This window comes from Anabrus simplex, chromosome 11, assembly GCF_040414725.1.
Source record: "Anabrus simplex isolate iqAnaSimp1 chromosome 11, ASM4041472v1, whole genome shotgun sequence".
NCBI classification, from domain to species: Eukaryota; Metazoa; Arthropoda; class Insecta; order Orthoptera; family Tettigoniidae; genus Anabrus; species Anabrus simplex.
Window position 1 is genome coordinate 69,987,691 of NC_090275.1, and position 144,179 is coordinate 70,131,869.

General features: G+C 41.3%; 2 protein-coding genes across 5 annotated transcripts in view; one reads left to right on the forward strand and one right to left on the reverse strand.

Annotated features, from left to right (window-relative positions):
• Positions 1-2,907: 2,907 nt before the first annotated feature.
• Positions 2,908-113,429, forward strand: LOC136883539 (arylalkylamine N-acetyltransferase 1). Of its 3 annotated transcripts, none has more exons than XM_068229761.1 (4): positions 2,908-3,161; positions 101,657-102,071; positions 105,404-105,550; positions 113,106-113,429. In XM_068229761.1, exons 2-4 carry the CDS (start codon positions 101,717-101,719, stop codon positions 113,384-113,386), a joined length of 783 nt encoding a protein of 260 aa, XP_068085862.1. In that variant the 5' UTR covers positions 2,908-3,161; positions 101,657-101,716; the 3' UTR covers positions 113,387-113,429. The 3 variants fall into 3 exon arrangements, with proteins under 3 accessions (XP_068085862.1, XP_067012012.1, XP_067012013.1); XM_067155911.2 differs by lacking the exon at positions 2,908-3,161 and adding an exon at positions 34,770-34,883; XM_067155912.1 differs by lacking the exon at positions 2,908-3,161 and adding an exon at positions 86,450-86,624.
• A 27,690-nt stretch (positions 113,430-141,119) lies between these two features.
• Positions 141,120-144,179, reverse strand: part of LOC136883249 (uncharacterized) — a 129,019-nt gene continuing 125,959 nt past the window's right edge. For both annotated transcript variants that reach the window (XM_067155460.2, XM_067155459.2), the window contains exon 10: positions 141,120-144,179. This exon is cut by the window's right edge and continues 111 nt beyond it. In XM_067155460.2, the coding sequence (XP_067011561.2) occupies positions 144,000-144,179 (180 nt within the window). In that variant the 3' untranslated portion in view covers positions 141,120-143,999.

Genomic DNA, 144,179 nt, shown 5'->3' on the forward strand with positions numbered 1-144,179 from the left:
TGATTAGCTGCCACCCGCTGGAGGACTGGGTTCGATTCCCGGCTCTGCCACGAAATTTGAAAAGTGGTACGACGGCTGGAACGGGGTCCACTCAGCCTCGGGAGGTCAACTAAGTAGAGTGAGGTTCGATTCACTCCTCAGCCATCCTCGAAGTGGTTTTCCGTGGTCTCCCACTTCTCCTCCAGGCAAATGACGGGATGGTACCTACCTTAAGGCCATGGCCACTTCCTTCCCTCTTCCTTGTCTATTCCTTCCAATTCCCCCCCCCCCTCAAGACCCCTGTTCAAGATAGCAGGTGAAGCCGCCTGGGAGAGGTACTGGTCCTCCTTTTCAGTTTTATCCACAACCCTAAGTCTAACGTTCCAGGACACTGCCCTTGAGGCGGTAGCAGTGGGATCTCTCGCCGAGTCCGGGGGGAAAACAAACCCTGGAGGGTAAACAGATTAAGAAAGAAAAGAAAATATTATATTTTATTACAACACCAACCAGAGTGGCCGTAGGTGTTAACGCACTGCGACTATGAAGCCAAGTTCTGTATTCGGGAGATGAGTGGGTTCGAATCTCATCGTCGGCTGTCCTGAGAATGGCTTTCTCTAGTTTCCCATTCTCATTTCCGGGCAGATGCCGGCACAGTTCCTATTCGTAGGCCACGGCCGATTTTTTCCACCTCCTTTCCCAGTTTCATTCACCATCATTTATTTCATTTTCATTAATTTCTCAACCACCGAACAAGTTGCCGAGGGGTTTGGGTCATGTAGCTATCAGCTTACATTCGAGAGATAGTTGCTTCGAACTGTCGGCACCGAGCTCGATAGCTGCAGTCTCTTAAGTGCGGCCAGTATCCAGTAATCGGGAGATAGTGGGTTCGAGCCCCACTGTCGGCAGCCCTGAAGATGGTTTTCCGTGGTTTCCCACTTTCACACCAGGCAAATGCCGGGGCTGTGCCTTAATTAAGGCCACGGCTGCTTCTTTCCACTTCCTAGCTCTTTCCCCTATCGTCGCCATAAGACATATCTGCGTCGGTACGGCGTAAAACAAATAATTGTAAAAAATAAGGTTCCTCAACTGAGGCTGGAGTCAGGAAGGGCATACAGCCGTAAATATATGCCATGAATTTAATTCACCCCATGAAATGAAATGGCGTATGCGGGAGTGTCCGAGGACAAGTTCGAATCGCCAGTTGCAGGTCTTTCGATGTGACGCCCCCAGGAAGCGTCGTGATGAGGATGAAATGGTGATGAAGACGACACATACACCCAGCCCCCCACGCCAGTGGAATTAACCAATTATGGTTTACATTCTCGACCCTGCTGGGAATCGAACCCGGGACCCCTGTGTCCAAAGGTCAGAACGGTAACCGTTTAGCCATGGAGAAGATATTCACCCCCTCTCAGACCCCGTATAAAGAAACGGAAGTAAGGGATAGACAAACACGATGGGATAGGAAAGGGCTAGGAGGGAGGAGGAAGCGGCCGTGGCGTTAATTAAGGTACAGCCCTAGCATTTTCCTGGTGTGAAAATGTGAAAACCATCTTCAGGACTGCCGACAGGGGATTTCGAACCCACTATCTCCCGCAATTATTATTGTTATTCTTTCTTTCTTTCTTTCTTTCTTTCTTTGTTCTTTCTTAACCTGTTTACCCTCCTAATTCGTGTTTCCCTCGGACTCAGCGAGAGATCCCTCAAGGGCAGTTTTCTGGGACGTAAGACATTGGACCGGGGATAAAACTGGGGAGGAGGGCCAGTACCTCGCCCTGGCGGCCTCACCTGCTATGCTGAACAGGGGCCTTGTGGGGGAATGGGAAGACTGAAAGGGATAGACAAAGAAGAAGGAAGGAAGAGACCGTGACCTTAAGTTAGGTACCACTCCGACATTTGCCTGGAGGAGAAGTGGGAAACCACAGAAAACCACTTCGAGAATGACTGAGGTGGGAATCGAACCCACCTCTACTCCGTTGACCTCCCTAGGCTGATTGCACCCCGTTCCAGTCCTCGTACCACTTTTTAAATTTCGTGGCTGAACAGGGAATCGAACCCATGGATCTGGCAGGTGGCAGCTAATCACGCTAACCATTACACCATAGAGAAGGGTACATTATTATTATTATTATTATTATTATTATTATTATTATTATTATTATTATTATTATGCCCGACTCGTTGGCTGAACGGTCAGGGTACTGGCCTTCGGTTCAGAGGGTCCCGGTTTCGATTCCCGGCCGGGTCGGGGATTTTAACCTTAATTGGTTAATTCCAATGGCACGGGGGTTGGGTGTATGTGTTGTCTTCATCATCATTTCATCCTCATCACGACGCGCAGGTCACCTAAGGGTGTCAAATAGAAAGACCTGCACCTGGCGAGCCGAACCCTTCCTGGAATATCCCGGCACTAAAAGCCATACGACATTTCATTTTTCATTATTATTATTATTATTATTATTATTATTATTATTATTATTATTATTATTATTATTATTAAAGTTAGTGTGTTTTGTTAGTCCACACCTATTCAATACGCAAATAAGTTACAGGAATAAACTGTATTATAATTTTATGGCTATAACTTATGGTCAAGTTGTTCTTCCTCTTGGAGTGCTGAAATTTCGCTCAGAACATAGGAATAAATTTCTCTTCTTGTCCACAAAAGCTCAAATCGATAACTGGGGTGCTGCGTGGAAAAATTTCCTTGATTAGATCCTTACTATTCACAGCCAACGTGAAGCACAATAGCTCGCATGCTTCTATTCAATTCCTGGCTTGCGGCTAGTCAAGCAGTGAATCACCTGGTTCTACTGACGTACTACTTGTTGTGCTTATCGAGTGTCCGCAAGGACATGCAAAAAATTATAAAAAGAACCTCACTAGCCGCAAGGTTTGTTGTTAGTGTTGTTGTTGCTATTGGCAGAAAGCTACGGGAGGATGGCTTATAGCGAAGGCCCCGGCGCTTGTAATATTGATTGCGTCGCTTCTTGAGGTTTCCTCCTCGCCGGAACAGTCTTTTAGAAGGCTTTGCAACGTGACAACGCTTACCGCCCGTAATCAGATGGCACTGACGGTCTAAGTCTCCTCTATCAGTAGCTCTCTGCAACCACTAACAATCACCGTGACATGAGGCCATGCTACAAGAATCCGGCGAGGGAGAATAGTAGTTGCTGTTTTAGGTAAGTTATCATTCTCTCAAAATAGCATGTTGTCACATTCATTAAAAAATTGCAATTCATAGTTCTAGGAGTATTCCATTTCTATTAGGGTTTCTAGGCAGGGAACGAAGGAATAGCCTCCGCATGCCATCACTACATTTCGCATGCTCATTTTTCTTTACTTTGAATTTCACTTTCATCAAAAATATATCGCGTTACATTCCGAACTTCCCAAATAAAGATTTTCAAAGATATCATAAAAATATATAATTATACATGATTCCACATTCTTTGAGGAATTTCTACGATCACTGTCAGAAGCAGACCTTCCATGCCCTGATGAAGGCCAATGTAATTTGGAGGAAAGCTCGGCTTTGTTTTAGTGATAAATAAGTGGCTTTAATCGAGATAATCATATTTAATTATTTATTTTAATACAATGAACCACGAAATCTACATTCATTAAATCATGAAAATATTTGAAGTCAATATCTATCAGTCAAAGCCTCCGTGGCTCAGCCCTCTCACCGCTGAACTCCGTGGTTCAAATCCCGGTCACTCCATGTGAGATTTGTGCTAGACAAAGCAGGGGTGGGACCGGCTTTTCTCCGAGTACTCCGGTTTTACCTGTCATCTTTCATTCCTACAACACTCTCCAATATAATTTTAATTCATCAATCAGTCATTAATCATTGCCTCAGAGGAGTACGAAAAGCTTCGGCAGCCGGCACAATTCCCATCCTCGCCACTAGAAGGGGGCTTCTTCATTCATTCCATTCCTGACCCAATTGGAAGACTGGAAACAGGCTGTGGATGTTCATTTTCACCTATCAGGTTTTCTTCAGAAAGCTCGATTATTATCAGCAGCAAGGAATAATAATAATAATAATAATAATAATAATAATAATAATAATAATAATAATAATAATAATATGACAGTAACTCATACGGTAGAGTGCTGCCTTTCTGAGATCAAGTTAGCGGGTTCGATGCAGGATCAGTCCGGTGTGGTATTTAAAGGTGCTCAACTACGTCAACTGCGTATCGGTGAATATACTGGCACGTCAAAAAAACTCATGCGGGTCAAATTTCTGGCACCTAAGCTTCTCCCAAATCCGTAAAACAAATTAATTCAGATTTTGGCCAGCTATATGGATCGCATAAAAGCTAAGGTTATGCGGTCAATCTCTTATTTTTCTTCTTCTTTCCAGCGGTGGCGTTTAGGGGGCCGAGGGAGGGCAGTTGCCTCTCCCCAATTACATTTTTATTCCATTTTTGCTTCTTAAAACTACAGTTCCTTCTTTCTTTCTTTCTTTCTTTCTTTCTTTCTTTCTTTCTTTCTTTCTTTTCTTTCTTTCTTTCTTTCTTAATCAGTTTACAGTCCAGGGTTGGTTTTTTCCCTCGGACTCAGTGAGGGATCCCCCCTCCTTCGCCTCTAGAGTAGTGTCCTGGAGCGTGAGACTTTGGGTTGGGGATAAAACTAGGGAGGAGGACCAGTACCTCGCCCAGGCGGCCTCAGCTCCTATGCTGAACAGGGGCCCTGTGGGGGATGGGAAGATTGGAAAGGGATAGACTAGGAAGAGAGGTGGAAGGGGGCGTTGACTTAAGTTAGGTACCATCCCAGCATTTGTCTGGAGGAGAAGTGGGGGGGAAACCACGGAAAACCACTTCGAGGATGTCTGAGGAGGGAATCGAACCCCCTCTACTCAGTTGACCTCCCGAGGCTTGAGTGGACCCCGTTCCAGCCCTCGTGTCACTTTTCAAAATTTCCTAGCAGAGCCGGGAATCGAACACGGACCTCCGTGGGTGGCAGCTAATCACACTAACCACTAAATCACAGAGGCGGACAACTAGGACTTATGGGATTTATTTTTAAATTGTATAAACTCGGTTGTCTTATTGTCTTATCAGCTAATTCTTTCCTTAAAATTATTTAATTATCAAGAAAAATACTTAGCGGGAATACGCACAAAATGTCGTTCGTTGCGACTAACCGATCCGTACAGCGCCACAGTAAGTAGTGGAGACTGGCGCAGCACGTGCTCCGAGGAAGGGTAGCAGGGGTATATTTTTGCCAAGGTCATGGACACAGGTATGATTCACCCGCTTGCCGCGCGCATTATCACTCTGACAGTCTCTCTCATTCATTGTATCTGTGCAATTCTATCTTTTTTTTTTTTTTTGCTAGGGGCTTTACGTCGCACCGACTCAGATAGGTCTTATGGCGACGATGGGATAGGAAAGGCCTAGGAGTTGGAAGGAAGCGGCCGTGGCCTTAATTAAGGTACAGCCCCAGCATTTGCCTGGTGTGAAAATGGGAAACCACAGAAAACCATCTTCAGGGCTGCCGACAGTGGGATTCGAACCTACTATCTCCCGGATGCAAGCTCACAGCCGCGCGCCTCTACGCGCACGGCCAACTCGCCCGGTGCAATTCTATCTAGTGTCTGTCACTTCGTTAATGTGAAGTCAAATACTAAATGATAGCTAATTGTATATTCACGCCGTACTTCTGTTTAATTGTAATACGTGTGTAATTATTCATCCTTTGGCGTAAGATTTATATGGTATTGGATCAGAATCTCCACACATAAAACCTATTATTACCACAGTTAAGTTGGTAGACTGTGAACCTTTACAGCTCTTTGTCGATATTCGCTGAGAAAACAAAACAAAACTTACCATTTTGTAGCTCTTTTTAAATTTTGGTGTAAACTTCTCCCCCCCCCCTCCCCCCCCCCCACCCACCCAATACACAGGCTATACCCCTCAAAGCTGAGTACTTATAGTTGTCTACAAATGTTTGTGCTCTCCCACTTCTAATTCCTAATCGCCACTACTGCCTCTTCCCAGAACCTTTTCATTCTCTCATTTCTGATCTTTCTCTACTCTTCTTGTCGGGCTGAGTGGCTCAGACCGTTGAGGCGCTGGCCTACTGACCTCAACTTGGCACGTTCGATCCTGTGCTATTTGAAGGTGATCGAATACGTCACCCTCGTGTCGGTAGATTTACTGGCACGTAACATAACCCCTCCGGGACTAAATTCCGGCACCTCGGCATCTCCGAAAATCGTGAAAGTAGTTAGTGAGACGTAAAGCCAATAACATTAGTATTATTATTATCTCTACTCCTTGGATATTATCAATATGGGCCTTCATTTTGCTGGTTTCTCTTCGAAAGTCTTGATGTTTTCAATTGGGCTTCTGAACTCCTTTCTGTTGTTGTTACCGTAAGTTTAATCTCCTCTGCATTCGTTCCACTTCGTTGTAGTGTGCACTCCTACGAAGAACTCACAGATCTTCTTCGTCAATTCTTGTCCATAGATTTTCAACCTTAAGTCAGTCGTTAATGATCTGCATTTAAAACTTGGCCCAGGTGGCAGGTTCCTTTTCAATTGATTAGCTAGCCTTTTCTTAAATGATTTCAAGATGGTGGCAATTTACTGAACATCTCCCTTGGTAAATTATTCTAATCCCATAATTCCTCTTCTTTTAAAATAATATATGCCCCAGTTTGTGTTTTTTATCCTCCTTTATCTTCAAATTATGATTTTCCTTACTTTTAAAAACTCCACTCAAATTTATTCGGCTACTAATATCATCCCAGTATCCAGTATTCGGGAGATAGTGGGTTTGAACCCCACTTTCGGCAGCCCTGAAGATGGTTTTCCGTGGTTTCCCATTTTCACACCAGGCAAATGCTGGGGATGTGCCTTAATTAAGGTCACGGACGCTTCCTTCCCATTCCTAGACCTTTCCTATCCCATCGTCGCCATAAGACCTATCTGTGTCGGTGCGACGTAAAACAGCTTGCAAAAAAAAAAGTAACCAACAAACGAACGACACACTTGTTTAGCAGTCTTGAAGTTTCTATGAACCTTCAAAAATAATCAGAATCAATCAATAAATCAATCAATCAATCAATCAATCAATCAGTCAATCACCACTGATCTTCACTTAGGGCAGTCGCCCAGGTGGCAGATCTTCTATCTGTTGTTTACGTAGTTTTTCTTAAATAATTGCAAAGAATTTGGAAATTTTTAGAATATCTCCCGTAGTAAATTCCAGTCCCTAACTCCTCTTCTTATAAACGAATATTTGCCCCAATTTGTCTTCTTAAATACCAACTTTATCCGCATATTATGATCTTTCACTCTTTTAAAAACACCACTCAAATGTATTCGTCTACTAATGTCATTCCACGCCACCTCTCCACTGACAGCTCGGAATACACCACTTAGTCGAGCAGCTCGTCTCCTTACTCACAAGTCTTCCCAGCCCAAAATTTGCAACATTTTCGTAACACTACTGAAATCACTTAGAACAAACCCTGATGCTTTCGTTTGGGTGTTTTCCAGTTTTCGAATCAAGTAATCCTGGTTAATTTAATTTCGTGTGGCTATTACTAGCCGATTGCAGCCTTTGTAAGGCATACCCTCCGATGAGGGTGGGCGGCATCTGCCATATATATATATATATATATATATATAGGTAACTGCGTGTTATTGTGGTGGAGGATGGTGTTATGTGTGGTGTGTGAGTTGCAGGGATGTTGGGGACATCACAAACACCCAGCCCCCGGGCCATTGGAATTAACCAATTAAGGTTAAAATCCCCGACCCGGCCGGGAATCGAACCTGGGACCCTCTGAACCGAAGGCCAGTAGCTGACCGTTCAGCCAGCGAGTCGGACATCCCATACACTAGAACCTTACTCTAACTGGGATCCCTACCACAAACCAAACCAAACCAAACCCCATGACACTACAGCCCTTGAAGGGCCTTGGCCTACCAAGCGACCGCTGCTCAGCCCGAAGGCCTGCAGGTTACGAGGTGTCGTGTGGTCAGCACGACGAATCCTCTCGGCCCATATTCTTGGCTTTCTAGACCGGGACATCCCTACCACAACCCCTAAATATCCTCTTAACTGCGGTATTATCCTGTTGCCGACGTATAATAACGTGTTTTCACTTCTCATCAACTTTTACTGTTCGAAGACCAACATTACCATATGAAGAAAGAAATTCACCTGGGTTTCTTAATGTTAAAAACATTCCTTAGCAGACAAATTAGGGGGCCCCATACAACAAATTTCCTCAATTTTGCCGAAAGTTGAAGGGCTAAAGAGCCCGGAAATAAATCAAATTGTGCGTCTTGGACAGATCTATCAAACTGAGAAAGTTAAACTTCGAAAATCACTTCCGTCCTAAATGCAGTTCCGGATAAAATCAGCCGAAAATCGCTTGTTTCTTTACTAGTTTTATTTTGAATCAAATCCCAGCCAAATTAAGTTATTTACATCATTATTTCTGTAATTTGTTCCTTGGTTCAATCCCCTCAGGCGTTTTCTGATTTTCTGAAAAATGTCCACACCGAATGTAGTTATAAGAGCTTGTGTGAAACCCTGCATAGACTCACATTAGCGCTCGTAGTGGTGCTTAAGTGAAACAATACATTGATTCACATTAGCGCTCCTAGTGGCAGAAAAGGGCAAAATGCTAATCTAATCGTCCGGATGACAATGATTAAGAAGAGGATCGTAATTTTTAGGAATAAATAAAGAATATATTCTCATACTTTGTATGTATGTTGGGTATCCAGCCCGAAGGCTGCTTTGATCCTCTGCAGCTCCGCCAACAGCTGTCATAAATAGCCTAGACGTCACTAAAGAGGCGTACTAGGGAAATGAGGAGTGAGGTAGTTTCCCGTTGCTTTCCTCACCGAGCCAGCCGCTGCTATTACATATCAGTCTGCCAAGCCCACTGAAATGCATGCACCAACCGACCCTATGAGCGATATTTTCACACCATTCATAACAGGGACTGGCTGCATAAGCAATGGTATTACTAGCATCGCTCATCCCTCAGTCACTTTCATATTGCCAAAGCCAAGGATAAGACTGAGACAGGTCAATGAAAGTAACAATTTTGATATAGCCCATACCAGAAGACATAGTGCACTGTAAACACTGCATCTCCCCAGCAAAGGCATTCTCATACTTTATTATAATTTATTTACCTAAAATTCGTAGCTCATAACCATAGGATGTTTTCGACATTAAGTTTCTTGGTTTTTCCTAGGGTTTTCCATGGTAGTCTGACAATAATTTTTTGAGTCTGATACGATATTCATACTAGAAGTTTGTTGCGCCTCGAAACACCGTATTTGACAATGTTAAATGGAGAAATACTGACCCGCAGCACATGTATAGTTCAAGCAATCCTGAACCTTAGATGACAGAACGTTTCTGGTCAGAGTTCTAAGCTGAAATACTATCACATAGCAGTTTTTCTAGGCACAACAACGATACACAAATATCGGATTAGAACATTCCATTAACTGGTTTGATAGACCATGTAATGATTAAGATGGGGGTTGAAAGTTCGTGTTTAGGAAATGTTATTCAAGTGAGGCTCCACTTACGCGATTCAAGCAAGATATCCCCTTCTTCAAGTGTCATCTCCTCTCAGAAGTCGGTTACCTTCATAGAGATTCTTGCTTTTGATGAAGCAGCGCGAACAGCTCAATGGTGGAACAAGTTTTTGATTAGGCCTATCAATCCAAGAAATGCGTCTTCTTCTTTTTTTCTTTTTTCTTTTTTTTTTTTTTTTTTTTTTTTTTTTGCTAGTTGTTTTACGTCGCACCGACACAGATAGGTCTTAAGGCGACGATGGGACAGAAAAGGGCTAGGAGTGGGAAGGAAGCGGCCGTGGCCTTAATTAAGGTACAGCCCCAGCATTTGCCTGGTGTGAAAATGGGAAACCACGGAAAACAATTTTCAGGGCTGCCGACAGTGGGATTCGAACCTACTCTCTCCCGAATACTGGATACTGGCCGCACTTAAGCGACTGCAGCTATCGAGCTCGGTAAATGCGTCTTCTTCCTGGTCTTCTTTTCCCTTGTATCTTCCCTTGAATGACCACCTGCAGTAGATGATATTTCTCTCTTCGCATCACATGACCGAGATAACAGAGCTTCCTGATTTCGACAGTACTTTCAACTCCCCATTCGCCTCATTACCTCATCGTTATCTACCTCCGTGGATAAGTGGTAGAGTGTCGGCCTCCGAATCCCAAGATAGCAGTTTTAAATTCGGCAGAAGTAGTCGGATTTTTGAAGGGCGAAAAAAAGTCCATTTGACACTCCATGTCGTACGATGTCGTTATGTAAATGATCTCTCGTGACACATTTGCTGTTTACTCGACAAAATTCATTAAATCTCAGCCATAGACGCCCAAGAGAGTTTCGGTTTACTCGGTCTGCTATATAGTGGGTCTAGAGTAAAACGGAACGTCGAAATTGACGAGCAGACAGCCCGATGGCGTCAAATTGAAATGTCTGCACACGGCAGCTGAGGCCATACGATTATTATTACCTCATCGTTTGTGACCTTACCTGTCTAGCAGTTTCCTTCTGTACGTCCATAACTCAAATGCCTCTAATCTGTCCACTTCTCTTTTCTTTATGATCCAGGTTTCAACTCCATACAACAAGGTGGAGAAGACGTAACATCTCAGAAGTCTAATTGTTAGATGTAAACTAAGGTCTCTGCTGCAGAACACTCTCCTCATTTTACTGAATGCATTTCTGGTTTAGCCGATCCTGGAATTTCGATATTGTAGTTCACATTTGTTCCTAAATACTTGTATTTTGTCACTTGCTGTACTGTCTCTCCATTGACCATCAAGCTCTTTTGGTGCTGTATTCGGGATACTACCATAAAACGTGTCTTACCTACATTAAGTGTTAAGCCTCATTGGCCACTCGCCTCCGTGACTCGTTTCATCAGCCGCTGTAGATCTTGCAGGTTTTCTGCGAAGAACAATGTGTCATCTGCAAATATTAAGCAAGATATAGGAGATATTTTAGTTTCAGGAGGTTAAGTAGGCTGTATCAATATTGACCTGACCAAGGCTTTTGATAGGGTGGATCATGGGAAACTGTCCGGCTCCATGGCTAAATGGTTAGCGTGCTGGCCTTTGGTCACAGGGGTCCCGGGTTCGATTCCCGGCAGGGTCGGGAATTTTAACCATCATTGGTTAATTTCTCTGGCACGGGGACTGGGTGTATGCGTCGTCTTCATCATCATTTCATCCTCATCACGACGAGCAGGTCGCCTAAGGGCGTCAGATCTAAAGGCCTGCACCTGGCGAGCCGAAGATGTCCTCGGACACTCCCGGCACTAAAATCCATACTAAACAAAACTAAACAAAAGAGTATGATAGAATGGGTGGCTATATTTCTCAAAAAAAAATGATTAAGACGGGATGTTCTGCATGAACCTTTATCTTGGAATCACAGCTAAGACTTTTGTGGATGATGTTATACTATACAGAGCAGAGGTGCTCAGCTGAATACCAGTTCGGCCGGGCTGGCCTGACGTAAATGCGGGCAGCTTACGTAGCAAGCCTACGTCACAGTGAAGTGAGAGAGCGAACACACTGTGCAAGGAAGTGGAGCAGTGACGTCCGATTGTGACTACGAAGCTATCCTCTACTACTTATCGAAATGCTGATTGGGACACAGTATTATTTTTTAAAGACGCTATATTCGCAAGAAAACCGACCTTTTCTAGATATTCTGATCGGATTTATACTGCGCTCGATATAAACAGTCTATTTTATTTTCTTATATTTATACAACACATTCAAAGAAAACTGACATGTTATAATTTTTATGTTACAGTTTACAGAGATGCAGGGTTAAAGCGTACGCGCTACGATTTACAATGCCATGGATGGGAAATATAGTATTTCTATTTTAAAAAGTAAAACTCTTGTATTCATTCAGCAAAACGTAATATATTCACATAATTCAACACGTTTACTGCTTGACGTTGCACAGTGTTATGTGAACTTTCCGTGTTCACGGAATTTATGAAAATAATGTTTAAAACTTATCAGTCGTCCGATGATAATGGTGAGGAGTTACATCACGAGTGAGGACATAGATATTTACTATCCAAGATTAAAGTACAACAATGTAAATGCATCTACCAGATAGATGTATATTATGTCTTCAGATAAATAACCTGACTGATGTTATTCCCGGGAATCATGATTGGATTGTTGGTGAGTTTATCAGGTAATTTAAACCCAAACATCCACAAGTCACAGCTTAACTCCGTATTATATTTTAAAAAATTCTAAAGCACCTCTTAAAATATAATAGTTAATATTGTAATTCATAACGTATAGTATAAAAGTTAATTTTAAAAGTAAATTAAAAAGGACCTGTATTTCTGCCCTCTTTCTTTCATTATTTTCTGCCTCCATTTCAAACTCGGGTATCACCGCAGTGATCGAGAGTGAGTGGGAGAACTTCGCCCTTCCTTAGGGCCTGTGACGTAATCACAACGTCACTATGGCTGCTCATCGTCTGCCTGCCCGCTTACAGTGCTGTGTGCCCGCGGTACGAAATGTTCAGCGTGAGCACCTCTACTACAGAGTAATTAAAAAGTTACAGGATTGTGAGCTGCTGGGAAAAGATCTCGTGGAAATTGTGAGACACAATGCTAGACCTATGCTGATAAACAAGGTAATTAAATTTCGTGTGGCTATGTCTAGCTGAGTGCAGTCCTTGTGAGGTAGACCCTACGTTGAGGGTCTGTGGCATCTTCGATGTGTAGGTAACTGCGTATTATTGTGGTGGAGGATAATGTTATGTTTGGTGTGTGAGTTTGCAGGGATGTTGGGAACAGCACTGGAATTAACCAATGAAGGTTAAAATCCCCGACCCGGCCGGGAATCGAACCCGGGACCCTCTGGACCAAACGCCAGCACGTTAACCATTTAACCATGGAGTCGGACGAAGAACGAGGTGAAAAGTCAACTTCTACGTTTTACCAAGAGGAAAAAGTCTTCTCGGTTTTAATTACTGTACTGGTGGAGTGACTAACTCACGGGGATCACTAAGTACTTAAATCTTAATTTAAGGAAATATATTCATTGGGGTAATTACTTAGACGGGATTGTAAATAAACGTTGCAGAGGATTGTTAAGTGTTAATTGATAGAAGTAGAACTGTGAATGAAAGTAGTTATATGACTAGTAAACAAGATCGAGTTCGATAGCTGCAGTCGCTTAAGTGCGCCCAGTATCCAGTATTCGGGAGATAGTGGGTTCGAACCCCACTGTCGGCAGCCCTGAAGATGGTTTCCCGTGGTTTCCCATTTTCACGCCAGGCAAATGCTGGGGCTGTACCTTAATTAAGGGCCACGGACGCTTCCTTTCCACTCCTAGATCTTTCCTATCCCAACGTCGCCATAAGACCTATCTGTGTCGGTGCGACGTAAAGCAGCTTGCAAATAAAAAAAAAAAAGTAAACAACAAACAAACGACACACTTGTTTAGCAGTCTTGAAGTTTCTATGAATCACCACTGATCTTCGCTTAGGGCAGTCGCCCAGGTGCCAGATCTCCTATCTGTTGTTTACGTAGTTTTTCTGAAATAACTGCAAAGAACTTGGAAATTTTTAGAATTTATTTATTTATTTATTTATTTATTTATTTATTTATTTATTTATTTATTTATTTATTTATTTATTTATTTATTTATTTATTTATTTATTGTGAACATAATAGGTCATTAGTCCCAATTACAATGTTCACGACAATTGTTACTTACATGTTAAAAATACATATTAAGAACAAAAACCACTACCTAGTTAGAATATCTCCCTTAGTAAATAATTCCAGTCTCTAACTCCTCCTCCTCTAAACGAATATTTGCTCCAATTTGTCCTCTTGAATACCAACTTTATCCGCATATTGTGTGTTAAAAACACCACTCAAACGTATTCGTCTACTAATATCATTCCACACCACCTCTCCACTGACAGTTCGGAATATACCACTTAATCGATCAGCTCATCTCCTTTCTCCCAAGTCTTCCCATCCCCAACCTAGCAACATTTTCGGAACACTTTTTTTTTTTTTTTTTTTGTCGGAAATCACCCAGTAAAAATTTGGACTTTTTCCCGTTCTCGAATCAAGTCATCCTGGTTAGGGTCGCATATACTGGAACCATACTCTAGTTGGGATCTTGCCAGAGACTTATACGCCCTCTCCTTTACATCCTTACACAGCCCTTAAACTCCCTCATAACCATGTCCGGAGATCTGAAACCTTAATTTACAATGCCGTTTACGTGATTACTCCAATGAATATCTTTCCTTATATTAACACCTAGGTACTTACAGTGATCGCTATAAGGAAATTTCACCCCGTCAACGAAGGACGTTTCCTTTATTAAAACTCACAACGTGCCTTTAAACCCCGTTGATCATCATACCATTGCCTGTGGTCCATCTCACAATATTGTCGTGGTCTATGTGCAGTTGCTCACAATCTTGTAGCTTATTTATTACTCTATACAGAATAACATCATCCGCAAAATGCCTTATCTCTGATTCCACTTCTTTACTCATATCAGGGTCAGATTAAGATTCACCTACTCTAATTTTCTAAGCTCTAATTTCTAGAAATATAGCTACCCATTCAGTCATTCTTTTGTCCAGTCCAATTGCACTCATTTTTTTGCCAGTAGTCTCCCTTGATCTACCCCGTCAAATGCCTTGGATAGGTCAATCGCGACACAGTCCGTTTGACCTCCCGAATTTAGGGTATAAGTTGGCCACATGAAAGTCATTTTCCCTTTCTAAAGAATACCAAATGGACAATATCTTTGGAATGATCCATTTTATTATATATTTATTTTCTTTATTCAAAGAATGTGTTGATTTCAGTAATGATAAAAACCACTTTTCTCAGAATCTGTACATATATTTCCGTAACAACACAACAAGTCACTGTATACATATAAATGAATGTTTCTTTGTTTGTCTCGAATGGACTCAAAACCTACTGGACAGATTTCGCTGAAAATTTCATAATTTGTTCTTATTACTCCTGGGGGTAGGTTTAGGGAGTGGTTTGAATGAAATCCGATAGGTACATTTTATGATAAGTAATTTTATGTAATTAATTTAATTACAAAACCGCACCAAGACTGGATCGACCTTGATGGACAGATTGTCGCTAGGCGACAGCGGCTTACTCTGCATCATTATAGTCAGGTAAGAAATGCTGTATATAGGAAGATGCGAACACGCCGCCATGTTTTATGAAGTACCTTTCTTGCTAGGAGTTTCATGACAGTGGCTGTATACTGGAAGATGCGAACACGCCGCCATGTTTTATGAAGTACCTTTCTTGCTAGGAGGTTCATGTAAGACCAACTACCATTACATGTGGCCACAAAGAAATAGTTAATGCAAAATTATAATCTCAAACTAAAACTTAAAATCAAGCACGAAACAATAACTCTAAATTTACAAAAAGTTCGTAAACTATGAGCCAACGTCACAATAAAGAAATTTGAAAAAACACTTCAAACTGTTAATACAAATCCTAAATTAAACATTCGAAGGAAGCATCGGAGCAGAGCCTGGTACTACAGATAGTTATTAAATAAAAATAATCTAATTAATAGCTGAAGAAGGTCAAACAGACGGCAACATGTTCTAATGCATGTATCTATAACTTATTAATTATGGAACGGTGGAAAATATACACTGAGTGGCCAAAAGTCACGGGAAGGGGTATTCCGTTAGGAAATGTGCCGTGTATGACCCCTGAGCGTTATAGCTAGCTGTGTCGTGAAGATGACAATACGTTGCGAGTTAATCGACTTTGAACTTGGGATGATCATCGGCGCACTGCGCATGGGTCATAGCATTGCGGAGATTACACGCGAATTAGAGTTTCGGAGGTCAACAGTGTCGAGGGTTAATCTTCAACATCGCAGAGAGAATGTTGCCACCCACGTAAACCACCGCAAGGGAAGACCACATGTGTTTAACCATACTGGGCACTCGACGGGCTACTGTGACTGAGATCACCGCCCAGGACTGTAAGGAGGCAACTGCACCGGATAGGCTTCACCAGCCAACAACCAACTCGTGTCCCTTTACTGACATCTTGACACTGAGCTCAACAAAGTGCATGAGCCCGCGGACATCGGCAATGGACCATGGAACTGTGGCGGCATGTGGTATGGTCCCATGAAGCCTAGTTCCAATTGTATCGAGCTGATGAGCACGCGAGAGTGTGGCGTATGCCTCAATAAAGCTATGGATCCTTCGTGTCAACAGGGTTGTGTCCAGGTGGAAGGTGGCTCAGTTATGGTCTGGACGACGTTCTCATGGTCGCAAAAAGGTCCCATTGCCCGACTGCAGGGAGCGCTGAATGCTGCATGTTATGTGGACGTTCTTTCAGACCATCTGCATCCCTTTCTGGCCCTAGAGTACCGTGATGGAGATGCCATGTTTCAACAGGACAATGCGCCATGTCACCGCTCCAGGTGGTTTGAGGAGCCCTCCAGTGAAGTTACGACCCTGGATTGGCCCTCAAGATCCCCCGATCTTAATCCAATCGAGCATTTATGAGATGCTGTCGATGCTGGTGAACGGTCCATGAATCCCGCACCAACTACACAAGACCAATAATTCTGGGTAGCAGTGCAAGATGGGAGGGTTCAGATCCCTCCAAAATTATCCTAACGCCTTGTAGAGTTAATGCCTTGCCGTCTTGCTGCCGTTTTGAGAGCTCTCGGAGGAGCAACTCGTTAATAACATCACATTCAATGTCTTCCCAAGACTTTTGGCAACCAGCGCATAATATTCCGTTTAAAGTAATAATTAGTTTATCAGTAAAGACACGTCCAAGAAGTATTTCTGGGACCTTGGAGACGTCACGCGTTAATTATCATGGCCTCCAGGCGGGTTACAATGATGATGATAAGGAGGAGAAGGAGGAGGAGGCAGGCTGTTGTGATAACATTATTATATCATTCACAAAATTAGTAACTTTAACTAATTCTACGATCCTTAATAGTAATAATTTGGATATATATATAGCCTAAAGAAAAGCTAATCTATAATTAATTAATGCAACGTAAGATGGCAGTTTGAGTAACAAGCCAGAACTTCCCAGTCTATTACCTCATAGATACTGGAGGCAATGTAGCCTGAAACTACAAGGTGAGGCCAGGGAAAGGTAATGTATTCCACGTTCGTGCTCAAGAAATAACAAATGAGCTTGTGCATCTTGTGGTGCAGTGAGGTGGTATCGATAGAATTTTATCAGTTCTTGATCATGTTTCGAAACTGTAATATGATTGTGGTAAAATTTAAAAAAAATACTAGGAGGCTTAGAGGAGGGAGGGGGGATGAGGTGATCTTGAGGAGAATATTCGGTGAAGGAGACATAAGGATTGAAGATCACGGCGCTCTTTCAGTTTTGGCCAACTAAGTTCATTGTATGCAGATGTATAATTGACATGGGGGATTCTTATGTGATGTTGTTGTTGTTTGAGTCATCAGTCCATAGACTGGTTTGATGCAGTTCTCCATGCCAACCTATCCTGTGCTAACCTTTTCATTTCTACGTAACTATTGCATCCTACATCTGCTCTAATCTGCTTGTCATATTCATACCTTGGTCTACCCCTACCGTTCTTACCACCTACACTTCCTTCAAAAACCAACTGAACAAGTCCTGGGTGTCTTAAGATGTGTCCTATCATTCTATCTCTTCTTCTCGTCAAATTTAGCCAAATCGATCTCCTCTCACCAATTCGATTCAGTATCTCTTCATTCGTGATTCGATCTATCCTTCTCGCCTTCAGCATTCTTCTGTAACACCACATTTCAAAAGCTTCTATTCTCTTTCTTTCTGAGCTAGTTATCGTCCATGTTTCACTTCCATACAATGCCACGCTCCACACGAAAGTCTTCAAAAACATCTTTCTAATTCCGATATCAATATTTGAAGTGAGAAAATTTCTTTTCTTAAGAAAGCTCTTCCTTGCTTGTGCTAGTCTGCATTTTATGTCCTCCTTACTTCTATCATCGTTAGTTATTTTATTACCCAAGTAACAATATTCATCTACTTCCTTTAAGACTTCATTTCCTAATCTAATATTTCCTACAGCATATGCCTTCGTTCGACTGCACTCTATTACTTTTGTTTTGGACTTATTTATTTTCATCTTGTACTCCTTACCCAAGACTTCATCCATACCATTCAGCAACTTCTCGAGATCTTCTGCAGTCTCAGATAAAATAACAATATCATCGGCAAATCTCAATGTTTTGATTTCCTCTCCTTGGACTGTGATTCCCTTTCCAAATTTCTCTTTGATTTCCTTTACTGTCTGTTCTATGTAAACACTGAAAAGGAGAGGGGACAAACTGCAGCCTTGCCTCACTCCTTTCTGGATTGCTGCTTCTTTTTCAAAGCCCTCGATTCTTATCACTGCAGACTGATTTTTATACAGATTCTAGATAATTCTTCGTCCTCGGTATCTGATCCCTATCATCTTCAGAATCATAAATAGCTTGGTCCAATCAACATTATCAAATGCCTTTTCTAAATCTACAAATGCCATGTACGTGGGCTTGTCCTTCTTGATTCGATTCTCTAAGATCAGACGTAAAGTCAGGATTGCTTCACGTGTTCCTACATTTCTTCTGAAGCCAAATTGATCTTCTCCCAACTCAGATTCAACTTGTTTTTCCATTCTTCTGTAAATAATACGTACGTAACGTATCGGTATCGTCAACGATGGTGGAACGATATGAACGAGTTCTTGGTATCTGAGAGCGACATACAACAATAAGATCTGGCCAAAATTTCAAGACACGTTCCTCACACGTACAAGAAGAAAATATGTTACATGGACATGAGTCCGGAAATGCTTTAGTTCCATGTTATAACTTATTTTCTACAGCTCTACACAGTACATTAATCATAGGTAACACACAGGAGCAGAGCATAGCACCATATCGCATGAAAATCCTTCTTTTGCTAAATTTACAAGATGAAAATAAATAAATAAATAAATAAATAAATAAATAAATAAATAAATAAATAAATAAATAAAATAACATTCATAAGTCCAAAACAAAAATAATGGAGTGCAGTCGAACGACGTCATGTGATGCAGAAAATATTAGATTAGGAAATGAAGTCTTAAACGAAGTAGATGAATATTGCCGCTTTGCTTGTAAAATAACTAACGATGACAGTAGTAAGGGGGTGATAAAATGCAGACTAGCACAAGCAAGGAAGAGTTTTCTTAAGAACAGAAATTACCGGGCGAGTTGGCCGTGCGCGTAGCGGCTGTGAGCTTGCATCCGGGAGATAGTAGGTTCGAATCCCACTATCGGCAGCCCTGAAGATGGTTTTCCGTGGTTTCCCATTTTCACACCAGGCAAATGCTGGGGCTGTACCTTAATTAAGGCCACGGCCGCTTCCTTCCAACTCCTAGGCCTTTCCTATCCCATCGTCGCCATAAGACCTATCTGTGTCGGTGCGACGTAAAGCCCCTAGCAAAAAAAAAAAAAAAAAAGAACAGAAATTTGCTCATTTCAAACATTGATATAGGAGTTGATGATGATGACGATGCTTGTTGTTTAAAGGGGCCTAACATCGAGGTCATCGGCCCCTAATGGTACGAAATGAGATAACAACAAAAAATTGAAAAGCATCCACTGACCAAAATAAAAAAAATAAAAATGGCATGAAGAATGAATGGATGGACATGAACACAACAAAAACAAAAAACAAAAACAGTGGATCAGACTCAAAAAAGATTGTAAATAATAGTATTAGTGACCAAGGGACCACTTATAAAGCACAGTGATGCTAATGGCACTTATCGGTAGTAAAGGAGAACTATGATATTTCTCAAGCTGCGGTACTAATCAAAGGTAGCCTAAACTCACGGTGTTCCAAACAGTAAGGTACTACTCACAAGTATTGTACGTCGTAAAGGTAACGCAGACCTATGGTGTTTCTCACACAATGGCGCCACCCATAGCCACCGCAAACCGATGAGGTTCCTCACCTAGGTGTACTAATCACGGGCGCCGGTATTCCCGTGGTGTTCCTACAGAGTGGGTACTAATCACTGGCAACGTAGACCTACGGTGTCGCTCGTATAGTGGTACAACTCACAGGCTACGCCCAGACCTACGGTGTCGCTCGTATAGTGGTACAACTCACAGGCTACGCCCAGACCTACGGTGTCGCTCGTATAGTGGTACAACTCACAGGCTACGCCCAGACCTACGGTGTCGCTCGTATAGTGGTACAACTCACAGGCTACGCCCAGACGCGTGGTGTCGCTCACACGGGTACAACTCACAGGCTACGCCCAGGCCTGTGGTGTTGCACACATGGGCACGACTCACGGGTACTGGAAACCCACACTGAACCCCACTCGAGTGCTACGAATCACAAAACTATGGATTACCTAACAGAGTGGTACTACTCGCAAGTAAAAGCGACCAATGGTGTTCCGCGCGTGATGGTACTAATCAAAAGTAGTTTCATGGTTCTAATACAATCATACCTTGGTCGCCCCTTTTAGTCGCCTCTCACAACAGGCAGGGGATACCGTGGGTGTATTATTCGTCAGCCTCCCTCACCCACAGGGGGGTGTGTTTGGTCCACGAGAGGTATTTTATTTCCCTCAAGTCCGCCGGCAAGCCGGTTAGGACCCCCCTATCCACCACCTGGGACGCGCCACGTGGGAGTATCACCTCTCCCCCTGCTACGCCTGCATAGCAGGTTCGTGGGATATAGGAATTAGAAAGATGTTTTTGAAGACTTTCGTGTGGAGCGTGGCATTGTATGGAAGTGAAAAATGGACGATAACTAGCTCAGAAAGAAAGAGAATAGATACGTTTGAAATGTGGTGTTACAGAAGAATGCTGAAGGTGAGATGGATAGATCGAATCACGAATTAAGAGATACTGTATCGAATTGGTGAGAGGAGATCGATTTGGCGAAATTTGACAAGAAGAAGAGATAGAATGATAGGACACATCTTAAGACACACAGGACTTGTTCAGTTGGTTTTTGAAGGAAGTGTAGGTGGTAAGAACAGTAGGGGCAGACCAAGGTATGAAAATGACAAGCAGATTAGAGCAGATGTAGGATGCAGCAGTTACGGAGAAATAAAAAGGTTAGCAAAGTATAGGGTGGCATGGTACGCTGCATCAAACCAGTCTATGGACTAATGATTCAAACAACGCAACAACAATATGCAATACTGCTTTACAGAAACGTTTGGTGGTTTGCCGACGTAGCCGGACATCAGCATTTGCCTGGAGGTAAAATGGGAAACCACTGAAAACCATCTTCAGAGCTGCCGACAGGGAGATTCTAACCCTCTATCTTCCGGTCGGGGATTTTGTAAGCGTCTGGTTAATTTCCCTGCCACGGGTTGTTTATGTTTCTCCTTGTATAAACACAACTAGCGTTACCAACTGTTGAAAGAAGGAATGAAAGACAAGACAATCTAAAAATCGGGAGTATTCTACAGTTTTGGGGGACAGCTACACTTTTAGTTCTAATTTGGAAATTGCAAATATTATAACATTTTCAAAAACATTGTGTTGTCAGTATTCCCCACCCTCTTTTTTGTACCAAGAGTATTCTTACTGAAGTAATAACAGGAAATACATTTCACTCATCGTTATTGTCCAATTTCTTGTCCATTCTGTGGGTTGATGACCATTCATCTAAATGAAAAGGTATAAAAGTCAACAAATTCTGAAGTAATAATATATATTGAACCCGTTATAGTCTAAATGTTATCACAAGTTTTAAAAAATGGAAATATAGGAAAAATTACATATTTGCGGGACTTCTTAGTTTTGTCAGTTACATGAAATACTTTCTAACAGCACTTGCTGGGGCGATGACCTAGATGTTAGGCCCATTTAAATAACAAGCAAACAACCATGAGCACTTGTTCCAAATTTCAACCTCTAGTTATAATTGCTAAGTACAAAAACACTGAAAACCTAAACATAATTAACACTATTGCATTATTTATCTTGCTTGAAACTGTATTTATCACCACTTTTTGCACAAGTCAAAATCTCTTTGTTATTCAGTCATTCTCCAAAGATGCTCTAACCTGCTTTTTGCACTTTGAAAGATGATAATGTTGACAGCGGTTACGCTTTGTATAGTTGAAGCTAGATAACAGGAGAGCTGCGTATTATTAAAATTCGTACCGATGTCAATAACACGAAAATGCGTTCAGATAGAAAACGAGACAATTGCGGGACATTTACATACATACGTGCATTGTCATTATAGACTGTTATGCCTTTCAGCGTTCAGTCTGCAAGCCTCTGAGAATTTACTAAACGTCGCCACAATCCTCGATTTGCAACTAGTGTTGTGGCCTCATTTAGTTCTATACCTCTTATCTTTAAATCGTTAGAAACCGAGTCTAACCATCGTCGTCTTGGTCTCCCTCTACTTCTCTTACCCTCCATAACAGAGTCCGTTATTCTCCTAGATAACCTATCCTCCTCCGTTCGCCTCACATGACCCCACCACCGAAGTCGGTTTATGCGCACAGCTTCATCCATCGAGTTCATTCCTATATGAGCCTTTAATCCTCGTTCCGAATACCCTCCTGCTATTGTTCCCACCTGTTTGTACCAGCAAACATTCTCGCTACTTTCATGTCTGTTACTTCTAACTTATGAATAAGATATCCTGAGTCCACCCAGCCTTCGCTCCCGTAAAGCAAAGTTGGTCTGAAAGCAGACCGATGTAAAGATAGTTTCGTCTGGGAACTGACTTCCTTCTTACAGAATACTGCTGATCGCAACTGCGAACTCACTGCATTAGCTTTATTACACCTTGATTCAATCTCACTATATTACAATCCTGGGAGAACATACAACCTAAATACATGAAATTATCTACCTGTTCTAGCTTTGTATCACCAATCTGACAATTCATTTCTGTTGAATTTCTTACCAACTGACATCAATTTAGTCTTCGAAAGGCTAACTTTCATACCATACTCATTGCACCTATTTTCATGTTCCAAGATATTAGACTGCAGGCTTTCGGCACAATGTGCCATTAAGACCAAGTCGTCAGCATAGGCCAGACTGCTTACTACATTTCCACCTAACTGAATCCCTCCCTGCCATTTTATAACTTTCAGAAGATGATCCATGTAAGCTACAAACAGCAAAGGTGAAAGATTACAGCCTTGTCTAACCCCTGTAAGTACCCTGAACCAAGAACTCATTCTACCATCAATTCTCACTGAAGCCCAATTGTCAACATAAATGCCTTTGACTGATTTTAATAATCTACCTTTAATTCCATAGTCCCCCAGTATAGTGAACATCGTTTCCCTCGGTACCCTGTCATATGCTTTCTCTAGATCTACGAAACATAAACACAACTGCCTATTCCTCTCGTAGCATTTTTCAATTACCTGGCGCATACTGAAAATCTGATCCTGACAGCCTCTCTGTGGTCTGAAACCACACTGGTTTTCATCCAACTTCCTCTCAACGACTGATCGCACTCTCCCTTCCAAGATGCCAGTGAATACTTTGCCTGGTATACTAATCAATGAGATACCTCGATAGTTGTTGCAATCCTTCCTGTTCCCTTGCTTATATACAGGTGCAATTACTGCTTTTGTCCAATTTGAAGGTACCTTACCAACACTCCACACTAATTTTACTACTCTATGAAGCCATTTCATCCTTGCCTTCCCACTATACTTCACCATTTCTGGTCTAATTTCATCTATTCCTGCTGCCTTATGACAATGGAGTTTATTTACCATCCTTTCCACTTATTTCACCAGCATCATTTTCCTCCTCCCCATGAGCTTGGTTGTTTGCAACACCACCAGGATGATTTCCTTTTACATTGAGAAGATGTTCAAAATATTCCCTCCACCTCTCCAGTGATTCCCTGGGATCTATTATGAGTTCACCTGAATTACTCAAAACACTGTTCATTTCATTTTTCCCTTCCTTCCTTAGATTCTTTATTACTGTCCAGAAAGGTTTCCCTGCTGCTTGACCTAGCCTTTCCAGGTTATTACCAAAATCTTCCCATGACTTCTTTTTGGATCACACTACCGATAACCACAGAAGCACATGAATATTTATACCTCCATAACGAATTGGCGTCAAATAGGGCATCCGGTCATTAGAACTGGGAGAAAGTGACATGTGCCATATAACGTACACCTAGTAATATCCTTAAGTGTGGGAAAAGGTGTACAGAAAATATGTAGAATGCACACGAGAACAAAAAATTGTGTGGTGCTATCAACAACATCAACATTTTGCTTTCTCGACCTCGAAATAAAATCATTGAGTAAGGTAACTTAAGAATTTTGCTGGATTTATGCATATACTTTTACAAAATAAACCATGGCGCAACAGCCCCGAAGGGCCATGGACTACCAAGCGACAGCTGCTCAGCCCGAAGGCCTGCAGAGTACGGGGTGTCTTGTGTCGTGTGTCCTATCTCGGCCGTTATTCTTGGGGCTTTCTAGGCCCGGGCCGCCATCTCACCGTTAGCTGGCTCCTCAATAATAATAATAATAACAATAATAATAATCGTATGTCCTCAGCTACCGTGTGCAGACATTTCAAGTTGACGCCATCTGGCTGTCTGCTCGTCAGTTTCGACGTTCCGTTTTACTCTAGGCCCACTAGATGGCGGACCGAGTAAACCGAAGCTCTCTTGGGCGTCTATGGCTGAGATTTAATTAATTTTGTCTGGTAAACACCGAATGTGTCACCAGAGATCTTTTACATGCCGACATCGTACGACATGGACTGTGGAATGGACTTTTTTCCGCCCTTCAAAAATCCGACTACCTCTGCCAGGTTTGAACCCGCTATCTTGGGATCCGGAGGCCGACCCTCTACCACTGATCCACAGAGGCAACTGGCTCTTCAATGATAATCACGTAGGCTGAGTGTACCTCGAACCAACCCTCACATTCAGGTAAAACTCCCTGACCTAGCCGGTAATCGATCCCGGGGCCTCCGGGTAAGAGGCAAGGACTCTAACCCTACACCGCGCATATCCTTTTTAAAAGTCGTATTATAATAATGTTGAAATAATTTTTTTCCCTCAATTAACGTTAAGAGTGAGATAAATATACAAGTACCCTAGCTATGTTATTTTAATTTGTAAATGGAGCTCTTATGGCATGAATTAGCAGCAGATGAAGTGGCTCGTTTCTCTTCGTTTTAAAACTCTCATTAGAGTCGTAAAAAATGTAACAAATGAAATTAGTCTCTGCTGCAGTGCATTGCTCCCCTATTTCTCCGTGTAGGAATCGTAAGTTACTTATGACATTCATCGTAATTAAAATTAAGTCATCAAAAATGTGTATACAACGGAGACTGTTTGAGACGAAATATCAAACAGATGTGTATCTCATCATGAAGGATGTCCAATTCACTTCACATCACATTGGTGGACCGGTGGTGATCATTATTTTTAGCAGAAGTACCGTTTGATCACTAGGGCTTATACTTGGAGGTTTTACACAAACAGTTTTAGCCTGTTGTAAAAGCTTGATGACAGATGTATAATTGAAACGTATAAAGACAAATTAATCAGAACGATATGCATTGTGATATAATTATCATACACTTCTGTTGGATTTAAATTAAATTTTCTTACACAGGTATTGTTGCAGTATTATCTTGATATAATTCACATTAGCACAACTATTTCACCATAATATTGCATATTAATGAAAATTAAAATCCACAGCCTGTTTCCAGTCATTCGACCGGGTCAGGAATGGAATGAATGGAGCCTCCCATCTAGCGTCGAGGATAGGAATTATGCCGGCTGTCAAAGCCTGTCGCACTCCTCTGGAGCAATGATTAATAACTGACAGATGAAATGAAATGATATTGGAGAACGTTGCTGGAATGAAATTTTACAGGGAAAACCGGAGTACCCGGACTAAAACCTGACCCACCTCCGCTTTGTCCAGCACAAATCTCACATGGAGTGACCGGGATTTGAACCACAGAACCCAGCGGTGAGAAGCCTGAGCCACGGAGGCTGAATGTTAGTGAGAAGTTTCAATGTGTCGCACTATTATCCACATAAACACAGATTTCACATTTCTGCACTGTTGCTATAAATAATTAGCCACATTTCTACGTTCTCGGGTGTGGAATGTTTTTTTTTTTTTCTGTTGCCCGTTCGTATGTTTTTATAGGCCAAGGAGGACCTTTGTACGGCACAAGTTCACAAGTTGTCATTGGCAAGTTTAACGTATACACTAATTCTCTTTTGAAAGAATACTTTATTCCATTCTTTTGTACTCTGTGTGTAGCCATTGAAGAGTTTGTGAACAATTCTAAAGCTTTCCAGTAAAATGTATCGTCGCTCAAGAAAAAAATATGGAATTCCTTAACAGATTATGAAAAGGGCCTTTTTATAACAATTTTTAGGTCTCAACGTATTGGTATTGTACGTTTCTCGCATTTACTATTTCATCAGACTTTAATTGTAATGATTATCAAAATATAATTCACCTCCCATGTAGATACAAACCCTGTGGATATCTTCAACAAATATTATATGTATAGGTTCAGTTGTTATTGAGAAATGTATACCTGCGAGGGATTTATACAATAGCATGCACTGGTTCCATTTTTAAACGACTGTACAATCTGTGAAAAAAAAAATCCGAATAACTAGTAGCTCCATATATATTCAAGAAAAAATATGGAATTCCTTAACAGATTATGAAAAGGGCCTTTTTTTATAACAATTTTTAGGTCTCAACGTCCCATTTAGCCCATTTTAGGTTCAGAAAGGTTCATATGTTAGAATAATACAGGTATAAAATATTTAATTTTCTTATTAAGGCAGGTTAAAAGGAGACAGTCTGGGCCCTATTTATAACTAGATCCAATATGTTTGGGCAGTATTAGTTCAGAACGCAAACTAATTTATCTAGTACTGGGCGAGTTGGCCGTGCGTGTAGAGGCGCGCGGCTGTGAGCTTGCATCCGGGAGATAGTAGGTTCGAATCCCACAATCGGCAGCCCTGAAAATGGTTTTCCGTGGTTTCCCATTTTCACACCAGGCAAATGCTGGGGCTGTACCTTAATTAAGGCCACGGCCGCTTCCTTCCAACTCCTAGGCCTTTCCTATCCCTTCGTCGCCATAAGACCTATCTGTGTCGGTGCGACGTAAAGCCCCTAGCAAAAAAAAAAAAATTATCTAGTAGGAAGTGTTGTCTATCTCATTCTTCCGCAATGTAGCGAGAGTAACATAACTTCTAGGTGGTCTAACAGGCCGAGCCCCTAACGGTTATGCAAATCTCATAGCAGAACTGTAGTTCAGTAAGTTTGCATTCCAACCTATAAAAGTTTAAACCAGGGCCTCTCAGGGTGCATACACCGGAGTATTGCGCGGCGCAAGGTGCATAAGACGACTTCGCTAGGTTGACCAAAGTGCAGATCCTCCACTCCTCGATTTTGAGCAATAGCTCTGTCTCTCTCGCTCCGCCTGTTTCCCCCTTCCTCACTTGCTCTGCCGCGCTCCATCACCCGAGCCGATTTGAGCCGAGCTTAGTCGAGTCCACCCGAGACAAAACGCTGATCCAAACCGAGCCGAGTCGGACCGATGCACGGTCCACAGAAACTCTGCGCCTCGTTTTGCAAACCTGAGATTTTGGACATTTGAGAGGCCTTGGCTTAAACATCCGGGCTCTATTAATAACTATTCCTTTCTAAAACAAATCTAAGGAAAGTATGGAAGAGTTTCCATCGTTCGATAAACGAGGATGTCTGCAGAAGAAAGGGAAGAGCCGCGAAGAGTTGGATAATTAATACCCACTAGGTCTCCCAAATGTAATCTAGGCACGAAAATTTGGAAGCAACATAAAATTCAGCTAGAAGCCCCAAACTCACGCTCTCAAGCTGAGAGACTCCTTGTAAATCATTCCATTTCATATCCGGCCCTATAGCTAAATAGTTAGCACGCTGGCGTTTGGTCCTACGGGGCCCCGTGTTCAATTCCCGTCTGGGTCGAGGATTTTAACTTCTATTAGTTAATTCGTATGGCTTTGCGGCCAGGGTGTGCGTGTTGCCTTCAGCATTAGAATTCATCATAGATAGGACTCTATCCTCACACACGCGAAGGTCGCCCATACGGCGAGACCTTGAAAGACCTTCAACACACCCCTCCGGAAGCCACGCACCGTTAGTATCATTACTCATTTAATAATGTAATTGTATTGGTTTTACATCCCACTAACTACTTTTTATGGTTTTCGGAAACACCGAAGTGCCGGAATTTAGTCCGGCGGGAGTTCTTTTACGCGACGGAAAATCTATCGGCATGAGGCTGTCGATTTTAAACACCTTCAGATACCACCGGACTGAGCCACGATTGAACCTGTCAACTTCGAATCATAGGTGGAGGTTGTGGCGGTGTTTATTTATTTATTTCTCTCTCTCTTTGCGTTTAGGCCATCTGTGGACCACGGTGCTTGTGTTCTAGCTGTGTTTTTGTCTTCGTCTGCCCCTTTTAGCATACTGGATTGTGTTCTTAGTGGCCTCTTGAGCCTTCCTGTTGGCCCAGTATTCCTTCATTTTCTCGCTGAATTCTTTCCTGCGCTCCTCTGACCAATTCCCGGCTCCTTTGTGGCTAGCTGATGTAAGGGATGTTAGGAAAGGTTTAGTTTTGACCATTAAACGGTATGCATTTCTGTCAGTAATGGCGGCTTGATTAATATTAAGCTCTGCAAGATCTTTGTCCACTTGTTTGGTCCAGGGGAATCCAGTAGCTTTGCCTTTGTTAGCAACCTTGAAGATCTTATGGGATAATCTATTAGGATCCATTCTGTATAGGTGTCCATAGAAAGTCAGACGTTTTCTTCTGATGGCATCTATGAGGTTTTCTTCATGCTGGTAGAGCTCATTGTTGGGTTTGTACCATCGCCTTCCATCTGGTAGGATCCTTGGCCCTATTATTCTTCTCAGGAATTTCCGTTCTTGCACTTCCAGGGCTCTCAGTGGGGTTTTTTTAGTTAGGGATAGGCATTCTGCTGCATAGAGGACTGATGGTCTGACTACTGCATTATAGTGTCTCAGTTTTACATTCTTTGATAACTGCTTTGAGGCATACAGTTTTCTGCAGGCATGGTAGGCCTTGTCTAATTTGATTCTCCTTTGTTCAAGAGCCATCGTTTCACTTAGGTCCTCCGATACCCACTCTCCGAGGTACTTCACATTTTTAGCTCTCTTGATGTGTTTTGTATCACTGGCTCCCATTGTTGTAGGGGCATCTTTGATGTTGGTCATAAACTCGGTCTTTCCAATGTTGATCATGAGGCCCGCTTTAGCTGCAATAGAGTGCAGTGTTTGAAGCTGCATAGTGGCCTCATGCATGTCGTTTGCTAATAAAGTAAGGTCATCAGCAAAGGCCAGGCATGGAATCCTCAGGTTGTCTGATTTAAACCCCATTTTTAATCCGGTGTTCTCAGGTAATGACCTGGTCCATTCTCTTATGATCTTTTCCAGGACACAGTTAAATAATATGCATGAGATACCATCTCCTTGCCTCACCCCTGTTTTGATTGTGAAGCTCTCTGATAATTGACCTCTAAACTTAACCTTGGAAGTGGTGTTGTGCAGGGTGGCTTGCACCAACCTATTAATTTTTTCGTTTAGTCCCAGTTCTCTTAAGGTGTTGAAGAGTGTGATCCTATCCACGGAGTCGTATGCCTTCTGGAAGTCGACAAAGATAGCTACTCACTGTCGGCATCTTTTCTTGCTATATTGAAGGATGGTCTTCAGATTTTGTATCTGTTCAGCACAAGACCTTGCAGTTCTGAATCCTGCTTGATATTCTCCTAATTCTTTATCCAGTTGTCTTGTTATGTGCTGTTCCAGAATCTTGGAAAAGACTTTATACGATACTGAAAGGAGTGATATTCCTCTATAGTTGCTGGGATCTGTTTTGCTTCCCTTCTTGTGGATTGGATGGATAACAGCTGATGTCCAATCATCTGGGAGCCTTTCTTTAGCCCATATGTCCAGGATTACTTTGTGTATGTGCCTGAATGTTTGCTCACCAGCTTGTTTCAACATTTCTGCCACTATTCCGTCTTCTCCAGGAGCTTTGTTGTTCTTGAGAAGTTGAATGGTCTCTCTTACTTCTTCATAGGTGGGAGGAGGGATGTCTTTGGTGTCCGGGTTAGCTGGTTCTCTAACTGGGAGGCGCTGCGCAGGTTCTTCAGCATTCAAAAGTCCTTGGAAATAATCAGCTAGGGTCTTGATGCAGTCATCATCATTGAGGCACAATGATCCGTCTGTTCTCTGGAAGTGTAAAGTTTGGGGTGTGAACTGGGTCGTCTGTTGTTTTAGACCTTTGTATAAGTCTCTGGAGTTGTTTTTTCCAAAATCCTCCTCGGCTTGCTTAATCAGTTCTTTGCTGTATTTTCTTTTCGCCCCTCTTATGATGCTGGAGGTGTTCTTTCTTTGTGTAATAAAGGCTTGTAGGTTGGTTTCGTTTTTATGATGGTTCCATTTGAGCCATGCTAGTCGCCTGGATTCTATAGCCTTGTCGCATTCGTTTGACCACCACGGGTGCTTGTTTCCTTTAGGTCTATTGGGGATCGTCTTCTGAGCCACGTCTGTTATAACATCCCGAAGTGGGTCCCAATTTGTAGTGGTGTTAATCCTATTGATGTGTTCGTTCAGACTCTCTTGGTAACTTGCATAGTCTTCTTTAAGTTTGGTGATATCAAACCTAGGAATCTTATTTTTCTTCATAAGCATAGCCTTGGTCTTATACAGTGGTTTCAGATTCATCTTAACCATGGACAGGTAATGATCGGAGTCTATGTTAGCTCCTCGTAAAACCTTCACGTTCATAATGTCGCAGTGGTGCTTCTTATCTATTGCTACGTGGTCAATTTGGAACTCGCCCATCATGCTGTTTGGGCTGCGCCACGTCATGGCCTTCCTAGGTAGGCGTTTAAAAGCCGTAGACTTCAAGAGTAATCCATACTTGGTGCACAGACTGATTAGCCGTTCCCCATTCTTGTTGGTTCTCTTATGGGCGGGGTATCTTCCTACAATCTTCCGGTATTTCTGTTCTCTCCCAATCTGAGCGTTGAAATCTCCCAGCAGTATTGTCGTATGATGATGTGGGATGTGGTCTAGGGTTTCCTCAAGGGTGTCCCAATACTTATCTGTAGTCTCTGGGTTTTTCTTGTTAGAGTCATTGGTAGGAGCATGGAAGTTAACCAAAGAGTATCCCCTATTGCTAGACCTGAAGGATATTACTGAAGTTCTATCATTGGGCGAAGAGAAGCCAAGTATGTTAGCAACTAGTTTGTGGTGTACTGCGAACCCCGTCCCCAGGAAGGGTACATTCATCATGACTCTCTTACCAGGCTTTCCCTTATATATTCTATATTCTTGAGACTCCATGGCATCTTCATCTGGGAACCGTGTCTCTTGTAAGGCTGCAATGCTGATGTTCTTGTCTTTCAGGATTTCAAGGGTATGTTTAAGTTTCCCGGTCTTGATCAGCGAGTTAATATTGATCGTAGCTAGGTATGTGATGTTCCTTTTTCTTTTAGTTCTGACTGGGTCACATGAAGGCATAGGTCTCCCAGAATCCGATGACCTATATGCCCCGTCATGAACGGGGGTGGATTGGTTACCACCTGGGGATTTATCATTATTGTTTTCGTACTTCATGTTTGATACAGTCTATCACACAAGTGTGTATAGTTGGTCACCCGAAAGTGACGAGTTGTTGACTATCAAGGTTGTATTTATTTATTTATTTATTTATTTATTTATTTATTTATTTATTTATTTATTTATTTATTTATTTATTTATTTGTTTATTTATTTATTTATTTATTTATTTATTTATTTATTTATTTATTTAGTTACTTAGTTAGTTAGTTAGTTAGTTATTGCCAAAATTATATTCTATCTAACCTAATCTTCTACAATATTACTATAAAATATTGGTAGTAATATTATTGTTTTAATAATAATAATAATAATAATGTTCTTTGCTTTACGTCCCACTAACTACTTTTACGATCTTCGGAGACGCCGAGGTGCTGGAATTTAGTCCCGCAGGAGTTCTTTTACGTGCCAGTAAATCTACCGACACGGGGCTGTCGTATTTGAGCACCTTCAAATACCACCGGACTGAGCCACGATCGAACCTGCCAAGTTGGGGTTAGAAGGCCAGCGCCTTAACCGTCTGAGCCTCTATTATTGTTTTAAGAGGAAGTGCAACTAGGGAACCATCCTCTGTTAACAGTAAACAGAGGGGGAAATGGAATGTATCCGTCACTTCGAAAAATGAAGGTATCGGCCGAAGGGAGACAAAGGCCACGAAGGGCGTGAGAATGAAAGATTGGCCTCGCAAACCTAATACCGTCGGGGTCGGAAAAGAACGGGAGTTGACCAAGGAAGGAACGACAGTGAATACTGCCAGTTACGGGTAACAAATCGCAGAAAACGACCTGGAGTACTCTCAACAGGATTCGTGATGCTGCACGACAACGCCAGGCCACACGCAGCCAACAACTTGCGTGAATTGTTACGGTGCTTCCAGTGGGAGGTATTTGTAGTTCGGATTCCACGGAAAACTGGACGTGTCTATGATCATGATATCGACAGTCGCTCCAAGCTCATCTTCTTCCATCGATCCGAATGACAAATACTTGTCTGTTGTTTGGAGGGCAGAATACTTACTGGACAGTATTTATTTATTTATTTATTTATTTATTTATTTATTTATTTATTTATTTATTTATTTATTTATTTATTTATTTATTTATTTATTTATTTATTTATTTATTTATTTATTACAATTTGAATTATGTCTCACCGACACAGATAAGTCTTATGGCGACGATGGGATAGGAGTGGGAAGAAAGTGACCTTGGCCTTAATTAAGGTACAGCCCCAGTATTTGCCTGGTGTGAAATTGAGAAACCGCGGAAAACCATCTTCAAGGCTGCCGGCAGTGGGGTTCAAAACCACTCTCTCCCGAATAGAGTATGAATCTTTATGCACTCTAATGCCAAACTGATCATTACTCGACGACCTGATACGATATGGAAAATAATTATAATACGCAGAGGCTGAAAATTTTTGAAATGGCAATTAACTGCGGGGAATGTCAGTGTAATTTGAAGGTGTATTTACTAGTCCTGTGTAGCTCGTCTGGTGGCCATGTTCGTAAAGGCGTTGAAGTCTAACGGTCTGCCACCGTGGTTAGCCGGTTCGAGTCCCGTTGTTCGAAAAAAAATTCACCATCAGAATGTTGGCCGGCAGGAGAGGTGGTGGTATACAATACCGAATATCTCCGCAGTGCTCATATGGAGTGAGGCCATATGATGTTCTTGATGGTGATTCGTCCGTCGGATGGAGACGTAAAGCTTGAGCAGATCCCTTGGTGCTATTCGACAGGATTAGGCTATGTGCCGGCACCGGGTTTCACCCTCTCCCTTCCTACCGTCATATATCTCGTTATTCACTTCATCTCATTAACTCCTCTGATGAGGCTAACGTCAGGAAGGGCATCGGTTCGTAAAACTCCCTACGAAGATTCATCTCGGTTCATACCCGACCGCCGGGTTGAGTGGCTCAGATGGTTGAGGCGCTGGCCTTCTGACACCAACTTGGCAGGTTCAACCCTGGCACAATCCGGCGGTATTTGAAGGTGCTCAAATACGTCAGCCTCGTGTCTGTAGATTTACTGGTACGTAAAAGAACTCCTGCGGGACTAAATTCCGGTACCTCCGAAAACCGTAAAAGTAGATAGTGGGACGTAAAGCCAATAACATTATTATTATTATTATTATTATTATTATTATTATTATTATTATTATTATTATTATTATTATTATTCATTTGTTTACCCTCCAGGTTCGGCTTTTCCCTCGGACACAGCGAGGGATCCCACCTCTACCGCCTCAAGGGCAGTGTCCTGGAGCTTCAGACTCTTGGTCGGGGGATACAACTGGGGAGTATGACCAGTACCTCGCCCAGGCGGCCTCACCTGCTATGCTGAACAGGGGCCTTGTGGAGGGATGGGAAGATTGGAAGGGATAGACAAGGAAGAGGGAAGGAAGCGGCCGTGGCCTTAAGTTAGGTACCATCCCGGCATTCGCCTGGAGGAGAAGTGGGAAACCACGGAAAACCACTTCGAGGATGGCTGAGGTGGGAATCGAACCCACCTCCACTCAATGGACCTCCCTAGGCTGAGTGGACCCCGTTCCAGCCCTCGTACCACTTTTCAAATTTTCGTGGCAGAGCCGGGAATCGAACCCGGACCTCCGGGGGTGGCAGCTAATCACGCTAACCACTACACCACAGAGGCGGACATTATTATTATTATTATTATTATTATTATTATTATTATTATTATTATTATTATTATTATTATTATTCCCAATCCCGCAGAGAAATGATAAGAGGGTGGGAGAACTGGAGGAGGTGACAATGAACTTCCTCTTTCTCTTACATCGTGATTGGACCAAGACTAAACAGGCCCGATCCATTTTTAATAAGATTTGAGTTTCCTTTTGCGCTACTTCACAGTGAAATGAAACAATAAACACGAGACAATTGATCGTAAAAGAAAACGTCATCATTGCAACATTATTACCGTTGCCGCGAGTCATAAAAGTCACTCGTCATTTTCTCCGAAGGACATCTCGTGTCAGATCCACCAGAGCTGGAAGGTGTTTACATCTCGCGTCCTCGTGTCGAGCTAACGTAGAACGTGCTGGGTTCTGTTGCGTCGCTTATCCATGGTTCGACTATCGTTCGTCGCCGAAGTCATTCGGCTTGCCTACGTGAGTATTGTTATTCTTTATAATTGCTAAAGGCGATAATTACTTCAGTGTGATTAATTTGTGTTTCACTATACGTAAACAATGGTCAAAAATGGTCTATTTAACTATTGTTAGTGGCCGAGGCGGTAAAGGCGTGCTCGCTTTGTCCAGAAGGACGTGGGTTCGAATCCCCGTCAGGAAGTCGTAAAATTTAAGAAACGAGATTTCCATTTCCGGAGGTGCACATGGCCCTGAGGTTCACTCATCCTACACTAAAAAATGAGTACCAGGTTAATTCCTGTGGGCAAAGGCGGCCGGGCGTAGAGCTAACCACTCTACCCCATCACGTACCGAGATTAACAATGGTGGAAGCCTTTACCTTCCACTCCTCCAAGGGCCTTCATGGCCTGTAAGGAGGTGTCTTTGTCTCTGTTTTCAGTGAAGTAAAAAAACCTCCGTGGCTCAGGCGGCCTCTCACCGCTGGGTTACGTGGTTCAAATCCCGCTCACTCCATTTCAGATTTGTGCTGGGCAAAGTGGAGGGCGGGTATGTTTTTCCTCCGCGTACTCCGGTTTTCCCTGTCATCTTTTATTTCAGTAACACTCTCCATTATCATTTCATTTCATTTGTCAGTCATTAATCATTGCCCCAGAGGAGTGCGACAGGCTTCGGCAGCCGGCACAATTCCTATCCTCGCCGCTTCATTCATTCCATTCCTGACCCGGTCGAGTGACTCGGAGCAGCGTGTGGATTTTCATTTCCAGTAATTAATAGAAATAAGTTTCAGAATTTGGGCGAAACATGACGAACAAACAAACAAAAAATGAAAGTTTTAGCACTAGTAGATACTCTACATCAGGGCCTCTCAAACACCCAAAATCTCACGCGCGCAGATCGAGGCGCAAGAGCTCCGTGCACTGTGCATCGGTGCCGCTCGGCATGGCTCGGATCAACGCTTCGTCTCTAGGCTACTCGGCTAAGCTCGGCTAAGCTCGGCTCTACTCGGCTATACTCGGCTCAACTCAGCCCGGATTTGGAGCGCTAAGGCGCAAGTGGGGTAAGAGGGAGACAGGCGGAGCGAGCGAGACAGGCGTGAGGAAAGAGAGAGTAAGCGCTATTGCTCCAAATCGAAGAGTGGGGCGTCTGCACTCTGGTCAACCAAGACAAGTCGTCTTTTGCACCGTGCACAGTGCATGCACCCTAAGAGGCCCTGCTCTACATGATGATGGTATTTTTTTTTTTTTTTTTGTATCATCATCAGTGTCTGAAGGCAGTGCCTTGTCTATGCAACCATCCGTTCCTGTCCTCAGCTCCTCATTTCATTTCACAAAAAGAACCGCAATGGAGATTTTGTGCCAAGTCTTGAAGGAATTTTCCCCACGTCATCCTCGGCCTCTCTTCCCCGTGATTTTTCCTTCCAGCAGATTGGTAAGAAAGGAATTGTGTCGCAAGATGTGGCCAGTGAATTCAGCTCTTCTTCTTTGTGTCCTTAATATCGGTTCTCTCTTCCCTTGAAATTCTTCTAGAACGCTTTTGTTGGTTCTCTTTTCAATCCATTTAATCCTTAACATTCGTCTCCAGACCCACATCTCAAATGCTTCCAGTCGTTTCCAATCCTGATCTCTGTTTATCCAAGATTCACAGCCATACAATAGCACACTCCATGCAAAAGAAATCACAAATTTCCTCCTAATCCCAAAATCTAAACTTGAACTGATTAAAAGATTTCTCTTAATATTAAACGCCTGTTTGGCAAGTCTACGCCAATAAATTCTGGCTACGTACATCAACTTTGGAACCCTCGCCAGGATTACTTGATTCGAACTATGGAGAAGATCTAAAAGAAAACAGCACAGGGGATCTGGGCGTTTATAGACAAACGAGCAGTGTTATAAAAATGTTGCAATATTTGGGCTGGGAAGACTTGGGAGCAAGGAGATGAGCTGCTCGAGTAAGCGGTATCTTCCGAGCTGTCAGTGAAGAGATGGCATGGAATGACATTAGTAGACGAATAAGCTTGAGTGAAGAATTTAAAGGTAGCAAAGATCATAATATGAAGATAAAGTTGGAATACAAGAGGACAAATTGGGGCAAATATTCGTTTATGGGGAGAGAAATAGGGATATACCCATGTATATGTTTGATAAATTTCCCAACTCTTTGAAATAATTTAAGAAATTACAAGGTATTTAATGCATAGCGATTCTGCCATCTGAGAGACAGCCGGAAATGCAGATCAGTGGTAAATGAAAGTGGCCAGTTAGTTTGCAATAAATGACACCAATAACAGGACAGTTGTAAAGAAAAAATTAGTTGTCAATATTTATTTATTTATTTATTTATTTATTTATTTATTTATTTATTCCTTTATATTTTATTTATTTATTGACGTGATAGTAGCCCCTTAATTACCATTGTCTCTTGCTTTAGTTATCACCAAACCAAACCCCATGGCACTACAGCCCTTGAAGGGCCTTGGCCTACCAAGCGACCGCTGCTCAGCCCGAAGGCCTGCAGATTACGAGGTGTTGTGTGGTCAGCACGACGAATCCTCTCGGCCGTTATTCTTGGCTTCCTAGACCGGGGCCGCTACCTCACCGTCAGATAGCTCCTCAATTCTAATCACGTAGGCTAAGTGGACCTCGAACCAGCCCTAAGGTCCAGGTAAAAATCCCTGACCTGAGCGGGAATCGAACCCGGGGCCTCCGGGTAAGAGGCAGTCACGCTACCCCTACACCACGGGGCCGGCTTTAGTTATCAGTCTGCTACAAATTGTACTGAACTGACTTTCTAACATGTCTTTTATTTAACCCGAAGTCCGGCTCCATGGCTAAATGGTTATAGTGCTGGTCTTTAGTCCAGAGGGTCCCGAGTTCGATTCCCAGCCGAGTCAGAGATTTTAACATTAAATGGTTAATTCCCTTGGCTCGGGGACTGGGTGTTTGTGCTGTCTCCAACATCCCTGCAACTCACACACCACACTTAACACTAACCTCCACCACAATAACACGCAGTTACCTACACATGACAGATGCCGCCCACCCTCATCGGAGGGTCTGCCTTACAAGGGCTGCACCCAGCTAGAAATAGCAACACGAAATTAATTATTAATTTCACCCGAAATCATTCGCGGTGGGAGACGCTGCCACGAGAACAATCCCTCGCCTGTAATTGTTTTAGTTTTATTCTCTTGCATGTGCGACCATTGTTAAACAATCCAACAAAAATTCGCCACTATCCGGCGTGACGACAGCTGACGCATGCGAGGTTCATAGACTGGGTTACGTTAACTTCCTTGCTTTTACGTGCATTTTATAAAATCTTAAGGCAACAAAACTTAATCGTTTAAATTGGGTTCGGAAGTGTATGACCTAAAACTAGCTCAAAAATGGCTTAAGCTTAGGGGTAGGTGACAAGTTGTAGAGTATCACTAACACTAAATGTCTGAAGTGTCAATAAGTAATTAATAGACGCATTTATTCATGCAAAGCTACAGAACGTTAAGACTTCATACGGCACATTAATTGAATCGATTATTTCAGAAAGCAGTCAAGCGCCAAAAAATGAAAAAAAAAACTGAGTTAATTGCAGAATATGTTACTAGGAGGGTATACGCACATTTTGGTGCTGAAACCAGTCAAGAAACGTCCTCCTAAAATGGTCAGGCATTATGTTGAATTTCGTATTTAGTTCAGAAACCAGTTAAGTGACACCACTTGGCTGGTTTCTGCAGTAAACTGCCGGTACATTTGTGATGTGCCGCACCTAGTTTTGAATCCAGAACAGTCAGCTGTTCAGCTGTTTATATTGTCATTGTTGTGTTTTTGGAATCGCATGTTCGTAGTTTTCTGAATAACTGATTGAAAACGAGGAGTGGTACACACACAAACTCACACGCGTAATATTCTTCGAAATGCCGGGATAAAAGGAGGAGATTATCTTACTCAGGAAAGGAAATACCCGGTCTGAGCCCTATATTATTCTTTATTATTGTTTTGTTTTATGCGCCCATCAATATCAAGAAGATAGGTGACCTAAATGTCTTAAAACCTTACATGATAGGATATGAACAGTTTTAGGACAGCATTTTACAATGGCCTACTACAGGGACAGAATATGGTGTGGAGTTTGTTAATGAGGATTAATTACCTCCTGTCATAATTGCTGATTTCATCCGTTTAATAATTATATTTGTAGCCTAAACCTATTCAAATATTTTCTGTTTCCACAAATATGGAATTTATGACAAAATCCTTTCGAAATTCAAGAATTATCGCACAAAAATATGTTGGCAACACTCGTTTATTTCAGAAACCAGTTAAGTGGAAAATGTTTCGGATTTTTTTGCAGCAAAGTTAATAAGCACAAAATAGTTTTCCTTAGATAGAAAGTATTAAATGGTATAATACTTTCAAGCTAAAATATTAAATCCCCTACCATAACATTTTGTCTGTTGCTAGACAGGTTTTTTTTTTCATTTTCCCAAAAATGACAGACTTGGCGCTTGACTGGTTTCTGAAATAATCGATTCAATTATCATAGCGTTCATGCGCAGTCAGTAGTTGCCGGCCCTTAAGGACTCCCAGACGGTGTGCTCCCTAGAGAACGAAAAGGTTCTTTTACTTTCTCTCGATACTTGAAGTCAAATATTGGACTCGAATAATGCTAAGTCAATTACATTTCATTGTAAAACTGAAAAATTCTCATCAATAAGGAAGACTGTTCGGTAATAAGTTACCTTTTCTTTTAACTGGCTTTACATCACACCGACAAAGATAGGTCTTATGGCGACGATGGGATCGGAAAGGGCTAGGTGTGGGAAGGAAGCGGCCATGGCCTTAATTAAGGTACAGACCCAGCATTTGTCTGGAGTGAAAATAAGTTATCAAACTTAGGTGACTTGACTTTCAGCGCGCAGTTCACTAGTAAATGTTTTCAGGTTGAAGATAACGCACGGACTCTCGATCTTCCGTCCGAGGATATAGTGTCGGTGAGGGGGTTAAGATGTAAGGGGGGTGGGGGGGCTCTGGTGGACGGTTTCGGGAGAGGAAGGGTGCGGGACGAGGCTTTCACGTGGGCAGAGTCCGTAGCAGTGCAGCACTAAAGATGTCCTCACAAACCCCTATACGAGCAAGCGCCAGCCAAATCTCCATGGTTGCATACAATAAAATTAAATACTAATGTATGACCTTGTTTGCCCTATTATTTTTATTTTAAGAAGAAAAATAATAAATAATATTGAAATGTAACATTTGAGACCAGGAATGTTAATTTAAATTGGGCCTCTGGCTTGCATCCCGCGTTCTGTGAGGGTTGGCAGCAGTGAATTAGTTTGTTTTCGCGCGGAAGACTTGAATGGGTGCGGTGGTACTGGTAAGTAGCAAAGAAGGATTTGCTGGAAAAAGTACTGTGGCTGCCTCCCCCCACCCCCCCCCACCCTCCCCCGACCTGAGAGTCCACCAGCCGCCACTGGGCGCAGTTCTCACTAAGATTTCCTAAAAAGAGAACCAAGGAACGAAGCATTAGCATACTGTTTTGGTATCTATCGATGTACGTCCGTACAGGATCTCTTTCTTGGAATTATGTCTTCTAAACCTGTTACCCATCTGCTTCAGGGGGGGAAAAAAGAAAGATAAACAAACGTATCTACTGCAGTATTTAAAATTCCAATGTTTGAAACTCGACGCAGATAACCTGTATCTTGTTAGACACGATGACTTACTTATTTCCTCTAAGTGAAGCATAGGGCATCAATTAACTTCCGCCTGTTCTGCGCCATCGTCCTGATCTCCATCCAAGTCTTCCCTCCTTTCTCCATCCCTTCCACTATTACATCCCTCCTCCATGTGTTCCTTGGTCTCCCTCTTCTCCTGCTACCTTGTGGGTTCCATTCCAGGGCTTGTGTTGCTATGTTGTCTTTATCTCGCCGTAATGTATGCCCAATCCACTTCCATTTCCTACGACGCTTCTCAACGTCAATGGGTGTTTGATGGGTTCTTCTCCGTAGCTCTTTATTGGAGATAACTTGTGGCCACCATATCCTCAGGATATTCCTCAAACTTCTGTTCACAGATGTTTGGAGTCTGCTAGTCAGTTCTTTGTTAGTCTTCCAAGTTTCACACCCATAGAGCAGTAATGACTTGACATTGGTATTGAGGATGCGTAGTTTGGTCCAGGTGTTAAGCTCCCTTGATTTCAAAATTGGTCTCAGCATTGCAAATGCTCCTTTAGCCTTATTTATTCCATTTCCTATATCCTATATAGTTCCTCCCTCAGTGGTGATCATGCTTTCTAGATAGCAAAAACTACTTGACTTGTTCGATCTCTTGGTTGTTAAATACGATACCTCAATATAAATAAAAATAACCAAAAATAATTATATATGACCTTATATCATTGAAATGAGCAAACTATGACCAAAGTAATGAAATTGGCCGTAATATACATTTATATGCAACATAAAATTGCTTTAAACGGAAACGGGGTCAAGAACCCATCATTCACAGTTATTTTTAAGATTTCGGGTAAAATGTGCTCAGTAAAAAAATGTGACTTTTCCTTAACATTCGAACCTTACTTATAAACTACAGAAACGAGAAGCTTTCGCTACTTATCTTCATTAATGTAAATAAGTCCACAGACTTTTAGATTCAGAGATATGCTTGGAAACTATCTGGTTATGTTGAGCACACTGCTCTCGTCCCTGCTAAACTTCCACTGAGAAAATGGCATTTCAAGTTTTGATAAAATTCTCACAAATACTTACCATTATCTAATTTGCCCTGCTATTCAAAATGCCCCTGTGTACCCTATTCAATATTGCGTGTTCCTATGGTTGTCGGTAGTGTGGTGTGTGTTGAGTGTAAATAAAGATTTTTTATTAAGACGAACACAACGCAGAGCCCCGAACTACAGTAATTAACCAAACATGGATAAAATCCCAGATAAGGCCGGGAATCGAACCTAGGGCCACTACGCTCATTATTCAACCAAAGAGCCGGAATTGTTAAAACATAATCTGTTAATTAATGATCAACAAAATAATTTAACATATGAAGAAAATGAAAATCCATAGCCTGTTTCCAGTCATTCGACCGGGTCAGGAATGGAATTAATGAAGTCCTCATCTATGGCGAGCATAGGGATTGTGCCGACTGCCGAAGACCCCAGGGGCTATGAACTTAGGAGCGTGACTTGGCAACCACGAGGCCCTCAGCTGAGTTCTGGTATCGCTTCCACTTACTTGTGCCAGGCTCCTCAATTTCATATATCCTATCTGATCTCCCTTGGCAAACTCTTGTTCTTTTCTGACCCCGACCCTATTAGAACACTCAAGGCCTAGGGAGTCTTTCATTTTGACGCCTTTCATGGCCCTTCCCTTCCTTTTGCCGATATCTTCATTCTTGGAATTTTCGACCTCTTCCATTTTAACACGGCTATATGTTTGGGTTGGGATCCATCTGGAATTAGTGTCATCAATTTCTCGACACAATTGTAACCATGACGACCAGTGTTCGTCTATGTAAGGGCCTCTCAGAGTGCATGCACCGGTGCATTGCGCGGTGCAAGGTGCAAAAGAGGACTTCGTTAGGTTGACCAGAGTGCAGATCCGCACTCGTCAAACTTGAGCCATGGCGCTGTCTCTCTCTTTCCCTACGCCTGTCTCGCTCGCACCGCCTGACTTACTCTGCAACGCTTCACCATCCCAGCCGAGCTGAGCCGAGCGTATCCGAGTCGCCCCGAGACAAAACGCTGGTCCGAACCGACCCGAGTCGGACCGATGCACAGTGCACAGAATATCTCCGCCTCGGTTTGCACGCGTGATATTTTGGGCATTTCAGAGGCCCTGGTCTATGTATACTAGTTCAGTAGCATCACCTCCCCACTGTGCGCTTTCTTCCTGTACCTAGGAGTTTGAGAAAATATCATATCAAGTGAAACCCGTTCTACTGCTGAGTCCAGAATGAAACTCTTTGAAGTGTCCAGAAAACGAACACAGGGCCTTGCAATAAGAGAAAGGCACGGTAGCCCCACACCAAAGAACTGATTAATCAAAATAATGATTAGATTAGTATTATATTTACGATGTCTAGATGTCTTCCATTTTCTCACCATTTGTGAACCGTACCGTTCCCTTGTCAATACACTCATTTTTCTTTCGATTTATCGGAACCCTTTTACCTCCCCTATATCGTGGAAGAGGCTACTAAGAGGGAAACAACCAAAGAATCTATACTCGATCTCTCGCCTTCCAAGCCCTAAAACATATCCATGATTCTATGCTTTTCCGTGTAGCGGAGAAAATATACGAATGCAAAGTGTTATTTATAAGAAGATGCTGGCAGACGCCATATTTGAAGCCATTCCCAGCAACTTAAAACAGATAAACTGAAACTGAACTATTTTTCCAGATGTACTTTCTCTTAAAACAATAGTCACAACCATCACCACTTTCTAAGCTTAACAACCAAGTTTTGAACTAGAAAACATAATGTTACGTGCCAGCCCCGTGGTAGCCCCTTTCGGTACTGCCAGGAAGGGGCTAGTGACTCAGTGACCTGGGATCTCCCAGCCGCCTTACCCGTGAGTTTCTTGGAGATTCAACGGGAATGTTCTGCCACTAACCACCTCGCGAAAATTCTGGCTCAAATCACCCGAGCTATAAAAAGGGAGGCTAGCCGCGGACAGTCAGTCACAGTTGGGCTCCGTGGTGGAGCTAGATTCAGAGTTGGGCATTGTAGTGGAGTCAGTATTGGGCTCCATTCTGGAGCCAGTGTGAGACTCAGTGTGTTGAGGTTCGGTGGCTGAGCTGAGGGCAACAGAGGTGTTGGCTGTCGCTAGTGTCCCACCGAGGTCTGAACGAGGAGCTGTTGTTGTGGTGTCGGATAGGCTAGTGAGTGGGTGGGCTAGAGACGACGGAACGGAAGACTGTATTGTGTACCCATGTATTTCTGTGGACTGAGGCTCGGCGTGAGTCGGCAAGGGAAGCCGCAGTCGTGAATGTGAGGACAAATAGACCTATGTTAATGCTCGCTGTTATGAGTATCGTCCTGCTGTTGAATACTGCTGAGCTGTTTAGTTGTTCACTGCATGGGTCTGTGTGAATTACTGGACTGTCTGTGGAGTCGAACCAACAAACAGTCATCGTGTATTGAGTGGCCGGTCTACACACAGCTGCTGTATGAGGTGGACTTGGGGAAGTGAAAGTAAGGATTAAGCGTCCCCAGGTATAGCAACGGGCCGGACCACCTGCTGCGCCATAGGGAAGACGGATTTGTACGAGTAATAGACTGTAAATAAGTGTGGCCATTCACAGCTGATTAGAATTGTGTGTGTGTGTGTGTGGTTTTTTATACATTTATTGGGTCATCCCGAAATAAAATAGAGGAATAAAATAGACGAAGTTTTATTCGTAACAATAATATTGGTATGCCTGGAGTGCATGTTCTAACATTGCTTAAAACTCTTCTTCTTCTTCTACTACTACTTTCTGAGCTTAATCCTAATTTATTGGCGTCGGCACTGATAGGGATTTGGCCCAGTTTTACAGTCGGATGCCCTTCGTAACGCCAACCTTATGTGAAGATATGTATTCCCTATTGTGTGTTTTCGTGGTATCAGCACTGTAGTTCCTGAACAATGCAAAATAATCATATGCAGTTAAAATCCTTGGCACGACTGGGAATCGAATCTGGGACCCTCTGTGTCCATTCGGCCAAGGAGCCGGATTCCAACGGTGATCTTCAGTTCTATAACAGGCCATAGAAATAAACTCCGCGCTTGCAGATCTCCGAGATAAAGGTAGTACATAATACAAACGTTGTTATTCACTACTCTGGCTCTCTTACAGTGGCCACGGACTGCCCCGTGGGCCACGGTCTGTAGTGTTAGTAGTCTATACTGCACGTCATTTCTGTCCTTTGTTAGATCCATCACGAAAATGTGTGGTTCCTGCGACATCCTTCCCACGTACTTTTCGAGTTTCAGACGAAGTTGATGGACGGATGCATTAGCCACTATCACTATCTAAGATAAACACAGCCACTCTCACAAACTTAATAGAGTAATTAATCAAATTTGAATGACGTTTTGTGGGATCGAATTGCGGAAGAGACCAAGATTACGTGGGTAAATATCGATTAGTAAAAGAGCAGTCGATCATCACACTTGGGCAACAAGAGCGCGTTAAGTACAGTAAGGAAAGAACTCCGTATTTAACAACGTTAACATTATTATTATTATTATTATTATTATTATTATTATTATTATTATTATTATTATTATTATTATTATTATTATTATTATTATTATTATTATTATTCTCAAACCCAATGGCGCAACATTTTCGAAAGGCCATGGCCTACCAAACAGCCGCTGCTCAGCCCGAAGGCTTGAAGATTATGAGGTGTTGTGTGATCAGGACGACGAATCCTTTCGGCTTTCTAAAGTGGGGCTGCCATATCACCTGACCTCGAACCAGCCCTCAGATCGAGGTAAAAAATCCCAAACCTGGCCGCGAATCGAACCCGGGGCCTCCGGTTAAGAGACAAGCACGCTACTCCTACACCGCGTGGCGATTATTATTATTATTATTATTATTATTATTATTATTATTATTATTATTATTATTATTATTATTATTATTATTATTATATTATAGCTCACAGAACAAACAGATCCTTGGTACATCAGATAGATTAGATAATGCATCTGTGGCGAAATTAGGGCTCAAGGCCGTCTCTTCCACTTACCCAATGTAAAATATAGGCTAAATCTACGTAACACATAATAATAATAATAATAATAATAATAATAATAATAATAATAATAATAATAATAATAATAATAATACCAAGCGAGCGGCTGCGTGGTTTGGCTCACGAAGCTGTCGCCTTTCATTCGGGAGATAGTGGGTTCGAATCCCACTGTCGGTAGTCTTGAAGATGGTTTTCCGTGGCTGCCATAATTAAGGCCACGGTCGCTTCCTTCCCATTCCTAGCCCTTTCCTATCCCAACGTCCCCACAAGACCTATTTGTGTCGGTGTGACGTAAACCGTATAATGTTGCAATTTGTTTTACGTCGCACTGACACAGATAGGTATCATGCCGATGATGGGATAGAAAAGGATTATGAGTAGAAGGGAAGCCATATCCTTAGTTAAGGTACAACCCCAACATATTTTTGGCTGGTGTGAAAATGGGAAACCGCGGAAAATCATCTTCAGGGCTGCCAATAGTGGGTCTCAATAATAATAATAATAATAATAATAATAATAATAATAATAATAATAATAATAAATAGAGTAATACAAAATACTCCTTCTACAAGAAAAGTGGAAAATACAGCCTGGGTGGCTCACACAGGTGCACAAAGTCCTAGCAGAAGTGGGTGTCAAGGAGGAAGAGATAGCTACAGGACAGAACAACGTTTGGGAAAAAGATTGCCGGGGTGAAGGATATACCCGAAGAACTACTCGTCAAACCACGGAACATATTATTATTATTATTATTATTATTATTATTATTATTATTATTATTATTATTATTATTATTATTATTATTATTATTAAAGCGTCTTTATTGTCGCGAAGCTAAGGTTCCCGGCCCTTTCTTACACTTAACCACTTCATGTATATACAATATAATTTTTACATAAAATTTAAACGTATGAAATCTTTACAACCTAAAGTATAACTAAAGCAACTAAAGTATCACTATAATTTGAAGAAAGAGAAAGGAGAAGCTAGGAACTGATCCTTGGCGAGAGAAGGGCATCAGTGTGCGTGGCAGGACAGGTAGACTGTAAACGTGGCCCACAGATGGCCGATGAATGAATGAATGAATGAATGAAGAATAATCTTGTTGGTGCCTTTTTAGGATTCAACTTACCTCTCTGCTAAAGACCAAACAAGCAAACTTGCAATTTATTATTTAATGATAATGTTCGAACCCCACTACTTTCCGTGGTTTCCGATATTCACACCAGGCAAATGTTAAGGCTGTGCCTGAATTAAAACCATAGCCGCTTTCTTTCCATTCCTAACCCTTTCCTATATATGTCCATGCGACATAAAGCCAATTGTGCAAAATTTAATAATCATAATAATAATAAAGTGAAAGAATTTCTGTGGAATAAACACATTTCTCGAAAAATATTTTTTTTAAATGCTCCACAATTTCTAATTACAGAAATTGGTCGAATAAGGAAGGTAAATGAATTCAAATATTTGGTAGAAACAATTCTAGAAAATGATTTGGAAAAATCCGCTGTAGAAGAATGGATACACAAGATGGAAAGAGCATACGGTATAACTGGGAATATAAAAATGAAAACCTACAACCTGTTTTCCAGTCAATGACCGGGTCAGGGATGGAATGAATGAAGCTCCATCATGCGGTGAGGATAGGAATTGTGCCGGCTGCCGAAGCCTGTCGCACTCGTCTGGGGCAATGATTAATGACTGACAAATGAAATGAAATTATAGTAGAGAGTGTTGCTGGAATGAAAGATGACAGGAAACACCGGAGTACCCGGAGAAAAAACTGTCCCAACCTCGCTTTGTCCAGCACAAATCTCACATGGAGTGACCGGGATCTGAACCACGGAACCCTGCGGTGAGAGGCCAACGCGCTGCAGTCTGAGCCACGGAGGCTTTTTTATAACTAGGAATATGTACAACAAAGAGTGTTTATCTAAAAACCTCAAAATATAACACAGTAGTCAAACCGGAATGCCTATACCATACCTGTCAACCCTTCCGATTTACTCGGAAACTTTCCGTTTTTAACTCGTCTTCCGATTTTCCGATTTATTTTTACTTCGTCCTATTGTTGACCAATATAACCTGAAGAATGGTCAATACTCTTCCCCTAGGTTAAGTTATTGTGTGCTTGTGTAATTTAGGCAACTTCATTTTCAAGTGTATTTATTTGGCAAGTATATCGTCCGTCGCCTTCCGGTATCCACGGCCGACTGGATCCCTCGCAGCGCTCCTTATACCGGCCTTGACAATCACTTGTGAAGCTCAGCATAAAGCTGTAATTGGAAAGTTTTACCATAATGCCGCTGGAGCGCTGGCCTCCTAAGTCACTGACAGGAAGCTGTATACCGCAAATTACCGCATTTCCATTTTTATTTATATTGTGTTGCTGTCGTAAATGTTGGCAATGTGTTCGCAATGAGCTGTTTGTTGGCTTGATATTGAGAGCTTATAGTTATGCGAGTAAAACCCCAGACCTATTCACGCAAGTTTTATAAGGAGGCGACGTACCTTAAAGCATGCAAAACTTACCTGGAATTCCTTTTAGAGAAGAGATGTGTCCATTGCCATGGCCAGGGACCCACCAGACCACCCACCCCATTCTTAGTTCATAATTTGAATGTGTTGAATGTATTTCAGAGAGCTATGTCGGTGACAGTTTCTGGTAGTTTCTCTTCACATTATGGCCACAAAACATGACAAACGTCCGCCTCTGTGGTGTAGTGGTTAGTGTGATTAGCTGCCACCCTCGGCCATGGTTTTAATTCAGGCACAGCCTTTACATTTGCCTGGTATGAATATCGGAAATCACGGAAAGTGAGTGGGGTTCGAACTTTATCATTAAAAAATAAATCACAAGTTTGCTTGTTTGGTCTTTAGCAGAGAGGCAAGTTGAATCCTAAATAAGCACCAAAAAGATTATTCTTCATTCATTCATTCATTCATTCATTCATCGGCCATCTGTGGGCCACGTTTACACAGTCCACCTGTCCTGCCACGCAGACTGATGCTCTTCTCTCGCCAAGGATCCGTTCCTAGCTTCTCCTCTCTCTTTCTTCAGCCGATATGTTCCGTGGCTTGACGAGTAGTTCTTCGGGTATATTCCTCACCCCGGCAATCTTTTTCCTAAACGTTGTTCTGTCCTGTAGCTATCTCTTCCTCCTTGACACCCACTTCTGCTAGGACTCTGTGCACCTGTGTGAGCCACCCAGGCTGTATTTTCCACTTTTCTTGTAGAAGGAGTATTTTGTATTACTCTATTTATTATTATTATTATTATTATTATTATTATTATTATTATTATTGTCCGACTCGTTGGCTAAATTGTCAGCGTACTGGCCTTCGGTTCAGAGGGTCCCGGGTTCGATTCCCGACCGGGTCGGGGATTTTAACCTTCATTGGTTAATTCCAATGGTCCGGAGGCTGGGCGTTTGTGCTGTCCCCAACATCCCTGCAACTCACACACCACACATGACACTATCCTCCACCGCAATAACACGCAGTTACCTACATATGGCAGATGCCGCCCACCCTCATCGGAGGGTCTGCCTTACAAGGGCTGCACTCGGCTAGAAATAGAGCCACACGGAATTAATAATAATTATTATTATTGAGCCTCACTATTGGCAACCCTGAAGATGGATTTCCGTGGTTTCCCATTTTCACACCAGGCAAATGCTGGGACTGTACCTTAATGAAGGCCACGGCTACTTCCTTCCCACTCCTGGGCCTTTCCTGTCCCATCGTCTCCATAACAGGTATCTGTGTCGGTGCGACGTTAAGTTAATTGTAAAAAATAAAAATAAAAGAAGTTGGATTTCCGAAGTTTCCTATTTTGGCACCAGGCAAATGCTGGGGTTATTCCTTAATTAAGTCCGCGGCTGCTTCCTTTCCTATCCCATCGACGCCATAAGATCTATCTGTGTCGGTGCGACGTAAGACGAATAGCCAAAAAAAAAATGAACATAGTACTGTAACTGCACAGTGAAATCAATATAATTAAATCACAAATGAAGACACTACACTTAATCCATTCGTTCTTCTCATTCATTTCTTCAACAATAACTATCCAACAAGTCAGTAGGATCCACTTAACAAATACTCACGGCAAGCCGCCTCAAACTTTCTGTGAGGGGGAACGTCCCCTGACGTTGTCAGACGGAGAATTCCACGACCTGGACGCGGAGATAGTGAAGGAGCGGTTGTAAACAACAGTACGGTTCACGGTTGTGTTAAGAAAGGAACTGGACCTTGTATTGTGGTCATGATAACACGAGAGGTAAGAAAGAAAGAAAAAAAAAAAGGAGAATAAAGATAGCTGGAAATGTTTGTGGGGGGCTGGAAAGTATTTTGTGTAGAAGAGATAACATGTAAAGTTCACAGCACTGTAGCACTCGAAGCCATGACAGCTCCTTAAAATGAAATGCCGTATGGCTTTTAGTGCCGGGAGTGTCCGAGGACATGTTCGGCTCGCCAGGTGCAGGTCTTTTGACTTGACTCCCGTAGGCGATGAGGATGAAATGATGATGAAGACGATACGTACACCCAGCCCCTGTGCCTGCGAAATTAACCAATGGTGGTTAAAATTCCCGACTCTGCCGGAAATCGAACCCGGGACCCCTGTGACCATTTAGCCATGGAGTCGGACACTATCACAGCTGATAGTGGAACTGTCGGGTATAGAACCATCTTTCAGACCAAGAACTCAGTATTGTCGTTGCATTTAGGAAAACATTTCAGCTTAGAACTCTGACCAGAAAGGTTCTGTATTGTATAAACTTTATCAACGAATTTTCGTTCTGAGTGATGTATCGTAGCTCCTGTGCCAAAACCGCGAATGTGACAATGCTCTTCTTATCCATTATTTCCCTTAAGACTGGCCACGCCTCCCAGCCACATATTGATATACAGTCCATCAGAACAATTTTCGTTGATTTCATTTTCCTATGCGCGAGTGTAAAGGAAAATGAACCTTAAATCTTCTCCAATCCTCTTCCCTACATGTTCCAACTCGCACAACCAGAATAAATCCAGCCCTTCATATTCCATATTTCCGCCTCTCTCTTGTTCAAAGAACTTTATTTGTCCACATTCCAACCCTCCTTAACTCTTTATCTTCTGACAGGAACCTGGACGTTTTTTCTTCGTATGCCTCCTTTAATCGATTCTTCCTTAACATAGCTCATTTTCCTCATATTCCATTTTTCTCTTCTCTCATTCCTGTCCCCTCTATTGTACATAATGTAATATTTAATTTTTATTGCACTATACCGTTACTTACGTGTCATACCTGTATTTACTGTGCCTAGCTATAAGTTCTTCTCTTTGTTTTACTTTCAATCTTTAATTTTCCTCGTTCTTTTCCTTTATACTTTGTTGTTATTTTGTTATTTTTTTAATTTTCTTCCGCTATTAGATGAATTTTGCTCATTGTTCTTCCACTTTTTTTTTTTTAAGTTTGCAATGTGCTACTCCATTGTAAATATATTGTTCATTGAGGAACTCTGTAATTTGGTTTCTCGCTGTTTCGGTTTCGCAAATAAATAAATAAATAAATAAATAAATAAATAAATAAATAAATAAATAATCTAGGAGCGGGTAAATATGTCATGCAAACGCACATTCCTACAGTACGGTACGGTAAGGTTCATTCTCCTTCACACATTAGCATGTCCGACTCGTTGGCTGAATGGTCAGTGCACTGGTGTTCGGTTCAGAGGATCCCGGGTTCGATTCCCGATCGGGTCGGGGATTTTAACCTTCATTGGTTAATTCTAATGGCCCTGGGGGTGGGTGTTTGTGCTGTCCCCAACATCAGTGCAACTCGCACACCACACACATAACACTATCCTCCACCACAATAACGCGCAACTATCTACACATGGCAGATGCCGCCCACCATCATCGAACAGTCTGCCTTACAAAGGATGCACTCGGCTAGAAATAGCCACACGAAATATATACACATTAGCACTGGAAAATTAACTCAACAAAGTTTGTTCCGATGGACTGCATATCAATATGTTCCTGGGAGGCATGATCAATCTTAAGAGAAATAATGGATAGGAAGAGCATTGTCACATTCGCGGTTTTGGCATAGGAGCGATGATATGTGCTGCGGGCCAGTATTTCTCCTGTATAAGCGATAGTCGCACAAAGCGGTCCTTTATAATTTTTTGCTAAAAATGTCATATGTGTAAGTTTTAATCTGCACATTTTACATGGTTAATTAACAGAACAAAGTTGAAAATGAAAATCCACAGCCTGTTTCCAGTCATTTTACCGGCAAGGTCGGGAATTTTAACCATAATTGGTTAATTCCGCTGGCACAGGGGCTGGCTTTATATGTAGTCTTCATTATCATTTCATCCTCATCACGACGCGCAGGTCGCCTACGGGAGTCAATTCAAAAGACCTGCATCTGGCGAGCCGAACTTGTCCTCGGACACTCCCGGCACTAAAAGCCATACGCCATTTCATTTCAGCAGTGATAGTGTAACCTTTCGTGGTATCAGTACATCAATAGACCATAATATTCCCGCAACATGACGTTAAAAATGGAACACCTTGGATGAGGCCTTCGACCGGGCGCGGCGCCGAAGACCCCTTCTCCCCTACTAGCGTTACAAGGCACTAGCTGAGCCGGTAGAGACATACGGGTCGCAGTCTGTCCTTACTGGGCAGTAATCTAATAATTTACAGTAGGGGAATCATAATAATGAGAGGAATACTATTTACCTATGAAATGAGAAGAATGAATTACGTTTCTTTTTTTAAAAAAAATTTAATGCCTGAGAAAACACGTAGATAATTTATACATGGATACGCCACCATATTAAACATATAAATTAGACACCGTAAATTTTCTTGAGTGTGTAACTGTCCTCTCTAGTCCTTTCCCTAGAATTGCAATTCACTCTGAAGATATTCAAACATATTATGCACTAGTACCGTTGTACACAGAAATAATTGGATGATGGCGTATCTTGTATTACTCGCCTTATTTACATTATTACACTATATATTCAAATACCAAGTCGTCGTCCTATTGGCGAGAATTAACCTTAGCTATCGAATGAACCAGGTGAGGCGTATTTGATATATGAACTTGTCTAAAATATCTGAAAGTCGTCTCACTTATTAAAAAAAACACCTATCTCGCTATCTCATGAGATAAACAAATAATACACATCGTATGTTCCAATGGGATGTCACTTAAATATATACACGAATTCGACACTGGTACAACGATGATCCTTAAATGAATTATATTTAGCGAAACAGAAAACAATACAGTGCTCAAATACATATCACACCTATGGATAGAAGACAATAAATACACTCGACATTTACAATATAAATCACGGACCGGGCCATCCGCCCGTAGCTGGTGGCAGCAGCATAACTGCCTCTGGTGCTGATGAGACATGAACTCATGTCCCATGACAATTGTGAAGTGTGACTTACAATCTGAAAATCCCTAGTCGTTATAATTAACATAAAGAAATGGGGGAATTCTCTCATTTATTGGAATTGTAGGTCTAACCAACGGTGTTTATTTCTGACTGGTTGCATGTAATATCGATGCCGGAGAGAAAGAGAACGAGCCCTCTAACACTAAGTTCCTCTCACAGCGGTGATAGTATTTCACATCCCTCCTTACCTGGCCGGACTTTAAATCTCACCGGCCAGCTGTTTACACTGTCCTCACCCTGCACTTTCACTTTCAACACAAGGGAACTCGGTCCCGTTATCTAGCCACCTCGGCATTTCGCTTCAAAATATCATTATTCATTGGATGCCACACGCATCAATTAAACACATCGGCTTGCATCTAGCCTACTTTATACCATTAGCACTGGATAAACAACCTTGCGCATACTTTGCTTATATTTCATCAACACCGCATTCGATCTATTCCTTATCAGCTGGAGTAGCTCGATCTCACTTCTCGGCATAACCAATACACGCATATTATGGAAGAAAGAAAAGCCCTAGCATTCGGGACAAAGTATGCTAACACTCGCGTTCTAAATAAATTCACACATTATCACACTTCACTTGTCATATCGAGGTTTCTTCTTCACCATACTTAATTTATACAAGGGGGTGACCTAACACATTACGTGAAGCATCTACTACAGAAAACCTTGAAATTTCTAGATGACTCATATTACTCGTATCTTTTTATCGATGGTACATGGAATGATTTTCAAGAATATTAAATAATCCCTTTTAATTCCCATAGTGCTCCACGGTAAATCAAATCTAGGGTCTTAAATTACCATGCATGAATTCCCATATTAAATAAAGAAATACGGTCCCCGACCGTGAAGAAACATAAACACTAGCCCTATCAATAACTACTGCCATCCCTTTGAGAACAACGAAATCCTACCCTACATTTCTAAAGAATCTGCATGCATTAAATATTTACATTTTTACAGGAAATAGACTTTCAAATATTTTCACAATACTCATCTGCCTGGATCACCCCACAGCTCACCCAAGAAGGCACATCTAGTCGTTTAGTCGTCCATTACGACAGTATCAGCAACCTGGAGTCCGGTGTTCGGCTGCCGCTGGGTGGATGGCATGATGTCTTGATTCCCCGTACACCGTAGGCAGTCCTTGAGGTTCCACGGCGTCTTGATTAAGTACGGGCCTCTCGTCGATTCTCTTCTTCCTCGGAGACTGACGTCACTGGCACACAACACAATAAGGGGATCTGACTTAATTATAATCGTGATAACTGGTAACACATTATAATTTCTATGATCAGAGAGACTCATAGGCTCGAGTCCTCTAACCAAGCACCGGTAATGTTTGTAGCCCGTTGCTTTCCCTATTGGCTGTCTATCCCGCTGTCGGCAGTTTAGGCCCTAAATTTCACGTTCGCACTTTCACTGTTATTAGAGGTCACAAAGCTATCCTTACGAACGTGGTTTGACCTTGCCTAATTCAGCACTAGTTTATATGGGGGTACAGATTAGCTACTACGTCTGGAATTTAGTTTTTTTTTTTTACCGATATCTCCCTGAGTTTACGCGTCGCCACTGAGCCGCGCTTTCTCCTACACCTGATCATTCATCATTAAATGGTTACTGGATCTCCCATGTTATTTCTTCGGCAGTTAATACACTCGTGAATTCACTTACACGATTTCACAGCCTACTAGCGTTTGATTTACGTTCTCTTGACTCATATATTCGTACACATAAGCACTCTGCATATCATATAACCGTCATGGTTAGGGTTAAATACCGCACTCTGTTAGTATCACTAAATCTTCACTCCACTGTTACATAATCATATCACTGATAGAATTTCAGCTACATAAACACTATTCAAATGATTATTGACTGGTCACACTTTGTAGCACTGAAGCAAAGAATACTGAAGAGTCACTCACATTAGGTACCACTTCACTATGCCACTGGCAGAATAGAACAAGATGCTTGCCTCAGTTCGCACCCCCTTTTATCATGAAACGTGTCGGACTCGAAAGAGAGGGTAAGACTCCTCCTACCTGCAGAAAGCGGTCCGGTGGCACGTGGTTTCCAGGATCGATCAATGCATCAAATTAAAGCTCAATTGCGCGAGTTTCTACTGATCACTTATCATTTTGATCACTTCACGTGTTTTGCTTTAATCTCGAAAGCGTCCTTTGATATCCCAGTGAGGGAGGGGCTTGCAATTTGGCGGTTCCGTGGCTTCGGTCACCCTAACAGCTTTCTCCAGATGGTGAACACCTGTGGGATGTCCACAAACAGCGTAGATTATTCCATTAGAATCATGTAAAGGACTTCTTGGTGTCAGAATTTTCTATAAAATTCGCCGCTTTTAATGAACCTTGAGTCATGAAAATCTGCCTTGTAGTACGCGAGTTATGATAATTACTCTCCTGAAAACAATTGAAGACAGGTCTCTGGCAGCGGTGTTTTCGCGGGAAAAGGAGCGGAAAAGTGATATTTGCCAACGCTGGGCACGACCTCCGTGACCTACTTGCTGTGGGAGTGTTTCTTTCTCTGTCGTGCCTGAGTGAGAGCGCTTCTGGCCGGAGGCGAAAATATGTCTCGGTACAGTACTTACGCGCAAAGAGAGTTTGGTGCGTGGGGCTGACAGCTCGCCACTCGCACCCCGTGGAGGGTGGACGTGCGCTGACTTGGCCGCTAATTAACGTATGAAAGCGCGGAAAACGGCATATTTGAGGGCAGAATGCCACAATATAGTCTTGATGATGTTATGAACGGTCACATCAGTAAGCTCCAAGACCTTCAGAGACCATTGGTGAACGCGTGTGCTTCTAATTGGTGCACTTTTGTTCAATCTTCCTAATACTTCCCGAGAATTTGACCTTGTGCTAAAGTGAGATTTGAATTTTATAATCGTTCCCGGAACTGGCTTATGAGCTCCTGTCCTTGTGTTGGCTTTTATCCAGTGGGGAAACTCCAAAAGACCACAGCGAGGTGCGACACAAACAACGTTCCGTCTCACCGCAGTTACGCTAATAAATGGCGGGCGACCTTGTCAGCTATGATATTGTACATTTCACGGGTGAAAAACGTCCATTCCTCTTCTTTAGACTCTTTTTTTTACTCTTTCCCTCTCTCTCTCTCTCTCTCTCTCTCTCTCTCTCCCTTCGAAGTACATTCAGCTTCAATGACAATAGGATCCCATCAACTACATATCGTACTTCACTTAGAGGGTAATTTACGAATAGGAAAAAATCTCTTTGCCTTGGAAATAAAATAATAAAGAACCAAACGCATAGAGTAGATTTATTTATTTATTTATTTATTTATTTATTTATTTATTTATTTATTTATTTATTTATTTATTTATTTATTTATTTATTTATTTATTTATTTATTTAGCGTACAGCTTTTAGTGCCGGGAGTAATCGGGGACATGTTCGGCTCGCTTGGTGCAGGTACAGTCGAAACCGTTTATTGCGACATCGCTTATTACGACATATCGTATAAAACGACATGTTTTTATCACTTTTTGGAGAAATGTATCGGCTATAACGTCCAATGTTGATTTTGTTTGTTACCTTTTATGCGACTATCGCCTATTTTCTTCTTAAGCCGTCGTCTCCAAACGGAGGTAGACGATCCACACGGCCAGCTCCGATCTTGATGTTGCAGCCATACTATGTGGATTTATTGGAATATCTCTCAGGATCCTTAATGCAGTGGTTTCCCGTTGCCTTCTGCATCCTAATGCTGTTGACCAAACTGGTTCCTCCGCCTTTGGGAACAATTTCTTGTCCCCAGGACAATAGAGTGCCCTTACCCATACCCGCTCATCCACTCTCAAAGAGACTGTTGGCACTTGGTATAGGGGATCTCCTTATACCGGGAGATAATCGGTCCCTTCATTCGTTAGCCGCCTGCATATAAAATATGCCCCCTCTCTACCGCGGGGAAGTGAATGTCAGGATTTCACCGTCATTGAAACAAGGACCAAATGGCATTTCCTTGTTTCTCTGGTTCTTAATTGGCGGTTCCTTTGGAGTTGTTATAACAGGTTTCGACTGCATTGCTATTTGACGCACATAGGCGACCTAAGCGTCTGAATGATGCTAATGTGATAGGGAGAGGGTGAAACCCGGTACCGGCACGTAGTCTACCGTCGAATAATACCAAGGGATCTGCTCAAGGCTTAACGTCTCCATCCGATGGACGAATCACCATCAACAGCGCATATACTCTCACTCTGTATAAGCCCTGTGGAAAAGTTTTGAATTTCATCCAGGCTTTTGGCATGCAATCTAGTGATTAGAAATTGTATACCACCACCTCCCCTACTACCCTGCAGCTCAACATTCTGATGGTGAAAATTTTTTCGACCAACGGGACTCAAACCATCTAACAACGGTATCAGACCTTATAGACTTCAACGCCATAACGATCATGTCCACTAGACAGGTTCCTACACAGATAACCAGCAGATACCGCAATCCGACATGGTCAACCATATCGCTTAGCTTTCATCACAAGAGCTAATTGTCTGTTATATCTGACAGTTCTTCAACTGGCCTCAGGAGGCTGAGTGAATATCGTTCTAGTTCTCAAGCTGGGATTAAATAGTCTTGAACAGCCCGGGAATCCAACGGAGGGCCTCAGGATAAAAGGCAGGCATGCTACCATTACACGATGGGGTTGCCTCAAATAAACCAACAAAAAACCGATGTATTCAGTTGAAAAACTCCATGAAATTGTCATAAAACAGCACTTCAAATTTCATAAGAGAAAACTCAGTACATGGAGAAGTCATTCAACCCTGTGGGTTAAATCGTGTGGCAAATAAAGGGAGAATCTCCACATTACAAAAAGCCTACCTAGTCATCTGGAATTCATACAATAAAATCAGTATCTCGAAAAGCAATAAATCAAATCCGAGGAATTATACGCGCATCGGAAACCTTAATCTTCTTTTACCGATTTTCCCACATCTGTGGGGTTGAGGGTGCGAACTGTGTCATACATGTACAGTAGATGTGGCCCTGTTTTACGGCCGGATGCCCTCCCTGACGTCGACCGTATGTATGTATGTATGTATGTATGTATGTATGTATGTATGTATGTATGTATGTATATATATGGAGGGATGTAATCACTAGTGCGTGTTTCTGTGCTGATTAGTAATGAAGTGCGTTGTCTGAATATGAAGATAGGGACAAACACAAGCACCCAGTCACCGAGCCAAAAGAATTAACCATACGCGATTAAAATTCCCGACCCGGTCGGAAATCGAAGCCGGGACCCTCCGAAACGAAGGCCTCAATATTGATAATTCAGCCAGCGAGTCGGACTCCGAAAACCTCAATCATGGATGGTAGATCATTAATCATACATACATACATACATACATACATACATACATACATACATACATACATATATACATACATGCATTCATACATATATTATCATTATAGACCGTTATGCGTTTCAGCGTTCAGTCTGCAAGCCTCTGTGAATTTACTAAACGTCGCCACAATCCTCTATTTGCAACCAGTGCTGTGCCCTCATTTAGTTCTATACATCTTACCTTTAAATCGTTAGAAACTGAGTCTAACCATCGTCGTCTTGGTCTCCCTCTACTTCTCTTACCCTCCATAACAGAGTCCGTTATTCTCCTAGATAACCTATCCTCCTCCGTTCGCCTCACATGACCCCACCACCGAAGTCGGTTTTACGCACAGCTTCATCCATCGATTTCATTCCTATATGAGCCTTTATATCCTCGTTCCGAGTACCCTTATGGCATTGTTCCCACCTGTTTGTACCAGCAAACATTCTCGCTACTTTCATGTCTGTTACTTCTAACTTATGAATAAGATATCCTGAGTCCACCCAGCTTTCGCTCCCGTAAAGCAAAGTTGGTCTGAAAACACACCGATGTAAAGATAGTTTCGTCTGGGAGCTGACTTCCTTCTTACAGAATACTGCTGATCGCAACTGCGAGCTCACTGCATTAGCTTTATTACACCTTGATTCAATCTCACTTACTATATCACAATCCTGGGAGAACATACAACCTAAATACATGAAATTATCTACCTGTTCTAGCTTTGTATCACCAATCTGACAATTCATTTCTGTTGAATTTCTTACCAACTTACATCAATTTAGTCTTCGAAAGGCTAATTTTCATACCATACTCATTGCACCTATTTCAAGTTCCAAGATATTAAACTGCAGGTTTTCGGCACAATCTGCCATTAAGACCAAGTCGTCAGCATAGGCCAGACTGCTTACTACATTTCCACCTAACTGAATCCCTCCCTGCCATTTTATAACTTTCAGAAGATGATCCGTGTAAGCTACAAACAGCAAAGGTGAAATATTACAGCCTTGTCTAACCCCTGTAAGTACCCTGAAACAAGAACTCATTCTACCATCAATTCTCACGAAGCCCAATTGTCAACATAAATGCCTTTCATTGATTTTAATAATCTACATTTAAATCCATAGTCCCCCAGTATGGCGAACATCTTTTCCCTCAGTACCCTATCATACGCTTTCTCTAGATCTGTGAAACATAAACACAACTGCCTATTCCTCTCGTAGCATTTTTCAATTACCTGTCGCTTACTGAAAATATGATCCTGACAGCCCCTCTGTGGTCTGAAACCACACTGGTTTTCATCCAACTTCCTCTCAACGACTGATCGCAACCTCCCTTCCAAGATGCCAGAGAATATCTTGCCTGGTATACTAATCAATGAGATACCTCGATAGTTGTTGCAGTCCTTCCTGTTCCCTTGCTTATACATAGGTGCAATTACTGCCTTTATCCAATCTGAAGGTACCTTACTAACACTCCATGCTAATCTTATTACTATATGAAGCCATTTCATCCCTGCCTTCCCACTATACTTCACCATTTCAGGTCTAATTTCATCTATTCCTGCTGCTTTATGACAATGGAGTTTATTTACCATCCTTTCCACTTCCTCTTGCGTAAATTCACCAACACCATTTTCCTCCTCCCCATGAGCTTGGCTGTTCGCAACACCACCAGGAAGATTTCATTTTACGTTGAGAAGATGTTCAAAATATTCCCTCCACTTCATTTCCTTTTTCCCTCCCTTCCTAAGATTCTTTATTACTGTCCAGAAAGTTTTCCCTGCTGCTTGACCTAGCCTTTCCAGGTTCTTGCCAAACTCTTCCCACGACTTCTTTCTGGATTCAACAAATATCTGTTTCTTTCATATTCGTACAATTCCCTCTCTGCCTCGGCCCTAGCTTGGAGCCATTTCTGGTAAGCCTTCTTTTTACATTTACAAGCTGCTCACACTTCAGCATTCCACCAGGATGTTTGCCTTTTCTCATCTTTACACGCAGTTGTTCCTAGGCATTCCCTTGCTGTTTCTACTACAGCATCTCTGTATGTCACCCATTCTCTTTTTATATCCTGAACCTGCGTACTGTCTACTGTTCGAAACTTCTCACTAACCATATCCATGTACTTCTGTCTAATTTCCTCGTCCTGGAGATGTTCTACCCTTATTCGTTTGCAGACGGATTTCACTTTCCCTATCCTAGGCCTAGAGATACTTAGTTCACTGCAGATCAGGTAGTGGTTTGTATCATCGAAAAATCCCCGGCAAACTCCTACATTCCTAATAGATCTCCTGAATTCGAGATCGGTTAAGATATAGTCTATTATGGATCTGGTACCCCTAGCCTCTCATGTGTAGCGGTGAATAGTCTTATGCTTGAAGAATGTATTCGTAACTGCTAAACCCATACAAGCACAGAAGTCCAGCATATGCTTCCCATTCGCGTTAGCTTCCATATCTTCCCCACATTTACCAATGACCCTTTCGTATCCTTCAGTTCTATTTCCAACTCTCGCATTGAAATTGCCCATTAGCACTATTCTATCCTTGCTGTTGACCCTGACCACAATGTCACTCAATGCTTCATAAAACTTGTCAACATCCTCATCTTAACCCACACATGGTGAATACACTGAGACGATTCTCGTCCTAATTCCTCCAACAACTAAATCTACCCACATCATTGGCTCATTTACGTGCCTAACAGAAACTATGTTGCGTGCAATGATATTCCTGATAAACAGTCCTACCCCATTCTCTGCCCTTCCTTTTTTAACACCCGTCAAGTACAATTTATAATCTACTATCACTTCCTCGTTATCTCCCCTTACCCGAATTTCACTTACTATTAGCACATCCAGATGCATCCTCTTTGCTGACTCAGCCAGTTCTACTTTCTTTCATTAATCAAAGAAAGGAAAATTCTAAGGAAAATTTTCGGCCCAATTTTTAGAGATGGAACCTGGTTGAAAATGAAATCTCAGGAAATATGAAAATAATCTCACACACCTTCAGAAAAATGCGATTGAAATTATATGGGCATATCCTCACAAAGTCCGCCTCTGTGGTGTAGGGGTTAGTGTGATCAGCTGCCACCCCCGGAGGCCCGGATTCGATTCCCGGCTCTGCCACGAAATTTGAAAACTCGTACGAGGGCAGAAACACGGTCCATTCAGTAGAGGAAGGTTCGATTCTCACCTCAGCCATCCTCGAGGTGGTTTTCCGTGGTTTCCCGATTCTCCTCCAGGCAAATGCTGAGATGGTACCTAACTGAAGGCCATGGTCGCTTCCTTCCCTCTTCCTCGCCCATCCCTTCCAATCTTTCTATACTCCCCTCGAGATCCCATTTCACCAAAGCAGTGAGGCCGCCTGGGAGGGGGTTCTAGCCCTCTTTGCCAGTTGTATCTCCCAACCCAATATCTCGCGCTCCAGGACACTGCCCTTGAGGTGGTGAAGGCTTGATTCCTCGCTGAGCCCGAGAGAAAAACCAATCCTGGAGGGTAAATGGATTAAGAAAGAAAGAAATATTTTCAGAATGAGCGAGGATAGAATGACTAAAAGAATTTTCAACCCTGTCCTTACATTAATAACAAGGAACAACTGGGTAAGTGAAAATGAAACAGATCTCCAGGAAATCAACATCACCGAGGAAATCATATGGGATAGATGTGAATTTCCAACACTAATCCATAATCATCGATTTGCAGAAGAAACCAACACCAGAACCACTAACACCTGGACAGACGAACACAGGAAAACTTAGTGAGAGAATGAAGAGATTTTGGGAGAAGAAGAAAGCAGAAGCATCAGCAAATGAGTTCTACCGCACTATTTAGTCGGGCATAACGATGTAATAATAATAATGATAATAATAATAATAATAATAATAATAATAATAATAATAATAATAATAATAATTTTAAATCCAAAGAACATAATAACTATGAGGAAGATCAGAAACTCTAAATTTGTAATCACTTTTGTGGACTTTAAAAAGGCCTATGATTAACTTAATAGAAATACTCTATTTGATATTTTAAAGAAATTTGGACTTGATAATAAAACAATTGAAATAATTAAAGCAACATTAACAAACACAACATCCAAAGTAAATTTTTTGGAGAATTCTCATAACCATTTGAAATAAGCTCAGGTGTACGACAGGGAGATAGTTTGTCACCTCTTATCTTCAATTGTGCATTAGAGAAGGTAGTTCGAGAATGGAGAAAAGCCATCAATACTAAAGGTGTTCAACTAGGAAGAAATCCAAATAAAATCATTATAGATTGTTCAGCTTTCGCAGATGACATGGCGCTAATTACAAACACACATTAGATAATGCTCAAGAACAAATACGAGAATTACAGAAACAGCGCCCAAAATAGGATTGTAAATATCATTTGAAAAAACAAAGTTCATGACAAACATCATTAATGCCCCTCAAAATAACACAATTAACAAGAACATAATATCTCGGACAGATTTCTTTAAATACCTGGGAGAATGGATAATAAACAACACAAAAGAAAATGTAGCTATTGATATAAGAGTAAACAAAATGGAAAGGTTTTTTCATATCACAAAAATTATATACCCGTACAATAAGAAATCTCTATCCTGGAACTTGAAATTAAGACATTATCAAACAGTGGCCCGGCCAGAAATTTTATATGCAGCAGAAAATCTTAAACTTACAAGAATTGGGAATCTTGAAAAATTATAAAAAGTTGAAAGAAGAATTTTGAGAAAAATACTGGGACCAATAAGAAACAACAGTGCTGAATTTAGACTACGATCAAACAGAGAGCTATGACAACAGTAATGAGGAAAAGAAGACTCCAGCTTTCTGGACACATTCATATAATGAATAACAATAGACTAACTAAACAAATCTTCAACTTATTGAACAGTTACAAATCCAAGCCAACGTGGTTCATTGAAATTGAAAAGGATATGAAAAACGCTGGAATTAAAACAGATACGATAGAAAACAGAACACGTTTCAGAGAAGTAACATGAAAGGCAGGATTTTAGGAGAGAAAGAAATTAACAGCTGGAAGAAAATGGACTCAAGAGAAAAAGGAACAATATTCTCAGAAAATGATGGAAGTTTGAAAACGAAGAAAGTTAAATGCAAAGAAAAGTAACTAAATTTGATTTATGGTGCCCTAGAAAGGGTTATTCGAATAATAATAATAATAATAATAATAATAATAATAATAATAATAATAATAATAATAATAATAATCTCCCCGAAGGCTGGTTGAATCCCCATCAGCTCCATGATCAAGAGTGACAGATAGCATAGGCAGCAATGAAGACGTGGGAGGGAATGAATTTGTGAAATTTCTCATCGCTTTCCTTACTGAGCCAGAATATTATATTACATAGCAGTCTCCTGACTTTCAGAAATGCACGCATCAATCGACCTTAAGAACAATACTTTCACATTATCCATCACACGGACTGACTGCATAAGGAATGGCATTATTAGCATCACTCACACCCCAGTCACTTTCAAAATGTCAAAGCCAACGATGAGACTACTGGGCGAGTTGAGTGTGTGGTTAGGAGCGGACAGCTGTGAGCTTACATCCGGGAGATAGTGAGTTAGAACCCCACTGTCATCAACCCTGAATATGGTTTTCCGTGGTTTCCCATTTTCACACCACGCAAATCTGGGGCTGTACCTTGATTAAGGCCACGGTCCCTTCCTTCCCACTCCTATCCCTTTCCTATCCCATCGTTGCCGTAAAACCTATCCGTGTCGGTGCGACGTAGAGAAAAATTGTAAAAAAAAAAAAAAAAAAAAAAAATGGATGACACTGAGACAGGTCAATGAAAGTTACAAATTTGTTTTAGCCTATACTGAGAGACATAGTGTTCCCAAGAGTGTTGCCAACCGTAGCGACATGTTCCCTCCGCATAGGAATTTTTGACTCGTTTCCAGTAGTATAGGGGCAGAGTTCGGAATCCACCTAAAAACGTAGGGGAATTTTCGCCAAATAATGAAACCGATGTTTACAGTTTAAATGTGACGTTTTATAATTATTACTATTCATTATTAATAATAAAATTTCTCAATTACCTTTCTGTCGTTCTCGTTATAATTATAAGGTCACTGAATATAAATGTAATTTTTTTATTTCACATTTTACTTATCCATGGACTTGTGTCTTGTTTTTATTGCACATGAGTTTTAAATACAATAATTCTTAACCAGCTTACTGCTGTTTATAAATACGTGTGAAGTGTGAATCTGGCAACATGGAACATTTGCCGAGAGGGAATAGTAAAAATCTATGAAATGTCAAAGAAGACATCCATGTTGCCTTGTCAAAGACTATTCCACAATTGCCTTTTATTATTCATGCCAAATGACAATAATAATAATAATAATAATAATAATAATAATAATAATAATAATAATAATAATAATAACGTTCTCATTAAAATGAACAATAAAGCTAACTTGACTTGACTTGATACTGTATAGGCTTTTGGGCTTATGCCGTGTCAATAAAATAAGGTGAAATTCTTTACGTTTCGCAGAGAACTGTGCTCTGCGTCATCAGAAGAAAATGTCGACTGTCCACGAGAAAGGCTTCTTAAAACAATGACTCTTCTGAAATTTGGACGTTATAATATAAGTGAAAATGGTACGTTCATTCGTCACCAGATGGCTCCCCGGACGTGGCTCAGCGCTAGCGTTCGAAGCGGAAGCTGACCGAACCATCAGAATCAGCCCAAATCTATTGAACACTTTTCGCGAAACTCTCCAAAATATTATAGCTAAAACGTGAAAAATTTGGAAGACGTTTCAAAAATACAAAATTAACTTTTCCCTCGGATGTTATTTTCTTTTTTAAATTTTCCTTTCGGCTGTCTATGGACCACGTTTGACAATTTGATAGTAATTTTGGCCTTCCTTGCCTTCACTCTCTGCCAGTATCTTCTAATCCTTTCCACTAATTTCATCTTCTGCTCATGTGTATACGACCTCTTTTCTTTATCTACTAGCGTTTTCCCAGTTTCCTGAAAACAGCGGAACATTTTGACGAGTTGTCTAAATTGATTTCTGTCCGTGATATAATCTTCCGGAACCCCGCACTTCGTCAATTTCAACCTCACTTCTCTAAACCATATCAGCTTTGTCTTCCTCTTCCTGAACAATTCAAAGATTCTCTTCGTTAGTCTTTTGCTGTCCATCCTCAACAAGTGTCCATAGAACTGTAACCTTCTCTTTCTCATCAGTTCAACGACTCCTTTTGTACGTTGATACAATTCCTCGTTAGAACTGAGTCTCCTCTCCCCCCCCCCCCACCTTTTTTTACATTTCATCCTTGAATCTTTCAGCATCTTTTTTCTCTCTTCCGTATATCTTCAAGTCCAATCATGCCCAATGTTTCCGGTGCATACAGGCACTCAGGTTTAACAACGGTAACTAGATGCCTCAATTTATCCCCATAAGATAAGGTGTTCCTCGTCAATTGAAATAATATTTCCAATTTTCTCGCCCGCTCCTTAATGGCTTCTTTTCCGACCCATTATCTTGTAATGTTTCTTCTAAATACCTAAAGCTCTTGTCGGGCTCCATGGCTAAATGGTTAGCATGCTGGTCTTTGGTCACAGGGGTCCCGGGTTCGATTCCCGGCAAGGTCGGGAATTTTAACCATCATTGGTTAATTTCGCAGGCACGGGGGCTGGGTGTATGTGTCGTCTTCATCATCATTTCATCCTCATCATGACGCGCAGGTCAAATCAAAAGACCTGCACCTGGCGAGTCGAACATGTCCTCGGACACTCCCGGCACTAAAAGCCATACACCATTTCATTTTATTACCTACTTAAAGCTCTTAACTCTCCGTATTATTTTGTCTCCTAACTTCTACAACTGAGGGGCCTTTTAAATAATGGTCAAGAACGCGGTCTTCTCAAAATAAATTTGAAGCCCAGTCTTCCTTGCTTTCATCTGGAGTTCATCAATCCTTTTCTTAGCTGTTGCTATATCGTTGAAGAGTATCACTAAATCGTCAACATATGCCAAACAACCTATTTTTATATTGAAAATATACCTTGCCTCTTCCAATCTTGAACGTCTCTTTGTTAGAAATTCCCTTCTTCCATTCCCTAACGACCTATTCCAGAACAAAGTTGAACATGACTGTTGAGAGTCCGTCTAATTGTCTTACACCAGTTCTGATTTCGAACGACCCAAACATCTCCATTCTATTTTGGAGTAAGTGTTGCTGATTGTCTGACTAATTAAATTTCTTGTCTTGTTGTCTACTCCATATTCTTCTAGATTGCCCATCAAGGTTGTCCTGTCAATGGAGTCATATGCCTTTCTGAAGTCCACAAAAACTGCCACATATTTTTTCTGCCCCAGCATCTTATAATTTATAATACAATCAATCAATCAATACTGATCTGCATTTAGGGCAGTCGCCCAGGTGGCAGATTCCCTATCTGTTGTTTGCCTAGCCTTTTCCTAAATGATTTCAAAGAAATTGGAAATTTATTGAACATCTCCCTCGGTAAGTTATTCCAATCCCTAACTCCCCTTCCTATAAATGAATATTTGCCCCAGTTTGTCCTCTTGAGTTCCAACTTTATCTTCATATTGTGATCTTTCCTACTTTTATAAACGCCACTCAAACTTATTCGTTTACTAATGTCATTCCACGCCACCTCTCCGCTGACAGCTCGGAACATACCACTTAGTCGAGCAGCTCTTCTTCTTTCTCACAATTCTTCCCAGCCCAAACTTTGCAACATTTTTGTAACGCTACTCGTTTGTCGAAAATCACCCAGAACAAATCGAGCTGCTATTCTTTGGATTTTTCCAGTTCTTGAATCAGGTAATCCTGGTGAGTGTCCCATACACTGGAATCATACTCTAGTTGGGGTCTTACCAGAGACTTATATGCCCTCTCCTTTACATCCTTACTACAAACCCTAAACACCCTCATAACCATGTGCAGAGATCTGTACCCTTTATTTACAATCCCATTTATGTGAATACCCCAATGAAGATCTTTCCTTATATTAACACCTAGATACCTACAATGATCCCCAAAAGGAACTTTCACCCCATCAACGCAGTAATTAAAACTGAGAGGACTTTTCCTACTTGTAAAACTCACAACCTGACTTTTAACCCCGTTTATCAACATACCATTGCCTGCTGTCCATCTCACAACATTTTCGAGGTCACGTTGCAGTTGCTCACAATCTTGTAACTTATTTATTACTCTGTAGAGAATAACATCATCCGTAAAAAGCCTTACCTCTGATTCCACTCCTTTACTCATATCATTTATATATATAAGAAAATATAAAGGTCCGATAATACTGCCTTGAGGAATTCCCCTCTTAATTATTACAGGGTCAGATAAAGCTTCACCTACTCTAATTCTCTGAGATCTATTTTCTAGAAATATAGCAACCCATTCAGTCACTCTTTTGTCTAGTCCAATTGCACTCATTTTTGCCAGTAATCTCCCATGATCCTTTAGGTTGAAGCTTTGTTCCCCGCATGATCTACCTTTCCGGAAGCATGCTTAATATTCTCCCAATTCTTCATCCACTCTATTTTGTAATGCGTTAGAGAAAATTTGGTATGGAATCGAAACTTTTTTTTTTCGATTGTCTTGACTCTACAATTGTTGGGACGTTTGGTTTTATATTGATTTAAACGCATCCATCACAACATACGACCTTCTTGTCTCATCTTTCACTGTGTTGTGCCTATGAAACCAGTCACAGTTGGTTGTTTCGTAGCGATTACATCCTTTAAAACATGCATTTCTGAGCCATTACGAACACCATGTGCTTGTCCAATTTATGGCTCAGTTTTTTTCATGCCCACTCTAGATATTTTGGTGAAAGAATCTCTATTTAGGTCAATATTCCCACACTCCGATGTCACATCATCAACTATTATCTATTCAATTATTGTCTACACTCCTTTTCTTCTTATTATTCTTAAACAGACCTTCAGAGGAAGGTAGAAGTTGTAACAAACTACTTTGGTTTACAAATCATGTGGGTGGCGTCTCCGTATCTCTCTTGTACTACCCTAGCTTCCATAATTCAAAGCTGAGTGACCGACGAAGTATCCATTTCGTTTCCCAAGTGCATCTATCGCTTCCCAGGTAGGTTACTCTCGCCTTGTTAAAGCATTCCAACGTCTTTTTTCTTGTTTTCTTTTATCAAGCCTCTTGTCGATAGGTGAGAAATTTATTATATCCTTGAGTCCAACTAAGAATTCTTTACCGGTTACGAACACAGAAGGTAAAAGGTTGTGCTGGAGTACAATAGTCCGCCTCTGTGGTGTAGTGGTTAGCGTGATTAGCTGCCACCCCCGGAGGCCCGGGTTCGATTCCCGGCTCTGCCACGAAATTTGAACAGTGGTATGAGGGCTGGAACGGGGTCCACTCAGCCTCGGGAGGTCAACTGAGTAGAGGTGGGTTCGATTCCCACCTCAGCCATCCTCGAAGTGGTTTTCCGTGGTTTCCCACTTCTCCTCCAGGCGAATGCCGGGATGGTACCTAACATAAGGCCACGGCCGCTTCCTTCCCTCTTCCTTGCCTATCCCTTCCAATCTTCCCATCCCTCCACAAGGCCCCTGTTCAGCATAGCAGGTGAGGCCGCCTGGGCGAGGTACTGGTCATACTCCCCAGTTGTATCCCCCGACCAAGAGTCTGAAGCTCCAGGACACTGCCCTTGAGGCGGTAGAGGTGGGATCCCTCGCTGTGTCCGAGGGAAAAACCGAACCTGGAGGGTAAACAGTTGATGATGATGATGGAGTACAATAAAATATACGGAGTAAAATCGATACCAGTGCTAAATTCAAGAGAATGTTCCTTAAGGTAGCTGAAGTTGCAAAGATCACTAATTTAGGAATTTTATATCCAGTGTTCTTGTTAAATCTTTCCATATATCACGCTATACATAAAATAAAGTATCTGTTTCGTAGCGATTATATCATTTGGATCATTTATTTACAATTACAATTACGAATACCGTGTGTTTGCCCAACTTATGTCAAATTTAGTCATTTGTGTGCCCATCATTGTTGGAGTCACATTCAATAATGCATCGGATGAGACTCTACACCCAATAATATTGATGGTATCCTTTCAGCCGATACGTTCCCAAATCTTCTTGATACCTGGTGGCTCGGCTAATATTCTTAAGTGCAGTGATGTGAAGATACTAGGAAACTGGCAGCGAGCACATTACACGTCACAGTTCACAGCGCTTTAATGCATGCATAAGTGTAGATTGCGTACGTTGTTATTATCGGTTAACCTAATGGAGCTTATGTTTCGAGTATACGGCGAAATCTCGATACAACGATACAGGATGGACAAGATAAAATATTGTTGTTGAGGATTTAACCATAATTCCTTCTCATTTCGAGGCGTGAAAATGTAAACATCCTATGATTGAACTAAGATAATTACTTCACAAATCATAATATTTAATTCCGACAAAGAAGAGACTGAGAGAATAAAACACAAGGAACGCACAAAAACCGAGCGAGTTGGCCGTACGGTTAGGTGGTGGTGGTGATTATTGTTTTAAGTACAACTAGGCAACCATCCTCTATATAACACTAATCGGAGGGAAAAAAGGAAGGGATCCGACACTTCGAAAAATGAAGGTATCGGCCAAAGGAAGACAAGGGCCACGAAGGGCATGAAAATGAAAGACTCCCTAGGCCTCGCAAACCTAATAGCGTCGGGGTCGGAAAAGAACAAGAATTGACCAAGAGAGGTCGGATAGGAAAGATGAAAGTGAGGAGCCTGGCACAAGTACGTGGAAGGAATGTCAGGACTCAGCTTAGGGCCCCGTGGTCGCCAACCCACGCTCCAAAGTTCAGAGCCCCTGGGGTCGTGCAGCTGTGAGCTTGCATTTGGGAGATAGTAAGTTCGAACTCTACTGTCGAGAGCCCTGAAGATGGTTTTCCGTAGTTTCCCATTCCCACACCAGGCAAATACTGGGGCTGTACCTTAATTAAGGCCACGGCCCCTTTTTTCCCACTACTAGCCCTTTCCTATCCCATCGTCGACATAAGACCTATCTGTGTCGCTGAGACGTAAAGCAACATGTAAAAAAATGAAAAGTATCACATGTATTAAAATGTGTGCATTTCATATTAACTGTCCGACTCGTTGGCTGAATGGTCAGCGTACTGGCCTTCGGTTCAGAGGGTCCCGGGTTCGATTCCCGGCCGGGTCGGGGATTTTAACCTTAATTGGTTAATTCCAATGGCCCGGGGGCTGGGTGTTTGTGCTGTCCCCAACATCCCTGAAACTCACACACCACACATAACACTATCCTCCACCACAATAACACGCAGTTACCTTCAAATGGCAGATGCCGCCCACCCTCATCGGAGGGTCTGCCTTACAAGGGCTACACTCGGCTAGAAATAGCCACACGAAATTAATTATTTCATATTAATTACGACCGTTTCCTTTTTCAACCATTATTGTTCAGCTAAATATAAAGTCTGCTGTAATATTAGTTAAAACTTCCGTCATCTACGTATTGCCTTGATGAATTAATTCATATTATTTCATAAAATGAATAAATAATATCAGCCTGAATTATTATAAGTTCATATTTTCATTTGTTATTTATATGTTTATGAAGTCCGCCTCTGTGGTATAGTGAAATGAAATAAAATGGCGTACGGCTTTTAGTGCCGGGAGTGTCCGTGGACAAGTTCGGGTCGCCAGATGCAGGTATTTTGATTTGACTCCCGTAGGCGACCTGCGCGTCGTGATGAGGATGAAATGATGATGAAAACGACACATACACCCAGTCACCCAGCCCCCGTGCCGGCGAAATTAACTAATTAAGGTTAAAAATCCCGACCCTGCCGGGAATCGAACCCGGGACCCCTGTGACCAAAGGCCAGCACGCTAACCATTTAGCCATGGAGCCGGACTGTGGTGCAGTGGTTAGTGCGATTAGCTGCTACCCCCGGAGGGCCGCGTTCGATTCCCGGCTCTGCCACGAAATTTGAAACATGGTACAAGGGATGAGCAGAGGGGCCTCAGCCATCCTTGAAAATTTTTTCGAAGAACGGGACTCGAACCGGCTAACCACAGTTCACACCTTAACGATCATGGCCACGAGTAGGCCTTCTTGAATCGGATACCATGACTTTATTATTTAATTCAGTGTTCCAAGAAATTGCAATTGAGGAAACTGGCGTTTTTAATGCAGGTTTAGTGCTTCTTTTAAGTTTGTGTAGCGGCTAACAGAATCTGGAATTGGCAGCACTGAGTGTGTTCCAGTACATTCAAACTTTCGTCGTCTGCCAGCGAGTAATGGTCTCCAAGCTGCTAGTCTGTAGGCCCTTTTCTTTCCTGTTGAAACAGTTTTCATGTTTCATTATCGCCACAGTGAAGGGAGGTAGCCAGAACCGTAGTTTCCTCAAATTTTATCTCGTGATCCAGGGAAGAGAGAGAGGGCGTACTCGGACACCTCATATGGTCCTTCAGCCCGGTGTTAATGCTGCGTTTAGTGGCAGCAAAAAAAACCTTCCCGCATGAACAGGGAATACGGTTCACGCTTGCGCTGGAGAAAAGGTTCCAAGAGTCTTTAGCTGAGCGTTATCTTCAGGGAAATTTTCTTCGTAGATTTAATAATAATAATAATAATAATAATAATAATAATAATAATAATAATAATAATAATAATAATAATAATAATAATGTTATTGGCTTTACGTCCAGCTGCTACCCTTTTTACGGTTTTTGGAGACGCCGAGGTGCCAGAATTTAGTCCTTCTGGAGTTCTTTTACGTGCCAGTAAATCTACCGACACAAGGCTGACGTATTTGAGCACTTTCAAATACCATCGGACTGAGCCAGGATCGAAACTGCCAAGTTGGGGTCAGAAGGCCAGCACCTGACCCGTCTGACCCACTCAGTTCGGCATCTTAGTAGTTTTAAAGGCGGTCTTGATGTTGTAACGTGTTAAAATCTTACCAAATTTATCTCTAATCACTGGCGGGACAGGTTTTTCTCCGGGTGCTCCAGTTTTCCCAGTCATCTTTTATTCCAGCAACACTCTCCATTAACATTTCATAGCATCTATCAGTCATTCATAAAAATCACTTTGGGAGTGGCGACCCCATTGTACTAATAGCGTATGTATGGTTCATTCATTACATCCCTGACCCTGTCAAAGACTAGAAAACAGGTTGTAGGTTTTCATTTTCAAATTTACTCATTCGGGACAAATATTTCAGGTTCCCGATGGGAATCAACATTTATATCATCTGATGGCCAGGCAAGCTCAATTTTTGAAAATGAGACAAAGTTTCTTATAGTGCATTGGCACTGCTGGTGGCTCCAAGTAGCCTACGCAGTGGCCTCCACGGTTGCACTAGCCATGTGTCTGGGTAAGTGTGCTATTTACCAACTGATGAGCCCAACTTAGCATACGGTGCGGAACGGTGGCAACCAGGAATGAGTTAGCTGGAAAATGTATAATGTCCAATAACGGACCAATTATATTGGTATTGTAAATTTACTCATTCGGGACAAATATTTCAGGTTCCCTATGGGAATCAACATTTATATATTGCTCTCATATGATTCTTCTAGTTCCTCCTCGATGTGTGTGTGTATGTGTGTGCGCACAGGAATATCATGTACACTGCCCGAATATAAGTCTGAAACAGCAAAGGTACTGTTATGTTCCAGCCCCGTGGTAGCTCCTTTCGGTACTTCCAGGAAGGGGCAATTGGTTCACACGACCTGGGATCTCCCAGCCGGCTTGTACGGTGGGGCCGGCCTTTCCGTGTATTGTTCTCGTCGGCCGGCTTACCTGCGAGTTCCTTGGAGATTCAACGGGAATGTACTTCCTCTAGTCACCTCGCAAATTTTCTGGCTCAAATCACCAGAACTATAAAAAGGGAGGCTAGCCGCGGACAGTCAGTCACAATTGGGCTCCGTAGTTGAGTCACGGCCAGCGGTAGACTCCGTAGTGAAGTATATAAGGGTTCGGTGGCTGGGCTGAGGGCGGCAGAAGTGCTGGCTGTCGCTAGTATCCCACCGAGGTCTGAACGAGGAACGGTTGTTGTGGTGGCGGAGAGATCAGTGAGTGGGTAGGCTGGGGACGACGGATAAGGAAGACAGTACTGTGTGTTCGTGGCTCGGCGTGCGTCAACGAGGGAAGCCGCTATCGCGAGTGTGAAGGTAAATGAACCTGTGTTAATGTTCGCTGTTGTGAGTATCGTCCTGCTGTTGGATACTGTTGAGCTTTTTAGTTGTTCACTGCACATGACTGTGTGAATTACTGGACTGTCTGTGGAATCGAACCAACGAAAAGTTATCGTGTGTTGAGTGGCCCGTAGCCCTGTGTTCAGATTCAGCTGTCTACACACAGCTGTTGTATGAAGTAACTGGACTTGATGAAAATGAAAGTAAGGATTAAGCGTCCGCAGGTATAACAACGGGCTGGACAGCATACTGTGCCATAAGGAAAAGAAAGAGACTTGTAAATAGACAATAGTTAGTGAGTGTGGCCATTCACGGTTAATTAGAATTGTGTGGGTGTATATGTGTGTGTGCATTTATTGGGTCATCCTGAAATAAATTGGAGTAGTGAAACAAACGGAGTTTTATTCGTAACAGTACGTTACACGAATTTGTGACCAACATTTTGCAACGTCAAGCGCATCAATCACCTTTGATCTGCATTTAGGGCATTTAGATTGGCTATCAGTTCTTTACCTATTCTGTTCTTAAATGATTGCAAAGAAATTGGAAATTTACCAAACATCTCCCTTGATAAATGATTGCAATCCCTAATTCCTCTTCCTAAAACAGTTCGTCTTCAGTACAGCATGATGGGCATATCGGACACTGTAGCAAGTGTTTCATCTTTTGTTCTTCACCGAATTCGCACTTGATGTTGTCACGAAAAGTATCTCTCCGATAACTGCGACGTAATAGCGTTGTCATAAGCAATCGGGCGATCCCCTAGTAACGGCAAAATGCCAGCTGAACCTTTCGCACCAGAAAAGTCATCCGAATCCTTTTCAGGGCCGCAGTTAACTATGATAATAATAATAATAATAATAATAATAATAATAATAATAATAATAATAACTAGAGGACCCGCGCTGCTCCGCAGCATTCGTTATAAATAGGTCAAATAACTCGTCTTGATATTCCTGTCGTAGTCACATTGTTTTGTCTGTCCTTTTCAATGGTTTTATGAACATTTAATAAGAAACGTGTTATGTTACGCCGCAGTCTGTAGTCAGAATTCATCCATTCTGAGTAATCATGCCGTCTGGTAAAAATCTATCCATATATTCGCTTTTTTTTTCCCTGCAGTTCTTGATGTAAAGCTTGGTATTGTGTCGTAGAAGGCGATGGCATTTCAATCAATCAATACTGATCTGCATTTAGGGCAGTCGCCCAGGTGACAAATTCCCTATCTGTTGTTTTCCTAGCCTTTTCCTAAATGATTTCAAAGAAATTGGAAATTTATTGAACATCAACCTTGGTAAGTTATTCCAATCCCTAACTCCCCTTCCTATAAATGAATATTTGCCCCATCTGTCCTCTTGAATTCCAACTTTATCTTCATATTGTGATCTTTCCTGCTTTTATAAACGCCACTCAAACTTATTCGTCTACTAATGTCACTCCACGCCATCTCTCTGCTGACAGCTCGGAACATAACACCTAGTCGAGCAGCTCATCTTCTTTCCCCCAGTTCTTCCCAGCCCAAACTTTGCAACATTTTTGCAACGCTACTATTTTGTCGGAAATCACCCAGAACAAATCGGGCTGTTTTTCTTTGGATTTTTTTCCAGTTCTTGAATCAGGTAATCCTGGTGAGGGTCCTATACACTGGAACCATACTCTAGTTGGGGTCTTACCAGAGACTTATATGCCCTCTCCTTTACATCCTTACTACAACCCTTAAACACCCTCACAACTATATGCAGAGATCTGTATCCTTTATTTACAATCCTATTTATGTGATTACCCCAATGAAGATCTTTCTTTATATTAACACCTAGATACCTACAATGATCCCCAAAAGGAACTTTTACCCCATCAACACAGTAATTAAAACTGAGAGGACTTTTCCTATTTGTGAAACTCACAACCTGACTTTTAACCCCGTTTATCAACATGCCATTGCCTACTGTCAATCTCATTTGTAATCGCAGTTACTCGTAATCTATATACAACCATTGTTTAGTGAGCTTATAGGCAGAGATTTTTTTGCCAGGCAGTGAACTTTTTAAAGCTACATGACCTTCACTCCTTCTAGGTTATCCTTCGATAGGTGTTCCCAGATAATGTCTAAGGCGTATGTCATGATAGGATCAGTTTGTACGTAGACTTTTTTCTCTTAGCAGCATGTAAGTTATTAGGAACGCTCTGCCATCTGTTGAATATATTTCGAAGCTAAGAAAGGTTAGTGAATCAAAAGAGTACTGGTATCTAGCAGGGAATAGTATTATTGCGTGATCAGAAGAAGTGTATACTCTCCGGCTTCACAGGCAATAATCGAAATTGCTGCATTCAATGGCATTACTAAGGATGAAAATCACGTGTGAAAGTGTTAGTCGCTTAGCAACCTGCTATAGTCCTCTCCGTGTAAGGACGTACCCTAAGGGTGCAACCTTACCCTTTCTCCCCTGTAATATTAAGATATTGATTTATGGTTACTTTTCTTGCTGTTGGGTCTTTTTCAGTGTCGGTAACCATACAGTTTAGGGACCCTACTTGCCGATACGACGTCTTACATTTACCGTTAATCTGGCACGTTGGCAACGTTCAATCACTGCTCTAGCGTGAAGTGCGTGTTGCCACCGCATCGCCGTTAAAGTCACTAGTGATACATTTGCGAGAATATTTAAAGCATATTTTCTTTTTCTGTGGGATTGTAAATCTATTTGGCTAATACTAGGTAAGTAGGATTGTGGCATGTTCGGATAATGCATTTAATAACATAGTTTGTGTGAAATGATGAAAGTGTTCAAATACGCCAGTCTCATGTCTAGATCTACCGGTACATGAAATACGAGTAACTCTTGCGGGACGAAATTTTGGCAGTAGAACTTATAACATTATTATTTTCAAATCCGCAGTGAACTTGAAAGCTGACCTAAATTCCGTTCACGGAGCTTGGCACATTAGTATTCCTATATGTTTCCTGATAAGCTTGAAGATATAACCAGCCTGCAGGCTGAAAATATGCCCAATAATCTCTCTCCTTACTGGTTACCGGTATTGAAGAGAGAAGGAAATATTCGCGCAAAAGAAAGGGAAGTCATTGGATGTCTGGAACTTTCGAAAATCACACTGCAAAGACTTATTAAATAAATTGCATCGTTTAACACGCCCCTCTTTTCAAGAATATGGTTATAGTACGCCTACTGTATATCAAAATAAAGACAGATAATTTAAGTGAGAAAGTGTGTTTATTTCCTTAATTCCTCATTGAGGAGATATTCATAATTATCTTGATTTATTTCATCTTATCTTTTATCATTTACTAGGGTAGGGAAACATTCATTATCGGTGTTTACATTGAGGTTAGTTTGTTATGGTTATGTCTGATGATTTTAATATGTAACCAGGCAGGTTGGCAGCAGTGATCAGCCATTACAAAAAAGAGAAAAGAAGAGCATCGGGCGGCGATATTTACTTTCTGGGGTATTTCCTTACGTGGCAATTACTATAAGTACAGAATGTATTGCGGGCTAGGGTAAGCCTTCGCCTGTTGGAGTGATCATTCAATGGTTTGATTTTAAGATTACTCAAAGTTGGCTGAACTAAAGAGGCCTGTTAATATCTTATGAGTCACCAGCAGGTAATTTCGGAGAGAATAAAACAAAAATGAAGTAAATCGGTCCAGTAGAACGGACGGACGGATTTGCCAAAGCTGTTTTAGTAAACTCGTTTAATAATAATAATAATAATAATAATAATAATAATAATAATAATAATAATAATAATAATAATAATAATGTCTTTATACCCCACATACTATTCTTACCGAGCGAGTTGGCCATGAGGTTAGGGGGCGCGCAGCTGTGAGGTGCATTTGGGAGATAGTGGGTTTGAGGCCCACTGTCAGCAGCCCTGAAGATGATTTTCAGTGGTTTCCCATTTTCACATCAGGCTGTAGCTTAATTAAGTCCACGGCCACTTCCTTTCCACTCCTTGCCCTTTCCTATTCCATCGTCGCCATAAGACCACTGAATTGAGCCAGGATCGAACTTGGACTCATAGAAACTGCGCTTTAATCGCACGTTGCAGATTCAAAATGGAAAGCTTCAACATTTTTAAAAATTATGCAATAGGGTGATCAGAAATGTTTCGGTCGAAACGGTCGTAACCTAAACATTGAAAACCAAAAGAAATTATCATCTTGATCAGTATATAAGTCAATCGTAGAACGATAGCAACACGCAAACGAATACATACTAACGCGAAACAAAGTCTGTTTTTTTAAAAATGCTACTAATGGTGTTAGGCCTCGGAAGACTATGCGGCCAGCATTTACAGAGTGAGAGAGCATACATTTATGGTGCATACATTTCGTGGTTGAAACGAAAAGTCATAAGTTATAAATTAATACTAGTCTGATAAATATTGGCAAATTACAGCGCATAATTGTGGAGTTAGGTTTGAAACAGGATGGCAATTGAAGTTGGCAGTGGGGTATTTAACTTCACCAAAGAAGAGCAGAGATGGTTCTGTTGTTGGGAGTACTTCTTACTGGATAGTATGATGTGGTTCAAGTCGGCTATTTCACCAGGGTCTTCCGGGCAGTGAAGGTGTCTAAGACCTTGATCCTGTGTAGATGAATCGGATAGCATCCATGACCCAGACGCATTCTTATTAAAGATGAAAGGTGTCTGCGAGTTAGTTTCAATTTCTTGAGCCAGATTTGTATCGGTATGGTGGGCTGAATTTTACTGTAGCATAGTGCTTTCCTCTTGTATGCTGTGACATTTTCCAGTATACTCAGACAATTTCCCGTACACCATTTGTTTGATTGTGGGTAAAAAATCAGAATAATAACTGTTTGTAAAAGTGGAGTTCACATTTTGTGGCTTCTTTCGCTAGCTGGTCTACTATCTCGTTCATCGTTATACCAGCGTGGCCTTTAATCCATAGGAGAAAACAAACAACATTGAAGTGGTGATGGAGATTTTTTTAAGACGAAGTACTAGGTAACTGAACAAATTAAGTGGAGAAAAAATTAATTAACTTAGTAAGCATCAGAAATTGAAAGTGAAATAAAAAATTAAACTAAAATTATTTTGTTAAGCCGAAAAGGGCACAAACAAATCAAAAGGAAACGGAAGTTCCCTCAGTAACAGAACACTTGAAATGTAAATGCTCCTGCTTAATCCACCCTCACACATAAAGCGAATGACGAGATCAACAATATTGTCGTCAAATGAGTTCGAGTTTCTCCTGCATTCCCCCTCTGGGTGGGGGCAGTAGAATAACACCCACGGTATCCCCTGATTGTTGTAAGAGACAACTGAAAGGAGCCCCAGGGGCTCTGAACTTGGAGCGTGGGTTGGCGACCACGGGGCCCAGAGTTGAGTCCTAGCATTGCTTCCACTTACTTGTGTCAGGCTACTCACTTGCATCTGTCTTGTCCGACTTTACGCGGTCAACTGTTGTTCTTTTCCGACCCCAACGGTAGTAAGTTTGCGAATCCTAGGGAGTCATTTTGTGGCCGTTGTCTTTCTTTGGCCGATACCTTCTGTTTTTGAAGTGTCGGATTCCATCCATTTTTCCTCCTGATTAATGTTAATAGAGGATGTATGGCCAGTTGTACTTCCTCTCAAAACAATAATCACCACCACCATCACCACTACCACCCGTATCCTGCAGACCGAGGTACCGTCTTAGGCCAGAGAGATCGGCACACACTGTCAGGATGTGCGCCACGCCATCAGCCTGCACAATACTAAGACCTCTCACTGTGAAGGCCGGAAAGAAGACCACCACACGGTAGCTGTGTTCTTAAGAGCTCTCAGCTTGTTAGGCGTTAGGATAGCTAGCCACTCCGATTCCCAGGACACCAAGATGGTTCGGCATAGCTGAGAACAAATATCCATAACAGGTAGGCCTACGTTCACAGATTTAGGTAATAAAACTACTGCTTCTTTTGTAGCTTAACCCGAAGGTACGTTTCCTGCAATCTACGCGGGGTTCTGCTGACCACGTTTCCCTAACAAAAAAGTATTTATTTATCACTTATAATAACTTGACGTATTATGAATTCAGTGTTGTAATTTATTTCTGAAACTGTGGTTTTCACAACAGAGGAGAACATTAATTTCGGTCGTACGGAGCGGGGCGTCAGAATGGGTCGAGTTTGCTTCCGGTTAAAGAACAGCACGAGGAGCGAGTTAATAAGAAGGCGCCAAATAGCAGAACAATGTCAGTTGTCGATGGCAAGTTCCATCATACGGTATCAATCTTTAGTCAACGAAAGGCGACAACACGGCACCCAGGAGCCGTCATCACTAGAGCCCGAAAGTCAGACAAAATCCCTTTTTCATCTGGATGAATATATCGAAGTGTCATATTCAGCCAAACATGTTTCCGTACGTTTGCGAACGGTAGGACCAGTTATTATTTTGCCTTTTTTGCCTATTTTAGTTCCCGTAACCTATTTCATAGTTTAATGCCTTGTCTTAAGATGTTGTGACTTTCCAGTATTTGGGAAGCTTGATAACTTCCAGCGGAAGTTGTACAGAGGAAGTGAGACGCAGAAAATATCCATGTGAGAGTGAAAGGTTTGCTGACAGCTAGAAGCATACCAATCAAACTTAGGAAGAGGTTTGCCAAAAGTTTTGAAATGTGGTTATGGAGAAGAATGGAGAAAGTGAAATGGACCGATAGAGTGAGAAAAGAGGAGGTGCTGAGCAGGGTAGGAGAGGAGAAGAACTTCATGGTGATATAGAAGAGGAAAACATCTTGGACTGGTCACATATTACATAGAAATTGTCTACTACAGAGAATCATGGAGGGAAAAGTTGAAGGAAAACGAGGGAGAGGACGAAGAAAGTTTGGATGCTAACAGATTTGAAGAGAGGAAGAAGTTATAAACAAGTGAAGATCGATGCTCAGGACAGAGAGAAATGGAAGACATCCAGTTGATACCTAAGAACAGATTTACTGAAAGAAGAACACCTTAGATATTTTCTGCTGTTATTACGAATTTAAATTAATCAAAGCAAAGAAATATTTCATTCCAATCTACTGTATTAATAATAAAGAAAAACTCATTTTAACTTCTTCTTCTTCTTCTTCTTCTTCTTCTTAATCTGTTTACCCTCCAGGGTCGGTTTTTCCCTCGGGCTCAGCGAGGGATCCCACCTCTACCGCCTCAAGGGCAGTGTCCTGGAGCTTCAGAGTTTGGGTCGGGGGATAAACTGGGGAGAATGACCAGCACCTCGCCCAGGCGGCCTCACCTGCTATGCTGAACAGGGGCCTCGTGGAGGGATGGGAAGATTGGATGGGACAGGCAAGGAAGAGGGAAGGAAGCGGCCGTGGCCTTAAGTTAGGTACCATCCCGGCATTTGCTTGGAGGAGAAGTGGGAAACCACGGAAAACCACTTCGAGGATGGCTGAGGTGGGAATCGAACCCACTTCTACTCAGTTGACCTCCCGAGGCTGAGTGGACCCCGTTCCAGCCCTTATACCACTTTTCAAATTTCGTGGCAGAGCCGGGAATCGAACCCGGACCTCCGGAGGTGGCAGCTAATCACGCTAACCACTACACCACAGAGGCGGACTCATTTTAATTTAATAGATAAAATATAACATTTACCTAAACGATATTTTAATATGACACCAGTCTCTAGTGAAAACTCCCCGAGCCAAATGGTCGAGAGGGTTGCCAGGTCCCGTCCTTGATACGTAAAATTAAGTGCTGGTGGTGATTATTGTTTTAAGAAGAATAACAATTAGGTAACCATCCTCTAATAGCACTAACCAGAAGGAAAATGGAGGAGGTCCGATAATTCGAAAAATGAAGGTATCGGCAAAAGAAAGGCAAGGACCACGAAGAGCGTGAACATGAAAGACTCCCTACGTCAGACAGGAAAGGTAAGGGCGAGGAACCTGTCACAAGTAAGTGGAAGCAACGCCAGACTCAGCTAGGGGAACCGTGATCGCCAACCCACACTCCCAAGTTGAGATGCCCTGGTCCCCCTTTTAGTCTCCTCCTTTTACGACAGATAAGGGACACCGTTGACGTTATTCTATCATCCCCACCCCAGGGGGGTGTAAGATTGAGTACTAAAATGTGATGCAGATGTGTGTTACGTAAGGCATCTTTAAGGCATCTTTATTATTTTAGTGCCGATTATTTTCATTATAAATGCCTATTTTAATTATTTTACTGCCTATTTCCTCAATGTTAAGCGCTTATTTTAACAAAATAAATGCCTGAACTTCCGGGCTCTAATCATCACAAACAAGAACCATGGACTACTTCTCAATCAGGTGTCCGCAAAGCGTAGTCTGCAATGAACATCATTTTGAGCGATGCTTAAAAAGCTGGGTCGATTTACATACCACATTCAAGTGGACAAAATAGTCTACAGAGACCTCATCATTACCGCATTTTTGCCACTTGTGTCGTGCCAAAAACTAACCCCTCCAATGACAATGGATGCAGCAAGATGGAACTACAGCCCACACCGAGGGGAAGTCACCCTTTTCAAACGACATTTTGGAGATCCCCTCATTTCTCGTGAACTTCATCCCCGTACACTCCCTGCCCCCCCCCCCCCCCCGGTCCGCACTGCCCCTGATGCCTACATATGAGGCATATTGAAGGAATCACTTATCAAGACAGATGACTCACCTGCAAATATTCCTGAATTACGCGAGAATATTACGTCATGCTATGTGCCCTTACAGCAACCTTTGTTCATCAGCACGTTCAATAATTTTCAGAAACTTCATGAACAACGTCTGGCACGTGATGTCGTTTGTTTGCCACATACGGTGGCACAGCGTGACGGGATTTTCCTCTTATTCAATCGGAATGTCATACACCAAGCTCTTCAAGTGTCCTTCCACAAAAGGGTCAAGTAGGGTGAAGTCGGGTGAATAAGGAGGCAATGCGGCAACAAGAGGTCACTCTTATGAACAGTTTTAGTAAAGGATTAAAATGTACATAGTTTCATTTCAATCAATTGAAAAAATACCTGTCACAATGATCAATTTCCGACCTATGATTGTCCAGTAAAACATATTTGTTTTGATCTCTTCTATCACCTCTAGAAGTTTGAGTATATAATTTAACGAGCGAGTTGGCAGTGCGGTTGTGAGCGCACAGTGCTTAAGATGGCTTTCCTCAGTTTCCCTTTTTCAAACCAGGCAAAATGCTGGCAGTGCCGTACCTTAATTAAGGCCACGGCCGCTTCCTTCCCACTCCTAGCCCTTACCTATCCCATCGTCACCTATTATCTGTGTCAGTGCGACATAAACAACTTGTTAAAAGAACTGCATAGGCCTATAATTCTGTTACATGATGGACGTGTAACAGATTAAATCATGGAGGCAAAGTAAAAGGATATTTAGAGCTACAGCCTTTACCTTGTACCGAATTCCAAAAGTGGCCTGTGTGGTTTGGAGATGACCAGTTTTATCAGCCAATTTCAGGAACAAGTAAACAGACTGATAACATCAAGTAGGTCTTTGAACCATGAATGGAGCAGTCACTAAACTGTCTCGACAGACCAGAAGTAGCTTGTCCAATGCAAGATGTCGAATTCAGAGGTTCGAACCTGAACAAGATAGCAAATTTTTGAAGGCCGAGCATAACATCATAGCACTTCATGTCTTCATTTTTGGCATGTTTGCGCAGTCAGCATCCATCCAATAAAAGTTATCTCAGTTTTAAGCTCTATATTTTCACTGGTAGGTAGCAGCACAATCGAAACGTCGAAACTGGTTCGCATAAATGGTAGACATTGAAGATCTGACAAAGTAGCAGAGTGACTATTTTTCTTCTCTCGTTTCGGCTAATGAAAGACCTCATCATTGCTATTGCTCTTTGTCTTCTTCCAAGTCCTTTAACTTTTGCTCAGTATTCCTGCGCACATGTGCTCGGAGTTCTTCTTTTTCTTCCAGTTCACGCCTTTTCAATCTTAAGAGTCGTAAGTTTGTCTTTCTTGGAAATCCCTATGTGATTGAAATTTTCTAGTGTGTTCTTTCTTTCTTTCTTTCTTTCTTTCTTAATCTGTTTATTGTCCAGGGTTGGCTTTTCCCTCGGACTCAGCGAGGGATCCCACCTCTACCGCCTCAAGGGCAGTGTCCTGGAGCTTCAGACATCGGATCGGGGGATACAACTGGGAAGAATGACCAGTACCTCGCCCAGGCGGCCTCACCTGCTATGCTGAACACGGGCCTTGAGGGGGGATGGGAAGATTGGAAGGAATAGACAAGGAAGAGGGAAGGAAGCGGCCGTGGCCTTAAGTTAGGTACCATCCCGGCATTTGCCTGGAGGAGAAGTGGGAACCACGGAAAACCACTTCCAGGATGGCTGAGGTGGGAATCGAACCCATCTCTACTCAGTTGACCTCCCGAGGCTGAGTGGACCCAGTTCCAGCCCTCGTACCACTTTTGAAATTTCGTGGCAGAGCCGGGAATCGAACCCGGGCCTCCGGGGGTGGCAGCTAATCACACTAACCACTACACCACAGAGGCGGACCTATTGTGTTCTACTGCTGAATATCTTCATGTGCAGGCAATTGATAATAATAATAATAATAATAATAATAATAATAATAATAATAATAATAATAATAATAATCTGGACTCTTTATAGATCTATTGGTTAAATCCTAGCGTTTTAATGCTGCGTCCTAGGTTAAGATCTGGGTGATTTCATGTGAAATTTGTGTCAGAATATTCGGTAGCGTGAGAGGTTTTCTTCTGGTCGGCGGATGCAGAATGCGTTTCGGTCCACAAGTGGTCACGGCTGATCCATGGTCCGACAGCTCTGCGCTCCGACCGGCCAACCGAGCAGAGGAGGGGTGGCCGCGACTCTACCGTGGCTCTACGCCTCTGTATTCGGGAGACGGAGATGGACTGGTCCCCACCGTTGGCTGTCCTGAGAATGGTTTTACGTGGTTTTCCATTCTCCTGCACTAAGACGAATTCCGGGACAGTTCCTAGTATAGGCCACGGCCGCCAACCCCCTCACCTTCTCCGATACAAATCTCCTGGCCTGAAGGACGGCGTCACCGTCTAGGAGGCCCGCCTCCCCCTTCAGGGGAGGAATGAAATAATGTAGTAGTAGGAGGTTTTCTCCAGGAATGCCAACTTCTCCTATACATTTCATTCCAGCAAAAGTTCATAAATCGTTTATCGGTCATCGCCCTGAAAGTATTCGAGAGTTCTCGCCAGCCAGCAAATTCCTATAACTTGGCGCTAGACAAGATCCAAGAAGGGCGTGAAAATCGAAGACTCCCAAGGCCTCGACAATCTAATACCATCGGGGTCGGAAAAGAATAAGAGTTGACCATGGAGGTCGGTTAGGATAGATGAAAGCGAGGAGCCTGGCACAAGTAAGTGGAAGCAATGCCACTCAGCTAAAGTGGTGGTGGTGATTATTGTTTTAAGAGGAAGTACAATTAGGCACCATCCTCGATATAACACTAATCAGAGAGAAAAAATGGAAGGGATCCGATACTTCGAAAAATGAAGGTATTCCTCAAAGAAGGACAAGGGCCACGAAGGGCGTGAAAATGAAAGACTCCCTAGGCCTTGATACCTAATACTGTCGGGTTCAGAAAAGTACAATAGTTGACCAAGGGAGCTCAGATAGGATAGATGAAAGTGAGGAGCCTGGCACAAGTAAGTGGAAGCAATGTCTGGACTCAGCTAAGGGCCCCGTGTTTTGGCAATCCACGCTCCAAAGTTCAGAGCCTCTTACGACAGGCAGGAAATAATGTGGGTGTTTTTCTACCGCCCCCACACTCAGGGCTCCGGGGTCGTCAACCTACGCTCCAAAGAGAGCCCCTAGCTGCCCTTTCAGTCGTCTTTTATGACAGGCAGAGGATTTCGTGGTTGTTATTCTAACGCCCACACAGTGGAAGCAATGACGGGGAGAGGATAGGATTTAGGAAGGTAGTGACTTTCACCGTAATTAAGGTACAGTCCCAACATTTGTCTCGTATAAAAAAGAGGAGACGAAGGAGAACAATATTGAGGATATCCGAAGGTGGGATTCGAACTTATCATTTCCCGAATGCAAGCTCAGAGGCGCGAGACCAGTTCGCTCGATAAACCATATCGTCGTTGCGCCTAGAAAAACCGCTGTGTAATCATATTTCAGCTTAGAACACTGACCAGAAATATTTTGTCATCTAAGATTCAGTTTTGCATGAACTATATCAATGGTCTTATGGCGACGACAGGATAGGAAAGGAGTGGGAAGGAAGCGGCCGTGGCCTTAATAAAGATACAGCCCCAGCATTTACATGGTGTGAAAATGGGAAACCACGGAAAACCATATTCGAGCTGCGGACAGTGGGGTTCGAACCCGCTATCTCCCGGATGCAATTTCATAGTAGCGCGCCCCTCACCGCACGACCAACTCGCCCGGTCGTTCTAAGCGATACATGTGATGCGGATCAGTATATTTCCCCTCAACATTGTCGCATTAACGGTATTTCGAGGCGCAACAATCCTTTAGCAATAATAAAGCTAAGTGGAAATAGCCTTATCTCACTCCTATTACTGTTCTGAACCATGAACTCATTCTACCATCAACCCAATGTATATGTAATCATTAAATTTTCCACGTCATCTTTTTTATCTCCTTTGATATCAGTTCGCTTCTAAGGTACTACAATACTAATGTTAGTATAACATCTTATCAGGTCTGATTAGTGTTACGCTTAACTTAGACTGTGAACTTAGCATAGTAAGATACAGTAACTGCCAAGCAAGCAGCAAGACAGTCTGACCTGGCAGTAATATTAGCCCTTCATTGTAAAAAGCCAGTCAGCGCTTCTTTAAACGCTCGCCAAGTTCTTCCAGACAGACACACTGTGCTAGCTGATTCTACTACAAAGCAGTCTTTGACATGGTAATGTAAGAAAATACCAATATAAATCATTTACCTTTAGAGGCTTCGAACATTGTAGGTAGTGGGCGTGTGAAATGTGATAGACTGTTTTATAACAATAACCAGCGACCCACCGTGTATTTGTATGCGAGCGATTTTGAATTTATGGTTATAGCTCTTGTACAATTCCCTTCTATATTTCTTGCCATTTTCTTGATAAGGTTAGAACTACTGAGTTTTGAAGTCAGTGCCAGGCTGAGTGGTTCAGACGGTTGAGGTGCTGGCAGGTTCGATGCTAGCTCAGCCCGGTGGTATTTGAAGGTCCTCAAATACGTCAGCCTCGTGTCGGTAGATTTACTGGCACGTAAAAGAAATCCTATGGGACTAAATTCCGGCACCTCGGCGTCTCGAAAAACCAAAAAAGCCGTTAATGGGACGTAAATCCAATATTATTATTATTATTATTATTATTATTATTATTATTATTATTATTATTATTATTATTATTATTATTATTATTATTATTATTATTTTAAAGCCCAAATGGTCCAGAAACCAAAACTGAGGTGTTTACCCTAAAAGTTACCCCATTCCTGAGGCATATGACGATATTTTTCTCGTGTACGGCCATTTTTAAATATCCTGCTGGCGTATTTAAAAATCCCTTCAGAACGCCACGCCCACTTTCTCGATGAATACGTTCGGAATTTCACTGTATTACACATTTCCGATTTTGAACTTCCGGTAATTCCTAGTGTAGAGCTCTATGTTGTCATTGGTGAACAGTTTCCGTAGTCATATACATAGAAGATAATTAGAAATAGTAAAATTAACTAGTTCCCTGTTACAGACAACAAATCATGTCGAGGAGAAAATGCCCAGCGCATATTGCCTTGTATTTTAATTTACGTTTTCTGAAGAATGTTCCAGTCTTCAAAATTCATCTTGTGGTCATTGTGTTACATTTGCCAATAGTTATTAATTGGAATTAATAACACTTGTACATTGTAGCTTATCATAATGGAATATACAAACAAACGTTAGCGAAAACTCTTCCAAACTTTTAACATTCAAAGATCGATCATTACTGCCAGAGGGTACGTATTTTTATCTATGAGGGCTTAATAAGTAGAATGTTAACAGCTGTTGCTGAGGAGAGGGAAAGAGCCAGGGAAAGAGAAATATACGGTGCTGGGAAGTTCTGATGAAGGTTCTGTAATTTTATACAAAATTAGCTTTTCCTCAAAACTTTATTTTTCGGTATTCAAAATGTTTTGTCAGATTGTCTTCAAACTTGACACGCCTATGCATGTGAGATCTGTTTTGAAAATAACGATATCTGACAGAGAAATCCTGAGTCAAATACGAAAACTGGAGGTGGTAGAGGTGGGGTCCTTCGCTGAGTCCGAGGGAAAAACCAACCCTCGAAGGTAAACATGTTAAGAACAGGAGGAATGGAAATATTGGAGGGGATAGACAAGGAAGAGGGAAGGAAGCGGAAGGAAAAGTGGGAAACCACGGAAAACCACTTCGAGGATGGCTGAGGTGGGAATCGAATCCCCCTCTACTCAGTTGCCTCCCGAGGCTCAGTATACCCCGTTCCAGCCCTCGTACCACTTTTCAAATTTTTTGGCAGAGCCGGGAATTGAACCATGACCCTCGGGGGTGGCAGCTAATCATGCTAACTACAGAAGTTACCTTTTAAATTAGAATACAGGATTGTAAAGTGATAAATGGCAATGAATTAAGGTCGAACTTAGTAAAAAGCTCAAGTGAGTAAAACCGTAATAATTAACGCAATGAACATTGCAAGAATAGGGCCTACATTGAAAATAATGAAAAATGATTAGCATATATTTTAAACAAGTTTTTACAGCCCAAAGAATAAATAAAGCGCAAAATGACATCCAATTTGAATATTAATATATGTCATATTTATTGGGGGCTGTTTTAAGACGTGTGGCATCTTTTCTTTTGGCTACGTTTTTTAATGTTTGGAGTCCGGATCCGACAGTATTTGAGGTGAATGATACGGAAGAACCACTCTGTTTTTTCCGTAATTACATTCTAGAAAACAGGTGTTCACACAGGTACTCAGTATCCAACCTACTGAATATTTTGGTAGCCAGTCTGTAAGCGCGGAATCCTTCCTCCAGAAAAGTTTTGGTAAAAGCTATGAAGATTTTGCATTCGGGTTTTAGTAGAGAGGGAGGGGCTGCAACTAGTGTCAGGAAGGCAAATACATAACCGCAGAGGCAAACATACAGCGAGAAGGAAATGGCCCGGAGCTCGCCTTGAGCGATATCAGCCAGTTACGCTGGCCTGCGTTAAGGATACCGGTACATGAATGAACATGGCACATTTTATACATTTGAATTTGCATTTGAACATTTCATTATACCGGTACTGTACTTTCACTTGGCAGAATATTATGAATATCACAGCATAAAATGAGTAATTCTTTCTAAGCAAAATACTAATAATGATAATTCTAAAGCAACATTGCCTAACTGCACACACGATGTTTGAAAATTAGCTTATGCCGTGTCAAAAAAGCACAAGGTGAAACTCTTTTATCACGAGGAAGACTTCTACAATGTTCTCTTTTACAGGTTCTGGTACAAATTTTTTCAGAAAATACTGCAAAGGTCTGATTTTTGGTTTGATGTTACAAACCATGTCGTTTTACAGAATGAATAGAGAGTTATTTATCAAGCTTTGGTTTTGACATTTTAAATGTCTTAGAACCATGCATTTTACGAAGTAAAGATAATAGTTTGTATTCGTCAAATTGTAATAGTTCATGTCACTTATTATTATAAAAGTAACATACTAATTTTGTCAAACTACTCATTTTTGACACTTGAGGGCAAAGGAGGAGGGCCATTGGAGAAAACTGTAGAATCTAAGTGCACCTAACTAGTAGAATATACAAGTTTTAAAAAAATTTTGAACTTTTTTGAAATACCCTGTATAAAATTAGGCAGTGTTACTTCAGATTTACCGAGCAACTAAGTGGTTTTGCTATCAGCTTGCGTTCGGGAGATAGTGGGATCGAATCCTAGTGTTGGTAGCCCTGAATATGTTTTTCGGTGGTTTCTCATTTTCACACCAGGCAAATGCTGGGGCTGCACCTTTAAGGCCACGGTCGCTTCCTTCCCACTCCCGGCCATTTTCTGTGCCATCGTCGCCATAAGACCAATTAGCCGACTCCGCGGTATAGGGGTAGCCTGCCTATCTCTCACCCGGAGGCACCAAGTTCTATTCTCGGCGTGTAACTCATTAGCACAACTTCGATGCACCCAGACTGTAGATCGGACCAATTACGGTGTATGTGGGGATCTCCTGTACAAGTGGAGGAAAAGACCTTCACCATGTTGTGAGCATGGCGCTGTAAGACTGACTGTTAAGCACTTAATTCAAGAATGCCCACAAAGATCTTACAGTAGTGAATTAAGATACTTCTTCCTAGGGACACCACAAGCACTTCAATACATTTGTAATCTGGGTGTAGAATTATAAATAATGTTCATGTATGCCATACGATAGATAAATAAATAAATAATGTAGATCACAGTCGTTATTCTTGGCTTTCTAGATGGAAGCCGCTATCTCACCGTCAGACAGCTCCTCAATTGTAATCACGTGGCCGCCTTACAAAAATGGTTTCCCTTCTGTGTGCTCTCTGGTTCCGATCTCTCTGGTGCACTGTTTTTGCTATTTGCTTTACGTCGCACCGACACAGGTAGGTCTTATGGCGACGATGGGAGAAGAAGGGGCTAGGAGTGGGAAGGAAGCGGCCGTGGCCTTAATTAAGGTACAACCCCAGCATTTGCCTGGTGTGAAAATGGGGAAACCACGGAAAATCGTCTTCAGAGCTGCCGACAGTGGGGTTCGAACCCACTATCTCCCGAATACTGGATACTGGCCGCACTTAAGCGACTGCAGCTATCGAGCTCGGTCTGGTGCACTGTGCTGTGTGGATACAAGTGGATGTCAGTTCCACAGCGTGTAACTTCCTCTTAGTATGTAGCAGTTTGCTGTCTCTGTAAGGGCATGATACACCTGAATGATGATAAATGTTATTAGAATAGTTAGCCTATACAGTTGCCTCAAAACTGAAAGTGTTCAATAATTGTTTTGATGTTCAAGAAGAGTCCTTTTCCCTGTCGAGGTGTAAATGAATCTACTGCCGTTTGTTTTGTATACCAAGCAATCTTTAGTGTCTGGAACGAGAAAATCTCTGTTGCAGAGCACGTGGGAGAATAGAAAAGCATGAATGCACTTTGTGTGGCGATAGTGGTAACATGAAGTATGTAAATAAGGAAAGTTGGGAAGTAACTGCGAAAAAGTAATGGCATTACTTTTAACGAATTGTTTTTAGTAGTCTGTTACTTCTTCTTCTTCTTCTTCTTCTTCTTCTTCTTCTTCTTCTTTATCTGTTTACCCTCCAGGGTCGGTTTTTCCCTCGGACTTAGCGAGGGATCCCACCTCTACCGCCTCAAGGGCAGTGTCCTGGAGCTTCAGACTCTGGGTCGGGGCATACAACTGGGGAGAATGACCAATCCCTCGCCCAGGTGGCCTCACCTGCTATGCTGAACAGGGGCCTTGCGGGGAGATGGGAAGATTGGAAGGGATAGACAAGGAAGAGGGAAGGAAGCGGCCGTGGCCTTAAGTTAGGTACCATCCATGCACTTGCCTGGAGGAGAAGTGGGAAACCACGGAAAACCACTTCCAGGATGGCTGAGGTGGGATTCTCAGTTGACCTCTCGAGGCTGAATGAATCCCGTTCCAGCCCTCGTACCACTTTTCAAATTACGTGACAGAGCCGAGAATCGAACCCGGGCCTCCGGGGGTGGCAGCTAATCACACTAACCACTACACCACAGAGGCACTGTTACTTTTTTTACAACATGTAATATTTACTCGCAATTTGCTTCTTGAAATAACACTGTAATCGTTACATTCTAGTAACCTATAAATACCGCATAAAAGCAGAAGTTAGAAAAACGTAAGTGATGACAAAATGAAATGTCGTATGGCTTTTAGTGCCGGGATATCCCAGGACGGGTTCGGCTCGCCAGGTGCAGGTCTTTCTATTTGACACCCGTAGGCAACCTGCGCGTCGTAATGAGGATGAAATGATGATGAAGACAACACATACGCCCAGCCCCGTGCAATTGGAATTCACCAATTAAGGTTAAAATCCCCGACCCGGCCGGGTATCGAACGCGGCACCCTCTGAACCGAAGGACAGCACGCTGACCGTTCAGCCAACGAGTCAACGTAAGCGATGATGATGATACATTTTTCAGTTCTGCTACGACAGGGAACTCCCGTGGCTCAGATGGCAACGTACTGGCCTCTCACCACTGGGTTCTGTGGTTCAAATCCGTGCCATTCGATGTGAGATTTGTGCTGGACAAAGCGAAGGCGGGACAGGTTTTTCTCCGGGTGCTCCGGTACGACCCCGTCATCTTTCATTCTACCAACACTTAATCATTGAATATCAGCTGTCAGTCATTAATCACTGCCCCATTGGAGTGCGGCAGGCTTCGGCAACCGGCACAATCCCTATCCTCACCGCTAGATGGGGGTTTCGTTCATTCAATTCAACACCTCCTAGATATAAGGCCTCACAACCGTTCTGGGAATATACTGTGACGTCAGCATCGGCAGGCAAGCTTGCGTTTAATGGTGCCAATTGCTAATACCGTTGTACATAATGGTACTGATGTGTTGGGTACTCAACTGTAAGGAGAAATGCGACAGTGATAACGAAGTGCATGCATTAAGTTTCCGAAAGACGAGGTTATGCGGCAGATATGTTTACGTGCAATTCCAAGACAAGACTACAGATTTAGGTACTAATAACTCAGTGGTGAGTAACTATTATTATTACATTCTCACACAATCATAATGAGCATAGGCCTATGACGTATTTAACTACACGCAACAGCTGGTGATATGTAGGTATATTTACTCTTCAATGATATAAGGTTATGTTAGCTCACAATCATGGGATATATTATTTCAACGGTATAATTTTATTATTATTATTATTATTATTATTATTATTATTATTATTATTATTATTATTATTATTATTATTATTATTATTATTATTATTATACGCATTAAAACATACCACCTACAAGAGCTGCTAGTGTAGGCCGATTCACTCCGTAAATGCATGAATTTCGCTCACGGTGATACATTATTTTAAGTTATGCCACAGACATTTCAAAGTCGGTGATATTTTATGGGAAATAACTGGTACTGATCGTCACGAAAAACTTTTAACTACTCCTCTTCCAAGACCATGACTGCCCATCATATTTATCGTCACATTCTGGCAGGTGAAGAGAAGAACCAGGCAAAAAAGTAGAATAGAAAGAGAAGCAATAAACAGAGCCGTTGAAGATAGTACATATCTCATACCGTACACAGAGTTTCAATTCACAATCTTACACAACTGAAAAGTACAATAAACATGTTGTTACCTGATGGTTGTTGTACTGTGATAAAGGGAACGTAAGTAATTTTTCTGTACGTCGATACATCAAGGCAACCATACTACATAGCATATGTAATCATCTAATAGGACATGGCCTTTATTCTAAACGGGTTTTATTAAAGTATAAAATATTTCTAATGTATATGTGAACAAAATTACTAATACAAGTGCGGTTATATTCTTTAGTTACAAAACATCATAGCTGCCTTACAAGGAATGAGTGTAACAATGTGTAGAATGATTCAAGAAATAAGTTAATTCTAGTCCTAGTTGGTGAATTGAACACCGAGGATGATGTCTCCACAGTTAATTTAATAGTCGTAGTTAAAACATTTCTTAGTTCATAAAGGAGTGTGTGTATGATTTTCTTGTAATTTGTTCAACCTTCTGCCTGATATCTCCTCATGTTTACAAATTTACGGCCGCCCCGTGGTGAAGGGATATAATGCCTGCCTCTTACCCGGAGGACCCAAGTTCGATTCCCGGCCAAGTCAGGGATTGTTATCTAGATCTGAGGGCTGGTTCGAGGTCGACTCAGTCTACGTGATTACATTTGCGAGCTATCGTACGGTGAGATAGCGGCCCTGGTCTAGAAAGCCAAGAATAACGGCCGAGAGGATTCATCCTGCCGAACACAAAACACCTCGTAATCTGCAGGCCTTCGGGCTGAGCAGGGCCAAGGCCAAGCCCTTCAGGGCTGTTGCGCTGTGCGATTTTACAAATTTATGAGACATAGTAGCAATTTAATATTGCCACATGTCAGTACTTTTAAAAGAGTAGGCTCTGGTCTAAACGGTAGTCCAATATTAGGACAGAAACTTACATACTTTCTGGAATACATAAAACGTAAAGTTCAAGGTTTCGAACAGAATGGCAAATTGGTAACATCGATGGTAGGTGAAATTCTCATTAAACCATACATGAACTTCAAGGGATGAAACATTGTAGGCTCATGTGCAAATACTGCCAGTGATACTACGTCAGCTTAGATGTTAGGCCTATGCTAATATTATACGTGCTAGTTTTCTTTTAAGATCATGTAATGCCTATTTAAATTGAAATATATTTGTAACATCCTGTTGTGCTATTAGCGATTCGGCCTAAGTAAGTTAACATTGCAAGATGCTGTCGTGTTTTACAACTGTTTGCTGTTTATTTTTAATGGCAGAGTCACTAAAATATGGTAATAACGACAGTATAATTCAGTATACTTTAAAATTTAAACGCTATTTGTTAGTAAAAAAATTATACCATTGGCAAAAAATATTAAAATCATGTCTGTGTTTAACCATGTTCCGCGTTTCTCTGCATTGCCATCGCCTCCGTAGCGTGACGTCACCACGCTGTTGTTAGGTCTTATTATCTAGGAGGTGTTGTTCAATTCCTGACCCGGTCGAATGACTGGAAACAGGCAGTGGATTTCTTCGCTATAAGAGAACTAGTAGCTTCACCAGGGCTCGATGAGGTACTTTGGTACCTCTTCAGTATTTCCAAAGACATCAGACGTATCCTACAATATCCCTCATTGCAGAAGATGTGCTTAACAAACACAGATTTTTTTAGTGCCCCTGTCAGACGTCTTTTCGGTAAATGCAAAGATGTGCTTTCACCTAAGAGATCGAAGCTTGGCAGTGAGAATTTTAAGAGCTAATTGTTTTATAAATTTTATAAGTGGCAAATTATTTTGCTAGTGGCTTTACGTCGCACCGACACAGATAGGTCTTATGGCGACGATGGGATAAGAAAGACCTAAGAGTTGGAAGGAAGCGATCGTAGCCTTAATTAAGGTACAGCCTGGTGCGAAAACGGGAAACCACGTAAAATCATCATCAGGACTGCCAACAGTGGGGTTCGAACCCAAAGCTCACAGCTGCGCGCCTCTAACCGCACGGCCAACTCGCTCGGTAATTTGTAATTTGTTGATTACTTATTGAAAAAGAGATTTGCAATTGTGACTGAGTAAAATATTGTTCAGGTAACTGTAATTCAGTGTCCGCCTCTGTGGTGTAGTGGTTGAGTGTGATTAGCTGCCACTCCCGGAGGCCCGGGTTGAAAAGTGGTAGGAGGACTAGAACGAGGTCCAGTAAGCCTCGGGAGGTCAACTGAGTAGAAGGGGTTCTATTCTCACCTCAGCCATCCTGGAAGTGGTTTTCCGTGGTTTCCCACTTCTCCTCCAGGAAAATGCCGGGATGGTACCTAACTTAATGCCACGGCCACTTCCTTCTCTATCCTTTCCAATCTTCCCATCCCCCCTAAAGGCCAATGTTCAGCATAACTGGTGAGGCAGTATGGGCGAGGTACTAGTCCTCCTCCCCAGTTTTATCCCCGACCCACAGTCTCACGTTCCAGGACACTGCACTTGAGGTGGTAGAGGTAGGATCCCTCACTGATTACGAGGGAAAAACCAACTCTGGACGGCAAAGGGGTTAAGAAAGAGAGAACAACTGTAATCTAGCCCAATTACTTTCTCTACGTACTTCTCCCATCACTGTAAATAAGTGTAGGCCTATGTAAGTAGAATGAGTGTTTTCGTCCTTTAAAATCTGTATGCAACAATGTAAACTGTAACCGTCTGGTAAACTAGCATGCAGCACCATACAAAGGTAGCTTTTACTTGTACTTATATCTGTCCCCGAAAATTGTGAAAACATTCTGGTAACGTTAGAGTAATAGACCCCAACGGGCTACTTCTCTTCTTCGAGTTATTGCACCGTACAGAACTCATAAGCACAACTCTGATGCACCCAGACCAATAGCATGTTTGCCTTGTAACTGACAGACTGCATGTGAAGATAGCGTGCCGGTCGTTAAAGAGACAATTGCGAGGACTATAGACGACATTATACTCTCTTTTTTTCCCAGAGCTGGAGTCTGACAGTTGAGTGGCAAAGTGCTGAACTACAGAAAATAAACTAACACCAGCACAAAATGTTGCCAAGAATAGACAGTGCCACGCCCCTCTCACGGGCTCTCGTTGTTTTGAAAGTCGTGGTCATGATTCATTCTCTAGAGCTTTATATTATTTTTATAATCCTAGAGCACACATTATAACATACATGAAAGGAAAAATCTTTAATCTTAAAGCGAGAATTTTAAAAACTCGGTTACAAGTTCCAATATTTCTCATTGCCTCTCCTCAAAAGCTTCCTATGATCAACAGATTATGCAGATGTAAATCACAAAATCACGACTGGAATATTTTACACGGAACAAAATAATTAAGTGCTAGGAATCACAAAGCGTAACTAAATAACAACCAAAATAACAAGTTCGTAACTAAATGACAGTCACTATCAACTGCGACTAAACTAATCTAAAAGTAACCTTCAACTTATAACTAGTAAGCTAATTATGAACAGGAAAAAGAATGACTGTATGTGTGGAATGAAATAAAAACTGTCTGTCAATACAACTACAGGATCTCTCATGTAAACTCAGACCGAACGCATGGTGTTTGCACTCTGCGCTACGGCAGCTGCCTCAGCCGAACTTATGTCGCGCGCGGCCGCCCTGCTTTAAACATGTATACAATTTTATATGAAATCTTACCTTATAGAACAGGGCCTCTCAGGGTGCATGCGCGTGGTGCATGCACTGTGCACGGTGCAAAAGACGACTTGGCTTGGTTGACCAGAGTGCAGACCCCCCACTTCTCGATTTGGAGCAATAGCGCTGTCTCTCTCTTTCCTCACGCCTGTCTCGCTCGCTCCGCCTGTCTCCCTCTCCCCCACTTGCGCCGTAGCGCTCCAAATCCGGGCTGAGTTGGGCCGAGCATAGCCGAGTAGCCCAGAGACGAAGCGTTGATCCGAGCCATACCGAGCGGCACCGAGCGGCACCGATGCACAGTGCACGGAGCTCTTGCGCCTCGCTCTGCACGCGTGAGATTTTGGGCGTTTGAGAGGCCCTGTTATACACTGACTGACAGAGCAAATGCAACACCAAGAAGGAGTGGTTCGAAAGGGATGAAAGTTGGGGAAAAACAGAGACAGCACGGACGAACAATTGATGTTTATTTCAAACCGATATGCAGGTTACACAATGCGCACGGCATCGACTCACTAGGATGTAGGACCACCGCGAGTGGCGATGCACGCAGAAACACGTCGAGGTACAGAGTCAATAAGAGTGCGGATGGTGTCCTGGGGGATGGTTCTCCATTCTCTGTCAACCATTTGCCACAGTTGGTCGTCCGTACGAGCCTGGGGCAGAGTTTGCAAACGGCGTCCAATGAGATCCCACACGTGTTCGATTGATGAGAGATCCGGAGAGTACGCTGGCCACGGAAGCATCTGTACACCTCGTAGAGCCTGTTGGGAGATGCGAGCAGTGTGTGGGCGGGCATTATCCTGCTGAAACAGAGCATTGGGCAGCCCCTGAAGGTACGGGAGTGCCACCGGCCGCAGCACATGCTGCACGTAGCGGTGGGCATTTAACGTGCCTTGAATACGCACTAGAGGTGACGTGGAATCATACGCAATAGCGCCCCAAACCATGATGCCACGTTGTCTAGCGGTAGGGCGCTCCACAGTTACTGCCGGATTTGACCTTTCTCCACGCCGACGCCACACGCGTCTGCGGTGACTATCACTGACAGAACAGAAGCGTGACTCATCGGAGAACACGACGTTCCGCCATTCCCTCATCCAAGTCGCTCTAGCCCGGCACCATGCCAGGCGTGCACGTCTATGCTGTGGAGTCAATGGTAGTCTTCTGAGCGGACGCTGGGAGTGCAGGCCTCCTTCAACCAATCGACGGGAAATTGTTCTGGTCGATATTGGAACAGCCAGGGTGTCTTGCACATGCTGAAGAATGGCGGTTGACGTGGCGTGCGGGGTTGCCACCGCTTGGCGGCGGATGCGCCGATCCTCGCGTGCTGACGTCACTCGGGCTGCGCCTGGACCCCTCGCACGTGCCACATGTCCCTGCGCCAACCATCTTCGCCACAGGCGCTGCACCGTGGACACATCCCTATGGGTATCGGCTGCGATTTGACGCAGCGACCAACCTGCCCTTCTCAGCCCGATCACCATACCCCTCGTAAAGTCGTCTGTCTGCTGGAAACGCCTCCGTTGACAGCGGCCTAGCATTCTTAGCTATACACGTGTCCTGTGGCACACGACAACACGTTCTACAATGACTGTCGGCTGAGAAATCACGGTACGAAGTGGGCCATTCGCCAACGCCGTGTCCCATTTATCGTTCGCTACTTGCGCAGCACAGCGGTGCATTTCACATCATGAGCATACCTCAGTGACGTCAGTCTACCCTGCAATTGGCATAAATTTCTGACCACTCCTTCTTGGTGTTGCATTTGCTCTGTCAGTCAGTGTAGAAGATGCTGGAAGTGTCGTCCTTCCTGCGTTATACAGGCACTGTATCTGGTAACCACATTCTGGCTGACACGAGTGAGTTCTGCCATTGTCATGTTTCTGATTTCATTCGTAATGTTTTCTTTCAGTTCCTCCAATGTGTGAGGATTTGTTCGATACACTTTTTCTTTCAATTTACCCATAAGTAAAAATCACACACTGTTAGATCTGGAGAACGAGGAGGAAATAGACCAGCACTGATCACTCTGTCTGCAAACACTTCCGAGATTGTAAGAAGGGAATCTTCTGCTGTACGAGAAGGGGCTGAATCTTGTTTAAACAACTCACGCAATTTTTCTCCTTCCGTTAACTGATGGAAGTATGGCGTCAAAATGTCATCTTGGTACCTCTCTTCAATTTACTGTCGTCTCGAAAAAATAGGCCCAATTATTCGTCTTGCAACTAACAGCACACCAAACACCAATCTTCCTATCATAATGAGGGACATCATAAACACTATTAGGATTTTCTGCACACCAATAGCGAGAGTAATGACTGTTCACTCGACAACTAAAATGAAACCATAACTTTTACAATCTCGGAAGTGCTTGCAGACAGAGTGATCAGTGCTGGTGTATTTCCTCCTCGTTCTCCAGATCTAACAGTGTGTGATTTTTACTTATGGGATAAACTGAAAGAAAAAGTGTATCGAACAAATCCTCACACATTGGAGGAACTGAAAGAAAACATTACGAATGAAATCAGAAACATATAAATGGTGAAACAATGGAGGTTGTTCCTAGTTTCATCTACTTGGGCTCCAAAATAACTGCTGATGACGATTGCAGCCATGAAATTAAGAGACGCTTGCTCCTTGGGAGGAAGGCAATGGCCAACCTTGATAACGTTTTCAAGAGTAGAGACGTAACTTTAAGAACGAAGATTCGTATAGTGAAGGCTATGGTCTTCCCAGTAGCAATGTACGGAAGCGAAACCTGGACAGTAAGAAAGGCTGAGCGCCGAAGAATAGATGCATTTGAACTATGGTGTTGGAGAAAACTCCTTAGAGTTCCGTGGACTGCGAAGAGATCTAATAAGTCCATATCACAGGAAATCAACCCAGGCTGTTCACTGGAAGGTCAAATACTCAGGCAAAAACTAAAGTACTTCGGTCATATCATGAGAAAACATGATTCACTGGAAAAGACCTTAATGCTGGGGAAGACTGATGGTAACAGGAGAAGAGGGCGACAACAGATGAGGTGGATTGATGACATCAAGGAAGCCACGGCTCTCAATTTAGAAAGACTTCGGAAAATAGTATACGACAGGAAGAAATGGCGCACTTTGGTCTATGGGGTCACGGAGAGTCGAAAGCGACTAAACGACTAACAACAACAACAACAACAACAACAATAATAACTCTCCCCATGTTAACATCTGAGATTCAGACTGGCGACTCATGCTTGCCAGGTCGAACACGTGCAGGCTGCTTGCAAGGTCAAGAACTATGTGCGAGCCTCACATACTGCAGCTGCCATAGCGCAGAGTACAAACACCATCCGTTCGGTACCTGTACTGTACGCAGACACAATGATAAAATAACGTAACACAAAAGGGGATATAAAGCGTAATTTGCCGGTAAACGGCACCAAGTGACAATAAGATATAAACACTCGGTTTAGCGCCATGAACATGTCAACGTTGCCTACGTTACCATGGCAACAACACGCCCATTTTCGCAACGCCAGCGTCAATGTCTCGAAAAAAAGACCTATAGTTGTTTTTTTCTCCTGTTGAATTTGGAGAACTCGTTCCGGACAAATGTGCCACACGGTGCGCGGGAGGGGAAGTGTACACTCGCTTCTACAATAATTCCTACAAACATTCCTACCGCTCCTCCCGGAAAATTAAACATCTCAGATTGAACTGCTTGGGCTTCGATGAACTGTACTTGGTTTAGGACAATGACTAATATATGCTACAATATGAATTTTCGATTAGTAGTATCGCTTTAGGTCCGCCTCTATGGTTAGTGTGATTAGCTGCCACCCCCGGAAGGCCGGGTTCGATTCCCAGCTCTGCCACGATATTTGAAAAGTGGTACGAGGACTGGAACGGAGTCCACTCAGCCTCGGGACGTCAACTGAGTAGAGGAGTTTTGATTCCCACCTCGCCATCCTCGAAATTGTTTTCTGTGGTTTCCCACCTCTCCTCCAGGCAAATGCCGGGACGGTACCTAACTTAAGGCCACGGCCGCTTCCTTGTCTGTCCTTTCCAATCTTCCCTACACCACAAGGTCCCTGTTCAGCATAGGAGGTGAGGCCACCTGAGCGAGGTATTGGCCATCCTTCTCAGTTGTATCCCCCGACCAAAAGTCTCACGCTCCAGAACACCGCCCTTGGGGCGGTAGAGGTGGGATCCCTCACTGAACCCGAGGGAAAATCCAACCCTGGAGGGTAAACGGAGTAAGAAAGAAGGAAAGAAGTATCGCTTTAGGAGCCAGCTCCGTAATGTCACGATGGCGTGTCTGTCTCTTACCCTGTGGCCCCAGTTCGATTCCCGACCAAATCAGAGATTTCAAGGTCGACTCAGCCTACGTGATCACAACTGAGGATCTATCTGCCGGTGTATAGGCCTATATATTAATTTATATACTATTTGCCTTACGTCTCACCGGCACAGATAGGTCTTATGGCGACGACGGGATAGGAAAGGCTTAGGAATGGGAAGGAAGTGGCCTTAATTAAGGTACAGCGCCACCATTTGCCTGGTGTGAAAATGGGAAACCGCGGAAAACCATCTTCGGAGCTGCCGGCAGTGGAGTTCGAACCCACTATCTCCCGGTTGCAAACTCATAACTGCGCGCCCCTAACCGCAAGGCCAACTCACCCGGTACTACCTGCCATGAGATAGCGGCCCCGGTGTAGAAAGCGAAGAACGGCCGAGAGGATTTGTCCTGCGCCACATATTGAAAACCTTTAAAAAAACTTCAGAAAGAGAGTATTTTTTACAAGGATAGGTACATCATAAAATTACACAGAATATTCCTGAGAGATAAATCTTTATCCCATTGTTTTCCAATAATTGGAACACTTCTTGTCAATCATTTTACAGACCGTAAAGATAAGAAATAAGGCAGTCAGATCATCCATATTATTAAAAATCCCTTCCTGAAATTTTGTCCCTGTTGTACATAGCAGTGACTGATGTCTGTGTTGTTACAGTGGAGAAGCGTAATTGTGGCCAGAAGGACAACGCACAATCTTTTCGTCCAACAGCAGAAGATGATGGCGACAACAGGGGGAGTAACGAAAGTCGACAACGTTGTCATCCTACCAGTACCTGAGTCAAGATATAAAGATGTACTAGATCATGTGACTCCAATATTCCTGAGAGATGAACCTCTGTCCCACTGCTTCCCAGTCTGTACTAACGGTCAACGAGAGAGAGACTTTCGAGAGTACGCCACAAGCCAGCTGCAGAGCGGGTTATGTGTAACAGCATTGGAACCCCAGGGAGAATACACAGGAAATGTGGATGAACTGATCAGAACAGGCAAAGTGGTAGGATCTTGCCTCAATCGAGCCCTGGCCATATCCAAGATAGTGGAGGACAGTATACAGTTACAGATCACACCAGGTGAGTAGAGGGAGTACTGTTCCTGATCACTAGGGCCCGGATTTAAAAAAAATGCATATGCGCATATCCAAATGCACATTTTGAACGTTACCGCATATTTCGAGCGTTAGTGCATGTACGGACATATTTTTCTCTTACGTGTGATGGATTATCTAAGATTTCTGAACGAAATGAAAAATTTAATGAACTTTGCGCAATAGCTATTTCCTTCTTTCTGACATTACACTTTCCTTCTCCTTAGAGTAGCCTCCCGAAAGTGCGTTCATCAGTTAACTTGCTCTTCGAATGCTGCAGTGTTTCACCTGATTAAACTGTAAAAATGCCTAAATTTTTACCAGAAGAATGTTTCGAGCAGTCCGTGCCAGTGTTAAAGTATTACCCATTTACGTCCGTCGACGTAGAACGATAATTTTCAGCGTATAAGTTACTTCTGGCCGACAACAGCAAACTCCTGAAAACATTGAAAAATTGTTGGAACTTACTGACATGTATCATTTTGCAAGAAATTAAACGTGTTTATCAATTTAACACTGAGTTAAAATTATATAATGCGACTGGTAATTGTATTTTATTTTAGTGCATATTTTCGTGCATATTTACAACACCTTTAGTGCATATGAGCATGCATATTTTCGGAGTTTTTAGTGCATATGAATCCGGGCCCTACTGATCACAAAGATGGTACCTGAAAGCAATGTCGGTCTTATTGGAGACGGGAGAGGCACCAATATAGCAGCAGGATTGACGACACCGTTCGTGGATAGGGTTGTCAGGTGTACGGATTTACCCAGGACAATACGTTGGGCGTTCAGTCTGAGCAGTAGTCACTTGGTAAGCTGTTGCGCCGTGTTTTCTTTTCGTTGTTGTTATTTTGCACTGCCCTTTAAACAATGCACTGAGTACACTGAATGTTCCAATTTCCAAAAAAAAATCAAATTCCTGTACTTTAAAATCTCGCGCGTTAGAACATAGTGCCGTTGTTAATATCAGGGGCGGAGCGTGATGTCGGCGGTTGCAGAGTTGGCTTCGGCAGGTCCGACGGCTCTGCACTCTGACCGACCAACCGAGCCAGAGGAGGGGAGGACGCGGCTTTATGCCTCTGCATTCGAGAGACGGAGAGGGGCTGGTCCCCACCGTCAGCTGTCCTGAGAAGGTTTTCCGTGGTTTTCCATTCTCCTGCACTAAGGCGGATGCCGGGACAGTTCCTAGTATAGGCCACGGTCTCCAACTCCCTCACCTTCTCCGAGCATCTCCTTCACCGTAACAAATCTCCTGGTCTGAGAGACGGCATCACCGTCTAGGAGGCCCGCCTCCCCCTTCAGGGGAGGAATGAAAATATTTTAGTAGAAGTGATATTGTTGCAGTATTGCACAACTCCCAATAATTTTAAACTTCATTTGTCACATTTACTTTTAATTGTTTAGTTTTCTTTCTTTTTACAATTTGATTTACATCGCACCAACACAGATGGGTCTCATGGCGATGAGTGGGATAGGAAAGGGCTAGGAGTAGGAAGGAAATGACCGTGGTCTTCACTAAGTTACAGCCCCAGCATTTTCCTGGTGTGAAAATGGGAAAAACCATCTTCAGGGCTGCTGACAGTGGGGTTCAAACCCACTATCTCCCAAGACCCAAAGCACGCGACCACTTGCTCGGTAATTTTTTCGTTTAATAAACCTAACATATATTCTAAAATATGTTAAAATCAACCATCTTTGGTCATTCGATGCAGTAATGCTTGGTAATGGACCAATAAAAGCTGCCGGCTTCGAATCCAACTGAGGGACTTTTGCTTTCCTGCGGCAACTCCCAAGCGCCAAGCGTAAGCTTGTAGGCTACATAGCATCAGGTCCTTGGGTGTTGCATGAGACCAGCAAGCCCCTTGTCAAGAAACAACTCCAAATGTCCCCATTAGATTGCAGCAGATGACTTCATGTCTGCTTTCTCTCCTCTCGCAACGGTAATTTCCTTTCCAAGCTACTAGAATATGCCATATCAGACCACCCACAATATTACTAACATTTGGCACCAATGAAAAACAGGGTACATTTTCAATCCAAGAGAGGTAAGAATGTAGTTACACTGTTTAATTAGCCTCTTATGTCCTGTGTTTCAATTGCCAGATATATTCCAGTTTAAACAGGAATGTAGCTCATTCCTTAACGATAATAGTGTTTCTTGTTTCTGTAAGCTTCTCATATAAAAATGTGACATTAGAAAATTTCGTGCAACACCCAGCTTCAAATACCACCAGCCACCACTGTTAAAAGTGTGCAGTTCTGAATGCAGTATATGGCAAAATAAACAGTACTGAAATTACAGACATGCTCTTAACATCAAGATACGTCATTTAACATGAAAGTTGACAATGGCAACTCGTATTTAACTGGGGTGGTACAGCAGGTGTTCAAAATGTGCAACCTTACGTCTTATGCACTGTTGATAACATACTAACATGTTGATAAACACAGGTTGCCATAAAGACATAAAATGATTGTTCTTCTCCGGTAATTCATAGCATGCTGAATGGATCTGTTTTACGGTCAGATGACCTAACTAGGAAGCAATACCTGAAGTAGAAGAGATCATTTCTTTACACTCGCATCATGTCTAGCTACATTTGGCGAAAATAAGAAAACAACACAGTTTGAAATTGTAACAAAGGTAAGTCATTGTTCATTAATTCAAGTTTTGTCCACTCTCGAACAAAGAATGCACTGTTGTGTTGTGTCACCTACAGTGACTCTATATGTATAGTGTGGCCAAGTCCAGTCCAGCTTCCAAACACTAATAGGCCTATATACACACAGTATAAGCAAAATAAATAACATCATAAAATACTGAACTAGTCTATTCTTTATTGAAACAATAATAATATCACTCTCCTTCATCTATTAGCTGATTGACTACTTGGCTAAAACATGGCACCGACACAGATAGGTCTTATGATGACAATGGGATAGGAAAGGGCTAGAAGTGGGAAGGAAGTGTGAAGGTACAGCCCCAGCATTTGCCTGGTGTGAAAACCATGCAAAACCATCTTTAGGGCTGCCAACAGTGGGGTTCGAAGCACTATCTCCTGAATGCAGGCTCACAGCTGCGCACCCCTAACCGCATGACCAACTCACTCGGTGATTAAGTAAAAGAGAAGGTATTTACTTATTCTGCCACATTCTCAAATTTTAACCATCCCTTACCTAGGTGAATTCATTGAAGAATACTTAATAAATAGCTGGACATAACTGATCTATGATGTTCATTCTACCTCCTTTTTACGGTCAAACTTTACCATGAGCAAACTCAATGATTGGAAATTTGTTTTCTCTCTTCAGACACAGAAGATGTTGACCCTCTAATCAGAAGTGTTATGAGGTTATTGACTACTGTCCACCTCAAGCTGGACATCTTTTCTGCGCTGTCTGTAGACGAGGTGCTAGAGATTGGTCTAGCATCAGTAGAACCAACTCACGTGGGAAAAGGTATGTATTGCTAATATAATTGAGCAGTCATGTATCAGGTGGCCATCATTCTTAAAACTATGGTCAGGTTGGTATTATTATAATTTAGTTTAATACTTTCATGGCCAAGAATAGTTGATATGATATTCTTGTGGAGGGTAAAGGAGATGTATCAAGAGAGCATGAATTATGTGAAAGTAGGAGGAGAGAAAACAGATAGATTAGAACAGAAGAATGGTCGGAAACAAGTTAGTGCACTCTTACCATTACTTTTCATTGTAGAAACAGACAATATAATGAAATGGAAATGGTGTATGGCTTTTAGTGCCGGGAGTGCCCAAGGACAAGTTCGGCTTGCCAGATGCAGGTCTTTTGATTTGACTCCCGTAGGCGACCTGCGCGTCATGATGAGGATGAAATGATGATGAAGATGGCACATACACCTAGCCCCAGTGCCAGCGGAATTAACCAATTATGGTTAAAATTCCCAACCCTGCCGGGAATCAAACCCGGGACTCCAGTGGCCAAAGACCAGCATGCTAACCATTTAGCCTTGGAGCCGACAGACAATATAATGAGAGTGGCAGAGGGAATTGGGGAAGGTAAGTTGAAATCAATGCTGTTTGAAAACAATTTGATGGTGTGAGGAAATAGGAGGGAGGGAGTTAGGAGCAGTTGGATGCATTATTATCATTATCATCATCGTAGAACCCTTTCAGCATGCTGGGTAGGGTAGTGTTGAACAAGTCTTCGCCATCACTGTCTGTCCAGAAATGCCTTCTCTCTCCTCACTGACTCCCAATTCCCTCCTCTTCTCTCCACATCCTCTCTTAGCTGGTGTAGCCATCTCTTCATAGGTTTTCCCACTGGCCTTCTTCCTTCAACCCTTCCTTTCAGGCATGCTCATGTGCCAGGCATTTGTTTTACATGTCCATACCATGTTAGTCTCAAAGTCTTTAGCTTCTCTTCTATGAAGGACTTCCAATTCTATTCTGATGACATCATTCCTTACATGGTCTTGATGTGCTTTTAGAAGGATAGTTTGTAGTAACTTCATTTTGCATGCCTGCAGTTTACTAACCCCTCTTGCATGTTTCTAGACTGTATGAGAGACTGGGCACGAAGTATGACTTTTACAGAATCATCTTGGTTTTCATGGGCACCTTGTTATCCCAAAGTAGTGTAGATGTCTTTCCAGAGTGTAGAAGTTGGATGCATGGAATGAAATAATAATACAAGGGTATGAAATTTAGAATAAAGAACAGTGAGGTGGTGCTAACAATTAGCAAATACAGTAGAGACAATACGTGACACTCTGCAAGATATCGAGGGACAGAGATTAGAGCTCTGTGTAGCGGATTGTCCTGGAGTTACTGATTCTGCCATAAGAGCACGTGTATTTGTTTGTGAAGTTTTTGGCATTATTTATGCATTTGCATTAGTAAATAGTAGCGTGTGTCATTCCTTTATATCTCCTGTCAATATGAGTGGAAAGATATGTGCTGCGTTTGGCTGCAATAACTATGCAGTGCAGAAGGATTTGCGGTTTTTCTTCTGTTTCCCTCATGACAAGAAAATGTAAGTAAATACTGTGTTTGCATATTCTTCCAATTACAGAGAGATTTTTATAATACTTCCTAAACTTCTGACCTGCACGACCCATATTTTAACTGGCTTATTTTATCGTATTAGTGCAGCAGTTAACCTTCAATACCGATGTGTTGTTGCAGATGTGATCTGTGGGTTTTGATTTAATTCAGGAAAATGCATATGCATATGTGTGTGGCTGGTTGTGTTCCAAGTTACCTCATTTGGAATGCCATAATGCGTTGTCAAGCACTGAAGACAATATGGGTGATTTAAGAAATGTACATATTTTGTTGAAACAATATTATGATGCAAATTTGCTTTACCCTAATGTAATGGCATATTGCTTATAGGAAAATTTTGAATGATTTTACAGCTAAATTTATAGATTTTCTTTCTGTTAGTAGGCTTCAAGTTAAAAGGAAAATTGTCCAGCTCTTAAAAGGAAATTCAATGAATCGTGTGTGTAAGGAATGTGCCAATATTTTTATTGACAAGTGCCCTAATGTGATGATACAATGCTTTTAAATGAGAAAAAAAGACAAATCTAGCCGTGAAAGTTCAGGGAGGTATGCTAAAACTAAAAAAAGTAGTGCATAAATGAAAGATCTAGCCCTTTCACAGCAGTCCATTTCACATCTTGATTATATGTCTAATTTCAGTCTTTAAATAATAACCTGTTAAATAATTCTTCATTCATTTATCCAGAATTGCTTTAGCAACTTTGAAGTTAATATTTTAGTAACACTTTCTGTTTTGATGTAATTTATTTATCCATTTCCATATATACATTTCCATTGATATTTGAATTTAGCGTGAATTTCCAAGTCATGCCATTAAGAGCGCCACTTGCGAACTGTCTCCCATTTTAACAAGGCTAAATTTTGAAGTGTCGCGTATTATCTCTACTGTATTTGCAATTAGGAAGAAGAATAGACCAATAACTGGAGTAAGGACTGGTGGGGATCAAATCAGGAAGGTGGAGAGCTTCAAGTGCTTAGGGCAGCTTAATAGAGAAAAATGGAAGAGATGATAAGGAAAAGAGTGACAAGTAGAAACATTCCTCAAAAAGATATATGTACATTTTTCCACAACAGTACTTGGAAAAGCATAGAATCATGGATATGAATTTGGGCTTAGAAGATGAGAGAGCAAGTACAGATTCTTTGGTTGTACCCCTCTTAGTAGCCTCTTACGACAAGCAGGGGTACATATAACGCATCCTTTCACTACACCCACAGGGGAGATAAAGAGTTCTGATAAATACGTAGCATCATGATCTACGTCCAACAATATGGCAGCTGATCCAGCACACAACATTCCCATGTCATGTTGCAAGATAGTCCCACCTATCAAGATCCATGTCCAAAAAAATGGTCGCTGATTTAGCACACTATTTTATGGCCATAAATATTCATAAAAATACATATTATGAGAAAACTTCTGCTGCCATTTGTGACGTTACCATGTGCAAGGGCTTTGCTGTGACCTAGACTAAAACCACTCAAAGAGGGTGGAAATTTGTTTAAAACACAGTGCCATTTGTACCTACTGTATACAGAAGGCAATGAGGAAAAAGATAACAAAGACTTAGTATAGACAGAAGAGGATACTGGTTGCCTGGTTACCATGGTGTCAGTTTTCTGTCTGTGCAAAATTGCCTACACTAAATTAATGATGCCAATTCCAGATAGGCCTCCAGACCAGAAACATATCCATGTTAAAATGTTGGAAAACTTTTGTGAAGTAAAGACTTCCCCATGAAACAGCAAAAGAGTGATATAGCAGATGTACTCTATCCCAATACAGACATATGCTTCAGGAACTTGGGTAATGGAGGGAAGAGAGAGAAGAATAATAGAAGTTACTTAAGACAATAGTTGTCACAGCTCTATTGCAAGAGAGAGAGAGAGAGAGAGAGAGAGCAAAAATTACAACAGACATATCCGAACACTTCATAAACTTTGGGCACTAGCTATGATATACCCATCAGTCATCTGGCTCCATGGCTAAATGGTTAGCGTTCTGGCCTTTGGTCACAAGAGTCCCGGGTTTGATTCCCGGCAGTGTCAGGAATTTTAACCATCATTGGTTAATTTTTCTGACACGAGGGCTGGGTGTATGTGTCATCTTCATCATCACTTCATCCTCATCACGATGTGCAGATCGCCTACGGGCGTCAAGTGAGCCGAACATGTCCTCTGTCACTCCCGGCACTAAAAACCAAATGCCATTTCGTATTGCCTATCAGTCAACTTTGTTCTCACATGTGGCATGTCTTGAACTGATTATAAAAGTCTTCATACTGTGCTTCTTTTATATATTTTAAAAGTTTCCCAACATCATCCAATGTCTCCTTTTGTATGGGAATAGGTATTTTTTTTTTTTTTTGCACTTGTTACATTCAATGAAAAGCATGGGTCATTAGCCCTACTGACATATGACTTAGCACTCACTCGTTCTTTCATTTTAGTATTGTACTAATAGTGCAGAAACTGTTTCACTGTTTCGGAACAAATTATACTTTTGCACTTATACTACTGTAATGTCTTTTCCATTGTTTCACCCAAAACAGGAATCTTCTTGTAAAAAGGGATCCACCTTACATTTCTGGATTTATTCCAGGTCTGCCACATATTTATTTCTAAAATGAGGCAACTCCCGGAGTTGCCCCGTTAGCAGTAAACATAAATTTAAGTCTCTCTCTACACAAGGCAAGGTACTGGATACATCCTGGTTTAACATCAATTGATGTGTTTGTTTCCAAAGAGAGTGAAACAAACAAAAATAGCATCTTCCATTTATTTAGAGTTATTCGTTTTCAGTAATAACAGATACAATTTTAAATACAGTGGGATATAGTGGGTAACTCATTGAGTGACTATGTGTAAATGTTATCAGTTTCAATATAATCTAGTTTGGATCAGTGATATAAGAGGAAGATACATTGTTTATACAGTGGACTCTGGTTAATTCGACATTGGATCATAAAAAAATTGGATAATTTGAATAACAGTTTGTTGCCTTTGAAATTTCTATTCTAACCAATACCAAAAAAAAAAAAAAATTGTCTTTAATTCAAATTTTCAAAGCTTAAATTTGGATAATTCAAAGTCAGGATTGTATCACAAGTTACTTTTGTAACGGTTCCATGAATTGAAACCTTCAAATAATTCCTAAGCAGCATTCTCCCCAGAAATTTTAGTGAGCTGGGCCGGGAATACCTTGTAAAAAATTAATATGATAAAAAATCAATTTATTTCCCTCAGGGCATTATCAATATCAGACAGTTAAACATTAACTGCAAAACTGAATTATTTTAGTGTTATTATCAAGAACAAGCCATAACAAGAGTATTTTGAACTTCTAGTGTTTTACTGCTTGTTTATAATCATGAACCATTGGGGCTAACCACTCTTGCTGTGACGGGTTTTTGACATCATGCGGACTAGAGAGCTCGCATCCAATTCAAAGCTAATCCAGGCACCGCTTGCACATGACATTACAAGTGAAACCTTTAAAGTCCGAAGTAATTAGTGAAATTATGCTGACAATAATGAAGATTTATAATTTAAATAGTTTTACAGCATTTAAAATTCAATTTGGAGCACTCAGTGACTCAAATATGTATTAATATTATCTAACTAGCACATGTCTAGGTTATGTTAGCCAGCTGGTCTGTAAAAACGACAGGGTGGTGTGCCCATTAAACAGGTCCTAGTAAGAACACTGCCAAGAGTTCTCTATTTTTATTGAATGAGGGAAAATCAAAAAGTAAGTTATGCTTCCAAGTTATGGCCATTTATGAAACCCTTCTATACATAGGCAACATACCACTTTTCTACATAGTCCCCAAGAGATTATAAACATTTCTCAGACCGGTGAACCAATGTTTCAATTCCGGATGCGTAGAAATCACCTGCAGCGCTATGTAACCACCTGGAGACACCTCCTCATCATTTTGGAATTGCCGTCCACCGAGATCCTTTTGCAGCTTACCGAACACATGGTAATCACATGGCGCTAAGTCTGGACTGTATGGTGGATGTTGCCACTCTCACTTGAATCGCTGCAGCATTTCAGACATTTGGTGGGCCATGTGAGGTGTTGCGTTATTGTGCAATTTTCCAAGCGATTATCATGTGTTTGGTAAGCTGAAAAAGGATGAGGAGGTGAAAGCAGCTGTATCCAGGTGGTTACATACAAATTCAGAATCGAGAAGTTGGTTGACCGTTCTGAGAAATGTTTACAAATTCTTGGAGTCTATGTGGAAAAGTGAACTTAAATTGTATGTTGTTATAGACGTATTGGAAGAATAAATTACTTTTTGATTTGCCCTCGTAGCTTCCTAGTTATGGTCAGGTAGTTGCTATTGTTAGCAGATTTTACCTTTATCTCTGTGACTGTCAATGAGTGTAGGATCAGTATGGCCTTGGCCATCGCTTGTCTACGGGCACCCGCACTTGGCCACCGGAAATCTTTCACTTCCTCCATTCAGATGTCATCAACCTTGGGATGTGAACAAACAATTTAAAATTGTTCCTGTAAGGTTTCAAAAAAAAAAAACGGGGGGGGGGGGGGAACTAATGCACAAATTGTTCCAAAAGAACTAGAAATGCACATAGAACCTGAGCAATGGCAAGAAGTAGTGACTGATGTCAGTTATGACATGTATTTAGCTGTTGATATTGAAGTTCCAGTATGTGGAGATATGACAGGAAATGAGATTCTGCAAGAAGTGCTACAAAATTCCAATTCATCCAATGATGAAGAGGATAGTAGTCATGACATCATAGAAGAGCCTGTACCGACCACATCTGACGCTTTCAAAATGCTAGGAAGTTTAAGAAGATTTATTCAAGCTCAGTCAAATGTTTATGATGACATGTTTCAAGCTTTAAATGAAATTGAAGATTTGGTCTACCATGTAAAACAAAACAAACCCAAACAAACACTAAAATCACTAACTTTTTAAAGTAAACAATGGAATTAGTGTGCCAAATTATATATTGTAAATGCTGTTGTTTTGTAAGTGTTTGTACAGTATATTTTTGTGTGAAAACTTACAGCTGTCTCTCCAATTATTATACTCACAGAGTGAATAAGATTTTTCTTAATTTTTTGGGATATATGCTGGTAGTATATATGGACTGGTGAATGATTACACTCCCTGTATTGTGTGAATATTTTACATGTTTTACAATACATTTCCTATACAAAAACAATTTGATAATCAACAATTTTCTTCACACTGAACTAACTAAAATACTAATAGGTACTTTACGAAGTCAGACCTAGCTGCAGTCACTTGTAATGCATTTTCTTGCCAGTTCCTAGGAATCTCCAAGCTTCATTTATTCTTTCTATGCACATATTCTAGTTGTTAATAACGCCTTCAGGCTTGATTTCTTTCCTCTGTGTCAAACAAATGATTTCTATTGGGTTCAAGTCAAGAGAATTTTTTGGCCAGTCCTATACATTAATTTCCTGATTCTCTAGGATAGCTGTAATAGATTTTGGCTCATGTCTCGGTGCAGTATCCAGTGTGGCTGTATAATCTTTGTTTGAGATAGAAGTTAGTAGCTTTAACCTAGCTCATGTTGATCCCTCTCCATTGTTTCGTAAACAACACACAAACGTCTTTAAAAATACAGTACCTACCATTGAGTATAATAATTTCAATACAGGACAACGTGGCAGCTGTTAAGGTACGGCAGAATGCATAATAACGTAATAATTATTCCTTACAAGGAATTTATTATTGTGTGAATTTATACAGTACTGTACTATATTTTCGTTAAAATAGTCATTCTTTGTTAATTTGAATTTTGGATAATACAGTTTTTGTCTGATTCCCCTTGGAGTTTGAATTAAAAGGAGTCCACTGTATTTATGATGTGTATGCCTTCAGGGCTAATGTTCAATTTGCAAATAAAGTGATTTGAATTAAAGAACTTGGGAGGTCAAATAAATATTCCATTTTTAACAGGTCTTGCAACAAAAATGATGCGAGCTAGTCTTGAACTTGGAGCAAAGAGAGGTTTTAAAGTGGCCAAAGCAGATGCAACAGGGATAGCCTCAGCAAAAGCCTGTCAGCGTGCAGGCATGACGCCAATCTACAGACTTCCATATGCTGACTACAAAGTGGATGGCAAAGTAGTGTTTGGTAATACTGGTGCAAGCAATTCAGCTCTTCAAGTCCTAGCAGCCAGCCTACAGGCAACTCCTCCATATGTTCTACCTCTCAATAACTTTAAGTGTAAAGTGTGATACAAAGTGGATGTTATCAATAAATTATTGTTTTTCACCAAAATGCACTGTAATCTTTTTAAACAACCAAAGACATAATATGAATAACACATATCCCAAGAACATTCGGTGTAAAAAAGATGTCTAGACGAACCATCATCAAACAAGAATATAGTCCTGTAAGATATCAAACTCTTGTCATATAATCATATGTAAGTAGCCCATTTGCAAAACATGTTACGTCCACCAGAAAATTTTTATATCATGTTAGCCTCATTTGTGGAAGGATTATCCAATCTCATTATCACAATCCTCAGAATTGAGAGAACAACATGAGAGAGAGTTCTTAGTACTTCTTGTATCAACAACTTTCTTGAACATCATCTATTCGTAGTAGAAAGATGGGTTCTTCAATCTCTGAAACTAATTTTGAGCATAAATTTATAAGTTACCAGTACCTGAAAAAGAAAACAAATGATAACAGTATTACACTCGAAAAATTCTTGAAAGAACATCATCATGTGTTGATTTTTATGACTTGATAGATGCACTTTCTATTCATATTGTAATGGTTATAGCGTCCGCCATGCCAAGTCGCTACGCGCCGGGGGCGTCATTGTATCGGCCCCACCCACCTTACGCTCGAGCACGCCAATCGCGAACAACACTTAAGCACTGGGCCGGCCCTTCTTTCTTCTATCCGTGGTCGCGCCGCATGGGACGACGGAAATTACTCGACTATTAATCTGGAGTCTTCTATCTCGCGAGGTTCCTGGATACATCTAGCATCCAGACTGTTCTGGAAGGCCCAGAGCAGGTATATAAGAGGGGAACGACCTGCCTGGAGTCAGGGGAGAGACGGAGTTGGTGAGTAAGAGTGAGTGAGAGCGAGATTGAGTTCACTGGAGCACAGTCAGTGATGGCCCGGGAGAGTGCAGCCTGATGGAGCATCTGCCTGTTGCAGTCGAGGGCTCGTTCCTGTTTCCCTGATGTTGTGTGTTAGCGTGTGTCCCTTGAGGCTGGCTGCTGGAGGAGAACCTGGAGTGTTCTGGAGCAGCGCGAAGGGAACACTGGGTGCCGACATGTGCGGACTGCGAACGGGGTTCGACGGATTGAGTGAACAGCGGATACTATCTCGACCTGAGAGACTGACGTGTAGGCTGTGGACCGTGACAGCGCTAGCAAGTGTGACTGAGTGAGTGTAGTGTACATAATCAATGAGAGAGAGAGAGAGAGTGTGTGTGTGTGTGTGTGTGTGTGTGTGTGTGTGTGCAGATGGAACATGAGAAACTAAGAGAGAGAGAGCGCGAACCGTGTGAGTGTACTAGCGTAAGTTGTAATCTCAGCTATTGTCTGTGTGTGTGTGTGTGTGTGTGTGTGTGTGTGTGTAAAGGTGTAATTGTAGTGCTTACATAATAAATCTTAGAAATAGGACACTACCAAGTTCTGTACTCATTTATTCATTTATTTACCCTGCCACCATGTTACAATATTTTAATTTGTTGTTTTGTTCCAGATTTTAATGAGTCATGTACTAGTTTCCTGATAGACTTAATACCATTGTTCTCTTTTAATAATTCAGTGTAAATGGTTTAGTACTGATGGCATTTAGCTGAAGATGTCCACTAAAAGGACGAAACATGTACTAGTATTTACTGTTGGATAATATCTTCTATCTGAATAAACAGTATATTGAATTGATAGATCTTTTACATTTGTAATATCATCAGATCCTATCAAATCAATCTCAAATATTTAGAAATGTAAAACATTTATGTTTATTTCTTAAAATTTGGAATTTATTCTTACCAAAGGCATTCTATGATTGGGTGGAGAGCCAAGAGGACTTCATTGAGATAAGTTCCAGATTTCAAGTTCCTATGTATTTAAACAGAAATGAACAGAAATGTTTAAACTTTTCTAAATATTTGACTGCGATTTGATAGAATCTGATGATGTTCTTTCAAGAATATAACATGTCATTCTATTTTAATATTAAGTTGTTTCTTTTTCAAGTATAACATTGTTAACATATGTTTTCTTGCAGTTAGTTTATAAATGTATTACTCAAAAATTAGATTCAGCAGACTGAAGAACCTAACAGTTATAAATTGAGTTGAAACTTAAAATAGATGGCTTCCGATATTACAAAAAAAAAAGTAGAAATCACTTGGAAAGTTACGAGGTTGGATCAAATATAAACAGAATTATTTTAAAAGTTTATTGTACCAATAAAAAAAATACACTATAGAGTCACTTTTCTACATAGTGTCCTGCCTTCGATACACATTTTCTCCATCGGATTGGTAAGTTTATGATGCCGTCCTGAGAGAAAGAAGAGGGAGGTGTGCGGAGGCAGTTGCACACGAATTCTTCTACTCTTGTATCATCATCGAACCGCTGTCCTCCTAGGTCTTGCTTGAGTGGTCCAAACAAATGGTAGTTGCAGGGCAATAAATCTGGACTGTACGGAGGGTGTTCCTTAGGTGTCCTGTGAATTTCCTCCAGTTTTCCCCACGTTAAAGCGGCAGTATGCGGCCTTGCATTGTCATAGAGAAGAATCACAATACTAGAAAGAAAGTATAGAGGTTCCACCTTTTCAATACACTGTTATTAAGTTGTACCAATATTAAGTTACAGCATGTTAACTTTGGGACCAGTTTCAATGCATTTAAACTGTCATCATCAACTGATTAAGAGAACAGGGCAAAAGGACTAAATCGTAAACAATTAGAAACACACATAACAAATATAGGACGTTATTCACAGTCAAAAGCGTGTATGTAGAAATATCAACACTAATTCAGTTGATGTTCATTTGTAAAGTGACAATCTTGTATATTCCTGCTGTGCTGTAATCACATAAAAAGACATTTAATTGATGGTAAATAATGAGTTAAAAAGCTTGATCCAACATAAAATCTTGAGAGATAACTCGTTAAAAGATTGATCTTGAGAGACGCAGCTTGTGTACGGTTGTTGCTAAACAAGGTCTTTTAGGCATTTGTTTTATCAGCACGTTGAAGAGTAGAAAGTAACATACATGAAGTCCTAGGATACAGTGTAGGACTTAAGTTCCTCAGTTCGATGTGGATATATGAAGCCTAAAGAAAAGGAGATTTAAATAGAAATGAAACAAGGGGTAAAAAAATTAGAACAAGTTAAATTATGAGGCTCACCTTTATCAGCGTGCAGTGATAATTGATATGTGTAGGGGAGGCAAAATATGAAGCAAATAAGTAAGGAATAAGTAGAGGTAGGGGAGGGATAAAGGAGAGTTTGTGAGGGGGTGTGGTGGGAAGGGGGGTTTGTCTAAGGTGGATCAGGGGGGCTTTTTGGAAGGGGTAAGTAGTGTGAAAAAGTGTTGTGTAAGACGTGAAAGATCGATCGACTATTTGTCAACTTGAGGTTATTCAAAATTGAGATGAGGAAGTCGAAAAGGATATTTGGCTTCTCAGAAATATCATTTGGGTTAAGGTTGGGATTGAAAAACTGATCCAGGTGTATAAAACAGCTTTCAGTGACATCAAGGAGAGGGCCTTTGTTTAGGGTGCTGAGAATTTAAACAAATTAAACACCGTCCAAAAACAGCACTCTTAGAAGATAATTCTAAACCAGTTGCTTACTCCAACTTTACCTTCAATGAAAACGTTTACAGTATTGCTAATATCTTCAAAAAACCCATAATACCAAAATTTCATTTTAAATTAACAATAGAAGTTTGGAAGTATTATATAACTCCAATTCAATAAACAAAACTAATGTATTTTCAAAGTCAGGCGTATACCGGTTTAAATGCAATAACTGCAACTCTTCTTACATAGAACAAACTGGTCACAACTTCAAAATTAGATACTCTGAACACGTTAATGCAATAGAATATAAAAATGTTTTCGGCAATAGGGCAACATGTGCATGACGTAAAACATAGTTTCACTACGATAGACCAAGATATCAAAATTCTCAGCACCCTAAACAAAGGCCCTCTCCTTGATGTCATTGAAAACTGTTTTATACACCTTGATCAGTTTTTTAATCCCAACCTTAACCTGAATGATATTTCTGAGAAGCCAAACACCCTTTTTGACTTCCTCATCTCAATTTTGAATAACCTCAAGTTGACAAATAGTCGATCGATCTTTCACGTCTTACACAACACCTTTTCACACTACTTGCCCCTTCCAAAAAGCCCCCCTGATCCACCTTAGACAAACCCCCCTTCCCACCACACCCCCTCACAAACTCTCCTTTATCCCTCCCCTACCTCTACTTATTCCTTACTTATTTGCTTCATATTTTGCCTCCCCTACACATGTCAATTATCACTGCACGCTGATAAAGGTGAGCCTCATAATTTAACTTGTTCTAATTTTTTTACCCCTTGTTTCATTTCTATCTAAATCTCCTTTTCTTTAGGCTTCATATATCCACATCGAACTGAGGAACTTAAGTCCTACACTGTATCCTAGGACTTCATGTATGTTACTTTCCACTCTTCAACGTGCTGATAAAACAAATGCCTAAAAGACCTTGTTTAGCAACAACCGTACACAAGCTGTGTCTCTCAAGATCAATCTTTTAATGAGTTATCCCTCAAGATTTTATGTTGGATCAAGCATTTTAAATTATTTACCATCAATTCAATGTCTTTTTATGTGATTACAGCATAGCAGGAATATACAAGATTGTCACTTTACAAATGAACTTCAACTGAATTAGTGTTGATATTTCTACATACACTCTTTTGACTGTGAATAACGTCCTATATTTGTTATGTGTGTTTCTAATTGTTTACGATTTAGTCCTTTTGCCTTGTTCTCTTAATTGGCTGATGACACTTTAAATGTGTTGAAACCGGTCCCAAAGTTAACATGTTGTAACTTAATATTGGTACAACTTAATAATAGTGTATTGAAAAGGTGGAACCTCTATACTTTCTTTTTAGTATTGTGATTCTCAGTTCAATACGGAACAATTATGAAGTTTTTAACTTTAAATGGTGTAGAATGACATTTTAATCGGTTGCTGGCATTGCTTGTTGCGATACGCAGCTTTTGCTTTATCCAAATGGCGACAGTAATAGTCTGCAATAATTGTCCTTTGATAGTGAAGAAACTCCACCAGAAAAACGCCCATGGAGTCCCAGAAACTGGCTGTAAGTACCTTTCCAGCAGATAGGCGTGTTTTGGCATTGACCAGACTTGCTTCATCTCTCTGCCGCCACTCCTTGCTGCTTGCTTTGACTCTGGGGTGTAATGATGCATCCAAGTTTCATCACAAGTCACAATACGACGCAAGAAATCCTCTCTTTCCTCCTTGTAGCAACGCAGAAGTCTCTGACAAACTTCCTTGCATAAAGCTTTCTGTTTCTGGTTGAGGAGACTAGGAACCCACCTGGCAGACAATTTTCTGAAATGGAGTTCATCTCGGATGATGGTTTGAACACTTACGTAACTTATTCCTATGGCTAAAACAATTTGCGAAATTTTTATTCACCGATCTTCACCAATAATGTCATGAATGGCAACAATGTTGTCTGCAGTGATGCCTATCTGTGGTCTCCTTTCATGTGGTTCAATTTTCACAGCTTCTTTTCTTGCCACAAATTTTGTAGCCCACTCATACACTTGAGTCTGCAAAAGTGTTTCTTCCACAAACTATGCGCAGAGCTGTCTCAAAATTTTGGAAGATTTGGTGCCCTCTTGTGTGAGAAATTTTATAATGATGCCTTACACAACAGACGTGTGCACTTCTTGCTTGCTCGCTCTCCACCATCGTTCGCACACCCAAATCCCTTCTCCAGACCAACATCCTGGCAAGGCCCTGCCTCAGAATTATTACTAACAGCAGCAGTACATTCAAATTCCCATTTATATTTGATCCACCTTCGTATGAACTGTTGCAAAGTATGTTGTATCCTTCAGATATCCTTAGGATTCAAGATACTGGATTACTTTAGCATAATAATCAACTAAGTAAAACATACACTTATAATAGGCCAGGACAAACAACACTCCTCACACATGAGCTCCAGCTTAATGTGCCAAGCGTAAAGTTGATGTGGTGTCTTAAGATAGGTGGAGAAGGTCAGCAGTCCGGCCACAGGACAGCAGCACAGTCACCTTGCCGGCCCATCAGCTGGTATGTTTTCAAAGAGGTTTAAAGGCTCTGAAGCCTAACTTCAAAGAATTCGAAAGTGACTTTGATTTATATATCAAACTCAGTGGTGTTGCATGCTTACAATCTTTGGGTGTTCATACAAAGCTGAGAGTAGAATGATGTATTGGACTAAGTTGCTCCTCAGTTGGTCACTATGTTAACAGGAGCTCAGTTAACCTATATTGTGTTGCCTCTTTGGTTCATTAAGCAACATTATGTTACACATACAACTGTCAACACTGCCATGCAGTTAGTCAATCAACCACTCCAGGTTAACAGCTCTGTGTATTAACCACTGGCACAGACTATGCGATATGTGCTGCCATCTTTGGTATTTGGAAAGAACTTTTAGAGAAGGCAATGGAAGCAGGTCAGCGGTCCGTAATCCGCTGTCTGCTCAATATGAAGCAGCCATCGGATGCATATAGAGCAGGCAGTGCCATTATCACACAGTAAACTGCGATCACATTCGCCATACCCACAGCATTGCCCCTTCAAGCTCTAGCTATGCAATACGCCGAAGTTTGCAGTTTGAAACGGGGTTGTGATTGGCTGGCGTGGCGTGTGATTCAAATGGAAGCAGAAAAATGAATTGGCACAACTTCGTAAATACGTTCTCAACGTATAGAAATCTTGTTCTCATCATATAATATCATGTAAATTTCAAGAGTTTTGGGATTACCAGGGTGTTCACATACTCATGTGATACTTAAGACGAGATGCCCCTGATCGAACCTATCTTGTTTTTAGTTGAGAATATTCCCTATTATTTCCAACATGAGCTGCGAGATCAGTAAATCAATACCTGGCTAAATGATAAATTCTTACAATCCTGAAATATGCAAAAAAAATTATAATATACTTCCTTAACAGCAATATCTTCCTTGACAAGAGAAGAAAAAAAATCCATTATAAATTGTCAAAGTCTTGGCAGTGTGACGGGTGAATGCTTTAAGCAGCACAACTCTGTGCAGTTGACTAAATTGTGAACATTTGTTTCAAACAGTCCAGTCATAGACAAACTAACATACGTCCCTTCTCAAGTCATAGTATTCTTTGTTTTTCTGAAAAGAGTGAACACACTGAACTGTATGCAAAATGTTGTAATATTAACTTTGTCATCATATTTTGCTGTTTTTTTTTTTTTTTTTACAATCACACCGATACAGATAGGTCTTATGGCGACGATGGGATAGCAAAGTGTTAGGAGTAGGAAGAAAGTGTCCATGGCCTTGATTAAGGTACAGCCCCAGCATTTGTCTGGTGTGAAAATTGGAAACCACGGGAAAACCATATTCAGGGCTGCCAACACTGGGGTTCGAACCCACTATCTCCCGAATGCAAGCTGAGAGCCACGTGACTCAAACCACAAAGCCACTCGCTTGGTATAGGTATTATGTTTGATTACGAAGGCTATGAATGGGGATTTTGCTTCAGTAGTCCAATTTCTCCACAAACACACCTTCCACTTACCCCTGCCTGTAGCGACTTCCAGCATACATACATACATCTCTCTCAAACACTTTCACTGAATATTGAAGTGGTGTCAGATGACCAGAGCAATTCCCAGATATGTTCACACTTCTGGAACATGCTAGTCCATGAAATGTGGAAGTCTTGGGCCCCGCTGAGTTACAATGTAATAATTTACTCAAATGCAATGAAATGGATACTTTTGTTTTACGTCGCACTGACACAGATAGGTCTTGCGGCGATGATGAGGTAGGAAAAATGGCTAGGATTGGGAAGGAAGCAGCCGTGGCCTTAATTAAGGTACAGTCCCAGCATTTGCCTGATGTGAAAATGGGAAACCACAGAAAACCATTTTCAGGACTGCCGACAGTGGGGTTCGAAACTACTATCACCCGAATACTGGATACTGGCCGCACTAGAGCGACTACAGCTATCAAGCTTTTTTTTTTTTAAACTGATTTACTATGTTTCTCTCTTGTTACAGTTTCACAGAGCAATTTGTTTAAATAAGTTATTGCTTTCACTTCCAATTTTTAAACAGATGCAAAATGTGTAAAGTCTTTTGTATAGCTTCAAAATGTATTATGTCATTTTAAGTATTTTGATATGCTTCCCTTATAGCGAGATTTCTCTACAAGGCCACTGCATTTCAAAAATTTATTTTGAACTTTGTACAACAGGCATCATATATATGCCTGCAAAGTAGGACTTGGAGAATATGTTTCAGTGGTGATGGAGACTATTGTTTTAAGAGGAAGTACAACTATTAACACTAATGAGAGAGAGAATGGAAGAGGTTCAACACATCACAGAATGAGGATATCAGCGAAAGTAACAGAAGGACCATAAAGGGCATGAAAATTAAGTGCTCCCCAGGCCTTCCTCACATAATACCATCAGGTCTGGACAGGAAAAGAGTTGACCGAAGGAGGTCGAATAGGAAATAAAGTGAGGAATCTGGCACAAATAAGTGGAAGCAATGCCAGACTTTGCTAGGTGAGCCTTAGTCACCAAGCTGAGAGCCCCTGGTCCCCTTTCTAGTCACTAGTGTTGGGATAATTGAATACAAAATAATTGCTTATTCAATTATATAGTTTTATTCAATTATATTTCCCATTTGATTATTTTTTGATTATCCATTTGAATGAATGAATGAGGTAGTCGAATAGTGAATATTTTTCCATCAGATTACTTTTTTGGTTATTCATTCAGAACTCCATTCGAATCAATGAGGCAAACGAATAGCAAATTTTCCATTTGATTATTTTTCAATTAATCATTCGGAACTGCATTCGAATGAATGAGGCAATTGAATAGTGAATGCTTTCGAAATAATCAAATGAAAAGTGATGTTATTACAAGAATTAATTCACTCATTTAATTTCAACATTTCAAGAAACGTTTGAAGAAAAGGCGTATTTCTATTTTTCATAAAAGTTCATCTATTCGCTTATTTCAATCAATTATCCATCTGCCACACTTAAACCGAAAAATTGATTCATGACGCATCCGAATATTTTATGCGATACAACTGAATAATATTTGAAACTCATTTGATTATTTTATTCGATTATCTAAATAATCGGATGGAGGTTTTTCGAATATTAAAAGTGTTTGATTATGCCATCACTACAACTGAATGGTATTTGAAATTCATTCGATTATTCGTTTTGCCCCAGTGTGCCATTTACCAACTGAAGAGCCCAAATTGGCACACTGGGATGAAAGGCTGGCAATCAGGAATGAGTTAGCAGGAAAATTTATAATGTGCAATAATGGACCAACTATATTGGTATTATAATGAAATGGCATATGGCTTCTAGTGCCGGGAGTGTCCGAGGACATGTTCGGCTCGCCAGGTGCAGGTCTTTTGATTTGACTCCCGCAGGCGACCTGCGCGTCATGATGAGGATGAAATGATGAAGACGACACATACACCCAGCCCCAGTGCCAGCAAAATTAACCAATGATGGTTAAAATTCCCAGCCCTGCCAGAAATCGAACCCCAGACCCCTGTGACCAAAGGCCAGCATGCTAACCATTTAGCCATGGAGCCAGACATTGGTATTATAAATTTGTTCATTCAGAATAAATATTTCAGGTTCCCTATGGGAATCAACATCGTTATCATCTGATGACCAGGCAGGCATCAATTTTTGAAAATGAAACAAAGTCTCTCATAGTACATTGGCACTTCCAGTGGATGCAGGTAGCCTACACAGTTGCCTCCACAGTGTGCACTAGCCATGTATCTTGGCGAGTGTGCCATTTACCAACTGAGGAGCCCAACTTGGCACACTGGGGCAAAATGCTGCCAACCAGGAATGAGTTAGCTGGAAAATTTATAATATCTAATAACAGACCAACTATATTGGTATTGTGATGGGTACATTAAAAGAAAAATTTTAAAATGCTTTTAGTGTTTGGGTAGAATGCATATATTGCTGAGAGTATTTAATTTATGATTATGTTTAATGTCTCAACTGACAGATCAAAGTGGAGGCTACCTGTTGTAAGAAAAAAAATTGAAAATCTGAAATGTAGTCTTCATGAAATAGCACTTCAAAGTAAGGCAAAAGTTGTGCTAAATATATGACGTCACAAGCATACTCTGTTACAAGATGGCGCTGTGTTGACTCGAATGCTCAGTTGGAGATTAATTTTCTCAAACTCACTTTCATTTGAATGTTGTGCCAAGCAACTATCCCAGCACTTTGGGCAGTTCATTTATTGATCTTACTTTTACTCATAATAATCCCTCCTGAACTCTTAAAATATGTTTCTTATTTCCCATATCACAGACCCACATTCCAAGTGTACCACATTCTATTGAATAAAATGTATTACCCACATAATATTTGTCTTATTTCTAATAAGTAAGCCTACAAAACCCTCAAAACCTGCGGCCATTACAGTAGTGACAGCCTATCGCCTTTTTTTTTTTTTTTTTTTTTGTATTCTTTTTACACTTCCTCGTATTGAAATTCTTGTTTCCTTGCAATGGAGATATAAATGTAAACAATAACTTCTTAGGTGGATGAAACCAAGGGAGTGACTCATAACTGTGTGACATGCTGGTTTATATTCCAACACACAGGTTCAACTGAAGCCAGACAGCTGCTGCACTTGGCACGCATATATAAGACTGCTGTTTAACCTTAAAACAGTTCCTCATTTTACACTCAAGCCTTTTTTCTTTCTTCCCAGAAAAAATCTAAGAAGTACCAGAATTGTGATTTTTGTCATTAACCTTTTTAGATTCTACTTCAAAGGATATAAAAAAAAGGAAATTTTAACTAAGACTAATATAAGAAGGTCAGTAACAAGTACACGTACAACAAGAAAATTTATACCAAACTATATGGAATAGCAGCCAGCTCCCATAGTGTAGGGGTAGCGTGCCTGCCTCTAACCCGGAGGCCCCAAGTTTCATTCCCAATCAGATCAGGAATTTGTACCTGGACCTGAGGGCTGGTTTGAGGTCCACTACGCCTACGGTACGTATTTAAAATTTTTTTTTTGTTATTTGCTTTACGTCGCACCGACACAGATAGGTCTTATGGCGACGATGGGACAGGGAAGGGCTAGGAGTGGGAAGGAAGCGGCCGTGGCCTTAATTAAGGTACAGCCCCAGCATTTGCCTGGTGTGAAAATGGGAAACCACGGAAAACCATCTTCAGGGCTGCCGACAGTGGGGTATTTACAATTGAGGAGCTATCTGACGGTGAGATAGCAGTCCTGGTCTAGAAAACCAAGAATAACAGCCAAGAGAAATCGTAGTGCTGGCCACACGACACCTTGTGATCTATAGGCCTTCGGGCTGAGCTGCGGTCGCTTGGTAGGCCGAGGCCTTTTGGGGCTGTTGCACCGTTGGGTTTGTTTATATTGAATAGCAAATGAATAACAAATATTCTCTTAAGAAAACAAGATGGAGAGATATTTGAAATATCTGTTCAGTTTTATTTAACTTAGAAACTACTGTTTACAGATATGAGGAGAACAGCAGATATAACAGACACATCTGGTTAAAACAATAAAATACAAAGGCCATTTTTAATTAAGGACTGGTTGTTTGTATCTTTAAAAATCCTACCTGTTCATTCTTTCATGTGTACACAGTGACGTCTGGCTTCCCTTAACCACAAACACATGGTTTTTGCCACATTGGTACTGTGCTGTTGCTTCGTAGAGTGCATTGGAACTCGTTAAGATGAATGAATACATGTGAGATACAGTAAATTATCCTGCTCCTGACAGCAAGGAATGTGCCACCAGCAGAGATTCATCACCAAATTTGTTGAAGTGTATGGCCCCAATGGTATGAATGATGGAAACGTCCGTAAGTCGGTAATATTACCAGTATTCAAGGACATTCAGGAGAATGTTCACAATAACTCACACTCTGGTCAGCCATCTCTGATCAGTGATGACAGTGCATGAGGTTGACACCACCCTTCATGCAAGCAGACGGTTCACAATATCCTCTCTGTCACTCCACTTTCCAGATATTCCAAGGTCAGTTCTCTACAAAATTGGGTCAGTGAAGTTGGATTACAGAAAGTTGTGCAGGAGGTGGTCTCCAAAGATGTTGACCAAGGAACACAAAATGAATAGGATGGTGATGCGTTATTGGACCACATTGTCAGTGGGGAGGAGACATGGGTGTACCAGGTGACCACATCATATCCAGCGAAAGTGAAATAGAAGCAGGCTGTGTTTTGGTACAGATGTAATGTTCTGTTAGTGGACAATTGATGAACTTCATTATTTTCTTTCCTTTTAGACTCCCATAACATCTAATATACCAGAGATACAACATCTAGAAATTTTGTATTTATAATCAGTTTATAATCGAGAGGAGTTTCCCCTGTTTTATATTTACCTTTCAAGATAGAAAATACACATAGTACATGGCTTAATGTTGTTTTAAAGACTTTTAATCACTCGCCAGTGAAAATGATATAATTTACAGTCTTAGTGTTTTCTTCTCATGAAAAAGAAGAAGAAGACAACCATGACATATAACATGCTTTCTTTACAGACGTTTCATCAATTTATTAATTAATGTGGGTTTTTTTGTCATTTTTATGCACTACTAAGCTGAAGATGTCTCATATTAAGAAACAAAACATGTCCTTATAAACAAGTGTCATTCTTTGACAACGTAATAAATACATTGAAAGGTGGAAGGTTCTCAATTTTATTTAAATAATATGTTAGTGGACTTCATTCCAACACAGACAACAATCAATGCAAGTGCATATTGTACTGCCTTAAAGAATCATTGCTGCACAATTCAGAATAAACACCATGGTCTTCCGTCTGCCAGAGTGTTGTTGCTTCATGATAATGCAATATCTCACTCTGCAGTTCGAATGTAGGCTCACATTGAATAATTTGGCTGGTAGCAATTAACTCCCCACCACCCTCCCATATAACTCTGTCCTTGCGCCTGGTGACTGCCATCTCTTCCTTCATCTGAAATAGTTCCGTGCTGGCAAGTATTTCCATACCAATGAGGAAGTGAAAACAATGATTCAGACATGGCTCCCATTGTAGGCATCAGACTTCTAACATGAGGGTTTACGAAAGCTTATCTCATGAAATGATAAATGTTTGAACAAAAGTAGAGACTATGTAGAAAGTATCTGAATGTGTCTAGAATAAAATGAAACATTAATAGCCCGAAAATATTTGCTAGTTTTTATTTTATTGCAAAACGGTTCTTACTTAAAAAATAGTTCTTGTATTTATTGCCATTAGTGACAGACAAGACGGTCTCTTACCATATACATGATTACTTTTTTTGTCAACCACATACTTAACATTCTACACAGAACACAATTAAATCAGATTACAACAAAAATAGCCTATTTATCTTACATACTTATCTTGCATTTATGATGGCTGCAGTAGTTACCTCGTGATGTCTCCCAAGTGCCTAGTAATATTTTCATCTGTTTACCAAACGAGGCTTCTTGACATTAAATCCTTTGAAAGTGGCTAAGAAATGTGTATTTCTCCACATGATTGGGGATTTGGCACCAGATATAATGTAGTTATATTATAAATGGAGATAATAACATATTTGGTTCTCTTTGTATTCAAGCCTTCATCTCAGCACTCTTTCCTTTTCACAAAGATGGCAGAATTCCAATATAAAAGCCAAGTATGTATAGCATGTCAACCCTTGTCCCGTTTCCCTATAGGATCGGGTATGAAGAGAGATGAATCTTTGTTACCTATGAATTTGACCATTTTGCACCTCTGATTGGTCTGTATTGACAAAGTTCATTAAAAATACCACAGGTAGTCATATAGTCCATCCAGAAGTATATACTTTAATTCTTCCAGGTTTTGGAATAGTTTCACATATTATTAGCCAATGAAGTGGGGAAAAAGGAAGCCTTCGGTACTTAAGGTGTAATTTATGCGATAATAGCAATTGATCTTCTAGGATTCATTGTATGAGCTCACCGTATGTATACTGTAGGTATAGATGTAGACATGCGAGCTTATTTCACTTCTGCCACCACCCTGTCAAAATTTATTATAAAAGTCTTTATAACTTACACTTAATACTTGTACATGTTTCAAAAGACATCCACTTTCTTCATCAGTGAGCTTCACATATATAAAATCAAAATTTCTCTATTCTAGCTACTATGACTGCTAGTAGCTTGTACCGCAGTAGACCGGCACTAATCAGTAACGAGTGCCAGGCTGGAGAGCAACATTAAGAACAACATCTTCCAGACACCCAATCAAGTACAAGGCGGGGTACTTGAGACGCTCTGTTGACATATGTAAACATTAGATGACGAGCCTAATCAACCAGACACTACTTAAAAGGGCATGATAAACTTATGGCAAGAAAGAAGATTTAACAAGAACATCTTAGATATATTTTAATATAAGCAAGGATAAGGATACAACAACAGTCCAATAAAAAGTTTTAAATGAGTCCATATTAAGAAGGACAAATATTATGACAGAGAAGCGTCGTAAAGAAAGTCTTTTAGTGTGTAGTTAATACAACAGTATTCTATATTTTAATGTTTCAATTCTAAGTTAGATTAAGATGATCTTAGAATAGAGAAATTTTTATTTTATACATGTGAAGCTCAGTGACAAAGAAAGTGGATATGTTTCGAAACATGTTCGAGTATTAAGTGTATAAAGACTTTTATAATAAACATTGACAGGGCAGACTATACAATTACCCATGGTATTTTTGTTTCTTGCTCAGAGATGGATATTTCTGGAAATATATTTTTATTTGACATAAGTATGGAAAGTACCAACAACAAACACAATAAATTAATATGTTATCCAGCATCTCAAAGAAAAATGCACAGACCAAGTAAGTATCAGATGGGATACAGATCATGTAAGGTAGCTGTAAGATGACTTTCAATTTGAAATATTTTGCATGGTTTACCATTTCCACACCAGATAAATGTTGGGGTGTTTGATACTAAAAGCCTTTGGCACTTCCTTTCCAGCCCTACCCCTTTAGTATCTAATCATCACCAAAGATCTGAATGTGTTACCAGAACATTAAGAACCTAGTAAAAAAAACATCCACAGACAACCCATGACTCCAGCACACAGACTGACATATCCCAGACATCTCTTCCTCTGTCACACCACATGACAGCAACTAGTGCTACTCAAAATGGCTGAACAAAATATTGATCTCTGAACATCTAATCAAGCTATGGTACAATTACATTACCCTTGTATCAAAATGTATTTTGTGTAATAAATACAGCTTTGATTGCTGACTTTTATAGTGCTGTGCTCTGAAGCATTATTTTGTACATCATTTCTAACAAGAAAATCAGTAAATACGGACTTAAGTGATTTATCTTAAGTCAATGTTGTTCATCTCGACTTTACAATACAGTAGAACCTCGATTATACGTTCCTGGAAACTATGTTTTCCCATATTATTCGTTCAAATTATGTGGTCCCGCGAGCATACTAATTAAATCACATTTTAAAAATCCTGCATTATCCGTTCCTCGAAGAAACGATTTCCTATATCAACCGTCCAGAAATTTCAGTCCCATCAACGCTAAATGCTCGATCACGCAGTTTTCAAGAAACTGTATCTCACGAAAGGACAGCTACAACATACTTACGGATCTGGAGTTAACGTCCTGTCATTGCGGTAATTTGAGAAAGTATTGTATTGGAAAAGCGACTGGCATAAGGGACCATCTTAATATCGCATTTGGGTGGTACTGTTTAGAGCAGGGCCTCTCAAGGTGCATGCGCCTGGTGCATGCACTATGCAAAAGACGACCTCGCTTGGTTGACCAGAGTGCAGACCCCTACTACTCGATTTGGAGCAATAGCGCTGCCTCTCTCTTTCCCCACGCCTGTCACGCTCGCTTCCCCTGTCTTCCTCTTCCTCACATGCTCCATGGCGCTCCAAATCCGAGCTGAGTTGAGCCGAGCTTAGCCGAGTAGCCCAGAGACGAAGCGTTGATCTGAGCCGAGCCAAGTGGGACCGATGCACTGTGCACAGGAACTCTGCGCCGCTGTTTGCACACGTGAGATTTTGGGCGTTTGAGAGGCTCTGGTTTAGAGAATCAAAATCATAAAGCAGAGAGTGTCCACAACAATTGAAAGGAGACAACTCTACTTGAAGACGGAACGAGTTCAGTCAAATGTTCGTACTTGCAAAACGTCTACATTATGTCCAGGGTTACATGTTTATTTATTTATTTTTTTTGAGTGTATCGCCACACAGGTTTTCGGCATTTCCCTCAGGGCACTGTGTAGTCACTGAACTTTAGGCAGGAATAGAAACTGCTCCTTCTTAAGTACCAGTAACACAAATTTAGTATTTTACTATTATCGTATACGAGTATGCTATCGAGACCACAACAGATGCTGTACCTTACATACCGGTACATAAAGCCATGGGAGGTTTTGGGATTGCCTCTTACTGTTCTGATCCTAATATAAAACTGGGAATTTAATGTTTTTAAATGTTAAAATGCTATAAAAACTTCAGTTGTTTTATCTGCACGTGTTACATTTAAAAACTTTGTACCATTTTGCACGTGTACTGACTTGTACAGTGAGCACGCTTTCCAGCTGAGCTCAAGGTCGTGAATAACCATAATTTCAGAAGTTTTGATGATATTTTTTTCCCTTAACAATTTGATTGTGATTAGTGATGGGCAGAATTGAATATAATGCATTCCAGAACTTGAGAATCGATACTTACATTCGAAACCATATTCTTGAGTTCAACACAACCTTTAAAAGTCTATGTAGGCCTAATTTACATGGTACAAGATTTCCATAGACTGACTACAAACAGTATACTGGTGACCAGATTACATTGGAAAATTTTTAAAAAAAGGATATCGCCATCATGTTGGGCGCATTTGTATCCACTGTGCTTTATTTTATTAGAGAATTAAAAACTACTTGTAGTCGACTGTTGTTTGGCTTGGTATTATTAGGTTTTCCAAACAGTTTGACTGATCAAAGTTGCTGAACTGAAAGAAGTTTTCAGAGGAAACTGATGAAGTTTCCCTGGTAATACTGAATGTAAAGTTTCAAAATTTGTAAGTGGCGTACCGGTAATTAATTTTTGAAGCTGGCCCCATGGTTGAACTTGCCTGCCTCTCATCCGGAGGGCCCAGGTTCGATTCCCGGCCAGGTCAGGCATTTTTACCTGGATATGAGGACTGGTTCCAGATTCACTCATTCTACGATTACCTTTAATTGAGGCGCTATTCAATGGTGACATGGTGACCCCGGTCAAGAGAGCCAGAAATAACGGGTGAGAGGATTTGTCACACTGACCATGCATCACCTCGTAATCTGCAGGCCTTCTGACCTAGCAGCGGTCGCTTGGTAGGCGGAAGGCCCATTGGGGCTGTTAGTTTGGTTTGGTTTAGGGTTGTTTGTAAGTTTATAAGTATACATATTTCTTTTTTGTGATGTTTAGCCAAACTGTTGATGGTTCATTCGTTAATACCAATACAGTTGGTCCGTTATTGGACATTATAGATTTTCCAGCTAACTCATTCCTAGTTGCCAGCGTTTTGCCCCAGTCTGCCAAGTTGGGCTCCTCAGTTGGTAAATGGCACACCCACCATGACGCATGGCTAGTGCATATCCTGGAGGCCACTGCGTAGGTTACTTGGAGCCACCGGCAGTGCCAATGCTCTATGACAGACTTCGTCTCATTTTCCCAGATATTTTCCCCATGTTGTACGTTGTTTTTTTTTTCCACGGGCCCTCTAAAAATGGAGAATCAAAGTTCCACTATATTGGAGTTGTTGGCGAGATCAACTATAACCAAACAAAAAAAAATCCGAAAATATTGAGCCATAAGACTCATAAAATGAAGAGTAACAAAGAAGAACATCAAGAAAATTGGAGTAGAATAGCTTCTCAACAGAACGGAGAGGGATAAACTTAGTTGGTTTGGACATGTTAAGAGGGTGGAAGAGGGAAGAGTGCCGAAGTGGATGATGGAAATCTAGATAGACAGAGGGAGGGCAAGAGGGAGAGCCCGACTAGGGAGGTTGAAAAACGATCAAAAATAGTATGATTATAAGAAACGTGGATTGGAACACAGGTAAGGAGCAACAATGGTGGTTGGATAGAGGAAGGTGGAGAAGCGCCTTAAACATCCCAACCTGGCAAGCGCTAGATGAGGGAAATGAATTACAATGATGAGATATACAGGGTCAGAAACAACGTGAACCAGGTAGAGCAGCGTTAGAGGGTTGGTTTTGTTGATAAATAATTTGAAAGAAATAATTCGATATCTTACACCATTGTAATTTTATCAGCTGCTGAAGTTAGCATGGGCAAATTCATGTGGGCTTTTCGAGGCAGTGTTGCTAAATCTATAGGTAACTTAAGACTGGCATGAGCGCACCAGTGGAAGAATAGAAATCTACCAGGGGAGGGGTTTGAATATAGACCTCTGAGCTGAAAGGATCGTACCGAAGCAAGCACGCTACAGTGACATCGGCTGAAACCAATGGTGTTTTTGTGTTTGATGATTTCTCGGCATGGCTCTCAATCTGTTCTCAAGTCACGTACAGATTTAGCAGCAGTGTCGCGCAAAGCGCATTTGAATTTGCCCGCAAAGTGATTTGATTGGCTAACTTGAGCAGCTGATAAAATGACAACGATGCGAGATATCGAATTATTTCTTTCAAGTTATTTATCAGCATGACCAACGCACTAACGCTCATATACCTGGTTCACGTCCTTTCCGACCACCCTCTACATACAATGTTATACAAATAAAGACGAAATGATGTCTGTCTGTCCACATTCTGAAACAATATTACATCCCAACCACAACGCAGAATTTTATGAAATTTTGTGCAAATTTTCTGAGAGGAAATTGTCACATGATTAACTGTTTTATTTCAAAATAATGACTGGAAATATATATTATTATTTATGTAATTACATGCAAAATATGGTATGGCTATATCTCAGGTATTCTGTTCAAATACAGGCCTGTACAGACTTTTCATAATTACAGTAGAGTCTCGCTCAACCGACCTTCGCTTATCTGACATTCCATGTTATCCGACACTGGTAGCCTTAATTTTGAACTTTTGGTGGAGACTAAAGGACCTGCCAATATCTGGCCCCATTCTGCAAGAAAAGGCGGTGTATTTCCAGAAGGAATTTAATGAAGGGAACGCTAAATTTACTGCCAGTGCTGTGTGGCTTCATCGATGGAAAAATTGGTACGGCATTAGGCAGCTTAATATCTGTGGACGATCCTGGCTCAGTCCGGTGGTATTTGAAGGTGCTCAAATACGACAGCCCCGTGTCGGTAGATTTACTGGCACTAAAAGAACTCCTGCGGGACTAAATTCCGGCACCTCAGCGTCTCCGAAGACCTTAAAAAGTAGTTAGTGGGACGTAAAACAAATAACATTATTATTATTATTATTATTATTATTAATATCTGTGGAGAAAAACTGTCAGTTAAATCCAATGAGCTTGTGAAATTTAAAAAGGAATGTCAAGTAATAATACTTGCTGGAGGATTAACCGGTTATCAGATTTTTGAGACTGGGTGAAATTTCAAGATGCTGCCATCAAAAACTCTTACAGCCCAAGCCGAGACGTCTGCACGTGGCTACAAGCATAGTAAGGAAAGATTTACTGTTCTTGCCTGGAGTAATGTTACTGGGTACTTAGAAGGATAATTGCTTATGATTGGTAAAGCAAAGAAGCCTAGGGCATTTAAAAATATTTCTGTTAACACTCTTCCAGTCCATTACACAAATCAGAAGGCTGCCTGGATGTCTGCTGACATCTTTAAAGACTGTTTTGTTACACAGTTTGTTCCAGATCAAAAATTAGATGGATGGCTAACCAGCGTTTCGTCTTAGGTCTGACACCAGACTCTTCAGAGTGGGATGTGTCAGACCCTACCCACTGACACTGGGGTGTATGCAGGTGAACTTATCAGAAGCTTATTTATGAAGCACAGTCTGATAACTGCATACGGGAGATAAAACTCCACAATGGAATTAATGCCCGCCTAGCAATTCCAAATGGAAATTCTAAGTTCCCATGGAGGGAATTAGATTATTTTCCACCAATAGAGCATATAAAAAATCAGATCAAAAATTAGATGGATGGCTTTTCCGGCGTTTGCTCTATTAACCAGCGTTTCGTCTTAGGTCTGACACCAGACTCTTCAGAGTGGGATGTGTCAGACCCTACCCACTGACGCTGGGGTGTATGCAGGTGAACTTATCAGAAGCTTGTATGCTTCATAAATAAGCTTCTGATAAGTTCACCTGCGCAGGACTTTCCATCTCTCTGTCTTCGTATGTCCACGCATTTTTTCGGCTGGGTGGCGCTCTTTCTTGCTGCGGCTCAGTCGGCCCAAGAATAATCACATGGGCAGACGCCTCGTTGGCTGTCGCCTTCCCTCATCATGCTGTCTAACTCCTGTCTGGTTAAAAATGTGGACACTCATTATACTCCGGCTCAAATTCGCCACTGGCTGTGTGATAACAATACTCCTACTTCTGTGGTCTTGCGACTTCAAGATGCCTCCTCGGGACAACCTTCACCGGACATCGTGGTGTTCTTCAGTTCCTCAGCCTGTGCGCATAGCGCTCTCCGCTCGGGCTATTTATACCTCCTTTATTCTGACCATACCGTTCTTCCTACTCCGGTCCATATTCTTGAGCAACTCGCCTCCGATCCTGATTTCTTAACTAAGTTTCCCTCCCTAGCGCAGCCTCCCACAACCACCGTTTATTCTCCTGTGTCCACCACTCCTCCTGTCACCACTGTCGCCACTACCATCACAACCTCCGTCCCTTCCTGTGTTCCGTCTACTTCTCCCTCCACCGTTACGTACAGTCACCCCACCCCTATCATGTCCACCCCCCCGACCTCCTGCACTACAACCATTTCTACATTTCAATCGTCACCTGCAACTCACCTGGATGATACTCTCGCAGCTCCTGCCGACCGTTCTACGTCAACTTCTCCGCCGTCTGTCCCACCAAGCTGTGTCGTCCGTGGGATTGCACCCGACGTTTTGGACCAGGATATCCTTCAGGAACTACAACAGGAGGGAGTCCCTGTCCGACGGGTATTTCGCATCATCAACACTGATGGCCCGACGTTTATGGTACGCCTTCGCCTCGCCTCCCCTGCTGATGTCGACCGTCTTCTTACCACCGGCGTCCGTTTTCGAGGACGTCTCCATCGGGTGGAGCGTTCTCGCTCCCCCCCGCGGCTTGCTGGATCTACTCGTTACACGTCTCCTCCTTCCCCCTCGCCCTCGTCGCCACCCATCCCCCCGCCGCCACCCATCCCTCCCCCAGTTCCCCAGTCTCAATTCAGCCTTCCGCCACTCTCAATCCTAGAACTTCTTCGTCTCCTGGCCACTTCCCTTACCAATATCACGACTAATCTGTATTACCTCCTTCTTCAATACTACCCCTGTCCTTCTACTTATGCCTACTTTTCGAACCCCCTCACTATTCCTCCACAGCATTTGTGATTATTTTTGTCGTTGTGTCTAGTTTATTTTCTCTTTATTTTGTATTTTGCGCTGGGACATTCTACATTTTATTTTACGTATGTGCAAAACATACTTGCCATATCTTGTTACTCTCATTCTCCCTTAGTTTGATTCGCAAGGCCTAAGAGCCGCTAGTTCGGCTGATGGCCCGCCCGCCGCGCTCGCGGCGGGAATGAAATACCTTACGTTTGTTTGTTTGTTCACCTGCATACACCCCAGCGTCAGTGGGTAGGGTCTGACACATCCCACTCTGAAGAGTCTGGTGTCAGACCTAAGACGAAACGCTGGTTAATAGAGCAAACGCCGGAAAAGCCATCCATCTAATTTTTGATCTGATTTTTGATATGCTCTATTGGTGGAAAAGAATCTAATTCCCTCCATGGGAACTTAGAATTTCCATTCAGTTTGTTCCAGACGTAGAAAAATTTCTAGATTCAAACACTCTCCCTAGAAAACCTCTTCTTCAACTAGACAACGCTCCATCACACACAAATGAACAGCAACTTAGAAGTGGTGACATAAAATTCATGTTCCTCCCTCCTAACGTGACGTCATTATGCCAGCCAGTGGACCAAGGTGTGCTGGAAACACTGAAGAGGAAATATCGGCGAAAACTCCTTTCATCTTCGATTGTTGGCAAGTTTCTTTTCGTAGGATACTTGGAATGTTTTCGTTCAATACTGCATGTACTGTACAATTGAACTGATAATTCAATAAATAGAGTGCTGTAAAACATGTTATTGTTTTAGTAATACAGTACGGCCTTCCTGTTTGTTTTAGTTAATTTTCAAAGTAATTCTGTATTATCCGACATTTTTGCTGATCCGACAGGTCCCGTTTAGGTCAGATAATCGAGACTCTACTGTAATCATTTTAAAGTGGTAGTCATTAACATGTAAAATATTTGCTGAACTTATGCATGTTTTATCCACAAAATGAAAATCAAAATAATGGGCAAGAAAATCAGCCCAGTAAATGAATTTTACATTCAGTTTTCTAAAAAAAAAAAAAAAAAAAAAAAAAAAGGACTGGCAAATGCTGTGCAGATGGATCGATTAGGATGAAAATTAGTACACAATAACATTATCACCACAATGTCACTGGGTATCAAATAAATTGGACACAATCAAGTACACAACTATGATGATTTACAATTTTCTAAAACCTTATGATCAACAATAACAACTGACCACTGTTAATTGACATGTGCTTGCTTTAGTCTTTTCTGCTACTACTCTTTTTCACTAGGTGACATTTCAACTGCAATTGTAAAAAAACTAACCAGTCGACAACAGGTACAAGAACTAATAAGTAATAACAGCACAGCAGAAAGTTACAATAACGAGATATTAGCACCCATCTTGCATTAATACAGTTAAAAGTAAGAGTCACAAACTTTCATTGGGTCCCTGGTCTTCTTCTTCTTCTCCCACAGTTGTGGGGTTGCGAGTGCACATTGTGTCGCGCATGTAGATTTGACCCTGTTTTACGGCAGGATGCCCTTCCTGATACCAACCCTATACGGAGGGATATAATCAATATTGCATGTTTCTGTGGTGGTTGGTAGTGTAATGTGTTGTCTGGAAGAAAATATTGGGACAAGCACAAACACCTAGCCCCCTATCCAGAAGAATTAATCAGCCACAATTAAAATCCCCAACCCGGCTGGAAATCGAATATTGGGTCCCTGGCCTATCATTTGTAATAACAAAATCAGACTTCAACTAAATCTTTGCCAGGAGTCATTTGCTGCTGATAGCTATTTTAATAGCAAAATGTAATCTAGCAAGGTAACAATTTTTTTAAAGTAAGTCAGAATAATTCAGTTACATATGCTTTTTCACTTCACAGTTAGTAAAACCATACCAAAGAGAGAAATTCACAATATTTCTTTCCATTTCCTTCCAATGATTTCATTCCGCTGAGTATTTCTTCTCTGTACCAGGTGTTTCAGGTAGATAGTTAACAGTAGAATCTGCGGTCTACACTACCACACTGCAAGGGTTTGAATTACAATATACTGGAAACTCAAATAAGATGTTCAAAATAAGGTCTGTCCTGCTGTGCACACAGTGTGACTCTCCTTGTTAGCCCTTCTCGCAACCTCTGCAACATTCCAGATAGTTGCATTTGCTGCTTGAATTCTCTTTATGAGGTCATCTCTGTCGGTAGGTAAATCATGGTAAGCACGTGTTGTGCACGACAACTCAAAGATAACACTTACATGAATGAAAGAAATGAAAATCCACAGCCTGTTTCCGGTCATTCAACCGGGTCAGGAATGGAATTAATGAAGCTCCCATCTAGTGGCGAGGATAGGAATTGCGCCGGCTGCTGAAATCTGTCACACTCCTCTGGGGCAATGATTAATGAATGGCAGATGATAACACTTACAATATTACATATTTTTGTTTTACTTAAATATTGTTAATGTACAGTACGCTATAGCGAGTACGGCATATAACGAGAACCCCGTTATAACGACAATTTTTGTCTGTCCCTTCAAAATTCCTATATTAAACTGTGTATTATCCTTCGGTTACAGCGAGAGCCCTATCACTGACGCATCCGTTATTACGAGCGATTATGCGCGCTCGATTTTTTCCGCTGCCGATATTTATGCACCCAGTCATACTGCATGTGATCAATCATTTTCGGTATCGTTTTCTCGCTATGCCCAATAGCGAGCTCTGTCGTTGACATTCGAAGGCATTGTCAAATCAACGAGTATAATTAAAGAACCACCTAATGGATACTTTATTTTTTTGCGTTGGGCAAAATTAAATATACATTATCACTCACAGAACATGTTTCGACCACTTAGTGGTCATCATCAGCTGTATAAGGAAAACTTAGATGAAAAATATTGGACAATAAGCACAAGCGTTAATCTTTAGGTTATGGAAAAAATATTTGCTGTGTTGTGCTTATTGTCCAATATTTTTCATCTAAGTTTTCCTTATACAGCTGATGATGACCACTAAGTGGTCAAAACATGTTCTGTGAGTGATAATGTATATTTAATTTTGCCCAACGCAAAAAAATAAAGTATCGATTAGGTGGTTCTTTAATTATACTTGTTGATTATACTCATCGATACGGTCATGAAGTGGACAACTTGCAATAAGCATTGTCGAAGTCGATTAGTAATACCTGTCAACTGTTCTTCCAGAAGGAAAATGAAAGAGGAGAACATGTTTTCATAACAAATGCATAAATAACATGTCCGATAAGCGTTAACTCGTTAAAGATGAACGCTTAATAAACGATCGCTTGATTTTAAAGCTAAATACCGCAATTAAATAAGAATGGGATAGGCCTACACCTCAAGATATGGCAGAGTGCGTCATTGATTACGAGGTTACTTTAGATTTTCTCGCGTCCGTTAAGTTACGGAAAGGCTATTATCATATAAATTTATAGTGAGAAGGTTATAATTTCTCTACTGGCTCTTCAAGTATGTTTTCATCATACATATAGTACAGTTAAATTAGGATAGGTGACGCTATTTGATTAACAAAACTGAAACGTTTGCCACAAAATGCGATCAATCTTCAGTTCGGTATAGTTTTCGCGCCATGTGCATTTGCGAGCTCTCTCGTCAACATTCGAAGGCGATGTTGGAGTCGATTGGTAATACTTGTCGACTGCTGTTCTCTAAAGAAAATTCGAAATTAAAGAGGATAACACGTTTTCGTAATAAATGCATAAATAACGTGGCCGATAGCAGTTGTTAACTCGTTAAAAATAAAGGCTGAAGTAAATGATCTCTTCATTTTAATGGTATACCGTATACTGAAATTCAATAAGAATGTGATACACCTCAAGATATGGCAGGGTACATCACTGATTTCAGAGGATAGTTTATATTTTCTTGCGTCTAGTTAAATTTCGCAAAGCTTATCACATGTCATTTTTTAGTGAGGAGGTTATCCTTTCTCTACATGCGTTTCAAATAGGTTTTCATGATACATGTACAGTTAGGTTAGGTGATGCTATTTGAAGAAGAAAACTGAAATGTTGCCACAGAAGCCTCTGGAGTGATACTGTATTTCTCCAAATCCAAGACATTTTGTCTCAGAATCTTGTGTGAAAAATCAAGGGTCATTTTGCATTCACAGCCTGATAGTAATGAACACCACTGGCAAATACCACAGTAACCACGCTGTTTCTTTACAACCCCCTTCCTGCGCGCCCACAAAAAACTCATTGACAATAAACGATCACCTCTTTATCATACATAGCTGGCCGCGAAGACCGGTTTTACAGTGCCTATGTGTAACGTCACTGGATCTCGGGAAATAGTGAAGAGAGAATGGCATTCTATTATCATCTACAAAAACATTTCTCAAATCTACAGAATGGCATCAAAACAAACGAGTCTTCGAACTCTTAGAAAGGCCACGGCTACTCAGTAGCAGAGTTATAACGTGTCTGCTATACCTGACGCTTAGCAAAATTAAGTTTAATAGACAGCAGGAATATTTTCGTGATGGATCGTCGTATTGTAAAGATACGTGGAACAGGTATTGCCGGCAAATTTTAAATGGGTTCTCATCGATGTTATGATGCCAATTTTAAGTTAATGGCTATTAAACACTCGGAAATGTATAATAATTGTGCAACCGCAAAAAAATAAAGTATAGGCCTAACTAAAGCCAATATTCAGTGTTGGCATGAAGACAAACATAGCGTAAAAATGCGTACTGCACAAAAAAATGCATTCAGTGGCCCACAACAAGAAAGCTTTAAAGAAGTGGAAGATGAAATTGTGAGGTATGTGCACAAAAATGCAAGGGCGGAATTGCCATACCGCGGCGCAATAAACTAGTTCGTTGACTTTCAAAGTCTGCGATTAAGGCCTATACATCGCTAGCCACTGAAGTTGGCCGAATCCGGCAAGTGAGACGTGCATGTAGCGGCAGCCAGTTATAACCTAAGCTGAGCAAAAGTAATAGTTTTATAGTAAGCAAGAATATTTTCCTGGTGGATCGTCGTATTGTAGAGACGCATGGAATGTGTATTCCCGGCAAATTTTCAACGAGTTCCCTTTGATATTATGATGCCATTTTTAAGTTAAAGGTTATTAAACCCACTGAAATAAAACTAATATTGTACATTAAAAGAAATAAGTTTCATTATGATAGATCCGTATTGACTGTGATTACAATAGAGTAAAATAATATATTATTATTGGTCCACCTTTTCAATACAAAATGAAAATTACATAGGGACTAGTTTCGACCTAGTAATAGGTCATCATCAGCCTGAAGTAAATTAAAGCGTAAATATCGAAGAAAACATAAACAATGTAAACACAAGTACAGTCTTTTTAAAGGTACATACCATGTGGGAAATTGAGTAGTGATATATTAAAAATAATAACTCTTCCAATTGACGAAGCACTGAGCGGAAGTTATGTAAAGTTCGGTGCGCCGTATATTATAAAAGTCCACTGTGCACTAAATGATGTATAAAGAAGAATAGTAGGTTGAATGCTGGCTTCTTCTTAGCTGTTGTATATTCGAAGAAGATTACGTCGTATTTTATAAGGAATTGATAGATGTCAAAATACATGGATGTTGGAAAGGCTCTTCAGTTTTTTGGAACAAGGCAATTGTTGCGCGTGGAGGCTTAGGAAACCAGAGAAGCGCTATATTATGTTAAAAAATAGAGATCCTTAAAAAAGTCCCGTGCGTCGTATAAATTGTGCAAAAGGAAATCGAAAAAACTTGGTTCTTAAGCGATAATGTTGTTCATTCAGAGATCAATTGAAAATAAAGAATCGTGACATTGTCTTCTCAAGATGTTTATAAACTAGAATTAATAGACGATGCGAAGTAGGATACTAGGAGAAAGCTCTTCTGCTTCTGGAATCTTGAAGGACGATGGATGTTTCACAAGGTGGAATAACATATATGGAGTTAAATAAAGGTGGATATAAATTCGCAGTTCAATGCGGACCATAAATTTGATTCTGAATAAAAGACAGTAGGATTTGTGGTAACAGCTTCTCTTCAACACTGACAACCACAGGCTCCCACTCCTTCACACGTTCAATGCAGTATCTGAACTACATTAACAAAATGTATTTAAAACAACATTATATAACTTATTGCCTTTTATTTTACACTGACATAGAAGACATTGAGAAAGAAATGACCAGATAGAGTTCAAAATAAAAGAACACAAAGGATGAAATCATGGCACCTTTCTAAACCAATCTTAAGAGAAGAATTTATTGCTAAATGCTGCCAAAATGATGTTAATTCTATCTCTGAAGAATGGGACGTATTTAAGGTGACAATAGTTGAGACAGCTGAGAAAGTCTGCAGGCGGCAGAGCAAATTCAGAAAACCCAAAGAAACTGCATGGTGGAATGATTGTGTAAGGAGAGCTAACCTTCACAGAAATCATGCAAGATGAGTTCTGTACAGACCAAGAATCCAAGGAAACCCAAGTGTAACAGAAGAGAAACTAATTGCTTACAGAGGGAGGAGACTGTAAACCATAAGAATTGTTGAAACTGAAAAACAGAAGTGTAAGGAAGATCTAGCAAAGAAATCGAATCAAGAAGGAAATACAGTACAAAACTTTCATATTGGATGATCAAAAACCAGAGAAGTAGTTCAAAAGGGGAGGTCGCCATGTGATTTTCTACAAAAATGTTCAAATTCTGAGGATTTGCCCATTAAAAAATATTCTAGCCCTGTTCGAGCAATTTTGCCAATGTTTAAATGTTTAAAATCTATCCTCAAATATTTGTAGTCTTATTCCCATATGTATTTCTGACTTGTCTCCATGGCATAGTCACTAGCGCATTGGCGTTGGGAACCGAAGGTTTTGGTTAGAACATTTTTCTTTTACTGATACATCACTTATTTTATTTTTTTCAATAATTTATTTGCTGTGGTCTCTTTTGTTTTAGAGCTATTTGCAATATTTTAAATTATCATTCGTCCTTGTCGCTTGAAAGATTTGTAAGTTTTATTCCTTAGCATCGCCGGCCATGCTGCATTTAAATTCCAAACTAATAAAACGTATGACACATTCAAGCGACATGGACAAATAATGATTTAAAATACTGCAAATAGCTCTAAAACATAAAAGATCACAGCAAATAAATTATTGAAAAAATAAAAGAAAATAAGGGATGTATCAGTAAGAAGAAAATAAAAGAGCTGACCACGGTTAGACACCAACTAAAAACCTTCAGTTCCCAATGTAAATGCGCTAGCTACTACGCCATAGAGAAAAGTCGGAAATATTTGTGGGAATAAGACTACAAACATTTGAGGATAGATTTTAAATGTTAACTTTTGAACAAAGTAAGGTCCATTGGCAGAAATGCTTGAACAGGGCTAAAATATTTTTTAATGATGGACAAATCCTCAAAATTTGAACATTTTTCTTGAAGACAACAAGGGAACCTGCCCTCATCAGGAGTCAGAGCAATACATCTCCAAAATGGAGCCAAGAAAGATACAAGATGGAAACAAATAATCAAACAGCAAATGTTGCAGGATGGAACAAATTTGAAGAGGTTCATTTACACCTGTTCCTGGCTTTGTGGAGCAGATAAATTATAACAATGTTTGACATAGATATTCCTTGATTTGGAAAAGGTATACGATAGTATCCCCAGGGCAAAGGTATGGGAAGACATGAAGTAGTGAAGAAGTGGAAAGCTAATTATCAATATGGACAACGTACAATTGCTGCAGCAATGTCCATAGCCCTATGCGTAGGGCAGAATGGTTTCAAAATGTAACTGGACTAAGACAGGGCAGTGTGCTGTCGCCATTGTTGTTCATAATGGCAATGGATGAAATTCTGAAGGAGACAAAGAAGAAAAGTATGGGGACAGGGAGACGACTGTGCTATTGTTTGCAGATGACATTGCGGTGCAGGGAGCAAATGAAAAGAAAGTACTGGACATATTCAGTGAGTATATAGGTAATTAAGGAATGAAGAGAATGGAAAAGTACTGTAAGAAGCTGTTAAGTACTAGGAAAGCAAAGTGATACAGGATTGGACAGAGAGATGAGTAAAAGAACCCAACAGGGAAATGCATTGTACCAGAGAGTGAGGAATTTGATCTGGAGGAAAGAAGTACAAACAAAGTGTACAGGGGTGATTTATAAGATGTATTACTGTATTGTGTCAAACTGACATATGCAGCAGAGGTCTGGATACTGATGAAAACAGGCAGGAGAGTAAAATCCAGGCCAGTGAGACTAAATTTTTAAGGTTTCTGATAGGAAGGACAGCAAGGATGGGGTAAGAAATGAGGACGACCAGAAGGAAAATGTCAAGATGATGGAAGAGGGAAGGATACTGAAACAGATCATGAAGGCTATGACTGAAGAAAATATAACAAAAGGAAGACCATACTAAGATGGCAGGTCTTCATCAAGAACAACATAAAAAAAGGGAATCTGAATTGGAAAACAGTTGAAGAGCAGCCATCCTGGTTGGATAAAGGAAGATAGAAAGGTGTCATTAACATCCCAACCTGGCTGGAGCTGGAAAAGGGATGATTGATTGATGGATCGATTGATGGATGGATCGATTGATTGATCGATCGAATGAATGAAGAGAGCCACACTGTGTGCAGATTAAGGCGAAGTTTATTTTGAACATTATATTTGAAAATTTATGTTGCTTTCACAGCCTGTAATTGTAGACATGATAATAAGCTTTTGGATGAGGAAGACTTCCTCGTGAACAGACAAGATTTTCTTCTGGAAGACACAGAGCAAAGTTGTCTGCAAAACAAAGAATTTCACCTTGTTTTCATGTCAAGGCAAAAGCACAAAAGCTTATTATCATTTCTATCATATTTGATTTTCAAGCCCCTCCAGTGAGCAGGAGTAGGCCATCTATTTTACTGCTCAGTGTCCATCTGAGACAGCCTGTATATTACTGAGAAGTATAGAGTTAATTTGAGTTTTCTTTGAGATGAAATCTCTGTACATTACCCGTGGGGGTCTTTGGTAAGGAGTCCACAAACTTAACTCCTCCAGACAGTCTCTTGTAGGGAGGTAATTTCTGTACTATCAGATCAAGTAACTCTTGTTCTGTAAGGCGATAGAAAGTAGGACGACGTACAACAAACGC

Excerpts from the sequence above, each read along its gene's own strand:
- LOC136883539 (XM_067155911.2), top strand. The coding sequence starts at position 34,839 with ATGGTTCGACTATCGTTCGTCGCCGAAGTCATTCGGCTTGCCTAC. Across the intron at positions 34,884-101,656 it reads AAGTCATTCGGCTTGCCTAC|TGGAGAAGCGTAATTGTGGC; the intron begins GTGAGTATTGTT and ends GTGTTGTTACAG. Across the intron at positions 105,551-113,105 it reads ACCAACTCACGTGGGAAAAG|GTCTTGCAACAAAAATGATG; the intron begins GTATGTATTGCT and ends CATTTTTAACAG.